At 41.0% G+C, this 121896-nt stretch overlaps 3 protein-coding genes and 1 long non-coding RNA gene across 12 annotated transcripts in view; 3 read left to right on the forward strand and 1 right to left on the reverse strand.

Annotated features, from left to right (window-relative positions):
- LOC144528784 (growth factor receptor-bound protein 10-like) overlaps positions 1-2798 on the forward strand; it is a 41071-nt gene extending 38273 nt beyond the window's left edge. For all 4 annotated transcript variants that reach the window (XM_078267610.1, XM_078267611.1, XM_078267613.1 and 1 more), the window contains 2 exons: positions 51-144; positions 1019-2798. In XM_078267610.1, coding sequence (XP_078123736.1) covers positions 51-144; positions 1019-1165 — 241 coding nt within the window. In that variant the 3' untranslated portion in view covers positions 1166-2798. The remainder of the gene's footprint in view (positions 1-50; positions 145-1018) is intronic.
- A 30405-nt stretch (positions 2799-33203) lies between these two features.
- Positions 33204-111918, reverse strand: LOC144529312 (triple functional domain protein). Of its 5 annotated transcripts, none has more exons than XM_078268323.1 (63): positions 111458-111918; positions 92110-92160; positions 77029-77103; positions 74334-74448; positions 72498-72690; positions 69780-69884; positions 69307-69503; positions 68548-68800; positions 67643-67765; positions 67042-67233; positions 65702-65833; positions 64772-65002; positions 63940-64062; positions 63053-63244; positions 61829-61998; positions 58728-58902; positions 58243-58438; positions 56829-56995; positions 56600-56719; positions 56302-56493; positions 56025-56174; positions 55803-55917; positions 55166-55281; positions 54885-55007; positions 54606-54800; positions 54385-54500; positions 53566-53632; positions 53316-53425; positions 51952-52021; positions 51655-51744; positions 51474-51566; positions 51268-51379; positions 50969-51159; positions 50347-50448; positions 49129-49158; positions 48216-48361; positions 47960-48059; positions 47605-47848; positions 47315-47422; positions 46568-46761; positions 46287-46457; positions 42703-42798; positions 42453-42601; positions 42295-42361; positions 41986-42089; positions 41826-41895; positions 41312-41401; positions 41126-41218; positions 40910-40960; positions 40735-40812; positions 40422-40610; positions 39718-39898; positions 39255-39512; positions 38672-39168; positions 37624-37871; positions 37183-37321; positions 37066-37093; positions 36752-36914; positions 35286-35407; positions 35109-35187; positions 34750-34950; positions 34481-34619; positions 33204-34076 (listed from the first exon to the last, which is right to left on the reverse strand). In XM_078268323.1, exons 1-63 carry the CDS (start codon positions 111525-111527, stop codon positions 33519-33521), a joined length of 9315 nt encoding a protein of 3104 aa, XP_078124449.1. In that variant the 5' UTR covers positions 111528-111918; the 3' UTR covers positions 33204-33518. The 5 variants fall into 5 exon arrangements, with proteins under 5 accessions (XP_078124449.1, XP_078124448.1, XP_078124450.1 ...); XM_078268322.1 differs by having other exon boundaries at positions 37183-37324; XM_078268324.1 differs by having other exon boundaries at positions 37183-37324; positions 39255-39494; positions 111458-111917.
- LOC144529314 (uncharacterized) lies at positions 63240-68660 on the forward strand. Of its 2 annotated transcripts, none has more exons than XR_013502976.1 (3): positions 63240-63525; positions 68219-68320; positions 68572-68660. It is a non-coding gene; the product is annotated as an uncharacterized LOC144529314 (long non-coding RNA). The 2 variants fall into 2 exon arrangements; XR_013502975.1 differs by having other exon boundaries at positions 68496-68577.
- Positions 111919-118077: 6159 nt separating the features above from the next.
- Positions 118078-121382, forward strand: cfap90 (cilia and flagella associated protein 90). Its single transcript, XM_078267416.1, has 3 exons — positions 118078-118188; positions 118608-118724; positions 121203-121382. The coding sequence occupies exons 1-3, from the start codon at positions 118078-118080 to the stop codon at positions 121380-121382; spliced, it is 408 nt and encodes a 135-aa protein (XP_078123542.1).
- The last annotated feature ends 514 nt before the right edge of the window (positions 121383-121896 follow it).

A 121896-nucleotide genomic window follows, 5' to 3' on the forward strand; every position in this document is an offset into this window, starting at 1 on the left:
TAATTTCATGAAGCAGTTTGATCATTTCCCTCTAACGTTCTGTGTGTCAGGTTATTCCTGTTGCGGGACAGTCAGAGTAATCCCAAGGCATTCGTGCTCACCTTGTGCCACCACCAGAAGATCAAGCACTTCCAGATCCTACCGGTCAGTCACATTACACAACACAGTCACATTACGCTGCAGGGCGTATGTAATGCTTACTTGTAAAATCCACTGAATCAAGGCCCAGTGAGGCAGATCACTGCTTTACTCTCTTAGAAAAGTACACAACTCAAAATTGTGCTGACAAATAGATTTTTTTTAGGACAGTAAAATTAGTAATGATTTCATGTTGTAGCTTGAACGCCTGCTGTCGCAGCTGGTTGGCATCACCAGTAAAGAAACATATCTGTCCCTGCAAATTTCAAGCAGGTCCAACTTTTTCTAAATGCTCTGAGATTCAGCTTAATCTCCTAGTATAAAAAAGACAAAGAATTATCTGCTCGGCCTGCTACACACATTTTCCAAAGCATACCAAGCCTTTTTAAGATTTTAAAAGAGGTTTTTCCTTCCTCCCAGGCAGCCATCTGTTTCATTTTATTTTGTTACAGTACAGAGGTCAACTTGAAATGGCTTAAAGGGCTAGTTCAACAGAGGCTTTCACTTATTTGCCACTAGCGGTGAGGTATTTAGCCATGCAGAAAGTTTTGACTTGATGGTGCTGCTAGATGAAAAGTCAGAGGATCACCAAGTCAGTAGGATTTATTCTCTCCGTGATCATGAATGTGTGTACAAAATGTCATGGCAATCCATCCAGTAGTTGTTAAGATATTTCAGTCTGGACCAAAGTGGTGGACCAACTGACAGACCGTCACTCAGTACAAGATAAAAAGGCCTGTTGACATGAATATTTCCATATATTTGCTCTGCTCTCAGATGCCTGATGATGTGATATATAGCTCATGGTGATAAAAGTACACGCCTTATTGTCATGTGATGATTAACTGTCCTCTCTCCTCCCTCTGGCTCTGGTCTTAAGTGTGAGGAGGACGGTCAGGTGTTCTTCAGCCTCGACGACGGCGCCACCAGGTTCACCGATTTGATCCACCTGGTGGAGTTTTACCAGCTCAACAGAGGAGTGCTCCCCAGCAAGCTCAAACACCCCTGCACCGCCGTGGCCTTGTGACACTCCAGACCCCCAATACCTCCACCCCCTTTTTTTGCACACCTCTCACCCTGAGATCCCACCCCCATCTGCCCCTCCCTCACCAACACAATGAGGTTGAGGAGAAAGAGAAAAGTAAGTCAAGTTTTGGGGATGTGAACAACTCGGCCAGCATTGGAGGTTTAATTTCCCCAATGTGCCAGGGCTTTTCTCCGCCTTACCGCTGTTTGGATGTCTGAATGGGAACCGTTCGGACAGCTAAAGCGTCGGAGATTGTGGACCTAGCAGTCGCCCAACTCCTGCAATGTTGTCATGGAGACTGGATTGTTTTGTCATCGCCGTTTTTGACCCTGAAGAGAGACCATAATGTTGTGAAAACACAAGACAGCTAAGGTCTGTTCAGCAGGAGGGGATCCCTCCCTCAGAGTCCCTCACCCTTCATCCCCCTCGACCTCCCTCATCCTCCAGGCCTGATAAGCTGTGGTGCCTGCCCCACCCTCGCCCCTTCGCTACAGAGGTGGGCGGGGAGCGCCACCCTATGACTTCCTCATCGATCATCAGGGATGGACGGGAACCTCTCTGGGTCTTATCAAACTCGATCCAGGAGTTTTCTCAACCTGTGCAGTCCAGTCTGGATAAGCTGACACCCTGCCCCCCTCCAACCCGACACCCGAGCGGAGTTGATGTGGCCTCTCTGCTGTGTCCTGTCCCACAACCCCTTTTGGTGCAACCCCCGATCCCGCCTCTCCTCCTCCACAGAAGCTCAGATGTCGGGAGAGAAGTAGCTAAAGGCAAGATAAGCAGAGCAGTGGCGAGGGTTTGCTGAAAGGACAGAGGAATGTTTATCAGGAAGGCTGTAACAAGCCTCTCTTGTAGAGTTGATTACTTGATGTCATTTTAATGCTTTTTTATTACTGTTGATTCAATGCAGAACTAGTTTTGCACTCCCGGACGGACAGGCGACAGTTGTTTTCTGTAGCTAAATGAAGCTGCCTGCTCTCCCCCCCCCGGCCCTCCCCCCCTCCCCCTGCCCCTCCCCTTCTGAAAAGCATGCATGTGAATTTCCACCAGTTCTGATTGGATTACAGTGGCATGGGAGCAAAGAGAGTTAGGGCTGATTATGCAGTGCCTTTCAGGAAGGTTTGGGGACATGTTTGACCAATGTGTGGCTTGTACCAACATGACCGTGCTGTGGTAAAATGAGTAAAAGAATGTGCTTCTCAAGACCATGAGGAAGAGGAGGAAGACTGTTAAATAGACTCCTGAAAAGTGTGTCCACCCCCAAGCTTCAGCCATTTTTTTTTTTTTTTTTTAAATTGAAAGGGTTAAATCTGTCGGTGAATTTGTCTTTGAATGTCATATTCTTTTCCCAAGTCTGTTCCTAACTCACTGCTTGCACATTTTAATTATTGATTTGATATTGATGGGTTGGAGCTGTCATGTTCGGATTCTGACCACTGTTCCCTCACTCCAGAAAAGCAACAAAAGCACTCCATAACTGTTTTTGTTTTGTTTTTGTTTGTTTTAATATGGAATTGATCAAATGACTTGAAATGTGAACTTGATTGTGCGTCAACACAGTGGAATGAGATTCACTCGCCTTAAGTGAAAATTGTGAGCCTTGTGTATAAAATCAAAGCTATATTATAATGCACATACAGTACCATATTTCAGATTTCAAGAAGATGGAGTAACATAAAGAGTCTTGAAGATTATGGTAAATGGATAGTTTAACACTTCCTTTTCACTTTCTTGCTGAGAGTTAGAAGGGAAGATACATACCACTCTCATGTCTGTACGCTGAATATGAAGCTACAGCCAACAGCTGGTTAGCTTAGCTTAGTATAAAGACTGGAAACAAGGCGAAACAGCTAGCCTGGCTCTGTCCATAGGTAACCAAATCTACCTACCAGCACCTCTAAAGGTCACATATTAACATGTAATATCTTGTTGAAAACGATAATTTATGGTTTTACCAGGGGTTATGTGCTGGACTATTTTTTGGCCGGGCACAGTGACTTACTAAGCTAAAAAGCTGTTAGTTGTACAGTTGCTTCATATTTACAGTGCAGACCACAATGGAAATAAGTCTTTGACTTTATTGTGTTACAGTATCCTTGATATTCTTTAGATATGTGTGACCTGGGGTCCTTTCTCTCATTGTGTCAAATTAACTAAACTTAACTAAAAACATGACAGTGATATCAATCTACCAAAATGTCAAACTATTTCTCAAAAGTAAAAATCCATTTGAACACGATTCAGAAAACCGGTACTGAGGATGCAACCTCACATTTCTGGGCCTATTTTCTTGTTGGGTGCTGTACTTATCTTATTTCTGGGTAAAATGTAACATCACTTCCAGATATTTCCAGCAGCTGCATGGGGGTTTCTAGCATCAGTGGTAAACATCAGGTTATGGTGTCAGTCCCTCACAATCAATAAACAGCCACAAATGTCTTCAACAGCCAATTTGCAACAACCATACAAGGATACATTTATGATAATAGAAGTAGAGGAAGCCATTTCCACACCAGCAGTAGCGTCAGTAGACCAGAATGCCTTGTAGCCATCAGGTGTGTTGTCAGTAAGGGGCTATACAAGTGTTAATTATTTTAGAGCTGAAATTATTCATTCAGTAGTCAACAGAAAATAAAATGGCAACAATTTCGATAATCTTTTTTTTAAGCAAAAATGCAAAAAATTTGACGGTTTTGGCCTCTTAAATGTGAGCATTTACTGCTTTTCCTTGTCTTACATTATAGTAAACTGAATGTCTTTGGGTTTTGGACTGTTGGTCGGAGAAAAAATCAATTGGAAGGCATCCCCTTTTTTTATAGATTTTATAGATCAAACAATTCATTGATTAATTAAGAAAATCGACAAATTAACCATAAAAATATATAGAACATAATATGGCTAACTAGCTCAATTTTTGGGGCTATAGGCCAATATTTCAGTGAAAACAGCATGGCTATTTCTGGTGGTTGTAGGAAAGCATTCTGAGAGATTAAGTGAAAAGGAGACAAGACAGGTAAACTAGGCAATGTTAGTCCATCAACAAAAGTAGACTTTGACACTTAATCACTAAATCTAATTTAAAGCCATTATGTGTATGATTTGAAAATGTCCGACTTTGGCGCCCCTGGTGGTAACATAAAAAACAACCCGTTATTTCCACCTGCTATATTAACATAAAAATGCCACACACAGTGGTTTTAACGTATCATCTGAGTGGATTTTTTCTATGTAAATTTGTCCCTGTCCTGTGGCCATCCAAAAGACAAGAAAGGACCATATTTATAGGAATAGGAACAGGAGAGGAGAGGAGGCTAGAGAAGTCCTTTTGTCTTTTCCTGCCCTCCTCCTCCTGCTGTGTGACCTGCGAATGAAAATCCTGTATGCATGTGACATAACACCTGCTTAGCCTAACCTGCACCTCCTCTCCATCCTGTACCAGACTCGCAATGAACAGGGTTAGCACGAGGCCACCAGACTCCCTGCCAGGCTTACTAAACTCTCTCCAAGTACTGCTGTTGACTCACAAGCCAGCTCGGCGCTCCACCAATCAGGCCTTTCTAGTCAGCCAGGGCACACACTCTCCAGGGATTGGATAATGCTTGAACCCCCTGCCCCCCTTTCCTACCTGTGTCCAGCCTGTAAGCTATGACCCTGTGTGTGTGTGTGTGTGTGTGTGTGTGTGTGTGTGGCCAGACTGTTATATTCACTATTCAGGATTGCGAAGTCTGCTGCTTATCATAACTTGCCTTTTAGAGACAGTAAGTGCTTGTCGGTTGGGTAAAGTCAAGCTAAGCTGTGGATTTAGAGGAGACAGGAGTTTGGCTGGAGCCATTTCAGCATTCAGAAGTCTTCAGTTGAGGTTCTTTCCTATCTGTCAGAGAGGGGGGCGAAGACAAATAGCTAGGGGTCAGCAGGGACAAACCACCGTCCTCTTTTCCCCCCTCCATTTTTTTATCACTGTGCTATAATGCAATCCTATACACAAGCCCAAGTATATGAATATACCAGTATACAGTATCATTTGTTTTCTAAGTATGTGAAGCTATGGAAGACGTAGATCTAACACTGTACCTAGGTCACAGATCACTATGTATGGGGCGTTATGCTTTTGCTCATAACTGTAAAATGAAGAATTATTATTTAGTCCTTTTTTCCATTTTTTTTATTGTGTGAATATTGACATTGTGTATTTTCTTTGGTTTGCCACAAAATGACCTTTTATTATATATATATATATATATATATATATATATATATATATATATATATATATATATATATATATAAATAAAAGGAATATACCACAGTATATACAGTATTAAATTAAGCTGTTTTTTGTTTTTTTAGAGATCAAACTGGATTTTTGGTGTGTCAAATTTCTGAACATCAGTTGTGTGTATAAGCTGACAGCCTGACAGAGTCTTCAACTCTGCCAGCATCCAATTCTAATGTCATTTTGTTTTAAAACCACATCTTTTTAATATCCCCTGTCTGTTAAGTCTGATTCCACTCATTCACTTTCAGTTTCAAGAAAACCCTCCAGTACACACACACACACACACACACCAGTGGTTATTCAAGTAGAGCACACACTCCAGCACTTAACTCTTGGGGATATTCTTGCAGCTTTTGCACACCTTTTATCACAAGTAGTGCAATTATACGCTGTAGCTCAAGAGGGTTGTCACTTCATTATGTCCAGTTAATCTGCTTTTAAGGTGCATAACAAAGGTTTTTAAATATTTTTCTTAACCAAGCCTATTCTTGCAGAAGGTGCCTCTTGTTTTGAACAGTATCAAGTCCTTAGTTACCATCCGTCCACTCACTGCATTCATTTACAGTTAGCTGTAACTGTGAAACCTACTCAAACTTAATCCTAATATCAGGTTAACATCGCATAGTCCCATCGACAATGTTGACTCACAGTGTAGGCGCAGGTGAAACTGACTCTGTGTTGGTTGTGTTTTATTTTTGGGTTGAAGTCATCATAAGCTGAAGTCAAATAGACATTTCAGGGAAAGAAAAAAAAGAAAGCAAATTAACCGTAATATTTTTTTCAGATAACCCCACTTTGCTTTGCTTCATTCTGTCCGTATGGCTCCTGGATCTACATTGTATCCTGTTCAGGTATTTTTGTACAAATAAGGGACTGATATATTCTCTGTTTATTGGAAATTAGAATAAAAGACAACATTGCTATAAACCAAAAATGGCTGGCCTGGTGCTGTGTTATTCCCCCCCTCCCACAAACTTAAAAATGAGTTTGAGCATCTTCCTGCTCGAAAGGGTGTGGTGGTGTACTGTCACTTGTTTTATATTATTTTGACTGTCACAAACTCATTCTAACCCAACTCCATTACATTGTTGACTGGCCACGAATGAAGTGAGGCCTGTTAGCTCATTGACTTTTATGCTTTAATGAACAATACATTCACAAACAACAAGGCAGTATAACCATTGCATTACAGACCCTTGACATCTAAGTAGCAAAACAACAAGAATACATACGAGTAATATAGTGGTAGCATTTCCACTTCAAAATGCTACTCCTTCACATACTTTCAACTAGTCATTGTCATTCAAACTTTAAATTATTCAGAAAACCTTCAGCTATTAGAAAATGATTCAGCTTTTTGATATCTTTTACAGTTTTTGTGTTATCACTTTTTAAGTTTAGTGCTTCTTTCAGGCTTTTTCTTGTGTTTATAATGGGGGTGTATTACGTGACTTAGACGTTTTTGCATGTTCTTCCAGACTTTCTTTGACATGCTATACAATTACTTTTTTAATCACTTTTTACGACGTACTCTACTATGACTTTTTTATCACTTTTTTTCGACATACTATACTATAAATGTTTTCAAAACATCATTATTGTTGACATGGTGGCTCTGTGGTTAGCACAGCTCCTTGGACCTTTTTGTGTGGAGTTTGCATGTTCTTCCAGACTTTTTTCGACATACTATATTTTGGCTTTTTTTAACCCTTTTTTGACATACTATACTATGACTTTTTTTGACATGCTATACTATGAATATTTTTCACTCTTTTCAACATACTATACTATGACTTTTTCATCACTTTTTTCGACATACTATACTATGACCTTTTTCGACATACTATACCATGGCTTTTTTAATCACTTTTTTCGACATACTATACTATAAAATATTTCAAAATATCATTATTGGTGGCTCTGCGGTTAGCACAGCTCAAATAGCACCAGCAAATAGGCACTGCAGACTCTGACCCTTGGTGCTTTCTTTGACATACTATACTATGGCTTTTTCATCCCTTTTTTTCAACAAACTATACTGTGACTTTTTTCGACATGCTATACTATGGCTTTTTGATCACTTTTTTCAACATACTATACTATGACTTTTTTATCCCTTTTTTTCGACATACTGATATATTCATCACTTTTTTGACATGCTATGATGACTGTTTTCGACATACTATACTATGACCTTTTTCGACATGCTATACTATGAATATTTTTCACTTTTTTCAACATACTTTACTACGAATCTTTTCAAAACATGATTATTGTTGTCATGGTGGCTCTGTGGTTAGCACAGCTCCAAATAACACCAGCAAATAGGCACTGCAGACTCTGACCCCTGGTTCAAACAGGCACTGGCCCACCCACTTTACTCACTGGCCTGTCCAGCCAAGTTTGATCAAAATACGTTTTGTTATGAAAAATATTCAAATGTTCACTACCGGTCAAAAATTTGGGGTCACTTAGAAATGTCCATTCCAGACAGAATACCAGCTGAGATCAGTTGCATTGTTTTTTTCAAACAGGGCAGAAGTTTTCAGATTACATTATGTGCTTACATAATTGCAAAAGGGTTCTCGACTGTTGTAGACAGAAGTGGCTGAAAAAACGCTTGAAATCCATGCTTTTTGGTCTCAACGTCATACCCAAATTAAAAGTGGTACAGCTCCCATATACTTTGACACTCTGGGGTGAGTCTGATATCATTGGAAAGGTGATTGATGTGGGTGTGTATTTGAGAAGTGTTGTATTTTGTATTTTTTCTTTGCACTTTTCAAATGGAAATAAAAAAAACTGGAATTTTTCTGTAGTAAGCTGAGACATGTGGCTATGGCCTTGTGTTGTCTGTATCTCACCAAGATGTCACGATTCACTAGGACTGTAACCCAAAAGCAGACAAGGACAAGGTAAGTAGAATGGAAAAAAAAGGTAAGTATTTATTTGGTTTTGATATGTGGAAGCAGGGGAGTCCAGCTGGTGAGGCAGTGGGTGGAATTGAGTCGGCTGACGGATTAATGCAGATCCAGTAATAATGGTGATGCAGACGGCCAGACGGAGATAGAGAGAATCTTCCAGGTCACAAAACTGCAGACAAAGGAACAGGCAGATTAGCAACAGAAAAACATCACAAAACAGCAGAACAAACTTCTCAAACTTTCTAACTGATACTCTAGCAAACATACTGGTGAGGATTATGGGGTGCCGAATGTAAAAGTTCGGTTACAATTTTTTAGCTGATAAATTTTCAACATTTAGCTCACTTTCCTCACATTTAGCACATTTTCCTCACATTTGAGACAGAAATTGTGTGTGTGTATATATATATATATATATATATATATATATATATATATATATATATATATACATATATATATATATATAATATCTAAATGTTAAATCTAAATTTAAATGTTAAATATATATCTAAATGTTAAATGATAAATCTAAATGTTATATCTAAATCTAAATGTTAAACATATCTAAATGTTAAATCTAAATGTTATATCTAAATCTAAATGTTAAATTTATATCTAAATGTTATATCTAAATCTAAATGTTAAATTTATATCTAAATATTATATCTAAATCTAAATCTTAAATATATATCTAAATGTTAAATGTTAAATCTAAATGTTATATCTAAATGTGTCGCCTAGTGTAAAGCTAAATATTTAGAAAATATTCACATCCCCAAGGAAACCACGCCCACTGCAGTGGCTTCAAATCGCGCTGCACCGCAATTTTCAGTCAACACCTGTTGGTACAGTAAATACTGACTACAGTGGAGCTGTTTGACTAATGTTACTGGATTAAAACACATTTCGGTCAGTATTTTGTATTATTGACATATCACAGAAATGTCTTAATATTTGTGTGTACTATAATGCCGTTGTTTTGTTTTTTCTCATATCTCCTTGTGTGTTTAACGTTAGTTTGACTCATCCTTCACAAGCAATCTAGCTCACACACTGCAGCCGACATGTCATCTGAACAGGCCTCGCAGCACTGTAACTAGCTAAGTTAGCTAGGTCTCGCAATGCGAGACTGAACAGCAGTAGGCCTGTCACACTATAGCCACATGTAAGTAGTTTTCAATACTTTGGTTACATTACCGTGTTTTATTAACCTGAATTATGTTGCTATATTAGCTTGCGAAGGAGCTATCCGTTGCTAACGCTAATTTATCTCAAAAAGCAGAAACGTTAGCTAACTACTGCCAAGATATGACTTCACTAGAGACCAGAGCGGTGTTGCAAGACTCGTCAAGTGTTGTCATGTGTTTACACTGTCTTACAATGAAACCATATCTTGGCAGTAACATTAGTTAGCTACTGCTTTTTGACATAAATTAGCTAGCTAACGTTAGCGTTAGCAACGGATAGCTACTTTGCAAGCCAATAAAATATAGCCTTGGCAAACAGAATTAAGGTTAATAAAACACGATAACTAGCTATGTAACCAGTATTACAAACTTCTTACAAGTGGCTGGATTGTGACATTTTAGTTGTGTTCGGATGAATATGTTGGATGCATAGCTGGACTTTATCCATGCTGGGTTAATGTTAGATTGCTTGGGAAGGATGATGCTTGTCACACACTGAGATATGTAATTCAAACAACGGTATTGTGATTAACACAACTATTAAGGCATGTCTGTAATATACCGGTCGGTCAAACATATAAAAATACTGTCGATCAGTGCTTTCCAACCCTTCTGGTCTGAGGTTCCCCCACAGCCCTATCAATTCCCAATGTGTTCACACTGTTTATCATATTAAAGTGAATATTCTTACATTTTCATGCAATTGAACTGTAAACATTTAGGTTGGTTTGATCAGAAATTCTACTAACTAGACCTTTTACTTGAAGTGTGGTTAATGTTTCAAAAGTCATCCATTACTTTTAGCTAATCATTTCAACTGTTAGCTAAGTCAGTAGGCCACTTTTAGCTATTTTTTTCTACCATTGATTACTTAGCTATATGTTTTAACATATGTGTTGAGCTGTTTTAGCTGATATATTGTTTTAAGTCAATCATAATTCAATTATTATTTTGATTAGTTAATCTGCTCCACAATCTTTCCAAGTACCCACTGGCTACAGCAGAGATGCCCCTTGCTGGGGGCGCGATTTGAAGCCACTGCAGTGGGCGTTGTTTCCTTGGGGATTTGAATATTTTCTAAATATTTAGCTTAACACTTGGCGACACATTTTATTTATATATATATAACTATATATATAACTAACTTCTGTCTCAAATGTGAGGAAAATATGCTAAATGTTGAAAATGTATCAGCTAAAAAATTGTAACCGAACTTTTACATTCGGCACCCCATAGAGGATAGCGATCCAGCAGGGAATGGATGTCAGTTCACAGCTTAAATGGTGGAGAGGTGATGATCAGGACCAGGTGTGCAGATTGCAGATGAGATACAGGTGAGTGTGATTGCAGATTCTCTCGCCTTGCTTCGTCGCCAGGCAACCAGACAAGATGCGTTCAGGAACTCCCAGAAAAACACAAGACTTACAGGTGAAAACAGAAACTGAGGCAGAAAATGAACTTAGGAAGCAGAATTCATGACACCAGATGTGTTTACAGCAGTGTATTCTAATCATTTTAGTATGACTTGGATGGAAATACAAAACCTCCATTCTAGCCTCTGTAACTCTGTGTCAGTAAGGCCTAGAATCACCCTGACACTTCTAAGAAAAACTTGAGAATGTTACCTTTCCAATGATATCAGGCACACCCCAGAGTGTCAAAAGTATATGGGAGCTGTACCACTTGTCATTTGGGTATGACATTTAGACCAAAAAGCATGGATTTCAAGCGTTTCTTCAGCCACACGGGAGAACCCTTTTGCAATTATGTAAATACATAATGTAATCTGAAAACTGCTGCCCTGATTAAAAAAACAATGCAACTGATCTCAGCTGGTATTCTGTCTGTAATGGAATGGAATGGAAATTCCTAAGTGACCCCAAACTACTCTCCGGGCTGCCTTCAGCAGGTAACGTTAGCTTAGCTAGCTGGCTTTTTAGACAATGTACCATGGATGTGTTAAGCAATGTACTATTAAAAGTTACCGCGACAACAATGGCTTCTCTTTAAAGTGGTATGGAAAGTTACAGTACAGTGTAAATAAGGACGAGCTTTTCTGCAGCATGTGCAGACATTTCCTCAGCGGAGCTGACAGCCCATCAGCGAGAGAGAGTGTGTTTGAGTGCTGGCCCTCACAGAGGTAGGCTAACATTAAGTAAAACGCAGGGCTCTCAAGTGTCACGCATTGAACGTGACAGTCACTCATTTCGGTCTTTTGTCACGCACTCCCGCCACACATTGTATTTCTCACGCGGAAAACTATTTACAAATAGTATATAAATAAATAATATATTTAATATGCCGCAGCGCCCAACATTTCCCTGGTGCGCCGCTTTCATTATGGAACCGGCAGGAATCAAGCGCGTCTCCCTTGGAGTTCTTAGTTGAGCCTGCCACTTATCAGCCAATCAAAAAAAAAGAAAGGGTTACACAATATCCAATCAGAAAATAGCACAATTGTATCTGGGTAAGATTTAAGAGCAGCGTACAGACACTTCCCTAAACGTTGGCTCATTCAGAGACCAGAGACCCAAACGGGGCTCTGTGTCTGTCAGAAGGTCAGAGATCTACCGTATCAGCAGAGCAATCACGTAATGCACAGCAGGCTATGGTGTAGGTAGATTATTTTCTGAAATATAGTAACTATTATAACTTTATTTTTCTCAAAACATCACGACTCCTCCAAATCTCAGAGAACACAGATGTATTTTGAATGTGCACAAGGTTTTGAACATGAGCAGAAATCTTGCTCAAACTTAACAATATTACAGTCCAGGGGTTTATTAATAAATTAAAATGAATTAATGTATCATTGAGGTGAATAATTGTCATATGCACATTTAAGGAGGTTACTTCCTCAACAAAAGATGCAAAAGAGAAGGGAAGAGTAAATTATAGGCTACATGTGTGGTGACTCAGATATAATTAGAAAAGTCGATCTACATATATTCCATTATGTTTTTATATTTGGATTGTAATCTATGTTTTACGTTTTTATGTTTTTTTACACAAAGATATTTCCAGCATCAATTGATTCAGAAAAAGGTAGAAATAAGTGCATACCAATTCACCAGAATGCAGGAAATGAAGTGTTTAATGCTCAAAACTTGAGAGCCCTGAAAACGTGTTTGCTTCTTGCGTTATTATTTAAGTAACCTAACCTTCCTATTTAGTAAGAAATCGTGAACACTGATGATGGCTTCTAGCTGAAACGCGTTTGTGTTTTGCCCACATTAAATAAGAAGATAACTTATCTGTGAGTGAGTAGCTAGTTTTTAGTTTTCTATGATCCTGTCACTGCCGTGGACTCGATACACTGTCTAAGATTTGGCGCCTTCCTGGCCACTTTTCATTATATCTTTCATAATTTAAACAATGTTTGGCTGGAAGTTTTCATTCTTTGATTTTCTTTTACTGCTGGTAGCGCATTTGCTGCTCATGATCTGACCATAGTCCTGAAGCAACAATGCTGTTATGAATGCACAAAGGATATGCTACATGTGCGATTTCTGTCTGATGTAGCTAGGCTATTCTATGTCATGCCGTATTTAAACGCCGGCTCTGCTTTTTGGGTTCATGTTTCGTTGCCACTTTGTGCAATAAAATGGTTAATTTTATAACAGTGCTGTGCAGAGCCAATTCTGCCGGTGCAAATATATTTTAGCCTGAATAGGTTAAAATCGACAGGTTTTTGTCTATATTGTTGTGTACAAACTTTTTAGACTGAGCTTTGTTGGTTGAGCGTGTTAGTAGGCATACTGCTATTGCCGTTGCCATGCAGCATATGTTGGAAGGTAAAATTGTTGCTGTTTTTTTCAGTTTGTCCTTTTTGCTACTTCTAGTCTTTTTGAAAATGGCCCACTCACTTTTGTACCGTCTTGTGCCGAAAACAGACTGCCTGCCGAAATACGACTGCACGCCGCTAGAGGGCAATGTTGGTCATGTTGTCCTGATATCCAAACCAAGAGTCAATAAAATGTTATTAAAAAAGTGACAATGGACCTTTTTCACAGCAGACATTTTGACTTGTCATAGTAGGAACAGCACAGCTGAAATTGATAACCTTAAAGGGATACTTCACCGATTTAGCATTAAACTTTGATTCAGCAGAAACATGGTAGTATTTTTGAATGACCGTGCTTCCCTCCCTCATGTCCCCCTGAGAGGAGAGATCTCTGTATTGTGGGTCTGGGCAAAAATCTTCCGATGATGCAAAAATCGTTGTTTTACGTCATCGGAAGATTTTTGCCCAGAGGCAAAGGACTACAGCCAGTACTAGAAGCTACTTCCACATAGCCCATAGGGGGTTGGACTGTTGGCTTTTTCCGGAGATTGCCGAGGTAAAAATGAGTGTCAGCTATCTTGAATCATCGCTTAGCTTCTCAGCAGAAACTGTTAGATTTATTCAATCCGAAGGAAATTTTAGAGCAACAATTATGTGCATTCAAACTACCGCACACGTGTAGATACATTGTTACAGATCGGTGAATATGCGGGACACTTTATTACAGACGGAATACTCAACACACTACGTGAGCTTCGCCCGCCGGCTATCAAGACCAGCAGTGTTGCCCGATGCCTCTGACCGGTAAAGGGACATCATCAGCGGGGAACGTTGAACGAATGTGTCGGTGGAAAGCTAACGTTAGTCGGCCACCTGTTCCATCAATCCTGCTTGCAAGTGTCCGCTCATTAGACAACAAACTGGACTACATCCAACTTCAACGAAACTCCCAACGCGAGTTCAGAGACTGCTGTGTTTTTGTTGTTGTGGAAATATTGCTGTACCGGACTATCCAGCCTGCTGCTCTGTCGCCGGGTAAGACTAGTCGAGGTGTGCTGTGTTAACACGGACTGCCTGTTGCAGAAATGCGGTGCTTATTTCTAACGAACTGCTAACTGCTGGTGGAGTTTGTGACTGTTAAATGCCGACCATTCTATATCCCACGCAAATTTACGGCTGTGTTTATACTCGGTGTTTATACCACAGCCCACTAAGCGCCAACGCTAGTAGCTATGTGTTAGCTGAACTTTACGGAGCATATGTGTGTGCACTAAATGTAGCCCGTTTCGTCTGTCGTTTTTATATAAGGTCGTTTTTATATATTTTAAATGTGTAACACCACTTGAGCCACGGTGAAACGTTGTTTTGTGTATATGGTTGAAATGACAATAAAACACACTTGTTGAGTTGATCGTCTCACTGTCTGTCTGTAAACGGTAGGCGTGGCTTGGGAGTAGACGCTAAAGCTAAAGCAGCGAAGCAAGTGCATCTGGGATTTGGTGTCTTTCATCCACATGAGCCAAAAACAACTTTTCTGGCTTTTCTCGGCCTAGAAGGCACCAATTTCTAAAAGAAAATCACATTTCTACTACATAAGTGACCCAATTTAAAGATATATTCATCTTTCCAGTGGTGAAATATTCCTTTAATGGTTTTGAATACACCTTGGCTTTTCCTACTATGACATGTCAACATGCCTGCCGTGAAAAAGGTCGCAATTTTTGAGCGGGGAAATATTTGTCATGAGTTTACACGAGAAACCGATAGGACACACATTAGATTACATACATACACACATTTATAGGACATGCATTACATTACATACATACACACATTTATCATGGATAAAAACGTACAAAGGTATTTTCCGATACTTATCAAGTGGTGAGTATCCAGAGGGATACTCCAGGAATGAAAAAACTAATTTTTGTCAGAAGGCCAACACTTTTGATGTGCAAAGGTAAGAAGACATCGTGATGCATTGCATATCTGTTGTCAACCACTACGCATTTATTAATTTATAGATAGATCAGTTTATATTTGAATGTGTGATCTGCTCTTATGCAATAACAGATCATGTTAGTAATTAATTAACAGAACGCCTGCCGAAATACGACTGCACTCCACAGGCACAGTCACTGAGTAATGTTAGTTATGAACTGCACCAATAACACATAGATTATTGTGATTTTACGGTATGGTTTCATATTTTATAAAGGCAACTTTTATACAGGTGTTTATATAGAATAGCCACCACCAAATAAGTCTGTGATCTCTTTATTATAGACCTATAGATTACTTTTTTGTATAATCCAAACTAATACAGCCTACTATTTTTTTCCAAAGACGGAAAACTCTTCTACAAGAAGAAAAAACACACCATAGAGGTGGTGTGTGGACCTGCAGAGGCTGCCACCATTTTTTAAGATTTTCATGACAGCAGCATAGGGGCACACTGTGGTCAAAAAAACAAACAGGAATGCCATCAGCAAACGGTTCTACTGGCCTGGAATGTCAGATGACATTGGCACATGGGTAAATGTTTAAAGGAATACGCCACCGTTTGTTGAAAATGGGACTTATTCACCGTCTCCTCTATTTTTATATAGGTGGGCAAACGCATTTTTGTCTCAGTGCATGCATTGCCCGAGTACTTCCACCCAATATAGTCCCAAGTCAATATCTGCCTAGGAAATTGTCTAGTCTTAATCTGCATTGCTATTTGTACTCGTTGTGAATACGCAGCCCACAAGAAGTAATTAGGTTTTGTTTTTGTTGTTGTTGGGTCACGTTTACTCACTACATGCCCACTGGCAACATAGGATTCCATTCACTACGCTAAGTGAAGCTAGCGACGGGGCTGTCGGACTAAGACCGGTTCTGTTGTGTGTCAGCAGCGTGGCGGCTGCGTGGATTTTTCTATGTCTGTACACACCAGAAACATGTCTGACGCGGCGCTGCTGCTGCTAGCCTTGTCTGGACACATGTATGTTTCCCATTGATAAAATGAAATACCATGTTAAACATAAATATATACTGATTTGATTACAGTCAATGGCAAAATAGGCTAAAGAATATTTCGTTCTGTATTGACAGGTGCAATATTAGAAAATCAAATAGTTTTTTTTTTTTATTACATTTATATCTGCATTTATATCAAAACCTAGAGACTTTCAAACATCAACATGTCATTTATTAATATGTATTTGTGTCAAAATGTCATATAAACATCTTTTCCTATTCTATTTTGCCTGGAAATGCTTCCAACACGCTTGCGTGTGGTGTGAAAAATAGGCGTTGGTTCTATTTCTAGCATGCATGCGTTTTCGGCGTGACGTGCGTGTCACGAAGGCAGTGTGTAAGCTCTAACCTGTTAACATAGGAGCCGAAATATAAACGGACATGCCACGCAGCTGACACTCTCACGTGAAGCAGGCAGTGTGTCTAAGACAATGCATGCACTGAGACAAAAATGCGTTTGCCCACCTATGTAACTATAGAGGAGAAGGTGAATAACCCATTTTTAACAAACGGTGGTGTATTCCTTTAAGGTGGCCTCTACAGCCATAATCACACTGTATACTCTCACACTTACATGTAGGTCTAATGTAATTCATCAATGTTTGAAATCTTAAATAACAAAAATACTTGACTGCTTTAACAAGCTATTATTTATGGATATATATATATATATATATATATATATATAATTATTTAGAAGAATAAAAGAAAAGAAAAACATTTCTTACAGTAAATGTCATCTCTCCCATGCCACACACACACACACACATACAAACTTTTAAATCTTTTTCATTCAGGTGGCCCAGTATGTGCACTGCCAGGCCAGTGGAGCTCAAATCGAGGAGGAGAAGCATCACACACCAATCACTGTAAGAAAAAAAATCCTATATTTTTCCTGATTCATTCACCTCGTGCCCATCTGTCTAGTGTCTTTTTGGTATTTTCCCCTTGGTCTGTCTTTCTCTCTAGCATTGTCTCAGTGTTTTTCCTCTGTCTTTCCCCTTTTATCCCACTCATCTCACTTGCGTCAGCAGATGTTGTCCAGTCATGTCCTATTCCTTGTTCTTGATGTTCACCTGACAGTCACCTATATGTCTTTTAGGTTACACATCCATTTGAGCTTGTTGGCATGGACCTGATAGGGAAGCTGACTGTGGGATACAGTTACTTCTGTGTAATGATTGATTACCTGACCAAATGGGCACAAGCTTACCCTCTTAGAACAAAAATGGCTAAAGAGGTATCTGGCTGCATCCTCAAATTTTGTAAGAGGATCCTTACAGACCAGGGGAAGGCAAAATAAATTACCATCAGTTGCTTGAAAATTCATTGTTTGTAAAGTAAGAGTATTTCAGATCAACACTGATGTCTGCAAGATCCTTGGGATAAAAAGAAGCCGTTGTGCCCCTTATCATCCTCAAACCAATGGTCATGAGAAAATTGCCGAAATGTGACTGCCCCCCCCCCCCCCTAACTCAGGACAGCAAAGTCTGACGATCACCCAATTTGCTTCTGTATTTCTTTTCGCCTCTCTATTCTCCTGTAGATCAATTCATGTCGTTTATTGTTATCTCTGCTGAGTCAACATTTTGTCAAATATCTGAATATTGCTGATCTGCAAGCATTTTAATATTGTTCTTATAATATTGTAACATTTTCAGAAAATGAAAGTTATATCCTAATATTACAAGAATAAAATCACAACGTCACATCACGAGAACTTAAACTTTGTGTTGCCTACAACAACTAGGCTAATGACATTCGGGGCTACAATAAAAACATTCGGGGCTGAAGCCCTTCAAAAATGACCTGGTTACTGTAATATTGGTGCTCATAACTAAATTATTTAGACTGACCAACATTGCCCTCTAGCGACGTGCAATCGTATTTCGGCAGGCAGTCTGTTTTCGGCACAACACCGGCCCGCCCAAAATACTATTTCTGCCTATGCCACTGCTTCTTTTGACATACTATGAATATTTTTCACTCTTTTCAACATACTATGACTTTTTTTATCACTTTTTTCGACATATTACTCTATGAATGTTTTCAAAACATCATTATTGGTGACATGGTGGCTCTGTGGTTAGCACAGCTCCAAATAACACCAGCAAATAGGCACTGCAGACTCTGACCCCTGGTTCCCCTGGAGTTTGCATGTTCTTCCAGACTTTCTTTGACATACTATACTATTACTTTTTTTTTTAATCACTTTTCGACATGCTCTACTATGACTTTTTTTCAACATACTATACTATGGCTTTTTTAACCCTTGTTTTAAAATACTATACTATGACTTTTTTATCACTTTTTTCGACATACTATACTATGGCTTTTTTATCACTTTTTTTGACATATCATTCTATGAATGTTTTCAAAACATCATTGTTGGTGACATGGGTTCAAACCCCAGTCTGGGCTGGACCTTTTTTTGTGGAGTTTGCATGTTCTTCCAGACTTTCTTTGACATACTATACTATGACTTTTTTTATCACTTCTCGACATGCTCTACTATGACATTTTTTCGACATACTATACTATGGTTTTTCCCCATTTTTTTCAAAATACTATACTATGGCTTTTTTCGAATTACTATACTGTGACTATTTTTCACTTTTTTCTACATGCTATACCCTGGCTTTTTTAACCCTTGTTTCGACATATTATACTATGACATTTTTCAACATGCTATACTATGAATATTTTTCACTCTTTTCAACATACTATACTATGGCTTTTTTTATCACGTTTTTCGACATAATATACTATGACCTGTTTCAACATACTATACTGTGACTTTTTTTTTAATCACTATGGTTTTTTTCAACATACTCTAATATGTTTTTTTTTTACACTTTATTCAACATGCTACACTATAATTTCAATCACTTTCTTCAACATACTATACTATTACTATTTTTCACTTTTTTCGACATTCTATACTTTGGCTATTTTCGACACACTATACTATAACTTTTTTATCACTTCTTTCAACATACTATACCATGCCTTTTTATAATTTTTTTAGACAGTATATCATGTGTGTTTGTGAATTTATAATATCAACAATAATAAATGTATCATTAATATGTATATATGCGTGCGTGGGTGTGTGTCCTGAGTGCGTGTACAGCTGTCTGTTTGTGATGCGATCACTCAGGATTTTAATACCAGGTCAAAACGGGGCCTCTCTCTCCGTATCTATATGTTGATATGTTTTTCTCTGTCAATATGTCTGTCTGCTGTAAATAAATAGTGGTGCAGATAGGCAAAACATTTGAACCTCTTTAATTTTGTACTCTGTACTTTATTTTGCATCCTTTATCACTTTCCCACTTTATTTAGCTATTTATACTACTTCAGCTGCTTTTCATGCTTAATCAAGTCTTATTTATGGATTCTAACTTAATTCAAGCCTAAAAATGTTCCACATCTTTCATTCATTGTAAATTATGAATGAAATTTCCTAATTTGACACGCCCATTTCCCATTTTACCAACTCATTCATTACTCTCTCAAGAGTAATGATTAAAGATATTTTATGAATATTTTAAATAACACAAAACAACTAAATGGTGGTACGTAATACATCAGATTTCATATACTGCTTTAGTAAAAAAATATTACCTGGCTGACGATGGGAGAAAAACGAAAATTACTGTTGCACTAGTCTGGACATCTTGCCGTGCCAACGTTGCAATAAATGTTACCTAAATGCCATGTTTATAAATGTGATGTCAGCTTACTAAGTGATTGCAGGTTTTGTGTAGGTTTGGACTTGTATACGTTTATTCCACTTTGTTTAAACGGCGAAGTGGAGAGGCCTCGTTCACCTGTTTGGAGCTGGCTGGTGAATGTGACGCTCGTATCGGCCTTGCTGGATACACCGTGACCCTTTTTGTGGATCTACTGATCGCTGTGGATTACTTTTTTTTCCCGTGTCATTGGATTACAGCAAAATACGGATCTTTTTTCTCAACGTGTCTTAACGTTTTATGGTGTGACTGCGCTTCGTTTCTGCGTTTGGAGAGGCATCTCAACAGACTGTAGGTCGAACACTGATTGTTCACTGTTACATTTTTAATCGAATTTAAGTGTCGGGGCATTCCGTCACCGTCTGTCGACAGCCGTGCCGCGATTGGATTTCATAAGGGCGAATTGTTAAATTTTTACAATGTAATTTAAAATCTGCTTTAAAAATAAACATAGGCTATATGTTTTGGAATATAATGTTCAGCTTCGGCAGCTTTACCTATGTGCTAAAATATACAATGACTGAGGAAGCCTAGTGACGAGTCCATAGCAACCAGTGTTGGATTTGTTATTTCCCAGTGTCCTTTGCTGAATGGTCTCAATGTTGTGTTGTATTGTTTTATTTCATATGGATACTAGTTTACTAGAGGAGTAAGTTAGTATTTGAAGTAATGCAGGAAGTGTGCATTTAGTTTCCATGCTTATTGTGTTTCCACAAACTCTGTACCTAAACAAAATATAAAAAGGCAAATCAAGAGAAAAGGGCTAATTTGAAGGCCCTTTCCTATCACACAGATCAAGAGAAGTGTAAAGTGAAGTGTTTCACATTAGATTAGATTCAACTTTGTCATTGTGCAGAGTACAAGTATAAAGACAACGAAATGCGGTTTGCGTCCAACCAGAAGTGCAGAAAAGTGCAATGTGATATTCAAGTATAGACAGGTCAAGAAATATGGTGCAGTGTAGACAGTAGTGTACAGTTGGTTACCACAAGGTGGTTAAGAGTAATATAAATTAAATATAAATGTGTGCAGTGTATTAAAAAGTTACCTTATAAGAGTAGAATAAATATGGCAATGTAATATGAACAACATGTACAGATATGTGCAATGTAGCAGCAGTAACATAATAGTAGTAAAAAATTATATAGATAAATGCAGTGTATTATCATAAGAAAAACAGTAAAATATGAATATTCAGTATGGACCATATAGACAGATATGTACAGTATGTACAGCGTGTTAACAGTACCATTGTAGTGCAGAAACAGTAACATTATAAGAGTAGTGAGAATAAGTGTGTGCTGGATGAATAGTATGAAGAGCAGTAGAATATGGCTATGTATAAGTGTAGTTACAGTATGTACATTTGTAAATAAATAAATAGGACACTATGGGTGGGATAGGGGAGTTTGGGGACTTAGTTGGTTGTGGTGATAAAGTCCCAGAAAGAACTTAAAATCCTGATCCTTCAGTAGCATGGCCAGGGCTCCTGCTTCTCTGACAGTATTGGGGTCAAAGTCACCTGAGTCTTGTATGCTCTCAAAACAGCGAATGAGATCCTCTCTGTGCTCAAAAACGGTATTGATAGTGCAGTAGCAATGGACTCAGCTGTAGCTGACTGCAGAGGGATGAACTCCTGCACGTTGTTTTTATCGGTTCCACAAAATGTCACACAGTCTATTATCCTGGACAGTATGTGTCGATTTTTTGTCACCTCTTCGTTGTGCCTTCTAATGCCAATCCTGTAGCCTTCATCTACTTGTTCAGCAATGCTAACTCTGCCAAAAATGTTTAGCTTCATGCTATTATGAAGATGTCTGCGACTACTTTCATGAAGTTAGCATTTTTCAGAGAGATGTTTTAGCTCGACTCTTACCCCCGTTGTTGTCAACAAAACCTCAGTGCCGACACTTTGAAATAAAAGACAGGGAAAGCAAAAAAGCCATTGCTAACATCACATCCAACCAACAAGAGCGGGTGAAGCCCCTGGTGTAGTTTCGTCCTCGGTCACTGGCCTGCTGCTGATTGATTTGTAAATCGGGTTGGTCTGGTCCGAAATCCTCTATCCTCTTTTTTTTTTTTCTTCCAGCGAATGCCTTGTGAAAGGTTTTTAAATCAATGACAGAATTTGGTTTAATTGTTGCCATTATCTCTACGAAAGTGATCTGTGTCACTGTGTGATTTGTCCATGGATTTGTCAGCCTAGCAAGATTTTTGGCGGAGTATCGCCTGCGCGAGTAGCGTAAAGTTGAATGACAGGTGTCGAGAGTCAATCAGATTGGATAAAATAACATGTATCCAATTCTGATTCGCCAGGGACGCAGCGAGGTGCGCATGGAGGAGAATCTTTAAGAAACCAATTAGAGACCTGGGGTCTCATTTATAAAACTGTGCGTAGGATCCAAGGGGGTAAGCTTCTCCTCGGACCGCGAACCTCCTATGGCGCCATTTTGATGCTAATAAGCCATCACCTCCCGTTAGCATTCCATTGACTGCCATTCATTTTGACACCACTTTGACAGCGAATAACTTTACATCTAAAGCGTTTAAAGACTGTATTTGTCCATTGTTTATTTCTAAAGAAACACGACAATGTATAAAAGGCTCCATTACCTTGTACCTCACGTTATGGCTCCGTAGCAGGCATTTTTGTAAAAATACCTTGCCAACACAGCATCAACTAGTGGTATCCCCACCCCGAGATACAATTTGAAGACGAAAGAAAGTCTAATAGGCAAACACACTTTTCTTCATGCAGGTTTTGTCACGAACAGTATTAAAGTTCGGACTGATAATGAGGACATTAAGGGTAACGATTGCGCGAGAGCTTAACGGCTGTATTTCCAGACTTTGACATTTGATGATATATGCACAGTATTAAAGACAGATATTTAGTTATTTACACTATGTTCTGCCGTTAAGTGGCGTACGCACATTTTCAGCCCAGGGGTCTCATTTATAAACGTGGCGTACGCACAAAACGGGGCTGAAAATGTGCGTACGGCACGTACTTCCCACGCAAAGGTTGTGATTTATAAAAAACAAACTTGACTGGAGAATGTGCTGTTCTCCACGCAAACTCTGACCCAGGCGTACGCACATTTTGGAGACAAAATAGGAATTGGCGACGTAGATGGTGAGGTGGTGAACTGAAGTCAGACTGCAGAAAGTAAATGGGAAAAACGATTCCTCGTAATATTTTCAAGTATTGATACGTCTCACGCACATTTTTTGAATACATATCATCCACGTTACCATGAAGATTAAATCCAGCAGTGTTATTTGCGCTTGTACTGAGTGATACTTGTTCCATAAACACCTTGTAAAATCCAACTCAAATCTTTAATAAAAATGTGTTCTTAATGTTTAATCGGCGCTGTCTCGCCGTCACATTGTCCGCTACAGGACGCATGCAGGAGGAGATGGCCCGACTGCATGGAATATCAAATACCCTACCATTAGATAACTGCAGAACACAGTGTAAATAACTAAATATATGTATTTCAAACTGTGCATATATCATCAAATGTCAAAGTCTGGAAATACAGCCGTTAAGCTCTCGCGCAATCGTTACACTTAATGTCCTCGTTATCAGTCCGAACTTTAATACTGTTCATAACAAAACCTGCATGAAGAAAAGTGTGTTTGCCTATTAGACTTTCTTTCGTCTTCAAATCATATCTCGGGGTGGGGATACCACTAGTTGATGCTGTGTTGGCAAGGTGTTAACAATCACAAATTGTTGTAAATAAATACTGCGGTGACCCCCGTGCGTAATGCTGCATGATGGCACTGCTGGCCCTGCAGGAGGACTAACCCCAAATGGAAGAATCAGGAGAGAAAAAGGCTTAAGGGACCATGACGATGACGATTCCCTAAAGCTGAGCTCTTGGATCTATGTACTGAATTGGGTCCAGTAGGGCAACGCGCCGGAACCGTGCCATCCCGGTCCAAATACAGGTCCTCGCCACTCTGTGGGCAACCGGCTGTTTCCAGAGGGAAATGTTAGACAGCTAAGTGTTTTTTTTAAATAAATATTATATATAATCTTCAACTTTATCACTAAGGCTTGTTTAGATATAATATATAGTTCTGTGAAATCTTGTCCCCGAGTGCCGTAATGCCTGCCGTTTTGGACGTATTATTAATACATGTAGTTATAGATCAGGTTTCCCTACACTGTGCAAGAACAGGCCGACATTGTAAGTCAATTTGCAGCAATTCCTGAACGTCTGAGAAGTTTTTTGCTTTTTCTCCGCCAGTCCTCATGATTCGGTGTAACAACTGCCAGTGTCATTCATATACTGACCAGCATTCACGAGGTGCTTTGCAATGACTATTTATGGTTAAAAATAGGTGTGTACAGGGCGGGATAAGAGGCTGATCCACTTACGCACGCTTGTAGGTAATCTCTGATTTATAAAGGGAATTTTGCTTACAGGTGTGCGTACACACGGTTTTATAAATCTGACTTTTTTTTGGCGTACGTACACTTATAGTAAGGATCCTACGCACAGTTTTATAAATGAGACCCCAACTTCAGGTCACATGCTTGCCGAAAGTTTTGAGACTCAGGCAGCGCTAAATCCCGTCACGCGCTGCCCATTGGTTTGCTGCAGGCACACCTGCACCATCAGCCCTAATTAATGCTGCTGCTGTTCATACCTGTAGCCTATTGCCGTCCATAAACTAGCTCGACTCCTAGCATGTCTGTTTCTTTAGGACGTTTTTGTGGAGGAATTAACCGTGTTTACACAGTGCTGACAGCTGTTGCCCATCTTCAGACTGTTTTTCGGCTGTTGTTCACATCAGCTGTGAACCACAAAAACGCACTCCATGGCGGCGGAAGTGGGGTTCTCCTGTCCATTTCAATGCAGTGACCGACTCTGTAAAAGTCAATTCTTCTCACAGCTTCATTTCACCAAGGTAGGGGTAGCCTATTTACGGCTTCTGCTCATTTCTGCTCTTACACCGATGCTAATAATCAGTTATGTGTCTAGCCTACTGTATGTTCTGGAAGTGGAGCTCATGGTTGCTGTTTAGCACATGCATTATAATGCTGATGGTCTATATAATGACTAGGCCTACTCATGGTTGAGTATTAAGGTTGAATTGGTTTTGCAAAATATTTCCCTAATGTTGTTGTGTTTGAGGAGGGTCCTTTGGACTAGTGCAAACATGGTCTATAGGGTAATACTGTATACAATGTTCTGCCATAATCGTTAGCACGGGCTCCAGACAAGACATGTGACTGACTGTTTACATCTTGTGCACAAGCACATGCCCCAGTCACGCCCCTCTTCCTCTACAGCAGTGCATACGTTATGACTATGTTCGACATACTATACTATGACTTTTTTTATCACTTTTTTCAACATACTATACTATGACTTTTTCATCACTTTTTTGACATACTATACTATGACTTTTTTTTTGACATGCTATATAATGACTTTTTCATTACTTTTTAAAACATACTAAACTGACTTTTTTGGACATACTATACTATGACTTTTTTTATCACTTTTTTCAACATACTATACTATGACTTTTTCATCACTTTTTTGACATACTATACTATGACCTTTTGTATAATTTTTTTCCGACATACTATACTGTGACTTTTTTTGACATGCTGTACTATGACTTTTTCATAACTTTTTTCGACATACTATACCATGACCTTTTTCGACATACTATACAATGTTTTTGGGTGATCAATTATTTTTTTTTTTCCAAAGAGAAGGGCATGACACAATTCAAAGACAGTAATACAAGTAGTATCCACTTCCCTCCAGAATACCCCCCAGAATAGCGACAATGTTTTTTATGAATTCTTTCGACATAATACTATGACTTTTTTTTGACATGCTATAAAATTACTTTTTATCACTTTTTTGACATACTATACCATGCCTTTTTTCGACACACTATACTATGACTTTTTCAACGTACTTTACTATGACTTTTTTCTGACTTTTTTTTGACATACTATACTATGACCTTTTTATCACTTTTTTCGACACACCATACTATGAATTTTTTTCGACATACTAAACTATGACTTTTTTCGCTATACTGTGACTTTTTTATCACTTTTTCGACATACTTTGGTTTTTACTTTTGCGTGCTCCTTTGGTTTTTTACAATAAACAAACTTCTTAACCCACCTGAGAAAGTTTCTACAACCTTCACAGTGGACAAATTCAACTCTTTTCTCTCACTTTTTCAATCCAAAATCAACACCATTCATAGGCGCCGATACCGTGCAATTAAACATTGCAGTTGGTGCTTAGTAGAGCGTCTGTCATAGTGTGATTGGTTATGTCGGTGGCATTGATTCTTAATTTCCCACGAAGGACCCACGGAGGAAAACCGCCTATGATGCCATTTGCAACAACTTGACCACCTCCCCTGCTCCTTCAACCACACCTGCCTCCCCCCCCTCCACCCTCTCAGTTACTCTCTCATTTCTGTCTGTCTCCTGTGGTCAGGGGGATTAAGAAGATTGTTTGTTGTAGAGAATTGATAAAGGTAGTCTGTATATGCATGGAGGTGAACTGTTGACCACTACATTTGCAACGGCGACGTACCGCAGACGTCGCGGCTCGCGCCTCTCGATATTTACCGACGTTTTCCTCCCCGCCGCCCGGCTTCAGGTTCCGCTTTCGCGCGCTCCCTGGGGCGTCGGGGGCGACTGGCGTGGGTGGCTTGGGCCCCGTCATAACTGCTTGCAGTTCTAGTTCTCTTTGTACATGCTCCCATTGGGCTCCATTCACAAATATCACTGTTATGCTGATGACACACAGCTGTACCTGCCTCTAAAAACCTTTTAAAGTCCCCTTTTCACTGCCTGAAAGACACTAGTCTTCCTTTGTTTTTATAACATAATAGGCTATAACTTTGTACAGCACTTTTTGGTTTTAAATGTGCTCTATAAATAAATTGACTTGACCTTTGTTCTCTGTGTGCAAGTCCTCCATTGCTGCAATCTCTATAAACATTTGTCATCAAACTTGAGCAAAGGAAACGGAGACCGGAAGCATGTTCCCTGTGTGTTAGATGCAGGTGGACAAGCACTACAGTGTGCAACCCTGAAAATCAGACTGCAAATAGGTGAAAAGGCCACTGATTAGGTTCTTCATTTGCACCTCAGGGATAGATGCAGCAGCTGCATCTCAAATAGATAAATGCATTTTGATTGTGTTTGTTTGTTTGTTTGTTTGTTTGAGTCTTTAGGTAAAAGATAGTGCTACAATATTTACCAGAGGCCACAGTGTTGGTAAAAAGCAGTGGTGGATGTATCTTTTATGAACCAAGAAACAGCTTGGCTGAAGTGTAATTTAAAATCTGGAGTCAAAACACTATACCTTCCCATTGCACTTAAACGCTCCAGAAAAGGGCTGACTTTGAATCAGACAATGGTACAGACACAGACGCCTCCCGAATAACTACAAATAACTTATCCTGTCGCTTGGTTAGTATATTTTGTAAAAGAGGAACGTGTGAAAACTTTAATGTATAAAATGTGTTAACTCTATAAATATTTCAAAGTTTGAAAGGCATTTTTACACTGAGGTTTGTGGAAATGACCTGACCTGAAATTAACAAAAATGTGTACAAATGGCAGAATAATAACTATATATTATTATATGTGTTTTTGGCCCAAATAGGCAAACTGTCTTTGGATGCCAGACTGAAATCCAGTCTGAGCGAAGAGACTGGTGAAGGAAATATTCCAATTTTGAAACAGGCTGCACTGAAATTGCTGTTACTTTTTGAAAGAAATGCGTGAAATCTAAGGTTCGATCTGTCCATCCTCAGACGTGTGAAGCAGTTGTTTCAAGAGGCCACAACAGAATACTAACCAGACTTCAAGGATTGTGGAAAACAAGGAATGCAGACAGTCTCATGGATTCAAAAGAAGCTTAAGGTACGAAACATTTTTGGCTCTTAGTGTCTGACTGACTGATTTAGGATATTGATTAGTGTCTAACAGGTTTGTTCTACACCGATCCAAGGTCAACACTTGACTTTCTATGCCAGTGTTACACACAAGGAGGCTTTTATATGTTGTGAGGATGGAAAAAAAGTCATGTTATGAAAGGCAGACAAACAGATGTTGATGCCATCCTGAACAACAGTTATAATATAAAATGTAAAAAGTCCCTATTATGCACATACTATATCATTAAATCATTCATCTCTTAGGCCTATAAAGCAACGGCCCAATCCCAAAGTCCGGACTCGCAGACTCACGGACTTTGGTGCGCGTTCTCGCGAAATTCGTAAGGGCTTAGGGTTGTCCCAATGTCGAATTTCAAAGGGCGTGAGGGTTTGAGTACACACTTACCGAGCCCTTTCTGTGAGTCTGCATTGACGCAGACTTCACCAAAGGGAATTACCCACAGTTCAAAGCGCTGTGATGTTTACTACGGAGACCACAGGGAAATCCGGAAATTACAAAGGTAAACGACAGCGCGACACATGACCATGGAACACAGACCAACCTGTCCAGCTTGTAAAACAAGAGTTTGAAAAAATTTGGAATCAGGCAGCCGTCTCCTGTGCTTTGGCCGTGTGGAAAGCAACAAACTTAAAATGAAATTTCCCAAACCGGCAAGTGTCAGCAACATCTTTGTTATTAAACGTTGCCAAGGTAACATGTGATCTCGTGAAGTGCTGTCCCAATCCCATTTATACCTGTCTGAGCCCATGTGGCCTCACACACTCACTCACTTAGCACCTGAGATCAATTAAGTCTGAGTCTTTAGTCCTTAGTCCTCAGGGCTCACTTTGGGATTGGGCCATCTTGATCTTGGCAGTGCAGTCCACATTTTTGACTAGAACTAAAACTCTAGATAATAGAAGGCTACATTTTTTTAATCTTTTTTGAATGTGTCTACAATGTACATAATTGCAAAACTTAAACTTGTCACATCACATTACAGAGCCATATACAGTACTGTGTAAAAGGGTTAGGCAGGTGTGAAAAAATGCTGTAAACTAAGAATGCTTTCAAAAATGGAAGTGTTGATAGTTTATTTTCATCAATTAACAAAATGCAGTGAATGAACAGAAGAGAAATCTAAATCAAATCAATATTTGGTGTGGCCACCAAAAATATAAATGATTGTTTTTATCAATTTACAAAATGCAAAGTGAGCGAACAAAAGAAAAATCTAAATCACATCAATATTTGGTGTTACTACCCTTTGCCTTCAAACCAGCATCAATTCTTATAGGTACTTGCAAAAAGTCAGGGATTTTGTAGGATTGTAGTCCGGTGTATGATCAACCAATTATAGTATATAGGTAGTTATACTGCATCAGCAAGGTTTCTCCCAGACAAATATTCAAAGCAAACTGGTGTTTCAAGATGTGCTGTTCAAGCTCTTTTGAAAAAGCACAAAGAAACGGGCAACGTTGAGGATCGTAGACGCAGTGGTCAGCCAAGGAAACTTAGTGCAGCAGATGAAAAACGCATCAAGCTTATTTCCCTTCGAAATTGGAATCCATCAGCTCAGAACTGGCAGAAACCAGTGGGACCCAGGTACACCCATCTACTGTCCAGAGAAGACTGGCCAGAAGTGGTCTTCATGGAAGAGTTGCAGCCAAAAAGCCATACCTGCGACATAGAAACAAGGCCAAGCAACTCAACTATGCACAAAAACATAGGAACTGGGGTGCAGAAAAATGGCAACAGGTGCTCTGGACTGATGAGTCAAAATATGAAAATATATGAAAATATGAAATATTTGGCTGTAGCAGAAGGCAGGTTGTTCGCCGAAGGGCTGTAGAGCGGTACAATGAGTGTCTGCAGGCAACAGTGAAGCATGGTGGAGGTTCCTTGCAAGTTTGGGGCAGCATTTCTGTAAATGGAGTTGGAGATTTGGTCAGAATTAATGGTGTCCTCAATGCTGAGAAATACAGGCAGATACTTATCTATTATGCAATACCACCATTGGCCCCAAATTTATTCTGCAGCAGGACAACGACCCCAAACATACAGCCAAGGTCATTAAGAACTATCTTCAGTGTAAAGAAGAACAAGAAGTCCTGGAAGTGATGGCATGGCCCCCACAGAGCCCTGATCTCAGCATCATCGAGTCTGTCTGGGATAACATGAAGAGACGCCTACATCCACAGAAGATCTGTGGTTAGTTCTCCAAGATGTTTGGAACAACCTACCTGCCGAGTTCCTCCAAAAACTTTGTGCAAGTGTACCTAGAAGAATTGATGCTGTCTTGAAGGCAAAGGGTGGTAACACCAAATATTGATTTGATTTAGATTTCTCTTCTGTTCATTCACTGCATTTTGTTAATTGATGAAAATAAACTACTGACACTTCCATTTTTGAAAGCATTCTTAGTTTACAGCATTTTTTCATACCTGCCTAAAACTTTTGCACAGTAATGTAATGTATGTATGTATGTGTGTGTGTGTGTGTGTGTGTGTGTGTGTGTGTATATATATATATATATATATATATATATATAGCTTTAGCTAAGACTTTTGATAAGTATCACTTAAATTTGGAAATTAAAGAAATTTGTCCAAGAAACAGAGCAGTGATAAATGGCAAGCAGAATACAGAACGATCAAGATGAAATGCCGACATCAAGCTAAAAACATAAAAGACACTTAAAACAATTATGAACCAAAGCAAGCAAGTGAGCTGCTCTCTAAAAGTGACCACAGATCTTGGGTCCAATGGGAGAGAGTTCCAGGAGCTACAACCTTAAAAGCACAGTGTCCTTTTGAAGAATGCTAAATTTAATCTGAGACCATTCCTGTAGATACATCATAATGTTGAAAGGTCTGTTTTTATGTTTGTTGTGTTTCGCTTGCTTGTCGTCACTGTAAATGAGGGCAACCTCAGTGCCTCGAGTTGATTGATTAATTAATGATGGTTAATCCTTCCAGACCGTGGCTATTGTAGAGAGATTGTAAAATGTCTGTTTGATCTGTATTGATGATTTTATCAGTACACGTCGTGTTCCCAATTCTTTAATAATTCAATTTGAAGGGATTTAAAAAAAAAAAAATAATCTAATTATCAGTATTGTGGTTATGTAAAAAAATATATTGCCAAAATAAAACTAGTTTTAACATTTGCCTTAAACATCCAGAATTGGGTGGGAGAAAGTCTAATCCATTACAATTATGTCACTCCACAGAATGAAGTTTGAAGACTATTAAACACAATAGCTCTCTTACTTATGTATGCATTGCAAACCAAGCTACAGTAGTGCTGAGTACCTGCCAGAGTTTTAAATGTCACCCAGTAATGAAACATTTCTATTCTCATCAAAACTCTAATTTTTGTGCTAAATTCCATCTGTGTAAAATGTAGTTTAAATAACACAAAACAAATATATGGTAAACGAATAAACATTCATTGTTTAATTTTCAAATAACTGATGGCAAAATGAGACTATTTACAAGAGAAAATATGTATGATCTGTACAAAGAAATATACATGCAGATAAAAAAAACACATAACAAACGTGTAATTTATGAAACAAATGAAACAAACATGACAAAAAAGACAAAAAAACAAACTAAACTGAGGTATCCAGTCCAAGTTTCCTTGTTTATGGCCTGTGCACACCTTTTAAATAAATAAAAAGGTAACGGCGGACTGTGATTTCTGTTCCTGGTAGAATCGGTTTAAACGTGACACGTCCTAACCCCATATTGGATTAATGTTAAGTGGTTATACAAAAACTCTTGTTTAAATTTCCAGAAAAGACAACAAATCAAAAACATTGTTTAGTCGCCGTTTTAGGGTAGTTAGCTTTTTTAAGGAACAGGAATTTATGGAAGAAATATTTTGGCAACAAGTATCTGTACATAGAACACCATTTAGTAAATGATGTACAAAAATCTCCCATTCAATGGCAATTCTCTGTGAAGAATAAATCTTACTTTAATCCCCTGCCTTTTTAAGAAAGGTCACGAGAGACTAAAACTAATGGTGTTCCTCCAACATAGTGTTTAACTAGTGTAAACAATCATATCATAGCCATATTATCTAACTCAAGTGAAAGTCACAATTAAACTTTTTTTGTATTTATTAAGTACTATAAAGCTAGAGCAACTTTGGTGTACCAATACTACAGAGGCATACAGTACAAAAAGTGTTAAATCATTTTTGATCAAACTGTAATGATTGTAGATTGTGACCTCTAGCATGGCCTGGAAGTCATAACACTCAGAAATCAAATAAACACAAACTACCAGCAGTGCTTGCAGTACCAAGTACATGCTTTTCTCTAGATTTATTACAGATACAACAGATGTCTTCATAAATAGTTGCATAAAATGTTAAAGCCGCAACATTGCACATGATAATCAAACATAACATACAATGAGTGCATTTACAGTAATTTGTCTTCCTCTTCCTATACATTCACTCCCATCTGATTGGCAATCAGCACTGCCATCCAAAAGCAGGAGTCCACTGTGAATGTGAGGGGAAAGAAGGCAGAAGTCTATATACAAGGTAAGGCTTAAACATCTCATATCTGCGCAACACAAGTTTTGTTCTAGGAAAAGCAAACGGTGGATGTCTATTGTTTCTTCTCAGATTGGACAGTGCAGCATTGTTATGGTCATCATGGTATCTTAGATTAGGTACATTATATAAGCGCAGCCGTCAAAAAGCTCTGATTGGACGTATAAATGTCTCAAAGTCAAGAACCTCAGTTACTATCTCCAGATGTCTATAGAGTCCAAAGTAGCACAGCAACTTTAAACTGATGAGCATTTTCTACAATTTATTCTTCTTCTTGGAAACGTAGAGACTGTACTTTTCCTTTTGTATACATTGTTTCTTTAAGAAAGGGCTGCTTCTCAAAAGTCTTTGAGTTACAGTTTTAGTGTAAAAGAGCAAAAACGCACAATGTCTCTGGCAACAAGACGGAGGGCAGTTTGCTCTCGGCGCCATCACTAGCTTTGTTGGCATCACTTTCTCCTGAAAGCTCTGGGTCTGTGCAGTGGTGTCAAGGCTCGATCAATTGGCTCTTCTGATCAGCTTTAACTCTTGCAAAGGAAAATAAATTACTCATGTTTTTTTTAGATAGTTAGACTTAATTACAAAATCTGTTTTGAGTTGAAACCAGCAAGCAGCAGTAGACGACAAGGGCATCCATTAATTTATGCGATTGGTGAGAACTCTGTTCTCTAGGGCTCTGATTGGCTTAAGACCTCAACAGGTCTCAGTTTAATTGGTGAAACGACAACAGGACTTTAGTAAATCAACATTCTGTGGAGGAGGACAAGATCAGCATTCATTATTTCTCCTTCCTTTTACATCTAGACCATCAAGAGGCTCAATTTTAGAGAAACCTGCAGGCCCTAGGGATTGAGGGTTGGTTTGGACATGTGTATCTATTCTTTTAAACTCGGGGCTGAAGGCGACTTTGGATGAAGCTTCTGACTCCTCCGATGGCCCGGGCGTCTGTCTGATGTTTCCTCCTGTCTATGAAGGAGATGAGGCGGGAGGTGTCCAGGCAGCCCTCTGCTCTGGCACAGCCGTCAGCCAGACCGGCCTGCAGCCACGGCTCCTGGAGGCAGAGCCCGGCTGGAGGCCTCCTGCCTGGGTCGGTCCTCAGAAGCAGGCAGATAAAGTCCCGGGCCGCCTGGCTGACGCCCTGGAAGTAATCCCTGGGAAAGCTGAAGTCTAGCTGGCAGATGTTCAGGCAGGTCTCCTCGGCGCTCTCGTCGAGGAAGGGGGAGGCGCCGCTCAGCAGCACGTAAGTCACCACACCCAGGCTCCACAGGTCAGAGCTCAGCGACACCGGCTCTCCAAGGACCAACTCTGGGGAGGCAAACTCAGGGCTGCCCAGCAGAGGATGAACGTAGTGGGCACTGTTGAGCTGGACAGCATCACCGAAGTCTGTGAGTTTGACCATTGGCTGGCCGCTGGAGCTGTGGGCCACCAGCAGGTTCTCAGGCTGGAAAAAGAGATTACAGTGTCACTATTAGTCTTGTCTTTTTGGTTCTTATTAATTACTACAGTCTAACATTAAGTAAATTAATTTGTTGTTGCAGGTGAAACATCATGCAACATCTGTTTGACCTTCAGTATTAAAAGGAGAAAGAGGATTCAACAGCAAGTTTCCATTTAAGGCTGAAATATTAGAGCTTTCACCACCAACTCAAGATCAGGTAAGTGCTACAGGTGTTAAACATCAACAATGCACAAATCCAAGATGGTTGACTTCCTCTCAGGCAATTTCGTTTATATACATGTTCCTAGAGATGAGAACAATGCCCCCACCAAAATTTGTGAACCATTGGGCCCCTGGCACTTTTGTGCTCGGGCCCTAATACAAAAAAAAAACATTAAACTACTTACTTTTACGTCCAAATGCACTATTCTACAGTTGTGCAGGTAATGTAAAGCTTCTAAAACATCCCTTAGGTAGCAGGCCACTTTCTCCTCCGTCAGATTCCCCCAGCTAACGATGTAGTCCAGCAGACGACCTTGGTCAGCCCTAAAACATAAACACGAACACTAAGGTAAACCCTCAGGAAGAAATGCAAGTTTTATGAAGGCTAACGAGTTACATATGTGCAAAGTTTAATTCCAAAACTGGATTTGTCATTTTTTTGGTCTTTACTTACATCTCCAGGACCAGGGCGTAGCTGCTGGGGGTTTCAAACGTGTCTATCAGGCTGATTATGTGGGGGTGTTGGAGCCTTTGGAGCAGACTGAGTTCCTGAGTCACCCGGTCCCTCCTCATTAGCTTCTTGTTCACCTGTTTGACCGCCACCAGACGTTTGGTCCCTCGCTGGTCACAACGTTTGACAACAGAGAAACGACCCCTGGTGAGCAGAAAGAGGATGGATATTCAAAGGTCACTCCTTATAGACAAGCTGCGTAGTATGTTTTAGGCATTTAACAAGTCAAATAAATGCATATCAATCACATATCGTAAGGAAAAACCTGAATGTCAATTATATGATGAGGGTGAGTCTATTACCTGCCCAGTTCAACCACCTCAGTGTAGTGAGACTCAAAGTTGTCCTTCCAGCTCACTCTGATCCCATCAGTGGACACCACTGAGACACATAACAACACAATCAATCCACACTTGGCACCAGCATTGTCAAATGAGTTTTGTGGAGGGATTGATACTGTACATTCTGTCTGTTCTTACCTAACACTCTAAGGCTAGCTGATGACGTTACGCTGCCCAGCTCGTTCGTGGCAACACAAGTGTAAACGCCATCATCTTCAGAGGCTACGCCGATTATCCGCAGCGTTGCTTCACCCGTATCACTGAAATAAACATTAATTTACATTTGACTTCAACTTCTTCACTATTAATGAGTAGGGGTGGAACGGTACATGTATTCGTATTGAACCGAAACGGTACGGGCGTCTCGGTACATGAATTTACACGGAGAATACACGGTATAAAAATAAATAAAACTTGCATGCAAATTAATTTGTGTAATGCGGAACTACTACGTGTTTCTTTAGGGACACCTACTCTGTAGCCCCCCCCACTCTGCCTACATGTCGACGGTCCAGTGAGTGAGTTACAGCTACCAGCACTAAGGACGAGTAGCCTAGTCTATGGCGAGTGGTGGCGACCCACAACAGTTAGAGGACCCGCTGGCCTCTTTTAAGATCACAAGTTTGGGAAAACTTTGGTTTCCCAGTCAGTTACAGTAGTACAGGCGAGAGAGCGGTGGATAAGCCGAAGACAGTGTGTCGGCGTTGTTCAGCAGTTGTTGGGTATGTGAGTGGAAATCCATCTAACATGCTAACGCATATCCGATGCCATCACCAAGATGTGCCAATCACTGGAACGAGACAACAACAAAAAACTGTCTAACTTCTCCTTAACCAGCCTTAGATACAAATAGGGCCAAAAGAAAATCACTGATGGATCACGAGTTGTCAGCTGCACCCTCCGTTTCACTAACGACTGATGGCTGGACTTTGCGTGCTACGGAAAGCTATCTCACACTGACTGCTCATTTTATTGACTGAGTGGGAAATGAAAGCGTCAGTTCTGCAGATACGGCCCCTGTATGAGCAGCACTCACCTAGCTGAGAAGCTACATGAGGTTGTGGCAGAGTGGAAACTAGAAAGGTATGCCTGTCGCACTTAATAGCAAGAATACTTTCTTTTATCTTTGGTGGGGGAAGGTCTCGCCGATGTAGACTGTTTTTTCATTATTCTATGTAATTTGCACTTTCATAAATAAGAGATGCTGTATTTTTATAGCTGATTGTCTTATTTTGTTTACAAGTTACAGATGAGTCTGGAGATGATGTGGGGTAGTTATGGTTTACATCTAACTTTACATACTTCAGGCTGTTGCAGCTAGCTCAGGGGAGAGACTGGATGACACTAGGTGGTACAGCCTGAGACATGCACAATAAAAAAAAATTGCCTTCTGCATTTTTGTTTTGCTTTTCCCTCCATTGTACCGAACCGTGACTTCTGTGTACCGTTCCACCCCTATTAATGAGTGACAATTTTCATGTTTAAACACAGTCAAATCACCACCACAAACAAGTGACAACCCTATTGCACATTGTCATGCAATAAACTGAAGTCTGATGGAGCTCTAGCAACATACCTAATAAAAAATACACTTGTTTTCTTACGTGTAGGCGATGCTGAAGTGTCCATTGTTGGTGAGGTTGCTCTGGTTGGGTCCCTTCCAGGTGACAGCGGCCCGGGGTCTACCACAGACCTTACACCTGAGGGTGACGCTCTCCCCGTTGTCACACGTAACATCACTGAGAGGTACAAGGAACTCTGGGGGAACTGAAAGAGCGAGAAAAGTCAGGTTAAATCCTGTCAAATGCTGAGATTTTCTTCAGAATTCAGCATCAACTGTTTAAAGCAGTGCTTTTAGTAATATATGGAATTGGTTTTGTCAATCTTAAAGTAAACAATTCCCCAAAGTAGCACTTACCATCATAGATGTAGTTTGGATTTAGAAGCTGAAAAGAAAGAACAAAGCACGTCAGAAAAACGCACAGTGGAGCAGAAGCATGACTTAATAGCAGCACTATAGCACTGATGAACTCACCTTTACAGAAACTTTATTGGCCAGGCCTTCTCGGGACTTCCTGTAACCGTTTTCCAGCTTGGTGTCTTTCTTTGCCTCCTTCTCCTTCTTCTCAGACTTTTTGCGGATGCGCAGGGATGTGTGCCAGGATGAAGACTTCCTACTGGGACAACAAAATGGATTGAGTCAAATTAAACTGTTTAAATGAACAAGTAGGTGAGAGCACGGGTTTTAGCCTGACACCTTGATAGACTGCCAACACGTAGAAAACGCTGGAATTCCTTATCAAGCCTACTAAAACATCATATTGGTTTGCCAATATGTTGGACTGATGCTGGCCTTATTTTAAAGATCAGTTCAGGACAACTGCCTCCCATGTTTTTACATAATTCCTAAAAACCCATCTGAACAATCAAAAGAACAAAAATAATGTATCCTTATATCAGTTTTCAGAGCTCTTACTTCATGGATCCCTCGGGACAATCAGGGATGATGGCTGAGGTGTGTCCCAGCACAAATCCGGGGATCCAGCCCTCGGCGGCGGGGCCCTGCTCTGTAGCCGCCCTGAACACCAGAAACATGTTTTGCTGGTTGCTGGCCAAGATCTGGACCACCTCGCCCTGACTGACGCTGATCTCATCCTCCTTCACGGCCATGTAGTCCTGGGTCACCAACATGGTGGATACGCTACTGCTGCTGCTACTTTCACTCTGCAACACAGGGAGGAAACGTGGAAAATTGTAAGTACAAACTTTCATGGTAGTAAAATCTTATATTACAACTTTACTTTGCACAGAATTGAGATTTTATATCTAAGTTGCCACTAAAAAAATCTAAATGTAATACTTCTGGTGAAGAAAAGTGAGAAAAAAAGGTCAAAGCAGATGACAGAAATAGAGGTTTATTACTGTCCACTTGATAAAGACTTTGATTAGAGTGCAAGAAAGACTAGAAAACATGAATTATTTTCTTCTTGTAAAAAACCAAACTGGGTTAAGAACGACAGGAATCAGATGAAAATTTCCATTTCACACGTCTTTGCTCTGCAGCTCGAGGCAAAGACGAGGAGGGTCGTTAGGTTGAATGAGATCTCTGTCAAGTACGTTTGTAGGTGAACCACAAACGTCGGAGGTTAGTTGCAGGACAAGTACATTTAAGTAACACACCATGAAGACAGCAGGAGGTGAAGGACGGCCAAGAGGAAGTCAAGTGTTAGTATAAGCTTTGTTAGAGTTAAGAAATCTAGAGACAGCTTTGAAAGGGAATTACTGAAGAGCTGATTGAGGTCCAGAAGAGAGGTTTTGAACCTGAAAATATGTTGACAGTGGAAACTTTTGCTAGAAATAGTCTTCAAAGAGCTAGAGAGGTGATGTTGAAGAGCAGTGAAGGTTGTCAGAGATGTGTAATAGGGGGTCAGATTAGTAGCATTGGCTGCAGCAGGACAGGAGACAGCAAGACAGACCAGGCCTCCCTCTGCCTGGATGTTAGTCAGTGCAGCAGATAGTCTTACCCCATTACTCTGGGTGGACTGGATGGACTGCTCACTGGCCGATGAGCACGTACTCATGCGGTCGGCTTCCTTGCTGTGCGTGGAGTGTCTGTGGGTTTGGCTCCCAGATCCAGAGCCAGTCTGGATCTGGTTTGCGTTCTGACGGACCGGACTCTCTCCTGCCTCCCCCGGGAAAGTGAACGAGCCGGGCCGGCTGGCTGGAGAGCCCGGCATGGAGCTCCAGAATCCAGATCCCGACTTCTGGCCCGGGCTGGGAGGGGGAGGAGGGAGACTGTCCTTGCTGAAGGCAGGGGAGGCCATAGGGGACACGGCTCCTGGCCGTGGTTTGGAAGTGGGTGTAGAGGGCAGTGGCCCAACTGTGGCACGGGGGATAGGGGCTACAGCACTGGCAGGAGTGGGGGTCTGAGCTTGATCCTCTGGGGCCTGGATGGGGCGCTTGCCCTGCGGGCTACCCCCTGGAGGGAGTGGGGGAGAGGGGGCAGGACAAGGGGACGAACCTGGATCATAAGTGAGCAAAACTCACACCTCAGTCAAATCTTTCATTTTGCCATACAAAAATTTCACAAATATAGACAATTCATACCTGGCATCTTGTTTAGGCCGTCAGGGTCAGCCCCGGGGTGGTGACGTGGCAGGCGGGAGGGCTGAGGGATCCTGGAGGGCCGACGAGAGCCACCCTGGGACCCTAAAGGGATGGCGCTACCCTGGGAGCTTCCACCTCCGACTCCAGCAGCTGCACTGGACCCACCGCTGACTCCACCCGGAGCTCCCATGCTGGGCACACATGACCCACCACTCGCCCCTACATGGTTCCTCTGATACTCTATTGGTGAAGTCAGAGCTGTGATAAGGTACAATGGAATTTTGTGTGTGTGTGTGTGTGTGTGAGAGTGAGAGTGTGTGTGTGTGAGAGTGAGAGTGTGTGTGTGTGAGAGTGAGAGTGTGTGTGTGTGAGAGTGAGAGAGAGAGAGAAAGAAAATGTGAGTGAGTGAGAACGTGAGTGAGAGAGAGAGAGTGTGTGTGAGCGGGTGAGAGTGTGAGCCTACCATTGAGGAAGTTGCGTTGGCTCTCGAGTATCTGGCTGATCTGAAGGGTCCACACCTCACGCACCCCTGGGTGGGAGGAGTGAAGCACAAAGGACTCCACAGTGCCGTTGGTCGACCGAGAAGTTAGGATGAACTTACAGGGATCGCTTTCCGTATTCTCCTCTATACCCAAACAGCTTACCTAAAGTGAGATTTACCCCAGTCAGTTTTAAGTAAATAATTTGCTTTAATTAAGTATATTAGTGCCTTTATTTTTTTTAATCAAAAATTTCTTGACCTTACATTTTTCTTTGCAAGTACATTCTCTTTTTCCTCAATTGACTTATTCTTACATAGTATACATCTAAAAACTAAAAGTTCACTAAACTAAAAAACCTGGTGGCTACATCTTCAAAATACAAGCTCCCATAAACAACATTGGAGATTTTGTCCATGTTGCATGACATGACAATCAAATATGTTTGACTTTAATATAAATAAATATTTTTTTTCCTTCTATTTTGTAAGTGTACATTTTTAAGATGTAAAGCTTGCTACTCACTGAAGTTACTTGCAACTAATGTTTCACAGGCTACAGATACTCCACCAGAGGGAGCTGCACACCCTTTAACTGATAAGCTTTATACATCCTATATTCTATATTTCACTGGCCTTCACTTATAATGTAGTAGTGCACATCCTTGCACCTCGTAATTGTCTGTTACCTTGATGCTGTTCTTGTAGAGGAAGCCTGGCAAGGAGAAACCTTTCTTGTCGAGGGGCTCGCTAAATATGACCACCTGCTCAAAGAGGAAGACTCTTCTCTCCTTCATCCGGCCAATAACACTGCCCTCCGGGTCCAACACCATGAATGTGTCCTGTAGTAAAAGGCGACCCTGAGCCACGATCTTCCCCTGGAGAGGGAGATGAACAAGAATGAAAAAAGGGAAGATCAGCTATAGGAAGAAAGAGAGACAGTTAAATTGAATAATGTGAGTGTAGCATTGCTTTCATTTATAATTGGATGCGATTTCTTACATCAAATCCCTGGAGCCGGCCGACATTCATCATATCATTACACCTTTTGGGCAATATGCACATGACCTCGACTGCTTTCTGTAAGTCACAAAAGAGCAAAAGGTTGATCGGATTGCATGCAGAACATGTATGGCTTGATTTAAAGTGATTAAGAAGTGCCATTTCATTATCTTACCTCCAACTCCATAGACTCCAGCCCAGCCTTTTTAGAGTGTTTCAGGAAATCCTAAAACAGAAAAAAGTCAAAATAAAAACTCAACAATGTACACAGTAGACAATGACATACTGTATTATATGAATGCCAGTTAAGATAAAAACAGAAACTAAATATAGGGGAGCATGAGAAGTAGCTACAGCTGTGGCGCCCTCTGCTGTATTGTAACAGACCAACCTTGAGCAGCAGCTGGTACTTCATGATCCTCTGGACTGGCTTGATGAGCAGGTCTGTGATCTGCAGCCTGTGTCCCAGTCGCTGCTTCAGGTCCTACAAAGTCAGAGAGTGATTGAGAGGCTGATAGCTAGATGCAGGTTTGCAGGAATGTCCAAGGGTAAAATCCAAAAAATAACAGGCTTATACCTCGAAGTAGGTGTTGATGTACTCTGAGACGATGTGCTCTGATTTGGGCTTGTTTTGACAGTACACTACATACATGTTTAGTCTCCGTTCCTGGATATAAAAAGCACATACAGTTACAACATGATCAAATGTATAGACCCCAATCACAATGTTTGTTTAAATTAACTTCCGGGTAGTATACTCCAGCGCCCTGCACATACAAGTCAACAGCACTGAGCAAACAAGAATGATGAACAGCTGGATATACTCTCATCTCTTTCATCTAAAATTCATGTTTGATGCTTTCATATGTCAACACTTTCACTAATGTCAGGTTGGAGACCTAATTGACCTGTTGAATGTTACAGCTGAAAATAACAGAAATAAACAAGTTTGTCGATTTCACATATCTCTGCAATTCAAATCAGCTGCCATTTGTCTATCTGGAAGTGATTTTTGTATTATAATCATGGTGATTCAGTCTATACAATCATGTACAAATAAAGCAAAAGTTGGGAATTCACTGTGGACGAACCTGTTTGAGAAAGAGTGGTCCCAGTCTGTCGGGGTCCTCCAAACATTTCTCCAACTCCCCAAGACAGAAACTAAACAAGACAGGAGAGGGAAGTAAGCTACTGTGCTAGTGAGTCTGAACAGGGAAAGCTCTGTATTCTCCTTATGAGTGTGTCACATACTCTTTGTGCCAGTCGTAGATCTGGTGGATGTTGCCAAACACGATTTTGTCTTTTCCCTTCATATCATCAGGGACACCCTCCTCCTTCATCCGGCTCATGTAGCCCTTATAATGGAGGCACACAAACACAGTAACACATATTTACAACAGCAAGTCTGTAAAGGGCAGCAAACTAATTCTAATACTTTCGGTGCCATTTTAAAATGCCAGTCAGAATAATAATACTGCTAGAAAACCATCAAACCTTCATATATTTTCAGACAGTAAGTGATGTACAGCTAATTAAGCAGCTGGTAAAGCATCGACTCACCTCCACGACCAGGCCGAGGTCTCTGACATAATCTCTCTCTGTCTCCACCAACTCCAGCAGAATGTAACTACAGCAAAGAAAAAACAAACCTCAAAATTCAAGAAATAAGAAAACACCTCCGTGTATGTTTGGGATATAGATGAAGACAATGACCGTACTGTCTTTTCTTGAGGATGCTGGTCCTGCGCTCGTCCATCTCTTCGATGGGGGAGGAGGAGGAGAGGAGGGAGTTGTCAGAGGGGTTGAAGGAGGGAGAGCTACTGTCTCCCTGTTCTACTGACAGCGAGCTGGGTCTGTCCTCTAAAGCCTGCACCACGGAAAAACAGAAAAATAGCCATGGCAAAACAACTTCATGTACGAAGGTAAACATCAAGCTTAGTGTGTTCTTGTTTTCCTCCATTATCCTACCATCTTGCTTTTGACCAACTCCTCGATGGCGCTCACCAACTCAGCAGCACTGGGCGTCTCTGAACTGGATGGACGGACCGACAGACGAGAAGAGGTCTGGGTAAAAATAGAGATATGAGTGAAGGGAGGGGGAAAAAAAGAGCATTAGAACCTGATAGAACATCTAATCTAACAACTACAGTATTCCTGCTTACTCTAAATCTGCCCATTGGCTGTTTTCAATACTACTTTATGATTGATACAAACTTTACTCGTTAATAATTTAGAGGAAAATTCTTCACCCATTTAACTCACCTTCATGTACTTGTACATGTACTTGTACAATGGGTTGGAATAGTCCATAAATGGATAGCAAAAGAAATAGCTTAATGCTATAGCTTTATGTTAAAAGGACATTCATTTCAAGATCAGCTTTTGTTATCTTAATTTCGTATTCGTTTGATTATAAGACTATGTTTTATTTTAGTTATTTGAGTGAGCAAGATGACTCAGTGAAAATGTTTGTTAAATGTTAAATGCTGTCTGAAGAGAGAAGATCCCAAAAGATGTTTCCACAAGTGAAACCCTAATGTTCGGGGTTTGTATCTGAAGGTTCAAACAAAGTGAAAAGGATAAAATATGATTTTTTTTTTTTTAAAGAAACTTAAATGAAAAGGTAAAAACATGAGGCTGAAATTTGAGTGAACAAATTTAAGATATGGCGAAAAAGTGAAATGTCAGAAAATGGTGATGGGGAGAAGGTGGGGAAAAAAGTGATGTAGAATGTTTCGGTTGCCTTCTCAGGTGGTGTAAACAGCCAGAAATAAAGAAAGGATGCTAACAGAGCGAGAATGAAAGAGGTGTATGTATGTATGTATGTATGTATGTATGTATGTATGTATGTGTGTATGTGTGTGTGTGTGTGTGTGTGTGTGTGTGTATATGTGTGTGTGTGTGTGTGTGTGTGTGTGTGTATATGTGTGTGTGTGTGTGTGTGTGTGTATGTATGTATGTATGTGTGTGTATGTGTGTATGTATGTATGTATGTATGTATGTATGTATGTATGTATAGTTCAGGAGACTCTCACCCTTGCTGTGCTGTGCTTCAAGACTTTCCTCAATTAGGTTTTCTGGGTGAGGCTGTGTGCCCTTCTGGCCTCGCCAGCGTTTAGAGATGCCAATTACTTGCATGGGTAATGAGGTTAACGCACAGAGGGTAAAAAGGGAGATGAGGACGAGCGGGCAGGGCGGGTGAGGGAGGGGGTAGTGAGGGGTTGGAGGATGATGGGAACACGGGGGCTTTTGAATTTACATTTTGTCATATTTTGATTATTATCCAGGGGAGCTACCTGCTCAAACTTCCCTATTTGTATTTATATTTAGAGCTACTTTCTTTTAAGCCACCAACCTATGAGGGATAAACATGCAGAAAAAAAGCTGCAGTCCTGTGTTACCGTAACAGCCGCAAAGCATTACAAAATTCAAAATGATCTCTGAATTTATAGATAGTTGACGCAAATTAGGCATTATAGCCTTCTGATCTGTACTAAAACTGACAGAAAAAACCTCCACATTGCCATCCATTTAGAGTCAAGAGCTACATGCATCTTCTCTTTATCTACATTTTCCCGTAATGCCCTCGCTCATCTGCCAGGCGACTCTACAGTGGTGTGTTGGAGAAACAGGGCAGAAAGTACAAGTCAAAATGAGTGAAACTAAAAAAAGATGGAAGGACAAAATTCTATGCTAAAGAAAGTCAGGAATGTTTAAGAGTTCAGAAAAATACAAAAGTTAGGAAGAGTGACTTTAGGGGGCAGAGAAAGGTGAATTTTAAAAAGAAGAAAGTCTAAAAAAGCCACTAGCGTCATTTCCTTTCAATCTAGAAACTGTTGTAAAAACCAAAGAGAAATGCTTTAGCAAGTAGCATTTAAAGCTGCAGAGCAAGGAAAAAAGAGAGAATTAAAGAATTGACTAAGGGAAGGGGCGGGGGACGAGTGGGGCATTTCAGATGGAGAGGTATGGAAACTGAGACAAAGCAAAGACAGGACATAAATCAAGGTAATGCTACAGCGTGGCAAACGATACAACCAGGAAACAAAACAAAAGAGAAACAGAAATTAGTGTCAGAGGAGCCTCCACTTTAGTCCAGGAAGAGACTTGGAATGCCTGAAACTTTTCATTGCTATGATGCAACATGCCAAGATAAAATGTTATGCATAACAGAAACAAAGGAGTCACTTAAAACTGTGTCTGGACATGCCCTTTTTTGGGGAAAAGTGGGAGACTGAAATGAGCGGAAAAGATGTAACCTTCAAGAACTAAAAATCAGAACAGCAATGAGAAAAAAGAGAACCTGTATAAGAAGTTTCATTTGTCTTTAAGATAGTCATAGATGGTGCTTAAATTAGCTTAAGTTGTTAGCCTGTTCCTATCACTCAAAAAACATACATGCTGTATGGTCTAAAGGAAATGAACCCTTACACTATACCTACTTCAATCTTAATACCAAATGTGATTTAGCCACTAATTTGATTACAGTTCCTACTCATTAGGGATAAAGGCTGTAAAGGCTGTTGGACTTTTCTTGTACAAAGCACTACTCTTCAGCTGCTTATATTGCCACAGTAACACCAAAAAGAGAAGATGTACTAACATAGAGCTTCTTAAGGTGATGGAACAAAAATGCCTGATAGCATCTAGGCTCATATCACTATATATAGATTCTTCTAGGCCTAATTCCAAAAGGAAAGAAATAACGTCTGACTTCCTTTCTGACCTAAAATTTTCTCTGTGAAGCAACTTTGTAGCACCAGAAAATGTTCAAAGTTAAGGGTCCCATGGCATGAAAATCTCACTTTGAGTTTTTTTTTAACATTAATATGAGTTCCCCAAGCCTGTCTATGGTCCCCCAGTGGCTAGAAATGGTGATGGGTGTAACCCAAGCCCTGGGTATCCTGTTCTGCCTTTGAGAAAATTAAAGCTCAGATGGGCCGATCTGGAATCTTCCCTTTATGAGGCCATAAGGAGGAAGGTTACCTCCCCTTTCTCTGCTTTGCCCGCCCAGAGAATTTGGCCCACGCATGAGAGAGAGGCATCATGGCTTGCAAAGGAGCAACACATGGCAGCTGGTCAAGGCCACGCCCCCACCCTCCACCTTGCCCCCCCTCTCTCTTCCCCAATAGCATTTAAAGCTACAGACACAGAAATGGCACATCCTAAGGAAAGCTCATTGTGGGACTGGCACTAGTGGCTGTAATTCTGCACCAAGGCTGAATTTCGATAAAGATACTTAAGATACAGTATTAGGGGACCACTAAGGCCGATATAAAAGAGACTTCAGATACAGTATTAGGGGACCACTAAGGCCGATATAAAAGAGACTTCAGATACAGTATTAGGGGACCACTGAGGCCTATATAAAAGAGACTTCAGATACAGTATTAGGGGACCACTGAGGCCTATATAAAAGCATCCAAAAAGCAGCATGTCATGGGACCTTTAATGATGAATACGGTTTGTGTTTTTTTCTCTGCTTCTCCTGTTCATCATCTTTCCCCGTCTGTCACTCTCTTCTGTCCCCTCTGTACCGTCCCCCCTCCCCTCACCTTGTCATCCTGGGAGTCTGGCTGCAGCAGACTGTGCTGCTGGATGGCCATAGGCGGAGGCAGAGGTACTGAGTCAGCGCCCTCCTCGCCCTCCTCCTCTCCGCAGCTCTGCATGCCCGAAGAACTCGACTTGGACAACGTGCCGCTCGACAAGCCCTCGTTACGAACCCTCTGCGGCACACACGGATGGCACAGCAGAGATTACATCACATGACTTTACACATCCGCTAAATGGAGAGAGGGCAAACATTGCAAGTGTGTAGTATTGTGTATCCACCCACCTCCTCCACAGTCTCGTCCTGAGGCGTAGCGGCACTGTCGTCCAAGTCTTTCTGGGACCCCATCGTCATCTCCCCGCTCTTCCGCACGTCGCGGCTCTTCTTGTGCTTGTGGGCCAGCTTCTTCACGTGGCCGTCTGCCTTGCCACTGCTTAGCCGACGCACTGGGCTGGTGAGCCACTTCCGCAGCGTGTTACCTTAAAAAGATATATAAAATATACTACGATTATTAAAAGCCACACCGTAGAATAACAGGAAGAGGTTAAGCTTTTATTTAAATGATCTACATAGCACTGTTGTATTCCTCGAGATTGTTCTCAAGACCACTTTTTAAAGGTCTCGTCTCGAAATCGACCGCATTTTGTCTCGGTCGTAGATAAAGAAGACCACAACTGATTGTTTTATCAAGGCATTTCTCATAATACACTTTTGGCAATAAAAGAGGTGAATGAAGAATACATTTGTTTTCTGTGTTTTTTTGTTTTGTTTTTTTTGTTGTTTTTTTTTAAATGGGAATGTGGATCTTTTAGATTTTTAGATTGTTTTTCATATACAATAAAGAGTACAGTTACACTGCGGTTTTACTTTAATATAGATCTAGTGGGAGTAACTTGTGTGAAAAAAAGTATTCATGTAAAGTTGTACACCATTCTGATGTTACTTGCTATTTCTGAGTTGACGTGGTTGTGAGAATTCATATGGGATTTCAGAGAGCAGACACAATAGATAGTACGGCACAGGTGACCATACCGGGTCGTTTAGGCCCTGGTGAGGTGTGGGAGCCGATGCCGTGACCAGGCTGCAGCGTGGCCGACAACCCTGGCATGATGGAGTCATTGCTGCACACTGACAGAGTGTCTGTGAAAGACAGAGTGATGTTATGGTTTTAAAATTTGCTTTATGGTGCAGACTTACACAAAGTATCTAAATAGGCTCTTGTTTTAGCCCCGATCTGTTAAATTCCTTAAATACAGCACACGTATCTTTTCCTCACACACACACACACACACACACACACACACAGTAAAATAACTCTGTACCTTTGTGGTTGTAAATGCCCTCCATCTCCATGGAGGACCTGGAGTGGGCGATGCAGAGCATGGAACAGGGCACCAGGCCCTCCAGGGCAGGGGAGCGGTCCGTGGTCCTGACCAGGCACCAGTCTGGCTTGTCGTGGCAGCGCTCCAGAACCTCCACCGTCTGGCCACGCCGCACTGTCAGCTCGTTGCTGTTGCTGGCCATGAAGTCGTGTATCACCACGGTCAGCTCACAGCCCCCGGAGAGCTGAAGGAAGAAAGGATAATCACAATGATCGTGTTAGGATGGTTCTTCTAACTGACACATCATTCCTGTGTGTGTGTGTCTGTGTGTGTGTGTGTGTGTGTGTGGACTCACCTTGTCGCTGTCCAGTGTGTTCTGTGAAGTGCGGGATGCCAGAGAGATGGTGTCTGGTTGGCTGCTGCCTTCACCCTGACTGTCCAGGTCCTCTCCATCCCTAATAGACACACACACGATCAATCAAAGGTGTGAGTGTCAATTAACTTGAGTGTTTGTGATTGATTGGATACAAACTCATCTGTTTCTCATGTGCATTACTCTCTGTTCCCTCTGAACATCTTAAATCCAAGTGTCACAGTAGGTGTCACATTACCTTCCCCTTCCTTTGTGGTGCTTGGCTGTGGTTGTTTTGGGAATATGAATGGGCTCCTTGAGTGCTCCTCTCAGGTGAATGGTGCGCTCCTGAATCACCTCCCTGATGTGCTTGATCCAGTCCTGCTTGTTCTCAATGCTTGACGCCTGTTATTGGTCAACAATGGAACGAGTTTAAGAAGTCAAAAAGTTAGAGATGTCAGGAAATGAACTTCCTCTGGAATTCTTACTCTGTGCGTTTCACACAAGTCTGAATTTACCTCTTGCATTTTTCAGATAAATTTGATCCCACACGAGCCCTCCCCAGCCGCGGACCCCTATAACAGTGGATCCCAACCAGCTGTACCCCCCATAGCCCTGTCGGATGAACTCAAGAACCGCTTCGATATCATCCGACATGTTCATTCAAACTGATTTTAAACTGGGTGTTATTTAGAGTAATCAAAGATTACAAAGATTTTCATTTAAATAAATGTCTGTTAAGTCAGTATCTATCGCCGCATGAGGTCACACAATGTTGATTGAGGCTATGGCCCACTGATGAAAGCCATCACATTTGCAGTGTTACGAAGTGGGTGTCTGTGGCGACATTCCCAGGAAAAACCACAAACGGCAAAATTAGTAATATTAAAGTGGACATTGTTACAATAATGTTTTTATACATTGGAACTATCAGTGTTCAGCTCAGTTTGTTAAAGTTTGCATTTGGGGTACAAGTACGGCTTGTTGGGAATTTATGCTACAATCTTTTTAGCCCCCCCTCCCCAGCTATGGCATTGGGTTAAAGTGGGATTCTGCTATGAAACGTTGTTCTGCCCATCCAGTGATGGGCGAGAATAAGAGGTGCTAAGAGTTGGTGCTTCAGACTTGTGAGAAGTGGTTGAGGGCTGTGTTGTGGGATAGTTTGTACTCACCATCGCTCCGTGTTTGGATCCCTGACTTAGCTTTGAATTTAAAATATAAAATAGAGAATTTCACTGGTTTGTTTTTAGAAGATATACATGACATTCTTTATGCTGACAAAATGGGGTGACATGATAGAAACGCACAACACTGATAATTTGCCTTAACTGTGTACTGTAGGCCAATTAAATGTGTAGCAATGTAGTAAAGGATGGCGTGTGTGCATGTGTGTGTGTGTGTGTAGTTAGTAGAGACACACTTCATTTACAATGCACATACCACATGACTGCTTCTCAGCGGTCAGTTTGGTAGTCAACATGTAATATAGAGTTGTAACGCTCAGAATGAAATGTGTTAGGATTTTTGGCTTCATGCTGTTCCAACGGCTGACACTGATTTGATCCCATCTGTGACAACAGGAAACCACACAGACGATGTTTGAAAATGGGGGCTTGAAATCTTCACTCAGAGAACTAAAGAAATTGACGCCATATCTTACTTCCACAATGGCGTTCAAAACATTAAAAAGGCTTCTTTTTATCTGGTAAAGAAAGATGGCTACTCGTAACTTTCATGAAATGGCACAGAGCCAGGATGGGCGATTGTGGGCGTTCAGGGGTTGAATCTGTGTCAGCAGCGTTGGTGGAAGCATGTCAGCCCACAGAGAGAATTAGAGATATAAACATCCACAGAAAACACAGCCCCAGATATACAGATGTGCCTGTGTTCACTAACAGATGGAACAAAGCAGAATCTAACCAGAGGACAGAGCCTGGCAGAGAGCGACCGACAGAAGACACAAATCAAGGAGACGGAGGAGTTTGTGACTACAGAAAGCTTCTCGGCCAGCTTGAATCTGCTCATCCAATCAAACGAGACAGCAGAAAATACAGGAAAGATGAAATATAAGAAGGTAGGAGGGGGTTGAATATGAAGAGAGGAGAGAAAGAACTGGGTTAAACCGATATAAAGATTTTCCGACGCATTTTTTCCCAATCAGATATACATCTGTCAGAGATATCCAACACACTAATATGGAAGTGTGTTTGATTACATATTTATTATATAAACCTGTAATTTACTCATTTTTTTTGTAATTTTCAATGTTATTATCTTGGGTTTCAAGACTTTTAGTCCAAGTGATTTCAGGGTTCTGCCTTTGAAAACCCATATCGGTCGAACCCTAAAGGAGATTTCCAAAGGAATAAAAGAGAGGAAGTGTGTTTTACCTTGAGCACAATCTTGTTGTCAGATGTCGGGGTGCGCCCCAACCATAGAGCAAACTTGCAGGGGTCTCCTTCCACATGCTCCGTCACCCCCAACTCGGACGTCTGGGAACAGAGCAGGAGAATATGACAAACTGTCCTCAGAAGATTATCAACGGTCCAACGGCTATTTGAAATATTCTCGCTGCAGATAAAAGTGTGATTTCTTGACACCGTTTTTGAGTCAATAGTGTCAATCAGATGTACGTGTATTTTGTACTGACAGGTACTGCAGTTGACGATATGAGGCACTGAGAAACCTAAAAAATGCTAATCATTAAAAGGAAGTTTTTCCTCGCCACTGTTTTAAGATTTATTTTATTTTAAAGTATATTTGGAATTGTTGGGTCTTTGTAAATTATAGAGTGTGGTCTAGATCTACTCACTAGAGTGTCTTGAGAAAAGTCTTGTTAGGATTTGATACTATAAATAAAATTGAATTGTATTCAATTATTCATGTCACCTACCAATAAAAAAACACTCAAAGGCCTGAATGGCTCTTTTAAATACATTGATTACATGAATACATTCATTTCTTTTTAAGCAAACATCAGTCATTAGGTACATTTCACCATCATCTACTTACAAAGAGTTTGCTCTTGTAGATGTATTTGCTCCTGCCGTTTGAGTCCTTGACCTCCTTGCTGAAGACGAGAGACATCTCAAACAGGAAGAGGTGGCGCTCTCGACCCTTACGGATCAGAGTCTTTGGGTCCCAGACCTGGAACGACTCCTGGAGAATGAGCTCGCCCTGGGATTCGATGTTTTCATCGAAACCTGGGAGAAGGAGGGGATATTAGCATGACAAATCAAACATGTTGCCTGATTGATAAAGAGCTATAATTTGACAGAAGTCATAACTAACGAGCAGTGCGTGTTAATCACCTTCCAGCATAGAGAGGTGCATGGCATCGTTGGCTTTCTTAGGAACACTGAGCATCACCTCCAGGCCGTCTTTGATCTCTCCTTTACCTTCTTCGCAGCAAGTCAGCAGCTCCTAGACAGACAGACACATAGAAGCCATGACAACAAGGAACTATGGACCTATGGTGACGGCCACCACAGCAGTGAGATTTGGTATGGTGGGTTACCTTCAGCAGGAGCTGATACTTGGTGATTCTCTGCACGGGCTTGATCAGATAGGAAGAGATGGAGTTGGCCAGTCGGTGCCTCTGTTGAATTTCCTGCATAGAGAAGAAAAGGAATGTGATCACACATAGCTGCTGACGGGAGCCATCCAATTTCATTTTAACGACCATAGGCGATACTCACATCAAAGTAGTTCCCAGCATGCTCTAGGATGAGCTGGGTGGAGTCGGGTTTGTTCTTACAGTAGTTCACATACATCTGGAACTTATCAGCCTATATGAAGAGAGAAAGACGTGACAATGGTTGTGATCATAACCTACAGCAATCACTCATACTTAAAAGCTACTACCTGTGAACTTAATATGTAAAATATACATTAGGGATCTAAAGTATCTAAATGTAAAAAAAAATAAAAAACACTTCTATTGAATGGCAGGTTTAAGCAAACGCAGCAAATGTTGGTGAACAAATGATACATACCCATGTGACAAAGCAATGCCCAACATCCTCTGGTAGCTGCTCATATTTCTCCAACTCTTTGAGAAAGATGCTGAAAAAAAAAAAAAAAAGGAGTGAGGGATTTAAATGTGACAAACAGCAAAAAACATGAGCTTAAATTAAATGAAAAGTGATATTTCAAAATGAAAAATAAAGTAAAGTAGACGAGAGCAGGCGGCAGCAGCAGGGGGGCGGGGACAAAAATCCGCTGTCAAGTCGGACAGTTTCCAGCCGATTCCAGCAGCCTTCAGGCTAAACAGGAAGTGACACAAACACTGTGGTCCGATTCCGATTTAATAAAATGTTATCAGACCCATATATCAGCTCCTACACAGTCTCCAGTTGTTTTTATTATGACAGAGTAGCTGTTAACATGCTCTACATGCGATCTGTTGCCGATTTTAATTAACAACAGACTGTAGATGATCCGTAATCTGAACAGATTTAGTCTCTCTGACTTCTAAACGTCACTATCAGCCACACAACATGTGTTCTGTACAGAATGAGCCTTTAAATCAGACAAATAGTTAAAATCCCTCCAAATCAAAATCAATGAAAAGTTTATATAAAACGTCATCATGTTGAGTCGATTCTGAACCAATCAGCTGTTAGATCAGCTGAGAGGCCGGCGTTTCCCAGCATGCTCTGGGTCCGCCTGGGTCTTGCAGTTGGTGGAGAGCAACTGCGGCGCCTGGCTCTAAAAACTGCGGCCGCCTTGGTCTCGTGAGGTTATCGTTGCCCACGTGTGCATGACGTCAGAGCAAGTCGGGATCAAGTCGGACACAAATCTAACCGGAGTGCATTGGGCGGAGATCGCCGGTGATCGATTCTGCGAAGATCTGGCTCATCTCGAACGAGGCTAACTTCTCAGTCCCTCCCCCACTTTCTGCTAAAGCCCAAACTGTCTCCTAAGCCCCTTGTGGGGGGACACAAAAGAGAATGAATGTGTGTGCATGAGCAGTAATTGACACACAGTTAGACACCCCCCGCCCCTGTCCCTGATTGGAGGATCTGACCAGGGAGCGGTGGATTTTTGCAAATCACACTACAGGCTGTAGGTGGTGCCAGAGGAGCTGGATTTTTTTAAATGACCTGCTTCATGTAGTTCTACTGGAACATAGGGTCAGTTTCAGCAAATATGACAGAAAGTTAGTTTTATAAGTCTTACCTACTGCATCTTTACCTGTGTTTAAAGTCTTACTTTCAATATTTATTTAAAACTTGATTTGACTTTAATCCGGATCTGAATTGCAGCAGGGTGCTTGGACCCTGCTTTACTTGCTTGCAGGTCTAGTTTGAAATTTGGAATTTCTCAGAAATTTAAAGTCCACAAAGCCGTTTCTTACTTATGGTGGAATTCAAAGAGGTCTTGCATGTTTCCAAAGATGATGTGCTCCTTGTTGATGATTCCTGGAGGAATCTCCTCAACCCCACTGGTCATCTCCCACAGGTAGGTCTGCATGGAGGGAACAAGATAAGAGGAAAAATACACTTTCCAACAGGGTTCTGATGAATTTCCACATTTTGTGTGAAAAGTTGTTGCACCACTCTGGCATGAAACAGGTCAACAGTGGTGGGTTGTGAAGCTGAACTTACATCCATGCACTCCCGCAGATCTCGCACGTAGGCTTTTTCTGTCTGAATCAGCTCTGCCATGATGAACCTAGACACACACACACACACACACACACACACACACACACACACACACACAATTAGCAATTGTCTACTGTCCTCATCCACAAAATGATAAATCACAATGCCAATAGCTCTCTTTCAGCCCGTCTACTTCATCCATTTACATTAATGAATAATGAAAGAGTTTCGGGCCATAAAACTTACATGGTCATAAACCAGCCAGGAATGACTGGAATCATGCTCATGATTTGTGCTGCTCGTAGAAAAAGACGCAGTCTCCTTTTTACTGTGTACTACATGTAGATTTATTTGTTCTCTTGTGGAGCTGGATGGTTGTGTCTGCACTTCTTGTGCTGGCACAGCAAAGAGGAGGCTCATGTGTGGAGGAGGAGGCGGAGGAGGAGGTTTTAATCACACAGATCCATTATGTGCGCACATTTACATGGAACTCAATCGCTTACTCAGAGCAAGTAGGGAGGGGTTCAGTGCTGTTGACAAGGACGCTGACGAGTACAACAATTGAACCTCTGACCTTCCTATGACAGACCATGTAAGTAAGCACTAGGCTGCTCTGCTGCCTTTTTTGGGCACTGAACCAATCATTAAAATACATGTCCTTTGAAACAATAAAACATATTTCCAACAGGAGGAAAAATGCAGTTGAAATGCTAGCAAACTAGCAATTCTATAACGGTTTTTTTCTGTTCTGACAAAGCTGTTCTGAACAATTCTTCTTTTTCAGATGAACTATGACATGAACAGGACGTTGTGACATACTCCTTTCTGCGTGCAGACTTGCGTTTCTCCTCGTTGAGCTCGTGAGCAGCATCCCGCAGCTTGACCTCTGACCCTGGAGCCGTGGCTGGGATGATGTCCAACTGGAGATCCTTACTCTGACACAGACAGAGACAACATATGAAGTGAGTTGAAGAGACAGGGAGAATGTGAATTAGCTGATTTTCTACACCTGTTATCTACCAAAACGCATGACCACTTACGGCCTTGTTAGAGTCCGAGGAGATGCCCAGGGCTTTCTCCAGGCTGCAGCGGTACTTGTCCATGCGCAGGGAGAAGTCTCTGTAGCGTTTGTCCACAGCTGTCACCCATTTCTTGATCTCTCCAGCATGACTGTGGCCTTTCTCGCAGAAGCCGTCAGCCAGCTGGATCAGCAGCTTCACACGCTCCTTAGTTTGCTGCAGGAGAGGAGGGGAAGAAAGTGTCATATACTATGCTTGTGTGTGTGTGTGTGTGTGTGTGTGTGTGTGTGTGTGTGTAACCTTGGCTGTGATGTGGAAGTCCTCATGTTCCTTCAGCAGTTCCTGTGTGTGGTGGATACTTGAGCCGGTGGAGGTGTGTGTGGACAGGTAAAACTCCCCTGTGTCGTGAATCCACTCCAGAGCCTGAAAACACACAAAAATACATGTATTGTCAACTGCAAGCAGTGTATGTGTGGGAGTGTGTAAAAAAAAATATATATATAAAAATAATATATATATATATGTTTTTTTTTTTGAGCTGATCTTAATGGTTAGTTTGTGTGTGTAAGTGTTTGATGTACCTGTTTGGCACTGCGTTCAAACACCACATACTGCTGACACTGGTCCAGCCGTCGTTTCCTCATGGTCCAGAAGTGGAGAACACGATTCTCTCTCTGTAGCAGCTCATTGAGGATGTCTTTACACAACAGAAAACACTCAAGATTTAGGCATTCAGCACCTAAATACCCAACCAAACTCAAAAGATTTCATTAGAACTGCATACTGGCAACATAACAAGAGCAGATTGTTAGATTTGGTTTGTTGACCTTCTGACATGTTAGCCAGAGTGGAACTATAACTGAGTCTGCAATTTTTAAACATGTTGATCATTTATTGTATGTTGCTATGGCATATTGCCGCTACAGAGGACACATTCTGCTTAAATAAACCTTATATGCACTGGTTTAGAATTATCATTTCGACCAATATCAGTCAGAAGCTAGTTGTTTCAACCATAACCCTAACCATTACTATCCATTTCACTATCTATTTCAACCAATTATGCATAAGGTAACTATTTCAACATTTATCCATTACTTTTAGCTAACTATTTCAACCGTTTATCCATTACTTTTAGCTAACTATTTCAACCGTTTATCCATTACTTTTAGCTATTTTCTTTCAACCACTTAACCATAACTGTTTTCTGATACTTACTTTTAACCTGCTGTTCTGGTGCTTTGACGTGGCTCAGCATCCCGGGCATGTTGACGCTGTTCCTGTGCATGTACTTGAGAAAGACGTCTGCGTTTCTTCTGGCAAGAGTGCATGCCTGCATGATAGAAATACACACACACACACACACACACACACACACACATATCAGAGATGTAACTTGATAATATGCTTAGGGTCAGGTTAGATTGTGTTGTATGTTACCTTGAGGAAGGCCTCCTTCTGCTCCAGATGTTTACTGATCATGGGGCTGACGTGGTCCGTTTCACAGTTGGGTCCGAGTTTGTCGGCTCCTCCGCACCAGTCCTCCTCTCTCTTATACTCCTGCTCCAGGCTCTCCAACACACTGCAGACCTGTGGGGACAAACACACTTAGTCTGTTGTTTGGGGATAACACACAATTTTTTTTTTTTTTTTTTGGAATTTTTGGGACAAGGAAATGGTCAAGTTGAATGCTGAGCCCTCTGTGGCGTCTTCCTACCTGTTCAGAGGTCTTGTAAAAGGCCACTGAAGCATTGACCAGCTTAAGTCTGTCCTCCATTTTCAGCATGAGCTGCTGCCAGTGGGAGGCCACGCTCTCGGCACAGTCTCTGATCAGGTCCATGTCATAGTGGTTTGCCTGGAGCAGAGCCTCGGCCTTCTGCTGAACCTGCAGGGCACTCTGGTGGGTTTTCTACAGAGAGGGAAAAGGTGGAGAAAACCAAAATAAAATCTAGCTTCAGACTTTGGAAAGAAAAAACGGTGGGAGAAACAGACGGGATAAACAGACAGCGTCTCACCTCAATGGCGTGTTGAAACTGTTCGTGTTCCCTCTGCAGTTGTTCAGCTTCCTGTAGGGAGCTGGCTGTTATAAGACCAGCGTTCAGCATCGACTCGCCATTACGTATCCAACCCAGAACCTGAAAAAAAAATAGAGGAAAGCTGTGTTCAAATGTCACCAATCCAACACTATTTTTAATACTTGCAGATATCCTGGCCTGCAGACAGTTTTAAGGCTATGTGTCCTACCTGTTTGACTTCAGCCTGCAGGTGTCTCAGCTGGACGCACTGCTCCAGGTGTCTCCGGTGCTGCTCGGCTGCCAAGTCCAGTTCTTGCTGCTTCTCGTGGAGAAACTCCAGCAGGTCCTGAACCCGCGTGGCCATGTCGACGTCTCGGTCACACAGCAGCTCAACGCCTGGAGGCAAGACACACATTAGACTTTGGATGGATACAGTACACCTCTACCTAAAGTAGCTGCAGTTCTGTTAAAGTTCTGCCCACCGTTAACTTCAAATACTTTTATCCCTTCACGTCTTAGTTACTACTTACATTTGTAGTAGTCTTGTAAAGCAAATTTACCTCGATTCTAATAAGTGCTCGATGAATAATATTATCAGTATGTTTCAATACACATGACATGATGTAACCATTCTTTGTGCTGTTTTAGAGAGCACCTATTAGCATGTGAGATCACAGGTGAGTTATTATGGTTAGTGAGTGGGTGCCTCTCACCACAAACGCTGACTGAATTTGACCCGCGACACCTACACAGTATCAATATTACACTAATGTAGCCAACACAGAAATCTGTGCAGCAACAGTGAACATGAGCAGTACCTAGGGTTGGGTATCGTTTTTTTTTGTTTCCAATACCGGTGCTAAAGCGACATTTTTGTCGGTGCCAATACTTAAAAAAGTAAAAAGGCACAAAACGACAGTTGGTGACAGTAAAGAACGGCCTGTTTATTGTTAAGGCAATATGGTCAAATATACATATACGTAAGGCCAACGTTACCTGCTGCCAAGTGTAATGTTAACTAGCGTCACATGCAGTGATGTTTCTGTTGCCTGTAACGTCCTATTCAGAGCACCAGAGGGCAGCACAGGCATTTGAGTGGCACTGAAATGAGGCACTAAAATCTGCATTGCCATTTGGTCCGTTAGATACCGGTCGTCTAGGAACTGGTGCCATATTGGCACTGGATTTCAGTACCCAACCCTAGCTGTATCCCACTTTAACACTCAGCTGAATGGTGACTGATGTGGTGACCAGGTTGACAGTCAAACATGTCTTCACTTCTACTTCACAGCTTTTGAGATCTAATAGCTTATAAGAGCAGCATCACAGGAGGACAGATACAGAACAGGAGAGCATTTGCAGATTTCACAATAATGTTTTAAGACCTTTTAGTGCCTGGAAAAAATTCTAAAGAAAATGTAAAAGCGAAAAGAAAAGAGAAAGCCAGCGATGCTTTCTTTTTCTTTTCTTTTTTCCTTAAGGAAAGTTGATCAAAGAGGACAAAGCAAACTGCAGTATAAAGGAAATGAACACAAGGAAGGTGATTGTTAATACTGTTAACAGACTACACAGTTTTTGGTTCTATCAGAGACCAATGGATGCCTGGATGGCATGGTGCAGTAGAGTCTGGGCGCTGGACTCACCAGAGGCCTGGACTTCGTTGACGTACTGCAGCAGCTCCTGGCCCTGGTGGATGACATCGAAGGTGAGGTTGTTCATGGTCAGGGCCTTGTCAGCGTGGTGCTGCAGCCTCTGCTCGGCCAGCGTCAGGTCCTCCGTGTCAAAATCATTCATCTGACCCGTCAACTCCTCGTTCCACGACTCCAGGTCAGAGATGATCTGAGGAAGGACAATAACATTCCACGTCTCAGAGGCCACATAAAACCATGAGCATGTATTTACAACGCTGAAAGGTCATTGGATCGTTTTTTTTTCTTTCTTTTTTTTTTCTTTTTCCAAATGACAGATTTTACGCTTGCTCAGGGAAAATAACAAGTGTCTTTTTTCCAAACTCTTCAATGGTTTGCGTAACATGTCTTTCTTTCACCAACGGTCACTTAAACACAGACACATACTGAACACACAGCAAAAACCTCACACACTCCCCCCTCCTCCCAAGCAGACTCACGTCGATGGCGTCCCTCTCAAAGATGCGCAGTTGCAGGAAGAGCTCCAGTTTGATCTTCCTCTCCTGGAAGAGCTCCTCCATCTGAGCCTGTGCCTCGTCCAGCTGCTGCAGGACGCTCTCGATGTGGTTGATGGAGCTGTTGTGGGGCGCCTTGTTGCTGGAGATGGCCGAGTCCCTGCAACAGTAACACACAATTAAGCAAGAAGCGGTGAGAAGCAACGCTGTGCACCTTAAAAAAAACAAAAAAAAAACGGCTATAAAGACACAGTTGGGCATTACGCCAAGCAAACTTAGCTGCTCTACAAACTGCTGTATAGCACAGCCTACAGCGGGTTATTGAACTGTAATACAGCAACACAGTAGACGTCAAGAAAGGAGCTGATGTTCATTTAATTTTGGATAGTTATGCCTGAAGAAAGCGAACACAACTATAAAATTTAATTTTCAAGACTGGACTTTTGTAGACTGACTTTTTTATGTTATGATTTCCCCTAAATCCTTTTTCCTTCTAAAGTCCTACACAATGTTATGTTAATAAAGGTATGTTAAATGAGAAACTAACACCAATGAATAAACAAAGGCAGTAGTGAACTGAGTATTTAAGGAACCTATACAATTTAGTTGAGTAAAATGAATTAATTAATCGAAGAAAAAAAGACTGAGGGTACATTTGTAGCCTGAAATATTCTTTAATACATACTGGCTATATACACATACTGTACCAACATATTCACATAGACACTCGCATACAGAGTGCTTAGGGTGCACACAATGTGGAGCGCAGATTATGTGTGAAAGTTAAACGGGTCATACAGATCCTGATTCATCAATCTGACAGATGCACACATGCATGATGCACCAACACACAGACACCAGTGAGTTACATATGAGCAGGCAAAGACAGTGGAGGTCAGACAGATTCTGATCAGCTTTGGGTTGATTATTCAGCGTGACACTCAAATGCACATTCATGAACGAATGTGTGCAGCACATACAGCACAGTGACAGACACACAGCACAGTGACACACACACAGCACAGTGACAGACACACAGCACAGTGACAGACAGACACACACACAGACAGACACACACACACACACACACACACACACACACAGTGTGTAGAGTTACAGTTGCCTCCCGGGGAGACTGCCACACAATTAAACTGGCGCTTATAAAAGCAGACTTATGTAAGAATTCACTGTGGAGCCAATACACCGGAGAGAGAGGAATGGAGAGAAAGAGAAGAAAGAAAAAAGGGGGGTGGATGAAGAGGGACTGGAACATCCTCTGTATGAAAAAGAGTTTGGAGAATGAGGGTCAACTGCATCCACCTCTCTAACACATCCTCCCATCCTCTCAGCTTTCTTTGTTTTAGTTTTCTTGCATCTCATTACTGTCTTTTTAAAATGACACAATGACTATTCATTGTTTACATATTCACTAGAGAGGTTCTGATACTTGTACCGGCATCGGAGCACCGTTCTGCCACTGGCAGCTACTGTTTTTAGAGCAGTGAAGAAAAATGAATTTCCAGTTCGGTCTGCTAGCAGAGAGTGTAACGTTCAGGTAACATTAGTCAGAGCTAGTGTTGGCAAAATGTCAGAAATATGGCAATATTTTACACGGGAAAATCCCACCAGGAAAACGGCGACGTGTAAAGTATGCAAGGCTTTAGTTTCGAGCGGTGGCACTAATGTTGCTAATTTCAGTTGCTGTTGCACTACTGTTTTATACCATTACTGTACTATTTAAAATGTTAAGTGTCTTTGATATTACTAAATTGTGGCTCCACTCTGACCGTTTTTAAAAGGAATTATTTTTTCCTAGATGTATTTATTTATGGTCTTTTTCAATTATGACTGACTGGCAAACTAGATGATAAAAGAAAGTTCTATGGTATCTATTCTCTGTTTGTATTTGTTCATGTTTAACCATCCAAGGGTTTACCCTGAGCCAGGCTATACAACGTTCAGTCAAGTTCAGGTATCGGAAAAGTAAAAATGTTATCAGAACATCTCCAATATCCCCACTTTTCACACATTTCAAATCCAAATCTGCCCATGTCTAAATGACCCTGCCAAAGCTCCATTGAGAGAAAGACTAAAAGAAGACCATTGTGTAAGTAGGCCTAAAAATGTGTTTGCATTGTTTTTGTTACACTTTTTATTGTCACTGATTGGCGCAGGGTTTACTGCATCATTGGCTGGACATTGCATGTGCATTATTATCTTGTTTTCTTCCACTGCTGAGTTCCCTGTCCAAGTATTTTTTAAGTGGTTTGAAGGCTGTGATGGAGTCAGTTTATTGGTTTTACTCTCTAGTTACCTGATTTATTAGAAGTGAAATTTAGGCTGGTTTCAGCTCACTGTCAGACAGAGAGTACCCTTTTTAGTTTTGTTTCGTTTTTAGTGTCATTGTTTGGATTTAGTTACACTTCTAGTTTTAGAATACAGAAGGTTACTGGACAGAGAATAATGCCTCCATAGTTGACACGCATGTGTCCACTGTTAAAACAAGAAAACACGTATACAGTATCACATAGCGGAAGAATTACCTTAAGAGCTCCATTAGAAGTGTAAACTAAGTAGACGTGGCTCTGAATTATTTCCTAAAAAAATTCTCCTGTACAACACTCTTTGTTTGCTTTTTACAGAACATCCAACTCAGGGTTTCTGAAGGTTTCAACAAGTCAAATTTAAGATATTTTTAAGACCTTTATGAATGAAATGTAAGACCTATATCACAACATAAAAGTTCAACAAAATGCAGAGTCACAAAAGTACTTGCAAAGTAAATAAAATGATTACAATTGAATAAAAGCGAGTAATAATGATCTGTACATATACAGCAAATTATAGTTGGATGAGCGAAAGAAAGAACTACAACATCACAGAATAAAAAAATGTACTTTCAGTGAGCATTAGAGGTAGCGTTACATAGACGTAGGGAAATTTAAGACCTGTATAAAATGATTTAAGACCTAGAACACAATACTCCAGTGAATTTAAGACTTTTTGAGACCCCGCGGAAACCCTGTAACTGTATCATTTGTCATTAATGCTAAGCACTGGTTTCATTTGGATTCAGGTGTGTGTACCTGAGCTGCTGGATGAGATCCTCTCCCTCCTTGATGACGTTGACGGTGACCTGCAGCGTGGTCTGCTGCTGCTGGCCGAAGCGTTTGATCAGATCCTGGACGGCCTCCACCGACTCGGCGTAAACGTCGTCCAGCAGCTCCTTCTGGAGCTCCTCCAGCCACGTCCACAGCTACAGGAGGACATTCATGAGCACCGTGTGTATTTTAAGTGTTCTTATACTATCCTATGAGCTTTTTTGGTAACTGTCATATCAAATATTTAGGTAGACCCAAAATTAAAACACATTGGTTTGATGGACTTGCATTGAAACTCACACTGGTCTGCACCTCTTTTAATTCTCACTCTGGTCACAGAATACACACACACACACACACACACACACACACAGTGATCCCACCCCAAAATGCCAACCATTAGTAACGCTAATTTAACGTCACATTTGCCATTACGAAAGCTGTAATGACAGTCGCAGAGGACAGTTCAGTGACTGCCATCGATCCTGAATCCCTCAGCTATATTTTATGGTCGAGCCTAATAGTGCGTACAATTTGTACTCGGGAAATCAGAATTTCTTAGTTCAAAGTAAGAATCACGCCCCCCCTGACTTCGGATTTCCGAATTGGGAAGTCGGACAACCTCACAGTACCCCGAGCTCAAAATCCAACATGGATGCCCCGTGCATCAACAGTTGTGAAAGCTGTAGTAACATACAGTTTATCAGCACTTCTGTCTTATTTGTGTCTCACTGAATCAGTCGTACACACAGTCCTGTCCAACTTCTATCTGTGGACATGTTGTTAGGCTGCTTGTATGCACTAAAAACAGCCTAATGCGCTATTACCAACTGGTATCGCTAACAATGGCTAACCTGGCTAGAGAAACTACCACTGTGGATTCCGCCCTGTTAAATGTAAAGCAGTCAACTCAGGTGTGACGTCATTCCCAGCTCCGGCTTCCAAAGTAAATGGAACGCACTATAACCTTGATAGTCACCTTAGCCGATCCTAATACCTTGTCACCAAATTATCCTTGTTTATGAGGTGAGGACTGAGAAATGTCCATCTCTATGTGACTAACTGTATAAAAGCAAAAACAACGCACACATATTCAATTCCATCTGGTAATTATTTCCCTCTTGCTCAGAGAGCACTGTGAAAGCTCTCATCCACACTAACACACAGCCCACCACCCACTTCAGCATTACGTCATCCTCCCCTGCCTACCTCTTTGACGTGCGTGTGGAAGGCGACAGACATGTCCAGCAGGACTTTGCGCTGCTCCACGCGGCGAACAAAGTCTTGGATTCTGTCTTCGAGCTGGTGGGCGGCCTGGTAGATCTCCTCTGGGTCACACTCTCCCGTCTGGGCCAGCTGCTCGGCCGCCTCCAGCAGCTTGTCTGCATTGGTGTACGTATTCTACACCGAGGTCGGGGGATGGAGAGAGAGACAGAGATGGATTAACCCTGGAAGACGGTATAATGCAAGTAAAACATATTCGGAACACAAGCAGAGAGAGAAAGAGAAGAGGCAGGGAGAAAATGAAAAACAGGAAATGCAGGCGACGTGTACACTGATAGATTCAGTGATAGTAGAGCTGCACAGAGATAAATAGTGAGAGGAAATGGAGACATAAGAGGGGGTGAAAGTAAAATAAAGAGGAAGAGAAAGATGCTACAGAAACAAATGGCTGCATTAAGGTAGGGTATCAGAAGGTTGATATTATTTATTATTTAGCTGATCAGAGCTGCTATTCTGGGCACTTCTACACAATCTTTGTCAGTTTTTAGCAGTGGTGGAGGGAGATCCTTGTGTCAAAGCAGCAGTACTGCAGTACAACAATACTCCATTACAAGTAAGATTTCTGCATTGAAAATGTCACACAACAGTATGCAAGTATTTTCAGCAAAATGCACTTAAAGTATCAAAGTGTCATTCAGAAATAAAAAAATTAAAAAAAAAACTATCAAATTAAAATGAATAAATAAAATGGGGAAAACACAAAATATGAGTGGTGGCTGACACTATGTGCTATTTTAACATGAGGAAATGCAACTATATATTGGCATAGACTTTGTGGAAAGTGAGAGTTACAGAAACAGATCCGAAGCTACCTGTGCCACTTCCTCGAAGTCTTCGTGCCGTTTCTGTAGAGCTCGGGCTCGGTGGAGGGACTTTCCCACGCCTGTGTGTTTGCTGAGGAAGGCCTCGCCGTGGTTTTCTATCCAGTCCAGCACCTGTGCAGAGAGGCCACATGTCCATAAAGTGGCAGACTTTAGACTGGCACTAGAAATAGGCAACCACAGGGGGGCGCTCTAAGGTGGTAGATAAGCCACAAGTGTTGATGATAATTAAAAGAGTGTGTAAGAGAAGATGAATGACAGAAATAATGATTAGCATTTTACAAGGCATTGCACTGAGCCTTTCTGTTTCGCACTCCTCTCCCTGCACGCTGTCCTTCATAGCGTTAAGGGATGAACAGCATCTGCTTGAACATATGACCCAATTCAGTTGCCATAGCAACAGTTGCCATGTCAACGCTCTCAGGAATGCCCATGATTTTTGGACAGTGTGCAACTGCATCATCATTTTGGACCATTCGATTATGGCATTCTCATTAGGCTCGTTTTCAAGCCTTTACTCTACAGAGGATACATTTCAGACATTTATCCAAAGCTCTTTTCCACTGAAACGCATGATGAGTGAAGACGCAAGGTTCCAGCAACTTGCTCAAGGACATTTTGATAGGAAACATGGTTGCTGCTGGGATCAAACCCTCTATTAAGAGCAGAATTCTTCTAACCAGTAGGCTACCCAGCAATTTTCAAATTACTGTCTAACCTCTCTCATAAGACTGGCAATTAAGTTTGGTCTTGGAATTACCACGTGTGCAATGCATATAAACAAAAACATATATACAGCATGTATGCGTGTGTCTGTGTGTACCTGTTGGACGTCCTGTTGAAAGACACAGAGCTGCAGACGTTGGTGCAGCCGCACTTTGCGGTGTTGCCAGATGTTTTCCAGCTGTCTCTGGTGATGCAGCACCTCATGGATGATGTCCAGGACATGGTGCACTGCCTTGGAGTAGTTTGCCGATGCTGTCAGTGAATCAGCGCTGCTTGGGGTCAAAGGTCGCTGCAGCTTGTCCAACAGGGCTTTGCCATCTTGGCTCACCTGAGGAAGAGTTCGAAAATAAGTTGTCACGTCATGTTGAACTCACCACTACTACACGAATGCACAGGAGTGAAAAGCACTAGCACTGAAAAGTATAGTGGCATGAATACGTTTTGTATTTGACTTCAAAATACCAACAGCCAGCAAACTGTGTGGATAATTGCCTGGGAAAGCGCACACTTTTGATGTAACATTTTGTAACTTAAAAAAGGGAAATGATAAAAGAAAGAGCCACAAAGGAGGAATTAGTGAGAAACACAATAAAAAGTTTACAGTTGCAAATAAACAGCTGCAGTTCCTTTTATACTGTATATTCCCAGCGTAAAAGTAGTCATCTATTTTAAATTAAATTTGAAGTACAGAGTAGTACTGTGTAGACGTAGCTTTAATTTTGACTTCATCCTAGTGTGCAAAATGTAATTCTTCCCCAAACAATACGAGAGCTCCATTTTCCAGAGTTTGAGAGAGAAACTTAATTTTAGTATAGTATAAATTTCACTAACAGAGAAAAGCTACCCCAGTTACTGTATGTGAGTTATGTTCTAATAAAAAAATTGACCTAATTGTCACTAAAAACTAGGATAAAACAAGGATATTGCTGCAAATTAAACAGTCCGTGCTTTAGTGTGATGTAAAATGTTATTTTCTACTCTTAATTGTTTTGCACACTGTATATGTAGAGGTGAAGTGTGGTATTACCTCAGAGTAAGCAGCAGTGATGTGTTCATACAGGCCTTGGTGGTGGTGGATGGCGTCTTCAAGGTCTTGCAGCTCCGAGGGCAAATCCACCTCGCCGCACGCCTTGCACCACGAGTCCACGTTACTCATGTACTGCAGGGGAAGAAACGCACGCTTACATTTACACACACTGCCCCTCAGATGTAAAGCGTTCCACATGAGACACGGTTTGATCTTCCAAGGAGTCACATGCATGTCAGACATTATTATTTATAATTATTACTGAGCTTAAAGATGCTGAAATGTCCTGGTTTATGGTTATGAGCTCTCAAAGTTTTTTCAGAAACATTATACATGGCTGAATGTGCTGTTTATTGGCCTGTGGTGCTTTCCAAGAACTTGCAGTACACCCCTGTGGGAGGGGAGGAAAACAAAACAATCAGCAAGGCTGGCCTCAAAGAAATATCACAAGTTGAAGTGATCTCATTATTGCCTTTTAAACATCTCTCCCATTATAAATCGGAATAAGAGACATGAGTAGAACAAAGATGTGAAATGAGCTTCTCGGTATGTGTGGAGGAGAAAAGGTTGGGTTGAAACCTCTGAGAGAAAAAAAAAAAAGAAGAAGCCGTTTCTATTTTAGCTCACAAACATGAAAGGCTGATCTGATGACAGCAATATTCCAGGTCGGAAAAGTCGCACCACCCATTTTCCCTAGTTGGGATTCTGCTTGTGTGCTTTTTCAGGCCATAAATCATTCCATAGTGGCCCGACTAACGAGCATGCATGTGTGTATGTAAATATATGTTAATGCAACGCATATGTTATAGATTTAATGAGGTCAAATGGGAATTTTACAACCCATACAGTGTGTGCATGTGTCTGTGTGCATCCATTAAGATCAACACCTCAGCTGGTTCCAAAGGTACATCAATGTGAGTTTTACAGACTTCAGTTCCCACTGTACTGGACTTGAAGGAATAGTTTTTCCAAGAATCAAACAAACAACAAATACTGTGATTAATTAATGAGCTTTAGACATGCTGGGAAGGTTTGCTAAAGGGCTGGAAATTCTAGATGATTTTCTATATTCTTGTGAATTCAGTAGAGCTAAAACAATTATTCGATCAGCTGATCGCCAGAACATTAATCGGCAACATTTTTGATTATCGATTCATCAATTTAAGTCATTTTTAAAAAGAGAAATGTCCAAAATGTACTGGTTGTAGTCTCTCAAATGTGAAAAGACTCCCTGTGCTTATTTGTCTCATATGATAAAGACATTACTATCTTTCAGTTTAGAACGATTATTCACACAAAACAGCCCTACACCTGTGTTATCACTTTTGTGTCTGACTCACCTGGTCACATTTCTGGTGGAAGCTGGCTGACATCTCCAACAGCGTGCTGCGTTCATCCAGCGCCGCAGCGAAGGCCTTCCACTCCTGCTCCAGCTGGCCTGAGATCTGCTTGATCTGCTGGGAGGCGTAGTGACCCGACTCCAGCAGTCGGTTGCCCACTGACATGATGCGGTTGATATTCACGTACACGTTCTGCACGGCGGGACAGGGAGAGAGAGGGAAAGAGACCATTGAACAGAGGGTAAGCACCCCACATTGGGTGAAAATGAAATGAAAAAATTTGAGCAACTAGATTGATTACTCCTCTCAATGGTTTCATAACTGTTACGTAAGGCTGACTGTGGATAAAGAACAGGATTACTTAATACCTGGTTGTGCTGCTGCTAACACGCAGAAAATGTTCCAGTGCACACAAGCTGCTCCAAACAAACACTCAAACACAGCACTAGAGGTTAACGCTAAGTGCAATAACTATATGATTATAGAGTGCAGGGCACGGACCCGATAGTCCAAGTGGGTGGAAAAGCATTACCTCCTGTGGGGAATCAGTGTGTGCGTGCGTGCGTGTGCGTGTGTGTGTGTGTGTGTGTGTGTATCTTACCATGCAGTTCATAGCAAAGTGGTTGTGCTGGGTTTGCAGCTCTATGGCGTGGGGGTGGTTGTTGCCAATCTCTGTGTAGCCTGCCAGGAACAAACCCTTGTTGTGCATGATCCAGTCAAACATCTGAAGCACAGGGAATGACAGAACAGACACACAGAAAAAATAAAAGTTAGCCAAATGAAAACACACATATATATATATACACACACACACCCACAAGGTACAGTTTGACCGTTAACATTCACAGATCATTGCAAGAGCAGGTAAAACCAAACAGCTGGCACTTAGCCATGGGGGTAGATTGACTGATTGTGTTTGGGTACTGCTGCAGTGGATAGTTGTCATCGTTCCAGGCCAGACTACTGAGAAATGGACTGCCTCTATTAAGAGTATCCTCTCAGGCTCTCCTAGAGAACAAACTCCTGGCCTACGGTGTCCTAGCAACAAGCTCCTACGACTGCAGTGTATCCAAGACTGCAGCTCTCTCTCTGTTGCTGCAACCTGCTATTTTATTCTACTCACTCAAACATGAATCTCTAAATTTCTCTCCCTGTCTCTTTCCATTTTGTGCTGCAGCTGTCATCACGAGCCATCTGGGGGGCAGCCCGAGTAGGTGGCTATGCACCTGCATAAGCACTCCTCCATCTTCCCGTCTCTCTTCCTGGGATGTGGTGGAGGGTAAAGCTATTCAGTTTTTACCTCCCAGTTTATTTGTGGAAGAAAGTTTAAGCCACAGTTTTAAGGGCAAAAATGAAAAAAAAGGACATCAGTTATGAGCTCTGCATACACATTATAAATCAATCCCTCTATTGGCTACTATCTGCCTTACACTGATCACCGACAATGGTTATAGATTACCATCAACCATGCTGAATGATAGCCCCCGACTCCCAGCATCTACCGACCTTCTCTGCGTCCTGTTCGAACAGGCGGAGCTGGAAGCACTGATCCAGCTGGAGCTTGCGGACGTGCCAGGCCTGGTGGAGGTGCTGTCGGGTGGAGTGCAGTTTGTCCAGCAGCTGGGTGATCCGTGGCACCAGGCCCTGTGTGTCGGCGTTACACATCCCACCGCTGCTACTGCTGCTGCTGCCGCCACTGCCGCCACTGCTGCCATTACGGTTGGAGAAGGACTCGCTGCTCTGGATTCTCTGGAGCAACCTAGAGATGGGTTTCATGTTGTGTTTTAATGTCGAGGCTAGCATTATTCATGTTTGTGATTTGTCACAATTTCTTTACTGAACAAAGCTTTGCATTTGTGTGAAATATGTCATATGAGAAATGTTTGAGTGGATTAGCACGAATAGAAATCCCATTGACAGAAGTAATATACAATAAACAACCATCCCATTTATACTGTTACATTTGCAAGGATAGGATTCTTGTGAACTCTTACTAAAACGCAAATGTTTAGATTCAACTAGAGAGGAAGTGTATTAGGTGTTTCATTGTTGTTCAGAACAACTACACTTGAAGGTGGGGATGAAAAGCTGGCCTTCACAGAGAGGGAGACACCATATCGTTTAAAAATTGAGACAACGACCAGGCACATAGGAAAACATTTGGAAGAAGTTGATTACAGTTTGCGGCCTTTGCCCTACTGCTCAGTCAAAAATCAAGCAAAAAAAGAAAAGAAAACAACAACATAAGTATTTCTGTGTGCTTACCTCTGTCCCTCGGTGTCCAGCTCCTCTATCGGGGCTTTTATGACTTTCTTCTTCAGCGTGGCGTGCTCTTCTATCATCCGTCTGGCCCCTTCCAGATCTTGGGGAAAGTCTTTTCTTGACACAGTTTCTTGCATCTCCTCTAGTCGAGCCAGCATCTGGGTGGCGTGCCCAGAGAACTCCTCAAACGCCACACGCACCTGAATAAAAACACAGCGAAACATCTGAGTGAGGGGCTGTAAGTTTACGAATATAACAGAATATGACTCCAACCACCAACTACTCACACCTGAACTATTATCCCCTTCTACCACTATAGCTGCAGACACAATCTAAGTCATGCACTTGGCTTGTTGCTCTCTGCTTATTAAGTACACTTCTTCATTTGAATGCCAATGGGGATTTTAGGGATTTCAAGATAGATATTCGGATCAGCCAGACGGGCTTGAGTGACATGATGGGTGGGCCAATCTCACCTCTATCCACTCTTCATGGTTGTACTCCAGGCTGCCATCAAAGTCAGCCGTCAGTTGGGAGGGGTCCACCACCTTTGTCAGGCCCTCTAGTGACACCATGGTAGTCTAGGGAGCAAAGGTGGAGGAAAAATAGTTTAGGGGAGAGAGCGAGAGCGAGATTGAAAGGGGTTTAGGCGGATTTAGGTTCATTTCAGGCAATTGAGTGCAAAATGCTTCTAATCTCTCCTCTCCTCCCACTGCATTTCTTTGCTGCCTTCTTGCCTTGTTGACGATTTTGTTATTTAGAGAAGACATGACCAACCTCTAGTTCCCCAAACCTAGCAGCACAGGTTTAGTTCAAGACAGCAGAGTTGCAGGGATGTGATTTTTAGAAAAAGCCATGTAATTAATAACTTAATATATCAATGGCATGATGACTTAAGCACATTTTATCCTCTTCGTCCTGCCAATCCAGCCCACTGCAGCTCAATGATGACCATAGAACATTTTAAAAAGGAGCCACCAAAAAACTATTTTTACAGCATCCACTGTTCTATCACAGACCAAAAAACCCCTGCACACAAACACACACCACCAATCAGCTACGAGCATGTACATTACTGAGTGTTACTGTAACAAGTGTGTGTGTGTGTGTGTGTGTGTGTGTGTGTGTGTGTGTGTCGAGGGTTTTCTCCTGGCTTTTGTAAAATGAAAACCAGAGGTAGGACATGTTTCTCTCCTTCCTTCCTGTTGAATTGAGACAGGAAAAAAAGAAGCAGCAGGCCGAAGCGCAGAGTGCCGACTGCAACCTTAATTTTGATTGTTGATGAATTGCTCCATGGTTCTGTGGGAGAAAAACGGTACCCAACACCCCTGACCGATTCTCCCTTTCACCATTCGACAGAGTACAAATCAATTATCTTGAATAACAATAGCAAACATAGCGATATCAGTGTTTTCCCCTGGCAAGAGCCACTATGCTTTTTTTTACCCAAGGACAACAGTGTGTTTCTGCATTGTTTGGCCTACACAAAGCAATCTAGCTATCGTTCTGTCTCCATCCATCTCTGGCCATGTGTGTGGGGGTGTTGTGCGGAGGTGGCCTCGCAGAAACACAGAGGCGCTGAAACCAAACGGGGAGACATTTCCTTACTGGATTTTTGAAACTGATATTGTAATATGCAATTGTTGCACAGGGAGGATTTGAATTTTACTTCACTCTAAAGTGAAGGACAACCACAGGGCGATCAAAGATAAACTGTGTCAAGACGTATTAAGTGTTTCCTTCTAAGCTTAGAAGTCACAAAAGACAACATGTCGTTTTTAGCTGGACGCAGCACACCAGTTTACTCAGGCATGGACAATTTTGCACACATTTACTGAAACTGTTCCGTATGTAATTTACTTAAATGAAAAAAACTTCCATCTGCATACTTCAGAAATCTTTATAAATGTGCAGTATGAGGTCCGGTAGTGACACACAAATACAGAACACATACACATGTAGGGTATCCAATCAATGCTTGTGTGGCATGGCAGCTCGTGGATAACTAACCTGCCCCGTGGCATCGGTCTATAATTCCTCTCACATAATCAATATGGTGTCATCCGACTACAGCGGACCTGTGTGTGTGCGTGTGTGTGTACATGTGAACAATCTGAGGTATTTCCACACCAGTGCATCCACTAGCTGTAGTCAGAGGCTCAATGGAAACGTATCAGAAACACACTGTGCACAGGGGTCCAAGAACACTCTGTACAAAACAGTAATATAGGGGGGGACTATGTTACTGTATATGGGTTTGTATCAACACATGTCTCATTATGAAGAAGAAGCTGATCATTATCATAGTGAGCAAGCTTTTTTTTTAACAACAGATCAAAAAGGAGGGCGGGAAATTGTTATCTGGTCCTCATTAGAGGGCATTTTCTAAGCAGGCTTCAAATCTGGCGAAGGCATCTTCACAACTTCAAAAGCAGAGAACCCGCAACGATTCGTCCATGCAGTGGGATGTTCAGTGTTGTGCTGGTATTTGTAAGAGCACACTGGTGCGCAGCTTGGTGCCGGTTCAACTATGAAATGGTCAGAGCATAAAAATAAGCCTGTTCTTGTGAATATATCATTAAATTAACTGTGAAAATGTGTTCTAACGCTTGACTGACAGCATCACAAACACTCGTCCTTGTGATGTGCTGTGTGCTGATTACGTACAATGAGCAGCTCAGCTGGCTACAGAGGTCGTTATGACAACTCAGCTGACAGCATATTAAGGGAAAACATTTTCCACTTTTACAACTTATTACCTCAAAATGGCACATATAGTTGTGATAAGTTGATCATAAGTTGATCCTCACCTGAGCAGCATATAATTACATAATAAAATAATAATCATTGTCATGGGTAGCAAGTGACATGTAGCTGTGACTATATAGCCTCACATCTTAACTGCAGTCGTTACATCTCCTCTGGTTTCTACTTTGATGACACAATTTGTCATCTATAAGTTTACATCTATTGCTGTCATGTAAGGCAATACAGTATATGACTAAACATTTTGACAATCCTGAACCTATCGTATTGTTATTCTTTTGTGTTGATTTTATCAATTTAACAGGTGTAAAAAAAACAACAACATGCTTGCGGCTTCAGAGGCAGTTAATTAAGTGAGCCACAAGCGAGCAGAGATGACATTAAAATAAACTGTTATTGTTGAGAATTATAGGTTTTCCCCATCCTACCTCAAATTCGAACTTGGAGCTGCCGAAGTTGGTCCTCTGCTTCTGCCAGAAATTGTCTGGTTTGATGATGAGGGCGACGTGGATGCAGGATGGGAACGACTCCTGCAGGATCTTCAGCAGAGGCTTGATGCTGTCCCACTTGGAGCCGCGCATATCAACGATGACTGTGAAGCCATGTTTACACACCTCCTCACTGGGATGGATGGAGGTCGGCGGGAGTGGGAGGAATTATAGAGAAGAGGAGGGAGGGAGGGAGGGAGGGAGGGAGGGAGGGAGAGGCAGAGAGAGATTGGAGAGAGTATAATCCAGAGAGAGAGGAGACAGATGACAGGCGTGGGAAAGGATGAGAGAGGGATGGAGAGAAAAGAGAAAGACGAGAAGAGGGAGATAGAGATTGAAAAAGGAAAGGGGAGAAAAGAAATGAGAATCAAAACAAACAGTGAGATGACGCACTTTCTATACTGTGAGAAAAGCCTACGCAGCAAACACACACCCACGCACATCCACGCACACCCATGCCCACACAGAAACCTGCGCAAGAGAGTCACAAATGTGTGCAGAAATACAAAAAATACTAAATCGGCACATTTGTGCAACCTCATTTTCCTGTGGTGCTCTGTTCTGGCCATCATTATTATGACATAACCCTACACAGACACACACACAGACACACACACACAGACACACACACGGACGAACTACATCTACTCACCTGAAACCAAAATCTGTTAATTATGTAAGATCTTACCAAAAATAACTGTTTGTCTTCATGATTTGAGAAGCAAACATTTCGAAGACTGTTTGGCATCATGCGTCTCATTACTACTACTTGTTCATTTAGCAAATCTGGACTGCTTCTTTTCCTTTTGGTCATTTTAGGCATTTAGAAAACACCTTCAGTTTTTCAGACTTCCCTTACAAATATAATTTTCATATCCCTCTATTACTGTAAATGCATCTATCCTTTTTCAAACCTCTTCCCTCTCCCTCTGTAACAGCCTGTCAGTAGATAGCCAGTGTGCAGATGTTGCCTTTCCGAAAATAGAACACCACTGGTCACCAAATAAACCACACAGTTGAGAGAGATTACAAAAATATGCAAAACATGACATGATGGTGTGGTTGTGAATGCCTAAAGGACACAAAACAGTCCAAAAAAAGAGATCATTTACAGTGAATGTACTCGCATTTTAAACCACTCAGAGATAATGTGGTGGAGATGAGAGTAGACGGAGAGAAGATGGACAGATGGAGGGAGGAGAGGAGCGGCAGACTGAAGAGAAAGAGAAGTAAACCGAGAGCTGGAGAGGAGAGATGTTTTACCTGTGAGGTGAGGAGCTACTCGTCCACAGTAACTACTGCTGCTGCACTGCCTCAGCTACTGCGACACTTTGTTTTGCTTTCTCACACACACACACACACACCTCCTCACACATGCGCTCTCCATCTCTGTCAGTTTTAATCCCCCCTCCCTCTCCACTGCTCTCTCTCTGATGATCCCTCCTTCCTTTCCATCATTTGTTTTCTGTTATACATCCCTCTCTTAGCTCAGGCTTTCTCTCTCAGCATCTCACTGTGTCTCTAGAATTGATCTTTGGCAGCGAAGAAGCTGCGGCAAGCTAACTGGTGCTGAATTATTTCTCTCTCCATTCCTCCCTCACAGGCTCATCTCAGCTCTCTCGTGCGTTTGCTTACAGAGCCTCATCCACTTGCTCCGGGTGTTCGCTTTGTACTGAGGCATTGCTTCTCTTTCTGACAACAATGACAACAGAGACACACACACAAAGATACTGTACTTGCATGCACACCACAGAACAAATGTAATGAATGTGTAACCTGGGGATGCCGGCGAGGTAGGCGATCAGTCTCCTCAGGTCGTCCGTTCGTATTCTATCGTGGTTGCTGCGTGATGGAAATGTTAACACCGGACCACCGCGTCTGTCTCTGCCACCTGAGGCGACGCACACACACACACACAGAATGTGTCAGATTAGAGAAAGAACATAATAGAAGACAGAAAATATACTATATGTGTAATTGTCCTTGTTGCTTCACATCCAAAACTGCTGGTAAAATTTCACAATTTACTTTAAAAGAAAACGTGTTTGGACTTTGACATACGGACTGTGTTTTAGTGGAAAGCAAAACCCCTGATTCTGTGCCTATGATGAGCCATTGTAGAGCTAATATAGTTCAAATAAACTGAGTGTTATATCATTGTCACTAAATCAGCAAAAATCTGACTGGAGTAAAATAGGCATCATAGTAACAAGATAAATCGACAAATATGGGATGGGCTCGACAAATATGGGATGCTGAGCGTGCTAAATTAAAGAGACAGGATTTCTTCTATCCAACTTCACAGTTAAGAACTTTCAGGAGCTGCATTTTGACCTCTTCCTATTTTTTTCCTGTGCTAATATCTAAACACAACATAAACCAGACTAAGAGTCTACAGCCATTCTAGGGGCTATGCGAGGCTGTACATAGGCACATAATGCTAATGCTAGCATGACAACATGTTCACAGGTATAATTTCACTATCTTAGTTTAGCTTGTTAGCGTGCTAACATTTGGTAATTAGAATTAAACGCAAAGTACTGCTGAGGCTGATGATAATGTCATTAATCTTACAAATATTTAGTTATAAACCAAAGTATTGGATTCATTTTGACCTGATGACGGTGCCAGACGAAAAGTTAGAATCTCTCCAAAGTGATTACAATTCATCCTGAGGGGGACGTGAATGTGTGCACTAAATTGCATGGCAATCAATGCAATAGTTGAGATGTTTCACTCAAAACCTCACTGTGGCACTACAGGAACAGTCAGGGGGTCTCCAAAGCCAGCAGGATATTTCATCTGGGGACCATGAATGTCTGCACAAACTTTTGTGCCAACACATCAAGCAGATGCTGAGACATTTCACAGGATAATTGAAAACATTGACCTGCTGGTGGCGCCAGATGGAAGGCCAAAGGATCATCAAAGTCAGTAGGATTCATCCTCTAGAGATCATGAACGTCTGTGCAAAATGGCATGGCGATCCGTGTAATAGTTGTTTAGATACTTACTCTGTAGTGAAGGACAAGCCGTCAGACTGTCATTGCAATTCCTAGAGCTATGCCGCTAGCGTGGCTAAAAATGATAAATACAAGCAAACACATGCAAGCTAAAAGCATGGTTTCTGTATTTTATGCAGTATCCCTTCACAGGGTACAATTTTTGCATATCTGACAATTTGTCTGTTTACAGTATTTCCGCCTTCAACAGCATTCTAGCCTGAATCCAACCTTTTGAATATTATTTTGTCATTTTTAATTGGTAGTTGGGTAACATTTGCTTATACAGCACATAATGATGAGACTGAATCATGCATATCTGGTACTATAATAATAATAATATTATCTTGCTTCTAGTTTCTGACCAGTTGCAGAAGCAGAGCCGCTCCACTCACGTGGGAACTTGTAAACACTGACTGCCCTCTGCCCACGAATGAGTAAGTTCAGTCGGGTTGTTGTGTGCCTGTAGGCTCGACCCGGCTGCTCAGAGGAGAAACTCAAACGATCACGTAGCAAACAGGCAAACATGAGTGAGGGCGATCAATCGAAATTATTAAGAAGCCCGATTCAGGATAATAGGCTTAGCTCTTTTACCTCCTTTTCACCAGCAGTCCCCTCTCTACCTCCCTCCCTCCTTCAATTCAAAGCCAATTACTCCACCAGTGACTACTATGGGATGCGGTAGCTGAGAGTAAGTCATCTCCATGGAAACACCACCCAGTCTCTCCTTCTCTCAATTTCTGTGTGTTTGTCTGACTCATCTTCCTCATCATTGTGTTTCTGCCTTTGACCTTCGCTGCACACACAAGGAGACCAAAGAAGTGTGCGCATGCGCGCGCGCACACACACACACACACACACACACACACACACACACACACACACACACACATATATATTTCACTTTGTTATTCCATTTGATACTGCTGAGATCTATTGCATGAGTGTTTTTCCATTGGCACACACATAGATACATATGATGATAATACACTCACACATGCACAAGCTAAATAATGTTTTTGTGTGTTGTACAAATAATCCTGCTGGATGTTCTTGGCAGTCCAGATTTCCTGCTCGGCCTCCTATGAGTTTTCCCTGGCACGACTCCTGTGTGTGTGTGTGTGTGTGTGTGTGTGTGTGTGTGTGTGTGTGTGTCAGACACGGCTGAGCTTTCCTTGGAGGGGGAAAAGACAGCTGTAGCTTACTATTCTGTAGTCCCGCTGATACTGACTAAACAATGACTGTCTGTGTGTGTGTCAGTGCGTGTATTACGTATAGTCTAAGTGTGAAGAAGGGTCAAGGGTTAAATGTCTGGGTCTCAGTCTGACCACGTGAGTTTTTACAGGCAGAGTGCACAGCTTAATATTATCAGAGAGAGGGCTAGAGAAAAAAAAGCACTGGGAGAATGTGTTCAGTTCATTAGCCTCGTCTACCATGATGAGTTTAGAAGACTTGTGACACACTCTTACCTGACAAAAAGGCAACTTTTTCTTTGAGGATGGGAAGTACCTCCATTGCTCTCATCTCCTCATTTCTTCTGAAACCTGGTTAGAGAGAATAGGAAGGGAGAAAGAAAACAAAGACACATGAGGTTTAAGAAAGAAAAAAAGCATGTCCCTTTTCCCTTGTCCCTTATCAGCCAGGACTTTCTTTTTTCTTTGAGGGCATATTATTTGGGACAGAGCAGATTTTGCCACTTGTAATCTGAAGATCTGCAGCTTTTAAACACAAGGGATTGAATACAATTTTGGGGAGCATGCATCATGGAGGAAAAAGTCAGTAAGTTTCACACAAACACACACTAAGCATAAACTTAAAATAACACTATTAAATGCCGCAGACATTGAGAGGATTGCTACATAGTGAGTATCTGGTGAATGTTCACATCTACCAGGGTTCAATAGTGGAAAACAATGCTAACACGCTGATGTTAAGCAGGTGTAATGTTTACCATGTTAGGCATCTCAGCTTAGTGTTCTAGCATGCTAATATTTGCTAAACAAAGTGCATCTGAGGCTGTTGGGAAGGTCTCTAATTTCACAATCACAAAGGTATTTCAATTGTTGTGACATTTCACACAAATACACAAATGTCGACCTCATTTTGGCATGAGAGGAAAAGTCAGGAGAGCACCAAGTCTTTAGGAGTCATCCCTCGGGGATAATGTCTGTACAAAATGTCATGGCAATCCATCGAATAGTTCTATTTGAGATATTTCCGTCTGGACCAAAGTTGACCGACATTGCCATCCAACTAGTCTCGCATTGAAAGACCTTCCTCCACAGCGCTGCGGAGGAAGGTCTGGCTAGTCCACACAGCATTCCGGGATGGGAGAAAAACATGCTCTGGTTTATTGGCATTTCTTTAAACCACTCAGAATTGTCTTGGGCGGTGCTAAGCGCCACACGGAGGCCACGATGCCGCTGCAAAATAGCCTCTGGAAGGAACTTGTTTTGGTGGAACGTGTGTACGTTCAAAGGTTGTTTTAGACGTGCAACAGAAAACTCAGATTGGACAGATAGTCTAGCTAGCTGTCTGGATTTACCCTGCAGAGATCTGAGGAGCAGTTAACCATAGTCCTCAGAAATCCACTGGAGTTTAGAACACCAACACAAAGAAAGCGGAAGGTAACGGACATCCGGTCGAAAAGAAGGACATACGGCAGAAATTTTCGGCGGCAACAGAGCAGGTCGTGGATATAGACTACCATCCAATTAACATGCCTAAAAAAATATATATATATATATATATATATATATATTTATTACCCCAATTATTACATTCCATGTAACAATTTCTATTTAACAAACCTTAACCATCCTGGGCATTGTCAATTGACTGCATGTTTTCAATGTAGAAATTGAGACATCTCAGCTTTCAAAATTCTCTCAATTTTCTGTACAAACTGCAGTCAGAATATTTTCTAAATGGCACAATTAAAAAGGGCAACAAGCTGCCACCTGACAAAAATGAATATAAATATAGCTACTTTACCCACTTCAACTTTGTCTGCCTTCTCTACTAAGAGACTAAGACTACTAATCTTTGACATTTCCTATAAATAAATGTCTGCCACTACTCATATTCAGTGATGAATCACGCAATAGTGGCTCAACATTTAGTTGCTTCATAAAAGCATCAATATTTTTCTCAACACTGGCTCAATAATAACTGCAGCTCTCAGGCAAAATCCTCTGGGGTGGCACACAAGGACTGATGTGTTTCACATACTGGTTTGTCTGGAAGAACTGCATAGTTTGCAAGAGAATTGATGCAGAACAAAACCCCACAGCAATGATCTGGACTATAAATTGTCACCATATAAACGTCAACCCCCCGCCGTGCTGCTAATACTCTGTCAGAAGTGAATGAATGGCTGTCAGGAGATATTCAATAAGTGAAAATCTGTTCAAACCACTCCTATATATAGACACACAATTCCCTTAAGTGATTAAACTCACATCTTCAATACACAGGTGGACAGAGCGGGGCTCAGATTTTGTCCTTCAGACAGAGCAGAGGTCTGGTTTGTGCAACTGATGACCCAGACAAGTCAATTTTATAAGTGTCTCTTTTCCCTGTCTTTAACATTCTGCGTCCCACTGACTCTCTCTTCTTTTTAATCCTCAACCTGGCTATTAGAGCTAAATTCCTACTAAGTTTTCATTCATAAGTGGCCTTTTTTGTAGCACGTTTAACAGAAACCCTCTGAGTTATATTGTGTCACTAACCAGTAATTGTGTGTGTGTGTGTGCTTAAAACTATTTAGACATCTTCAGAAACAAAGAAAGACAGAAAAAAAAATACATGATGTAATCTAATTTGTCTCTTTCTACATTATACGTCTACAGTACAGTGTCTTATAATGTAGTGGTGAACTGAAGACATACACAGAAATTGTTACCATGTATTACATAATACAATTTAAAAGGGAAGAAGCGGTGATCTCCCCGTTGGCCTTCTATTATTTATCACACACACACACACACACACACACACACACACACACACACCTGCTCTCAGCATGTCTTCATGTTTCTAACTGTATGCAGATTCTTTTCCGCCACCGGAGGAGATAGATGAGGATCAGGACTACAGTTGAAAATTAGCCGGCTGGCTAACACTGGCACATTTACAGAAATGTTGATTAATGTGTGTTGTCCTTTATAAATAAAGAATCAAATCAAGGATGTGTCTACATTTTTACCGTTCTTTCCTTTCTCTCATTATTCTCCCGACATCCCACAGGGTGCCACACAGAACATTACCAAGATCAACTACATTTCCCACTGCGCTCCTGTAGAGTGAGCTTGTAGTCCTTTATAGATGATGCATGAGAGCAGGTTGGTGCAGACAGTAAGCTCTTGCTCTGCCTCCATTTCCGGGAGCCACACATGGACCAGATTCCACGCTCTATGAGCTGAGGAGAGCTGGGAGTCAAATAAGGCTAATAATAATTAGTTTCATTATTGATGAGTGTATTGATTGTTAGTCTTTAAAACTAATATGAAATAGATAAATTAAGCACAAAAAAAACTCGTATGTGATTAAATCTTTGGCAGTTTTGCTTGAAAAATTGTTTAAATTATTACCTGATGATCCAAATTGCTGTCCGGTAATTTGCTGTTGATTGACTTATCAATGTTTTAACTTTGTACTCTACTTTCAAATGATGTGCCAAGAAGGGCCAAAGGTGTTCTGGTTTTCACCTCGAACTAATTCTATAAACTATAAACTAATAAAACAAACCACCTGCTGTAGTGTTTAGTAGAAACAAAGAGATTATGGGCTTCCTGCCGTATGACATCCACCCTGATATAAAGTTTTTATAAAAGCATCCACGGCTGAAAATTACTGTATACGCAAATCAGACAAAATACAAAACTGGGATGGAATAAGCAAGTATGTCTATACAAACTAGCACTGTTAAACTAAACAACAAATTGGGTCTTGGCTTTCTTAGATTCCGAACAGATTTTTATATCTGAATCTAGAGCTGAAGCATTTAGTTGATTAATCAATTAGTCAATCGACAGAAAATGTGAAAGTGTTGGAAGTAACTTGGTTATATTTGTGATGACAAATGGGAGCATTTGCTTCTTTTATTTGTTTTATGTGATAGAAAAGTAAACATCTTTGGGTTATGGATGGTTTGTTGTACTACAACAAATTGAATATGTCCCCCTGGATTTTAGGAAATTGTGATTTTCTTTTGACCATTTTCTGACATTTTATAGACCAAAAGGCTAAATGAGAAAATGAGCAGATTAATCGATGGTCAAAATGATCACAAGTTCTCAGGGACCAAGGTGACATCTTCAAGTTTCTCGTTTTGTCCAACAGTCCAAAAACTAAACTGTTCATTTTACTATCATATAAAACAGAGAAATCCTGACACGTAAAAAGCTGGAGCCTGTGGCCAGGTTGGCTCAGTGGGTAGAGCAGGCGCACATATACTGAGAGGTTTATGCCTCGACGCAGAGGTCCAGGGTTCGAATTCGACCTGTGACGTTTTCCTGCATGTCTTCCCCCCCTCTCTCACCTAGCTGTCCTGTCAAAAATGTAAGGCTGAAAAGCCCCAAAATAAATTCTTTAAATAAAATAAATAAATAAAAAAGCTGGAGCCAGAGAATGTGTGAGCATTGGGCATGATAAAATAACTCAAAAGGTTTATCGATTATAAAATTAGTTGCAGATTATTTTCCTGGCAATCGATGATGTCATGGCAATCAATTAATCTTTACCCTTATTCATATACTCTAATTTATATTACTCTATTATTTCTAACAGTTGGGTATAGCTGTCCTGTGTATTGCACTACTAATTGCACCTTGTTTTGTGTCTTGTTTTTGTACCTTGCACCATTATGTGTAGTGTGAATGTTTGCTTTACTCCCACTGAATGTTGCATCATTTGTTCTCAGAAGAAACACAATGTCAGTCCTCTATGTAGGCCTACTTTACTGCACTGTATACAGATGGATGACAATAAAGTCTCTCTTATCTCATTTTAATCCTTTGCAGCTCTACACGGCCTACAAAACATCACTGGTGTGTTTCAAACTATACTGTATTAACAGCATAAGGTTTATCAGTATAAATTATGAACAGTGGTAATGTCTGAACCATTGTTGTGTGCATAAGGGTGCAAGGCAACATCTGCACACAAATGGATAAGTCAGCATCTTTTCACCAATCGAGTGTTTCCTCTTCTAAAGCAAAGACAATCTTTGATGTTTCCCACAAACTTGTTGTCAGATTGGCTGGCTGCCATCAGGGAGCGGGATAATCAAAGGTCAATAAAAAAAACATGACAAGCTGAAAACCACTGTGTGTGTGTGTGTGTGTGGGGGGGTGTGTGGCGCAGAGAGAGCGTTTAGAGGGAGAGAGAGAGCATATAGTGAGTGCTTTGTAGCTCTGTGTGAATTCACTAATGTACAGTCAAATTTAACGTCACTAGATTAAGGTCTGCCCAGACACACTCCGTCCTTTGTAAACACCCCAAAACACAGACGCGCACTTTTAAGCCACAAAACCTTTCCCTCCTTCCAAGCACCCTCGTTTCCCCCTCTTCTGCAGATCAAAGTTTAAAAGCTCCTTCATCAAATTCTTTGTCAGCTAGTGATCTTCTACAGCTTCCAAAATGTCTTTCAACTTGCTCCAGAAAAGTTGCAGCAGGCAACAGTTAGTGAAGAAACTGGCGGTTTTGCCTCTTTTATGATTTTTTTTTAATATATATATATATATATATATATATATATATATATATATCTCCATGATTTCAACCTGTCTGATTGGAATTATGTCTTATTACCTAATAATTACAGTTCACTAGATCCCTGAAACATTTTCTGCTATTAAATGGAAAAATGTGGTAACAAAAGGTTTAACCACACAGACACATCACTTCCCTGTGCTCTGAGACTGGAGAAAGTGGCGCAGCAGCTAAATATAGAGTGGCCAGGTGACTGACTGACTGACTGACTGACTGACTCACACACACACACACACACACACACACACACACACACGATGACCAAAAAAAGTGGACAAGGAAAAGTGAAACTACGAAAATGTGTGTGTGTGTATGCATGTGTTTGAGAGAGAGAGCGAGAGAGAGCGAGCGAAGGGGACAATAAGAGAGTGAGGAAGGGAAAGTGAGCAAGAGTGAGGAAAAGAAAGGCAGAGGAGGATCGGGTGGAAAATGAAAGGTGGACACACAATTAGGATAACAATTAGGATTAAATTGGTAATGACAGACAACCAGTCAGTCACTGTCAAACACATTCATCTTATCCTCTCTTTCCCTTTATTTATTTATTTATTTATTTTTCAGCCTTTTATGTTCTTTTCTTTGGCTTCTCCATCTTTACTTTCGGCGTTGTTTTAATTTCATTTTAAGCAATATAAAGAAAGTAGTGCTGTCAGTTAAACACGTTATTAACGGCGTTAACGCAAACCCATTTTAATGGCGTAAATTTTTTTAATCGCGATATTAACTTTTTGGCCAAGCAAACTTTGTAGTTTTTTTCATATGCTGTTGCAACAACTAGTAATGTTAGAAAAACTACAACACCACACCAGATCTAGCTAGACCGGAAACAAAACAACAGACACGCCGCACACACTTGTTTGGGCTTGCGAGCCGGCCAAAGAGCTATGCCAAAGAGTAGTAGGCTAACGTTACGTTTTGAGTGGATGGCGAGCGCGAGACGCAGAAATGGATGCTAATAAGATTCTGAACGGAAAGTTTACTTTTAAAAAGTTGTCGAGGGTGACAGTAGTTTCACACATACACAGCCTGTACTCCATGGAGAAAGCAGCCCAACTAGAACTGCTGCAGAGTGCAAACGCTGTCTCATTAACCGGTGATCACTGGACGTCAGTGAGTAATCAACATTATTTAGGAGTTACTAAACACTATATTGACTATGTATATCAGCATACGGTTTTAGGACTGTGTTGTTTGTATCGTTTTTTTTGACCGTTCTTGTCATTTGGGACATTGTCCACCCCCTTTTCTGTCCAGGAGAATTGTTACATTCCTTGTTAGAAAAATGTAAAGGTTACAAATGTCCTGCTGTGGCATCTGGTTTTTGGACCATTTTGTTTGTACTGTATAAGCAAAGTTAGTGTTACATCTCAGTTAGGTTAGGTACTTGGAGGAATTGTGCAATAATGACAGATTCACACATTTTTCTTTTGTTTACAGTAAATAAAAAATAAGCAATTACAAATCTTAAAGTCAAGTTCATAAAGTAACTTTCTTTGCATTCATTTGATTCCCAATTAAGATTCACTGGTAAGAATGGCTTTCCATTGTTAATATGTACTTAAAAACAGTTCTGAAATGCAAAATAATACAATTTTATTCATGTGATAAAACGTGATTAATCGTGATTAACTATAAAAATTTGGCGATTAAAAAAATGTATCAGTTGACAGCCCTAAAAGAAAGTAAAGTTAAATTCACTTCCTGTCTGGGGCAACGGAGGGATGAGGAGGAAGAGTAGAAAAAGGAGCGGAGGGTGATGACCTCGTGGTAGATCTATAATGGTCTCCCACCCACCTACTACTCGCAGCATTGTACCTGTCAGCTGGATGAGGGCTGAGCCTGTCTGGGCGTACCGCCACTTGTGATTGGTTGCCCCGCAAGTCATGCTCGATAATTCTTCCACAAATAAGAAAAAAAACATCTGCTACCATCAGCTAATGATAGACTGAAGGGAACCCAGTCCACTGTGGGCAGAGTTGCAGCAGCTGAGGCTAATCCTGGGATTCCTGAGGAGAGATATTCCAATCCAGCAGACAACCAAAACCACCCATTTTGGTGTTGTCTGCACGTCCACGCGGAAAAGCTGGTGCAAACATTTCCAAGCAGCAACAGGGCAATCGGTGCAGTTTCAGAGCCTATCAGCACACTGTGTGAATGCAGAGTCAGTGTGCACCCTATGTGGCATTAGGTGAGCTGCTAATCTGCCTGGTTTATGGAAAGGCAGCTTCCTGGAGTTAACAGAATGTGAAGGAGGGGCAATAATTATAATATGCCTGCACTGCATTTGTGCACCCTGGGAAGCAGCTTAGCATCAGAAGGGAGACTTGAGATTGATGGGGAGAACCCTTACAGTGCAGGGGAGGCTTACATGTAACATCCAATCTTTCCTCACCTGCTGTCACTCCAGTAGAGGCACTCAGTATTAGACTGTGGTTGGACACATCTGAATGTGTCTACGTTAGGGGTGTGACGAGAAACCCAGCTCACGAGACGAGACACGAGATTGGTTTCTCGAGATCGAGACGAGATTTTATCACTATTAGAAATAAGACTGGAAAAATAGTCCTTTATTCAATCGAAAGTCACAAAATGAAAATCGAGCACTGAAAGGTTTGGCCATATACTCAAATGACTGGCTTCTCTCCTGTATAACTAACAGTTACACCGTTACGTATTCCATATGTATGGTGGAGAGAGAGTCTCTTCACTCAGAGAACCAAGGTTACAACATAACTAAGCGTTTTCTGGCAGTAGATGAGACCAAATATTTTGTACTTGAATTTGTCATTGTACAGTAGACAGAGAGAAATAAAGCTTATTTTACTATTGTTTCACATTGATTACGTTCTGAAGCACAAATAAATTACCATCAAACACTCAACAGTTGATTTTGCTGAAGACAGATGCTCTTTTCTCCTCTGCATTTTATTCACTGCAGCACTAAACAAGGAAGTAGGCTACTCTAGTATCGATTTATGACCATTACAGGACGAAGGGAGAACAGTTCTCTTTGTTTAATATCATTAAAAGTAAAGTTAGGTTTTGCTGTCTGCTTCTCGGCTCATTTTAACAGAGACAGAGAGTGGTCTGCGCGAGACAGCGCCACAGTGAACTGCACGCTGCGGACGCGTGAGTGTCTTGGCCAAGTGAGGGGGAGAAAGAGAGAAGGGGGGAGAAAGAGAGAAGGGGGGAGAAAGAGAGAGTGGCAGTCATGGCGGCGGTACACTAACATTTTTAACACTGGGTTTTTCTTCAGCTATCGCTCTGCAAAAGTAAACTCAGATTCAACTTTGGAGAACGGCCGGGGGATTTTCTATGCCAATTTCAAGGCTGCCGCTCTACACTTTTGTACTGATAACACAAGACACTTTTTACCTTGACGAGAAATCTCACGGGGACGAGATCTTGTCACACCTCTAGTCTACGTATATCAATGTTTCGCTGTTTAACCCAGAATACATTAAAAAGGTTGAAAGTGCACTGTGCATGAATATGTGACTTTAGTTGCTCATAATGTTTTCAGCCCATTATTAGAGGCCGCAGCTTTATTAACTTTTTATCTTCTGGTGATTTAATAATCTCATTATGAAAGAGAAAATATACAGTTTTATGTGCACACTTGTTTTTTAGGGCTGTAATCCTGAGAGAACAATTTATGTTATGAAAAAGATGGTGCTCATGATTATGATAGAATATCTCTATTAATTGCATTTATGATTTTGCTTAGTTCCTCCGCCTGCTTAGGAGACAAGAGCAGAGGCAATTATTTGATTAATGAATTAAGTCAATCTACAAAACAATTAATATGCAAATCTTTTTTTTTTTTTTTTTTTTTAAATCAATAAACATTTCCGTTCCTATTTAAGCAAAAACTCCACTCATTCTGTGGTTCCAGGTTCTCAAATGTGAGGCTTCCCTGCATTTATTTCAACCGCTGGCAACAAAACCACCCCTAAGTGAAAATGTCCAAATTGGGCCCAAAGTGTCAATATTTTGATTTGCCACCATTAGTATCCAGCACTGCCTTAACCCTCTTGGGCATGGAGTTCACCAGAGCTTCACAGGGTGCCACTGGAATCCTCTTCCACTCCTCCATGACAAACCCAAAAATGTGAGGGGTGTACTCACTTTTGTGAGATACTGTAATCAATACCACTGGGTATATCTACTATGAAAAGTCCTAAAAAAATAAAATAAAATAAAAAAAAAAAAAGTCCTAATTAGTCAGGAAGACTGTAAAGTAGGAAGAACGCACTCCCCAACATGTCACCAACTTTTACATAATTAAAGTCATGATGTTAAAATAATGGAACTAAAAATGTATTCGCAACCACAGCCACACTTTGTCTTTCCCACAGATTGACAATATGAGGGCAGCCCACCCAGGTTTTAACGTCATTGTGTGATTGAGTGCCGTGATGCATGAAGTTGCTTGGCACGCTAAATGAAAAGAAAATAACATGAAGTCAATGTTTACCCAACAGTGATGAAGTACAATGACAAACTGTGGGAAACACCAGAATATGAAATGCCATGACATTCCTCATTTATTTCATAATCAATAAGCAATTAGCTGCAGTTGAGGCGGTTATTACCTTGTCCACGATGTCTGAATTCAGGAATTCAGGGAAACCAACCATTGCCAAGCCTTAAACTCCCAGGAAGAATTCACTCTCCAAAAGCTGAGCTGAACAGTATTTTCCAGGAAATTCATCTATCCCATACGACAAAAAACACACCATTAACCTTTCCTAATCGACCGTCAGTCCCAATATTTCCTGGGTCACTGGTCCTGTGTGAAGTGGGTAACGGTGAAACGCAGTAACCACTGATATGGCTACACCCCTCAGTGCGAAAGTGCAAGGGATGAGAGGGAAATGCCAGAAATGTCCTTCATTCTTTGCTGTATGGAAACTACCACAACACAGTCAGTTCATCATTTATGTCAGGACTGTTACTGGGTCGTGTGTGTGTGTGTGTGTGTGTGTGTGTGTGTGTGTGTGTCAAAATATGTCAACACTCAGCACACACCTCAGAGGCTTGAGACTTGTAAGGGCCTCCGAGAGGTCAAGTGGGCGTTAGACTGGCTCAAGCAACAAAGCAGTTTACTCAACAACACCACTAGAAGACACAGAGAGATGGTGACAAATACCTCAGGGAGGGGTCGAAGTGTGTGTGTATCTGTGTTTAAAAAAAATATAAATAAAAGAGAGAGAGAGAATGCACCAGCTGCCTGGACCAGGACAGATGGGAAGGGTGGTACGGTCAGTAAGTGAAGGGAGGGGAAAGGTTTTCTACATGCCACAAAAAGAGTGCGCGCGCACACACACACACACACACACACACACACACACACACACACACACACACACACACACACACACACACACACACACACACACACACACACACACAGCATCTTCCCTATCCGATTAAAGAGCAGTTACATGCAGGCATCATTTTATAATGGCTCTCCAGCAGCTGACTTGGACGCATTGGTTCTAATCTAAACCAGCTGTTACGGGTCAGAAGAAACCAACACCGTGCACATGTGTGTGCATCCCTGCATAATTGTGGACTTCCAACATTCACAGCGTGCCAGAAATTCCATGCGGAGGGATGTGTGGGAATGGCCGGGATTCCTAGAGGCTGAGGGAGGGGACAGGAAAAGGGAGTCCATGACTTGGACCCCTGACCTACGTCCTGATCACAAATAGATACTGCAGTGTAGTTCTATTTGACTGCATGCTTGATTTTGACACTTTATACTGATTTCACTCAAGTATGCATGAACGCATTTTATTTTTCCCATGATCTAAAAGTTGTGTCAGAGGCATTTCCCTCCCTACATCAACACCACTCGACAAACACTCTAAATACAAGATACTCACTGTCATCTCCCAGGAAATCTGAAATTGGCCCAAAGGGCAGCAGTGAATGGACTGTTCGCTAAGCTTAGCTAAGTTTCTGTTGCTACACCTGTCAAGCTTTCTGTTCACTCACCACAAATGTGCAGTATACAATGACAGTGGCAGATACTAGGCCTGGGTATCGTTTAAAAAAAATAACGATACCAGCGCCAATGCCAGTACCAATAGACTACCATTACTAATACCAATAAAGTGATACAGATACCAACAGAGTACTTCATTTGATACCCTTTTATCCACTCCATTTGACACGCATGATGTGGTCGGAAGCATCTCTGCCGCTAAACTGCCAACTCTGTGAAATACATCACGCTCGACTTCACCACACCACAAATGCTTCACTCTCATTGAAACAATTACAAAAAGCCGCCCCAGGCTGCTAAAACACGCTCTGTCTGATCAGGGCCTTTTGCTCTTGGGGAGGGAAAACAAACCACCATCAAACCTCATGAGATGCTGAGAATCGGTTGTACTGCAGCTCCGTGCACAGCGCTTCAACATGCCGAGAAATCAGAAGCTCGACAGTTGCCTAGTTACGGTTGCTCCCTCCGTGATTGGACAATCTCTGTCCGGTGGGAGGTGTTTAGCGAACGGTCAATTACTGCTAACCTGGATGCATTTTATAAGATACCGAGAAATGGGTTACTACTCTCTGCAAATGTGTCTGGAAGTTGGCGCTGGTCACGTTGAGTACATTCATTTTCCAGTCATTACAGATTTTTTTCCGACACCCTCGGCAATGTAAAAACATGAGTCCCTGTCTTTTGTGGTTCTGCAATTCTACTGTGGCTACAATCCTACTAACTAAAAATTAGCGGAAGGTGACGGATAAATGGAACGCTGTATCTGAAATGGAGGCTGACACACTGAGGATGTTAAGAGAAAACCAATCCATTCTCTCTTTATGCTTCTTTTTCCAATATTCTCATCTGCTTCACTTTTGTTTGTCTTCTTCAATCTTTTTTCTTTCATGTCTTCCTCTTCCCCTCTTTCTCTCAATTACAACTGCTATTATGTGCTTTGTATTTTTTTTTTATACACAGCTAGAACCACGGCCTTTTTTATTTCCTCCTGTCTGAACAGACATTAGACTGCTGTCGACCGCCTCTCGGTCCTAATAGAGCAGCTTTGATTGGCTGCTGAACAGGAGGGTGTTACCCTACTGGACATCGATAAAACAAAAGGGGCTGATCTGATTGGCTGTTGATATCAGACACAGCTGCGCTACCCTAACAATGCACCTACTGTGGGTACAGCTGGCACTGGCTATGCCACTGTATACACACAAACAAGTGGGTAACTAGTTTACAAGTTAAAAAAAAAAAGCGTAATCTCAGCCTATTGTTTCATGTGGTGATTGAGCAAAATGTACCCATATTTGTAGCTGCCATTTGTGCCAAGTCACTATCAATCTACAACACTCTCCCATTTCTTTACAAAAAAAGTTTGTTATACATCAATATTCAGTGTTCACACCCACATTTTACTGTCATTGGGGTAAAAAAGCCAGCACTGCATTATGAGACACTAAACCTCTCACCTAGCAGCTCTTTAAAAAAGGCAGAGGGAGGCAGGTTTCACTACATATTTTACAGCCTAACACCCCTAAACTTGTGAGTAAAATTCTCCTCGACACCACTGGAAATATTCTCTGGCCAGCCCTCTGGTCCGACACAAGAGAGACAGCGTGTTCAAGAACGTGCAATTTTTTAGAGACATATTTGTGAAGTACTTATTTCACGCTGCATTGGAAATCAGGCCCCGTCTATGAAAACGGTGTATCATTATCTAGACACACAGAGCAGACAGCGTGAGCAATTAAACAGCACAGCCTGGGTGTTTGTTTCCACTCCACTCCACTCAGACTCTCCATGTCCTCCCCCCATTTTCCTCTTTTTGTCCCCAAATCTGAGTTTTGGCCTGGGAGAGAGAGTGCACCATCTTTCCTTTACCTCCGCCTCTTTCTGTTCTCTCCATCCGTCCAGACCTCTAATAGCAGGGTAGGCTAACCGAGCGAGAAACAGGCCAGGGTTACCCCAGCGACCCAAACACAGCAGGGGAGGATCGGAGAGGGAGGAAAAAAAGAGAGTGAGAGGAGAGAGACAGAGAAAAGCCAACTTGTTAATGGAGCCAAGAGTTCATTTGTCCGGGTCTTTTAATGCCACCTGATGTCATTCACACAAACCGTGACGAGAAAGCACTGTTGGCAACACTAAGCGTTACATAATCTAATCTAAAAAAGATACCACTATGAAAGAAACAGGAACACAACCAGTGTTTGTAAAAACTTCCAGACTTCCCTTCTGTCAACAACTGAGATTCAGTGAAACACGCAGTGAACGGTTTGACACTCTGTATCGTTGTTTTCAGCTGTTGACTCCTGCTGCAGTTCACTGTCAACAGCCAACTGCAAGCCTTTTCCTGCTTCAGCTATTCCAATCTGCATGGATACGCCATCTGGAGGCGACTGTGAAAAGAAATGTTAGCTTGCAGAATGCAATTGATTCCTTAAGATTTACACATATTCAATTCAATAGCAGTTCAGCAAACTCCCTAGTAGACAGAGACAGACCGTGATGGAAATGCACAAGCCCACATCACTCCTTGCAAAGCACTCTTCAGCGCATCTGTCAGGGTCCAAAGGCATTAACATTATTACATAACAGCACTGCCCCCCCCACGCCTTGCTACCCACTCTTTCGTCGCCCAGTCAGACCAGTGGCTGAGGAGTCCAGACCAACAGAAGGGCAGGCCTAATTCCCCCCTCTAAACCAGGAAGTGATAACTGGCAAGCACCAGTAAGCTTAATAAACACACAGTGCCCTGACAGTGTTGCACAGACAGGCCAAACAGTAGCAATAAAGCCAAGTATTGTCGAGATACAATTGCATTCATGTTGTTTTCATCGCCTTTTTCTGCGGGCGTTAGAGCTGTCTCCATCGAGGGCCCTGGGCGCCAGAGCAACCTGCCAACTCATTGTCCTCCTTTATATCTAGGGTTTGGGGTTTTGATTTTTTTTTGAAGGCCGACACTGCTGATAGTTTTGGACTAAAGCTACAGAAGGTCATTCATTTGTGTGCGTCTCCTTTTCAGACTAGAAAGCCTAGTCCATGAAACATTGAAACATTCCACTGAAGCACAGGGGAGTAATAATCTTAAATATCAAAGTGGCCATATGTCTCCTTAAAATGTCCCATCAGAGACGAGCAACACTAGTAGATATCAACCATCTTATATGCGGAAACAAACCATCATAACAACCTTTTTTGGCTTGGTCCGTACTACATTAGTAAAAACAACAGGAAGATCAAGTGTGACTAAGAAATAGGGGGGGGGGGGGGGTGGCAAACTGGGTAAATAAATCATAGTGGAGGAGACAGCAGAAGCAACTGGACATATCAAATCTAAAACCATATAATATAATAATAATTAGCAGAGGGCTGGAAAAAAAAGAGAGAATAAAAGCTACAGACACCGTCCATCTCAATGCATCATGGAGAGAGTGCTGTCGCTACGGAGACGGGTGCTAGAGACAGCTAGCCAATCACGGGTTGGGAAAATATGTGATGGCAGGGGGGAGAGGGAGGAGTGGAGCTGAGAAGAGAAGGGATGTCAAGGCGAAACTACAGTGACAATGACCTGTCTTTGTCACTGGGAACACTGAAATATGAATCTGTGTGTGTGTGTGTGTGTGTGTGTGTGTGTGTGTCAATGTTTTTCCTTTCTAATATAAAACACACTCCTCTTCCACCATCACTACACACACCCTGACAAAAACACACAGACATGGGGATTTTTGAAAAACAGCTGCAGAAATTTGGGTATGTTTGGGTTTGTTTGTTTTACCTGCTATCTGACTCGATACATCTCCTTTTGGCTCTTTAGGGAGGGACCCATCTGTAGGAACACAGAAGAAATATTAGACAACATAGAAAAAGAGCTGATTTTGCTTGTTGTTCTGAGTCAAAATGTATACAACAGCATAAATGAACAATGGAGAGGAGGATGAATAGGAATAAACAACAATCCAATGATGACATGTTGGCTTTTTCAAGAGGCATGAAATAACTTTTATTATTACCGTGCTGTCCAATTTAGGGGGTATTTTATATCTTAATTACTAGGGCTGCACAATTAATCGCAATTTTATCGAAATCGCAATATGAGCTAGTGCAATATCCAAATCGCAGGGGGGGCACAATATTTTTTTAAGGCAAAATATGTGTCTGCAGTAGTGTGATGCTGCAGAGACATCCTGGTCTACAAATTGTATCCTACAGACTAAATAAAAAATCTTTGTTTGGTACAGATCCTCGCCAAAAAAAATAAAAAAAATAAAATTAAAAAAAAATCACACTTTATATATATCAGAATCACAATCAGAAAAGCTTTATTGCCAAGTACGTTTTTTACACATACAAGGAATTTGTTTTGGTGTTGTAGGTGCATGTTACACATTCTCTAAAATAAGTTAAACAAACAGGTTAAACAGAACAAACAAGTATGTATGTATGTATGTATGTATGTAATTTTTTTTCAATGAAAATAAATACACAAAAATTATCATTCCCTCCAATATCGTGAATCATATCGCAATATCAGTCAAAATAATCGTAATTAGATATTTTCCTAATATCATGCAGCCCTATTAATTACCCAACAATAATCCCCCTACTCTGCTGACAAATTGCATCCAAAGCCAAAACTCCAAAATGCCATGACATCAGCAAACTAGGAGAAAACATGGCTAAAAGACTGTCATACAGTGCTGGCGTGGCTAAAGTATGTATAGACTGACAGAACATTGCTGCATTGCTTTACAGCAAAAATGGAAGAGGGTGCCGTTTGTCCAGCACAAACGGCACCCTCTTAGGTTTTTGCATTATATAAGGCAAATGGAAAACTCTCCAACATTAACTTGTTCAGTGAAGCAAACAAAACAAAACACAATATCCACATCTTCTTAGTCACAGGAGACACGGAGTTTTAAGAAAAACTTATGAGCAAATTATGAGCATACGTAATGCCACTTATGTGAGAAAAAAAAAAAAAGCTTGTCTCAACCACGAAATCCTTTGTTTATAATTATTATACCAACATACCACCAATCTGACAATTCCCTATGTTCTTAAATAGCATGTTTACACTGGACCAGTGCATGCAGAGGTCATCTTCTCATCACCCTATACCTCATGACCGAGGCCCTATAGTTTCTCAGCCATTGCAACAATCGGCCCATTGATCCAGCCTGTTTGTGAGAGAGGCTGCTGCTGTGACTGAGAGAAAGATATGGTCAGTGTCATGTGCTGTCAACATGTACACAGGCTGGACACGCCACTGGCTGACTCAGTGGCACATGCTCCCTGTGTTCTGACTCAGGCTTAGTCCTTCCTGTTTAACTTTACAGAGGGCTGCACTAAGGCGGAGAGAAGTTGGTGGTTGACTGACTATGATCGGTGCTGTCACGTATCTAACAATATGGACAAGGATATATTTATAGTGATTGTAAGAATGTGCTTGATTTGGGGAATGAACTGACGCAAAAACATTTTCTTTCCTCTATATGCAAAGCAGACTTCAACGCACTGAAGTGCACTAAAGCAAGAGGAACATGTAAACACAAGGACTGTAATGGTTTGTGTAGTCGTGCCGAACCGTCACAGCACAGGGATTGCCGTCCAGTGCACGCAGCTACACGTATAATACACGGTATGTAGATTGACGCACGTGGAGCATGTGGAACCAACGTTAACAAGTGCAAGTTCCACCCAGAAATGTTTAGGCATTCGTTGTTAGCAATATTTGCTGAGGTTAGCACAACAAGCTCATTGGCGTGCGAGTCAATCACACTATGCAAGGGCGTAAATCCCAGGGGGGTCAGGACCCCCCCCATCTAAGGGTTGTCCCCCCCCCCCTAAAAATATCATTACAACAATGCTGTGTATTGTAAATAACATAATGATGTATACTTAAAATATCTGTGTAAGTAGTAAAACAATACAAACCCCAAAAAATGCTTTTTAAGTTTAGAAACATTTTGAGTTCCCCCTCCCTTGCCTCACAGTGGTTTGGTCCACTGCATGCTGTAGGATCTGCACTAGACTCACAGTCACATCGGGTAGTGACAGGAATGTATCAGTAAGTAGGCGGTTCAAGGCTGTTTTATTCACATTAAACATCGGATGAAGTTTTTCTTTTCTCCCACACCCACTACCCACTACAACTAACGTTACCACGGCGATAAGCCTAACGTTATGTGTGTGAACTGATATTAGGGTTAATATTGAAGATCTACAGTTGTGTTTTGCTCAATATGAAGTTAAGTGGCAGATCAGTTAAATATATATCCTCTGTCCCAGACGAAACCTAATATTTATGTGGCGGACGCAAGATCATTTCATAATTATAATATGACCACGTGGTGAACCTATGAAACTAACTCATATTTAGACATCTGACGTTAAAGATTTGTGTTGTTGCTCAGATAAAATGACAGAGAAATGAAAAACAGGCATAAGATCCTTTTTCAGTAGGCTTACACCAAAACGCCAAGTAAGTAGGCTACATTAAGTCCTCATATCAAGACAATTTGGTAACATCTTTATAAGAATGGGTGCTTATGGAAATAATAACGTCACTATGTCACTGGCAAAGGAGACAGAAAGGACAGGGAGACCAGGGACAGTCAGGTGTAGAGTCTCAGGAAGACCAGGGACAGACAGGTGTAGAGTCTCAGGGAGACCAGGGACAGTCAGGTGTAGAGTCTCAGGGAGACCAGGGACAGACAGGTGTAGAGTCTCAGGTAAGTGTGTTGAGCTTAGTTCATATTTTTGGTGAATTGTGTTGGAAGTGTTGTAATGTAGCCCTGGTACGTTATACAGTAGGTCCGCTGTACTCCATTCAAAGAAGAGCTGTACCAAACTCACACCAAAAGGTAACATTGGTATGAACCGTACCTTCTGTGTACCATCACACACTGTAAAATTTCAAACACTAACACAGACACACTCTCGCTCACATGCATGCACTTGCAAGCACACAGGACAGTGATCCAACTTATGCAACGTTTAGGTCATATATATAGATTGGGATAAATCCCCCCCCATTAAAGACTTCTTGTCTGACTGCAGAGTTGGTTGTATGGGGGTTAAATACTGTGGAGTTACAACATTTCCATTACATTTGGGTTTTTATTGACTTGAACAATGGACTTAGTAGGTGTTCAGACCGAGAAAAAAAAGCCCTTGCGTTGGTGGGGGTGTGTTGTTTAAGATACCAGTGAAACAAGCAATGCGATCCAGAAAGTCCAGTCAGAGCAGCAGATTAAAAGGCTTATAAGACGCCAAGACACTGCACAATGACTTATTATACTCAAAGACAGGATTTGACAGCTCTAGAAAGTCATCACAGTGGCAAGTACTTTATCTTTTATCGCGAGGTAAACAGTAGAAGTACGGTGTTCACGTTACAAAGTATGGGAACACCATGCAGTGCTCATGTGAACGCTACATACAAGTAGGACACCTTTACTTAGTTACTCCGTTATGACATTAATGCGACAGCATGGCATGGTATATACTAGAAATAAGGGAGACTGCCCGTTACCCGAAAGGTCCTTTCTTGAGCAAGAAACTTAACTTATGTAACAGACCAGGACCCCTGTCTGTCAGAGGTAAGAGAAAAGAGCTCCCCTTCGAGGACCAATTTCCCTGTATGACATTGAATCACCCTGCAGTTTCATTTTCTTGGCTAAATCAGTCTTCATGATTAAATAGTTCTCTGTGTGACAACTGGTTCCCTTCTGTAGTGGCTGCTAGAGTAAACTCTCTTACTAGCTTACCAGCTATGATTTAGCAATATTTTGCTGGCAGCAATTTCCACTAATGAACATATAGCAGCACAGTACACACAAAACTACACATGAGCAAACTTGCTGGCAACAAATGCCAATGCCACAGGAGCTCATGTTCATGAGATATAAGTCTCACACACACATAAACATGGCACGGAGAAAAGAAGCACAGAGATCTCAGTGGAATTTTCTCTAAAGCTGTGTACCTGGGAGAACTTAACAGAGAATGAATGGGATGAAGAAAAAAAAAAAGACAAGAAGGGGGGAAAAAAAAGGGAAGGCAAGAGAAAGACCAAACACCCACATACTTCACATATTTGCAATGCCAAAGATGTCCACTTAAGCCGCAGTGTGCAACAATGTAATACCAGACTACAGTTGTGGTTGCCCACATCTTATCGCAATCTAAATAATAAGAGTTGTAGCTGAGCCAGAAGTCAAACAAGCATGGACAAAAAGGAGATAAAACGCATTGTATGTGTGCATAAAAAGACAGATACATGCAGCTATGAACGGGGGCTTTTACCTCTGAGATGTGACCGTTGAAGCAGTGGGTTAATCCAACAACACAGACGTGCATACACACCAGGCCAACTTTGTTGCAGACCATAGTAGGATAAGCCCACCGCTAAAACAAACACACACACACACACACACACACGAGGAAATGACAAAGCAAAAAAGGCAACAGTCCGCAACGGTCCCCAATCCCATAAAACATCCAAACTCCCATCTCTCCGAAACATGCAAACACTCAGATACAGTGAACTCACCTAGACCTCAGCTCTGTTGAACACTGGCTATACTGTGTCCTGAACTGAGCTACCATCCGCAGGCAGCTCTCTCTTGTCCCGACACACACTGCTTCTGTCTCCGAGCCCGCATTAACACAAGACCACCCTTTCTGTGGGCCCCTGCCTTTCCCTTCTCGGCAGGCACACTCATCGTTTGACTCATACACAAATAGGAAAGACCCCCTTTCATTTAAACATACCCATTGTCTAGCTCACACCGACTAAAATGAAACACGAGGCATAAAAACAATACCTTGCTGTCAAAGCTGTCTGCAAAATTTAAATGTCAAGGGCCATTTAACAATATTTTACCTAAGGGATCGCCCATCTGAGAGGATTTGGGTTGCCTGGTACAGAGCTGTAGGTGGTCAGATGCCGAGCGAAACTTGTAGGATATATGATGTCAGCTTGTGAAACTTGTGATCCAAATACCCAAGTGGTAGGTAATACTGAACTTCAGGTGATAATGAAAGAGTTTTGTGTTTTTGTTATCTTGGTATGATAACCTCTTAGTCAGACAAGGTAAGGGGTACTGTGACATCACTTCCAGCTGATTTCTGTAGAAGAAAACCCATACTAATTTTCTGCAGCTGGTGCTCCTTTGCTAGTTCAGCCGTGATGGTCAGCAGTGCTCTGCCAACTACAGTATGTGCTATTAAAGAGGTAGAGGTACAGGTAGAGAAAGGTAGTCCCTTTCAGATTCTTACTCCAACATTAAAGGACAACATTTAAGTCCACAAATGTGGCATTGCATTCCTATCACATTGTCGGACTGCAGTTCCCCTTTAACCAAATCTAAGGATGGTGATATAGTTTGCTTTCTTACCAAATTAACCTTAACTTAACCTCATGTGAACTTTGACACTGCATTAACAGTATTTATTTATAAACGTGCAATAACCGTATGTATTTTTTGTTAAACGTGCAATAACTTATTTTATGCTGCACTCAAACACCTTTTTTAGTGTCATATTTGAATGTTAAACTAACACCCTGTGGCATTTGTATTTATTTATTTTAATTAAACATTTTTAAACTTGTTTTTTTGGTCAAAGCAGTATTTATGAGCCAGTGGAACGAAATTTTGTTCATATGTGCACTCTGTATACAGTTGAATGACAATACAAGCTATCTATCTAAATGTTTGTGATGTGTGATGCAAGTGGTATTGTTCACATACTTGCTAGGAATGCACCAATCTGATATGCTGGATCCTGATCGCTGATACGGATACTGATCTTAAAGGGGCGCTATGCAGTTTTCGCCATTTCCTCAGAGGTTTCTCTATAGAGCTCCCCCTACAGCTTCAGAATAGATATTTGGCAGCTCCTATGTTTACTTGTGTCTGAGTCCTCGCTCGGTCAGTCTGCCGTTTCCCCTTTCTCTGTTCCTCCGACAATGCTTTCCTAGCTTTCTGCTCAGCCATGACGATAGTGTGAAAAACTCCATTGCTACCTTGTTAGCCGGTTCCTGAATGGGCGTATGTGTGCAGCGCCGTGAAGCAATTCGTTACATCGCGAGACCTGATATCACACGATACTTCCCGACGCTGAGGCCAGCGGCTCGCCGGCCCAAAGTTGCAAGGGTGGTTTTTCCGCTCACAGGCGCTAGGGGGAAGCGAGACGACCACCATTCAACTCGAAAAAAGTCATATAACCATTCCAGTGACTACGAAGCTGTTCAGTTAAGGTAAATTAAGCTAAAAAAAAAAAAAAAACTGCATGTGACCAATCCACATTAAATACAGTTTGTCTGTCAGAGCCATTATAAAATGAGTTGTTTCTGCTGGTTACATAGAGTCAGTCGTTCCTCATTTTAACCTTAAAACCAGCTCCTTGTTTGGTTCGACACAGACACAGTGCTAGTGTCTGTATTCCTGAAGGGATTCATTATTGTGAACTAGCTAGCCAGTTCTTTTATTATGCCAAAGTTGAAACGTAAAATACATCCGTGCACCCAAGTGTACGAGATGCATACGTCATCCATCTTTAATCTAAACTAAATCTATGATAGCAAGATTGAATTTACAAAATGTCAAACTGTTTATTTCATTAAACCAGTACTCTTTAGTCCTGATGCTCAAGACTGACATTTTTCTATCCAACCATGTTGTTACTTGCCCCTACCTGGGATCCCAGGTGTAAAGAAGTCCATTTAGATACTGGAGCCAAGATGAAAAAGCTTGGCTCTGCCCTAAAGATCAGGGCTAAAAGGTCACGGCTTTAAACTGTCGCTCATTTTGCCTCTGGGACCCTCTCAAGGACCTCAGTGGTCCATAGCCTTTACTTGAAGACACAAAGGGCCACTCACTGTGATGTTTACAGTGGATCAATTTCTCCCGGTTACCGGCCCATTAGTAGGAGAGAAATGGGGTGAAAAGTAGTCAGAGGAAGAGATGGAAAGAGAAAGTGAGCGAGATGGGGAGGGCAACAGCAGTTTTGAATGCACTAGAGACCCAAAGAAAAAAGGAGTACAATGGTCTTTCAGGACGTGTCCTAGTTTGGTTCACTGTCGCTTTCTACTCTCAAAAATAGGAGCACAGACCATTCTGGCAAATCTTTCACACTGATCCTAATCAATTGCAAGCGGATTCATTTATTCTACTGACCTCTTTCGTTAACCAGTGGAAACCCTGTTAACACAGCTTGGCACACATCTACACTTCTCTCGTCATTATCTTTCCAAGGTCTCGCTCACCCCTCGGTCGTTGAATTTCTCTCTTCTACCTGAGCTGAATGAATAGACTTATTTCCCTCTAATGGGAAATTAAAATCATTCACTCACTCCCAGGCTTATTGTTTATGCTCCTCTTACAAGAATGCTTATTAAAAAAAAATGGTTATGTGCACATGTGATTTCACGGCCACTTGCGACCTGCGCAGCCGTCTCTCTCTCTCTCTCTCTCTCTCTCTCTCTCTCTCTCTCTCTCTCTCTCTCTCTCTCTCTCTCTCTCTCTCTCTCTCTCTCTCTCTCTCTCTCTCTCTCTCTCTCTCTCTCTCTCTCTCTCTCTCTCTCTCGTTTCCCCAAGCTCACACCAATTAGCTATCACGCCGGAGAAATTACAGAACGAGAACACGACAGATGAGAAGGGAAAAGTGGGACAAGCTCCTTTTTATAAACACACAAAGAGGTGAAAAGTTTGTGTGTGTGTGAGAACTGTATGCATGTGTGTTTCAGTTTCTGTTCCTGTGAGGGGATTTAAATAAGCCAAAAACTTTCATTTACACATCTGACAAACAGCCTAATGCTTCAATTCCCTGGTAAATTGACTAACGGATGTTTGACGTTATTATATTATACTTTTAGATAACTCATCCAACAGCGCAAAATAGTATGAAAAATCTAACTGCCACGCAAATACTTTTCACCACTCATTACCTACTTTGACTGTAAATACCTTGCTCCGTTTGCCCTCGTACACAAGTATTCTGATTGACAGCTATGTTACCACTTGAGCAAAGGTTTCAGTTTTGCTTTATTTTTGTAGGTGTAGCTTTGTTTTTAATGCATCTAAAAAGCAGCGTATGATCCACCCTAATGGCCCACATCAAGAGTGTAGAAATGGATCTTCCCCATTAGCTCTTATCAGCTGGCCTTTGGTCTCATCTAGTCTGTATCAGGATGGCAACCTGTGTGTGTGTGTGTGTGTGTGTGTGTGTGTGTGTGTGTGTGTGTGTGTGTGGGGTAAAGCCTCACTGATAGCACAGGCCTTCGCCGACCTGGTTTACAAAGGCTTGTTAGTAAAGACATAGCATAGGGGAGACAGATGGTACCATGGTGATAGACTGCGAACCCAGCCTTGTTTGGTGGACATGGCAGTAGGATATAACATGCACCTGTAGTAGGGGTGGGAATCACCAGAGGCCCCACCATACGATATTATCAAGCTACTTATGTCACAAAACAATATTATTGTTGTATTGTCATATTACTATTACCTTTTTTTTTTTAAACTTCAATGTATGTCCCCAAAGGTAAACTTTGTCAACATTTATTTTATCTGGGGCGGCCTCTAGCTCACCCATGTAGGCTGAGTCCTTTGCAGCAGCCCGGGTTCAAATCCAACCTGTGGCCCTTTGCCGCGTGTCATCCCCTCTCTTTCTCTCCCCCTTTCCTGTCTATCTACTGTCACTATCGAATTATGGGAAAAGACCCCCAAAAAACGAAATTTTATCTAAAAAGCTTAAAAAACACTCAACTACACCATCTAGTGCGCGTGTGAGTGTGTGCGTGCGTGCGTAATCCCGGAGAATAAACACCAGCTCAGATTAGGTCAGCATGTGTAATCCAATGAACTCTCTACCTTTAACATGCCTAATGTTGTTAGAGCTGACAACATCACACACAAACAGGCCAGGGACGTGTCGTGCTGAAACATAGCTCTGCTCTCAAACACATATATTCCCATATAAGTAAGCAGATGTGTTGTTAAAACAGTTGTTGGCCATTCTGCTTTCCCACACAGTCCATAACTCTCTCTCTCTGAGAGGATCTGCAATCTGCTCACCAGAATATTAATAACATACTGACTTTCTGGAATCAAAACAGTGTATACTCCTCTCTTCAGTGACTTCATTGCAGCACACAAACGCTACACATACTATGTTATTTATGTCACTTTTCAAGTGACTCCCCAAACTTGCCCTACCTCCGTGGAAAGTTGTTAGAGGCCGCTCTTCACATTGTCATGTACGGCACATCGAGCGACAGAGAGACAAAACTAGTTTACGAGCATCTGACTATCAGGGAAGTGGACGCTATTTCCTCTGAAATTCAATCTGATGTTTTTTGTTTTGGTTTAGGGTTGTATTACTGCAGTACGCCTTACGAGTTGACGCTGACATCATACACGCTGTGGGCTACCTACAACTCCAGCGCTGACATTCATTTTACTTCATGGCTTGTGATGGCTTCCCTCACCGTGTTCTGATTGAAAAATTCCAGGGTTTAGTCTAGCCAAACATCTGTGGGCCGGATTTTCCGACCATTTCTGCCGTGGACCCCAATCTCTGAGGTCAAAAAAGAAAATTCACTCTTTGTCTGTTATCATGGCAGTCCCCCAAAAACTGAAATTTATTTCAGCTTTTTCTCCATTTGCATCAATAACTGTAGAAACACATCTGGTCGCCTCTCTCTTCGTTGTGACTGACTCCTTCCTGGTATGCATTTAAAAAGGTGTGTTTATCACTTTTTAAGACCTCAAAAGATTTCCTCATGTAATCTCCATCTAATTGATTCAATCATGAGAAATGTACCTTCTTGGCTCACCTAATGACATTAAAAACATAAAAAAAAAAAAACTAAGCAGGCAAGCCCAGACTTTGCACACAGGAATACATCAGCGTAATGCCAAAGTAAACCTGACCTGGATGACCAGTCCTTACTAGCCTGTGATCTAATACACATATCCGCAACAAAAGGCCTTGAGCAAGATGATGTATTGTGCAAGCTTGGCATCAGGTTTACCACAGAAATTGCTTTAACTAAGATTTTTTCCAGGGAACGTCAACTGAACACAGACATGACCTTTCTGTGCAACACATGGCTTAACATTTAAAAAAAAAAAGGAACTATAATCAATATTTTACAACTTACATTAAAAGAAGACCTATTATGCTTTTCCTTTTTTCTGTTAAATATATAATTTACAATGTTGGATGCTTTCTTAGGAGAAGGTAGAGACCAGCAACAGTAAAGAGTAGCTTGTAGCACGTCTGTGCTGTGACTGCTTTGGCTGCATTAGTCTAGGTTCCAAAAATTACACTAAGCGCTACGAGTGGGCAGTTTCTGTCATTTTGAATCAAGCATGTCATAGGCCTTGTGCACTAATCCTGATCTGCCATGTCATTCTTGTCATTGAACCAAGAGACTGGCAACTGGAGATGTTTGAATGCTAATGATTTATAAAAACTTTGATCACACTGTCATGGTCTATAATAGATGAAAATTCAAGTAGTGGCTTGCTCGGCTAGCTGTAGGGCCCTATGACTTCCGTGATGCGGAAAACACGGACGGAATCACGGAATCTACACATGAAAATGGAATACTCTTATACACGCGGAATTTGCATACATTTTGTTGACATATTAAATAAACTTTTTTTTTTTTTTTTTTTTTTTTAACTTCCTTCTCATTTTTCAGTTTAAAACAACAAGCGTAGAAAGGTCTCTGCCTAAACCATGGCCAAATGGCATTGTTAAACATGTTGCCAGTAACCATACGTCCTCATGTTCAAGTTGAGTCTGTTGCGTGGGGAAAACAGAATGTCGAAGAGAGTGGCTCCTGATCAGCCAACGGTGGCTAAAAAATTAAGAAACTCCCCATTGTCTGCTAAATACCGGGCTGAACAATACCCCGACTACTATGAGTCTGGATAACAACTGTTTTGTAAATGTTGTCAACATACCGTTGACTGGACCCGCAAAGACACATGTAACGGCCATTTGAAATCAAAAGTTCATCTCAAGAACAAAGCTAAATCCCCCAGTGGGCAAATCCCTCCAGGTTACCATTGAGGCAACGACAAAATCAATAATGCAAGGCGCGAGTTTGTGGAAGATTTAGAGCTTTGTGTCTTTGTGCTAGAGAAAGGATACATCCGTTTCTTGTTGAACAATGCAAGCAGGGAGGCGCACTCCCAGAAAATGCCAGCGGCCTCAGGCAGACCCACCTGCCGCGGGTCTTTGACCAGCACATGCAAAAAGTGCTGCAAGAGAAAATCTTTGTTGTTGTCGACGAAACCTCTGACAATCGAGATCGCAGTGTCCTCAACATTGTTATAGGTGAGCATCCTTACCATCATGTACTTCAATGGAGATGTGTGCAAAAGATGGGAAATGCCCTAGAAAGCAACACATGCCTGCTTGAATCTACAAGAAAGTACTTTTAAGTTGTGAAAAATTCTATTTTGAGTTGCAATGTGCCCTTTTATTGGGATCTAGACTTGCAGCCCAGTTATGGCCATTTAATTGAATTCATGTAATTGTTACTTTTGGCCAGAGATTTGTTGAAGGTTTGGCTGAATATCCGAAAAATCTGAAAGGGCTAAAAATAAATCCGAAAAAAGGGAATTTGAAAAAAAATAAAACGGATTTCATAGGGCCCTATAGCTGTAATCTGCCTTTAAAATGTAATGTGCCTGCACCCGTTATTAGGGAAGAGAACGACTATGTATTTACACAGCTACTCATGGGAAAATGAGAGCAATTGAAATTATTTTCTCTTCAATTACCAATTTTTCAGCATTTTTCTACCATTTTCTCTGCAGAAATATAAGTTATTATGGACATGATGGTCTAAGCCACAAATGGTTTCAAAGTACCGGCACTGCTCAACTTGTAACCATCTGTTCAGTGTTGTATTTGTGCTTCATTCTAAGGGATGAATGCCTTTCTAACTGAAACATCACATTTTAACGGCACAATAAAAGGGAACAGTTCGAGTAGAGTATTTTTTTTTACGCCCATGTTTTATCTTAATCTCCACCCCTTTCTAAAAAGCTTTTTACCCAGCCATCCATTTGCTTTTGATTGCAGCTGCCTGGCTGAATAAAAGGCTAAAATCTCGTAACCATCATCTTTCCCTCCAGCTGGCTTCCTTTTATTATGTTCACTCCTCTCTTTTGCACAATAGCACAGTTACTTAGAGGTGTGTGAGGTACCTGATATTCTGCAGCTGTGCAGGTGTGTATGAATAAAAATTGCACTCGCTATGGGTGTGAATGTAGTATGCTGTGACCTTAACAATACAAAAGACAGTGAGAAGACGAGATGGAGGAGACAGAGCTTCATAAAATTTGGCTTTCCAATGCACGGATTTCTGTTCTCGCCTTTTATCGGCCAAATTCTGCTTATTTGTTATATAAATATTTATGATTTAACTGATGGTGGAAACTCTGCATTGATGTAAGGACACTGACAAAGAAACTGTATTTACCGGTAATGTAGTCAAGTCATGGCCAATACCTGATCACCTAATAAAGTCAGTATCTGTACCAATACCGATTTGGCAAATCAGATCAGTGCATCCTTATCTATCCCTTTAATATCTCTGGGCGTATTAGAAAACTATGACCTATGTTGCATATCAATAAGAAGAACTGCTTAATGGCTATATTAAATTCTTATGCGATTTTTGAATCAATGTGATAAAGTAATTTGATTTGGGGGGGGGGCACTGATCAGGAGTACTATTCAGCCTGTTGTCTTCTGTGAATCTGAAGGGAGCTTTCTAAAGTCAGATAAAAATAACCCTGATGATGCCATCAGGTGCTATCAAGTTGCACTGTGGGAAATGTAGGATCCAGTGTCTTGGGGGTGTGGCTCATACTAGGAGCTAAAAAGTCAGGATATCTCAGTCTCTGCTCATTTAAAAAAAATATATATATATATATATATATATATATATATATATATATATATATATATATATATATATATATATATATATATATATGGGCTGTCAATCGATTAAAAAATGTAATCTAATTAATTACATACTGTGATTAATTAATCGAAATTAATCGCATACATAATTAACGGTGCCTGAACCGATACTTTTTAAGAAAGTAAAAAAGAAAAAAAAAAGAAGAAAAAAAAGGGTACTAAACAACAGTTGGTGACATTAAAGAACAGCTTGTTTATTGCTAAGGCCATATGGTCAAAATTAAATGATTTAATAATAATGTATAACAATAACTTATTTCACTAGTAAATTGCTGTTGAACGACAAAAACAACAACCAGATAGGAAAAGGACATTTACAAGAACTTCAAATGCACCACGAGGCTGTAGTTTACCAGTTTCATTGAACGCACCGGCTGTGTTGTTTCTCCGACGGCAGCTGCAGATTGTTACATCCCGGTGTTGAATCCTCTACAATAAAACACAGTCAAACTTTACACCGTTTAGCATTAGCTGTCAGCATTTTAACCGTGTTTAATCCAGCTACTAGCTAGCGGTAGGCTAACGTTAGCTGCTGTCGAGTATTGTGTTAACTAGCGTCACATGCAGCGGGGTTTGTGTTTCCTGTAACGTCTGTTTCAGAGCAGCAGAGAGAAGCGCAGACATATCAGTGGCACCAGATTTTCGTCTGTATGCAAACGTCAATATGGAATGGATTAATCTGCATTAATTTTTTTAACGCGTTATTTTGACAGCCGTTTATATATATATATATATATATATATATATATATATATATATATATATATATATATATATATATATATATATATATATCTCACAAGCCCCCCAACTTTAACAAATACCATGTTTTGATACTAGTTGGCTGTTTCTTTATGATTACAGATTCTAAACAACCTGTCAAGTAATCAAGTAAAAAAAAAAAAAAAGGAGCCAAACAAAGCAACAACAAACCTAGCCTTCAATCATTCATTTGCATTGATCTGTGAGGCACCAATCCTCTGTTCACTTCCATCCCATAAATACGGGATGATGAAAGAAATCTGCTTTGTATAGCATTAGGCTTTAGCCTCTGCTCTGTGTCTGACTTGGCAGCTTTAAGCCTTGAGGAAACCTTTACTGAGGGAGCTCAATCAGTCTCCATCTCCTGGATCAATATCCATTAGAGAAAAAGAGAGAGAGAGAGAGAGAGAGAGAGAGAGAGAGAGAGAGAGAGAGAGAGAGAGAGAGAGTGTGTGAGTCATAAATGTGAGCTCTGGATCAGATTTCTCTCTCTCTCCTTGTCTGTTTCACTCTCTGTCTTGCACAAACACACGTACACACCAATGCTCATTCAAACATACAAACCAACCTCATGAACCGCGTGTTGCCGCCTCTGAACATTCATTCATGAAGGCCGGCAGTGGGGGTTTTTTCCCCACCGTGAACAATACCCTACACTACCAACAAGTAACAACTGTATGAATTCAACGCTAAATCCTCTTAGTCACCAGTGTAGCCAAATATATGTTTAGCGTGGAAAAACTTGATGATTGACAACATGCCACAACAAAACTCCCTGTTTCGGAGCTCTGGGGCTTAGGTATTAATTCCAGTCTGGAAGGCAGGGGAGAAGCTCTTATTAGTTGTCATTTTGCATTAGGACGGTGAGGCCCAACACGACGCAACAAGAATGAGGGAGGGAGGAAAACATGAAACAGACATTGGCGAATGAACACTCAAACAGCAGGCAGTCGAACAGAGAATAGGGAAGAAAGCAAAAAGGGAGGACATGGGTAAGACAAAGAGACCAAATGCCGAAAGATGGAAAGAGATGAGGATGGAGCTGGGGATGGAAATGCATAGCCTGTGGCAAGACACTCAAACCTGTGCATGTCAAAACAAGATTCCCAAATCTATAAGGAGGAGTTCATGAGAAAAACAAAGAGCAGGGGAGACCTAACGCGACACTCAAACCTTTCAAGTAGCTTATTGTACAAAGCCATTGGTAGGCTATCTATACTCAGGCCTGTAGTGGTTACACTACTGGTTTCACTACTGAGATGACTCTGAACAAGAGCTTTAATAAGTACAAATGTATTCAGTGCCAGAGGAGGTTCAGAGAAACCTTAAAGAACTAGAGATTGTGTACAATAAGAAGCAGACAGTGCTCAGAAATGTGCAGAAAAGTGTTACTAAAGATTTAAGATTTATTTATTTTGATTAGGACAATGCACATTAATCAACATTTCTGTAAATGCACCAGTGTTAGCCAGTCGGCTAATTTTCAACTGTAGTCCTAGTTGCATGGGCAATACAGTAGCTACACATTGTTTGGAGACGGCGGACAATGGACATGGTTTGTACGTTGAAGCAAAAATCTATTAAGTGTTGTGGTGGCCAAATCCAATCTTATGTTTACAGTAAATATCTGTTCAGTTATCTCCTATTGTAGGTGGTTTTGTCAATTAATGTCCTGTTGCACTCAGTGACATAAGCACACTATTGATGGTGCCAGGCTCTCTCGGGGAAGTACAGCAACACTGAAGCAGCATCTAACTATAAGCACAAATCAGCAGTAACCCATCACCTTAAAAACTTACTTATAAACATCAAGACCAGTTTGTGACTGCAGCACAATCAGTAACACATACCTCGTAATCAGTGCTAAGTGTAGCTTTTAGAAGTTTGTTCAACAAGTTGGGTTGTTTGTGGGAAAAAAAAACAAAAAACAACCATTCTCCTAAAGCACGTGTGTCAAATTCAAGGCCCGCGGGCCAAATCCGGCCCCTTGCAGATTTAGATCTGGCCCGTATATCAATTTGGGTTCACAATACATTTTGGCCCGCCTAGTTCCAAGAACACAGGAAAGTGTTTTATAAACTGCAATTACGTGACATTCAAAGCAGAATATGGCAGATTTGCCGACTGAGACTCAGAAATTCCCCCAGAAGAAGCAGAGAGTTTTCATATTCAGGCTGTGAAACAGGTTGTATCATTGTTTTGCTAAATTCTATGATGGCTAAGGAACTCTTTTGATGACTTTTGTAGGGCTTTATGTCAACAAAAATACGACAAAAAGCGTACAAAAATGACAGAAAAAGCAACAAATTTACAATAAGGTGACAAATGTCTGAGAAAGCCACAAACAAGTCGGAACAAAAACAACAAAAATGAGGAAAAAAGCTACCAAAATGTTTTTTAAAAAGTGACATGCAGTAACAAAAGCATGTCAATAAACTCTACATGTCTGGCCCTTGGTGTGATTCTCTATTTTCAGTGTGGCCCTTAATGAAAATGAGTTTGACACCCCTGTCCTAAAGGATCTTCATATAAAATGGTGATTAGACTAAGAAAGCAGCTTATGATCGCACTGTCCATACATGAGGAATCATAATAATAGTTAAGTGCCAGCGCGCCATGTTAAGCTTTAAGTACACAAAAACGTGGATCCCAATAAGATACACTAGGTTTCAGTAACTGTCAAGTTTAAGATAAAATCTCATTTAACATCAGAGATAGGTGAGGTTGGGTAAAGGCTTGTTGTGCTTAGAGTGCTTGAATGTAAGCAGGACTTCATTCTCTGCCCATTACTGTGGCGATTAAGAGAATGCTTTAAGTACAAACGGGCCGGAAATTTAACTGATGCTTATTTGATAATCATTGCTAAAATAGTCGTGATTTTTACGCCGTCAGCAGATAGTGGCATGAAACGTTCATACATAATCCTTTAAATGTGTTTTTGTCAAAAACAGACACAGATTTGTTTCAAATTGTTACAATTTCTCTATTAATTCTGAAGTAGCAGCCTCACTCACCACTGCTAGAAAAAAATGGAAGTTCAACAAAAACTAATTATCCGTCATTGCTTCTCTCAAACAAAAAATAGATAAAGTGAATATATGATTTAAGTGCTCTATTGGTAAATAAAGAGCTATTTCTAAACTACAGCCCAAAACTGCAGCAGATGGCCTTGTGGTAATAAGGAGGCATAACCAAACATTTTAATTAACAAATTAGCAACAGATCTGATTGACAATGAGGCAGAATGGCTGCAGCTGTCAACAAAACATACAAAGTGTGGTTACAACTGAGTTACAGAGTGCCTTTTGCGTCTCTCTCCCTAAAAGGAAGCCATCAGATCAGCTCAATGTTGATACTGAACTTTCCTCTGTGGCTTACCATTTCACTAGACACATAACCAAAGGAGCCAGAGGCTGGGTGTCTCCTCCATGTTTACACCCCTCCAACTGTAGGCCTACTTCAAAATCTCACTTCTATCATAAAGGCCCTACACATGACCAGCCAGTGATTTGACTTGTGAACAGTACAGACAGTGCATTACTATTCTCTGCTTTTCATTTCTCACATGCCACAGTTTACACACATATGCACATTTCACCAGGGGAAATTAACTTGCAACTACACTACACATACAGTATATTACACAAGCAGATACTGGTTCATGGACAAACTTGTTTTAAAATACACATAAACAGTAAGCTACCAAAGCGAGTGGAGTTAGATGATGACACTGGCAGACATGACATCAGGCACTGGATCTACTTCACTGCTTGTAGACACTGAACCTAGCTGGAGGGTTATCTGGCATATGCAAGGGCAGTGTATAAGCTCATGGACAGGAATTCACCCATGGATCACCATTTCATTTAACTGTATCCCAGGAAACTCAAATTACAAATATATTATTAATCTTTGTACCAAATGTATTATTAGGGGCATGGAAATGAATAGAAAAGACATTCTTACACATGGTTTCACTATGCAAAGTCTGACCCCTTTCATCTCTGCCAGGACCCCTGGAATTCAGTTTATGAGCCATTGTTGCAGCCTATGAAATCACTGTAGGCCCGTGTTAGGACTTCAAGTCACAGTCCTTGCTGATTAATTAGCCTACTTAGCTAATGTTAGCAATCTGTGGACAGCATAATACTGTCTAAAAGCAACAGTTCATGTGTAAATCAGTGTCACTGGCATTCTTGTGAGTTAACCACCAACATACAGTGTTATTGATAATAGCCAGCCTTTTGGCCTTGATAGCAATGTTGCACAGCTAGCTTATCCTGCACAGTGCACACCCAGGCTATACGTGCCACGCCATGTATTGTTTACATAGCTTCCCCAGTTGTGCTATTTTATGACAGCACAGAAAACAACAAACAATGAGTTAACGGAATAGGAAATTCAAAAAAGACGCACACTTTATATGTTTGTACTTAATACATCAATTAGCGGTTTGGAAACACGCGAGCTTTGTCAACTCACTGGCATCGCAAGCTAGCAATGCTCAACTAGCTAGCATTTGTTAGCTAACCAAGCAGACAGGATTCACCCAATCTGATTCAGGAATCACTAGCTTATAGGCTAACATTGGAAGCTAATGTTAAAACTAGTTATTAACACATTAGTCCATTATCGGACAGCCCTGACCTGCTTCTTTTCTTGTTTCAGCAAAGTCTAATCTCTCGCCACAGGATTTCTACAAAAATATCATACATATGCCATTTTAACTGTGTATTAATCTCAATAACAAGTCGCTTTGATCCAATTATGTCGGGCTTGAGATGGATGAAGAACATAGCTAACGTTACCTTTGCGGTCCCCGTTTTTCTTTCTTTTAACATTTAACAGTTAATGTTACTGGGTAAAACGTACATGCCACATCCTCAATTTGACAGCAGGCAGTGGTGTAAGAGAGTTAAATAGTGCCTTAGTGGAAAAGGAAAACGTATATGTATTTTTAAGAAAAGTACACGGAAAGCTAGCCCAGCACTGACAAATCTAGGAGAGTTGTCCGAAGATGGAACTCGGAAAATTAGCGATCTGGCTAACGTTGCCTGGCTACACAGTGTGGATGGACTCTCTGATTCTGTAGTTAGAGAAATGTATCCAAGAAACACATTTTCTGAGATTTGCACGACTGTGTTGCTCAATGCTATTTGTTGTACACTTCGTTTATAACAATAGTTATACAATTATTCGGCTAAAGCCTTTACTATACTTCACTTTATGAGCCCCTGAAACAGTCAACACGGACGGGAACAATGTCCCTCACGGAGCCGGACCAAGAGGAGCAGCTCTCAGTGGAGCTCAGTCCGACCTCTCCTACTCAATTTTGGGCTTACCGGTTTTGAAGAACGCCGCTATGTCGCTAGCGTCCTTCGTCGTCTCCTCCGCTCCTTCCCCGGAGCTCATGGCTGCCACAACCCGAACCTGGAGCTCAGTATCTCCCAAGTATATCCCCCCCCCCCCAAAATCGACAAAAGATGGCACAAAATCACTTCTGTCCCGACAAAAGCGCCATTAAAGACACACGGACGGTTACGGTGACTTGTAGACGCTGCAGACCTCCATCTTGGGGTAACGTAATTGGAAACGATCAGCCGGGGGCACCGGGTTCCTCCTCGGAGTGGAGCCGAGGGGAGAGTAGCTGTAGCGCGGAGGAGGGGGGCGGGAGGGGCCGGGTCGCTGCTCGGTGAATCTCCGTAAGCCTTCGGAAATGAGCAGACGGTGGGTCATCAAGGAACGACTGCGGTCACCGTGTGCGCGTGTGTTCAACTTACAGTTAAACGTAGGACATTTAAAACCAACGAGCAATGAAAACTACACATGTACAAAAACAAGGCATACAAAGGCTGTCAGCTATGACCATTATTTGAACGACAGGTTTATAGGATGTGTAATTTGAGCTGTCTAATCTAGCCCAATTATGCGACACACATCGATCGTTGGGAAAATACCAAGTTTGGAGGAATTTAACCGACTATGAGTCATGTATTGTTGATTGTTTCTGTGATCTCTCCATAAAAACTGGGTGAATGTTGCGTTACCCATACTTAAAGGCAGTAGGGTGATTGCTAAAGTCTCCCGGATACAATCAAAGCAGAAAAGATCAGCTGTTTTAATTGAGGCTCTGTCATGGCATTCTTTTCTCTATGCTGTGATCGCTGTGTTACTGTTGCCATCTGCTGGTTTAGGCTGGAACTAATGCTTTTGTTCATAGTCTCTTTCCAGTGACAATATAAATAAGAAACTTGTGTTCATATTATATTAGGCCTACTTCTCGTTCATGATTTAAATGTATAGTGCCAGTCTTCACCTTGTTTTAGAAACAATCCAGCCTTCTTAAGTGCCTACGACACAATCACTGAAACAATGCGTTCAGTTTTAAAAAGCATTAGGAAATGTATAATAAAAATAATAGATACAAACATATTACGTAGCCTAATATAACAATGTAATTGTGAAATAATCCAATAAAAATTTAAAAAAGTGGGATTAAACAACATTTGAGCTGATCAAATGTTGTTTAATCCCACTTTTCCAAATAAGTTATAAAAGGACAACACAATGTCATCTTGTTGATAAACCACTCGACTATTTGATGCTGCATTTCTTTACCCCATTTATTTTAATGAGGGTAGATTACATATAATATACACATCTCAGTATAACACATATCATTCAAACAAAATGTGCATTTTTTTTACACGTTGGGTCTCCATAAATCCCTATCAGCAAAAGAAGAAACCCCAACAGTTTGTGCAGGGCTTGGGAGGTTTATGGGGCATTGATAGGTTCAATACTTGTTCCAAGTGACTGCACCACACTGATTGAAGCTCTGTGCCCGAGTCAAAGCAGGATTTATGCTGCCGCCTTTCTTTCTTTGAACAGCATTCAAGATTATCAGGATAATGCTGCTACTTGTGGATTATTACTAACTCACTGGTGATCATCCACAACTTCTGTGTTGTATTACTAAGTGACATCCAGGGCCTCCTGAATTAATGTCAAGTAAATATTTTCTCGGACAGACCAGAAGGTCATAGGTAGTAATGAGAGCATCACAGCATGGTTGCATGCTCAAAGTGCTTTGACAAGTAACACACACACACACACACACACACACACACACACACACACACACACACACACACACACACACACACACACACACACTGCACAAAATGCTTCAAATGATTTCCAGTCAGTAAAAATGTTGATATTGACTAACTGCTGCGGAAATGTAGCAGACAGACACTAAATTGATGTATCGATGAGATGACATTATATTGTCCTTTTATAACTGGAACTCAACATCTCTTAGCTGTAACATATTCATTCATTCAGTGGAGAAGTGCAGACCAGCCCAATCCTATGAAGCCCATTGGTGATATTTCAATGCAGGTTAATCATTTATATACCAATGTTAAAGAGAGCAGAGTAAAATATCAGATGTTTTAAAAGCATGAATTAGATGCCCATGAGAAAATTAGATGTTAGCAGCCATAGAAAATAATACTTCTCAGAAAAGAATGAAGGCAATACAGCAAGAAATCACAAGATAAGTCAAAATGTAGGCCTATTGAGAAAACATACTGATAAAGATTACAGATAAATATAACCAGGTGAGGCAGTGGGTAAACCCATCTAAAGTCAGGTTACCCTTTGTCTGTGCAGATATTGTTAGCCCAACATTTATGATATTGATTTACAGAATATATATATATATATATATATATATATATATATATATATATATATATATATATATATATATAATTAGATATTATTAGATATAGAAAATGCTGAGTTAAACTGACTTGTGAGAAGCCTATACAGAAGGCTAAGTAATAACGGTTAATTAATCAATTCTTGCTAGTTCATACAGATGGTTAAACTATGCAACTTTATAACAACTGCTGCTGTGGATACAAGTGACACTTATGGAATAATGTTAAACTAGTAGTATATAACAGTATCACAACTAAAGAAGAGTCATTGAGTTAGCAAAGTAACTCTATGTCAGTTACACAGCAATATCTCTCTGAAGGTTGCTAACGTTAGCTAACATTAGCCATCATAAGCTACAGGCCGTACCAGACCACGTGAGGCTGTGTGTGTTAAGTTGAGCAAGGCTCCGTTTTACTGCGTATCAATTCAGCTTTTAATTTGTAAAAGGAATAATGTGTTATTTCTTTTTCTTGCTTCAAAGCAACTGCACTGAGTTAGTAGTTTGATTTGCTACGACTAGAAAACTTCTACTTTAATATCCCCCTTTACTGTGTGATGGCATTTGAGATGATGCTTTTAGAAGGCAGGGATGCAAACTGTTCATGTTGTTGAAATACCATAAAGTTTATCGTCTTTACTTGTGCCACTGCTGTCATGCAGAAGTTGTACCCAATTGAAATAAGGCTCCTAAGTATTATTTGCAGTTAGTGTTCAGCACAACAGACAGTGCTGATTCAGTATGAAAATACAGTGTAAAGTTTAGGAAATTGTATTTAATTTCACTGGCATCACTGCTTATCAAAACTTCTTAGATTCACATAGTATCATGCGTTTTATTGCTTTGACTGTGTATGGTGTTTTGTTTGTTTCTTCTCGGTGCTGATGTATTACTTGTCATGCCCAGCAGAGGGGAGGCTGATACTAGTGATCAACTGGCTGTCCTCCACAGAGGAATATTACGTAATGCTGGGTAGTGAAAGAATGAGATGTATTAGTTTTTGAATAAAATGCTTATAAAACATCACTGTTTCGAACAAGAAAACATCAAGTAAGTACTAAGAAGCTGATTCAGAAAATAGGTTTTCAGGGCCTTAATAACCCTGATGAAGTTTATAGGTCAAACTGTGTTACTTTTCACCATAAAGTTGTATTAGTTGTACATGGATACCTTCTGACTGTTTACCAGTTTAGTTGGATTAGTGCTTGTGTTTTTTACAATAGGTACAGTATGACCTTTATCATTCACTGATCTTTGTGCAGGGAATCTTCATTATCAGCTGAATCTGTGTGCCTGGCTTCATGTGATGAGGACTTTTTGTCATTCAAATATTCTGTGCTACTTTGCATGATACAAAGAAGACGGTAACATTCAATCCCATATTAATAAAACATCATCTGAAGCAGTGGAGAAAATATACAGATGAAAACAAGGCTCAGTGGCACTGGAATCTCCCTTTAATAACTCAGGACCATTGAATGACTGCCCTCAGGTGGTTTAAAATTCCACAGTGACACCTGCCAAATATCCCTCTGAAATGTCAGCAGTAATTACTCCTGTGCTCTGAGACAACCTCTCAAATGAATGAACACAGGTGGGGATCATGCCACATATCCCTTACTCTGTCTCTCTCTCTCTTTGGCTACATAGGCCTATCCCTTCTGTCCTTCTGTCCCTCCCTTGTTGTTGGAAACCTCTTGAACTCCGCTGCTGAATCTTTGGCAGTTTTATACAGTGAGGTTCAAGGCTTTCTATTGTGGTTCTGTGTGTGTGTGTGTGTGTTGTCACAGTGAGGGGTCCTCTTATTGCCACCCCCTGCTTCGCTATCGTAATTATGTGGAAGGAGAGAACAATAACAGCATGTGACTGACTGGCTGACACGCTGACACACACACCCACACACACACACACACACACACACACACACACACACACACACACACACACACACACACACACACACACACACACACAAAATAAGGTGTGTCTCAACGGCCATAATCTTCTAAATGGAAAAAGCTAAGAGGTTAACTGGACCACTATGTGGACAATATAAGCTTCCTCTTAGGCCACTATCACTGTGCAAGACACAAACAAACACACTGTTCTGACCTGAACACACACACACACACACACACACACACACACACACACACACTAGTGATGGATTAAAGTGTGCATGTCTGTGTGCGCGAGCCTCTAAAAATTCTTTTGTGCTTATTTTGTGTGCCACAAAATAAAATTACCACACATTTATTTGCATTATTATTTTTCAGTCACATCACCCCATTCTATCAAAAGATGCACAATTCTATTCTGTTGTTTTTCTTTTTCAAAATATAATCAAAATAGACTTATTCACTTTCTTGCCCAGGAGTTATATGAGAAGACGATACCACTCTCATGTCTGTCTTTCAAATGTGAAGCTACAATCAGCAGTCGGTTAGCTTAGCTTAGCATAAAGACTGACAACACGGGGTAACTTCTATCCCGGCTCTGAACAAAGTTAACAAAATCAGCCCACCAGCACCTCTACTATATTGTTTTTAATTTGTTTGAAAAACAAAGTAAACGTTAATGTGAGGTTTTATGGGGGTTATGTGCGGGCAAAAAAAAAATTCTATAAAAGAATTCTGCAGCTAACCCACAAAAAACTAACTCTCGGACAGAGCTACTGGGCAAGCTGTTTCCCTCTGTTTCAAGTCTTTATACCAAGCTATGCTAACTATCTCCTGGCTGTAGCTTCGTATTTAACAGATATAAAAGAGATTTCTTCTCTAACTTTTCGCAAGAAAGCGAATAGGCCAGTTCCCAAAATGTAAAACTATTAATTTAAGGATACATCATAACGAATAAATTGGTTTTACAGAAGTCGTTTTGTACCTACTTTCACTGTCTCCCCATTGGGCTCAATTTTTTATGCACTTGATGTGCACCATCTGTAGCTTTACATACTGCTGAGGGACTGGGAGGTTATTTACAGTTTATCTGAAGCCCCAGCAATTGGACTTTTTTGTCAGCCATAACTGAACCACGCAGTCCACACTGTGCTTGAGGCATAGTCTGTCCACTGTTATAAATTGATGCTGCTGCCAGAGTTACACAGCAGATGCAGGGAAAGACCTTCAAAGGACCTTGAATTGACAAGTGTTATCACAGCATAAAGGGAGACACAACAATGTGCTATCACTTCATTTTCAATCCATTGTTTGCGACTCTCAACAATCTCGTAGCAATAATTCAAAAGCGTATCAGCTAACAGACAATGCATGGGTTGCAATGCATATATTCCTTCCAATAGCAGCATTCTGACTGTAACTATGATATAAGTAAGGGATACAGGTGGGAGACAGGCCGATCTGTAAATACATTCGCTTAAATACACCCGCTACTGCCAGCCTGTTTAACTTTAGTTAAAGATACAGCAATAAAAGATGTGCCATAAAGAACTATAGGGATATGTGTAGTCACTTATCAGGGTTATGATACAGTAAGTAACTCTTAAACCAGTTCCATAAGCTATAGGCTACTAATTCGAATGTAGGAATCATCTTATAAGCCTCCCCTAAGTTGCCAAGTGAAAGGAAAATGGAAGCTTTATCAATAATTGATGGTAAAAGCAAGACAGTTTACAAACAATTAACTTAATAAGCCCCGCTGTGGCTTTTCTCCTTGTTATTTCCCTGCAGCAAAAATAGCTCTGGGTCTCCACAAAAAGGGTACATTAGAAACCATTTCCCACCAGGTCATATAGTAAATTGTGGCTTTCAGCCAAATCAGTTGAAATTTGATCATTTCAAACAATAGAAATGAGCAGAAATGATGTAGCCTGTTCAGAGGATAAAAACAGTCAAGAGACTAATGTTCCCTCAAAGCTGGTATACACACTGGTATAATAAAATGATATAACATTATTACATACAACTTTGTTTAGAGGACACTGGTATTATTAGGCCTAGTCCATATGAAAAGGCATTTGAGTTAGTTGACATAGCTCTTCGAAACGAAATACCATGTTTAGCACCTTGAAACTCTAAAGTACACGCAAAAGAAAGCGCTTGTGAACGTAGCACATTTGACACCAGTTGAAACAATCAGTATCCTAGCAACCGCAAACGCCAACCAGCGTTCTGCGTAGTCAAGCTAGAGTTTTCAGTATTTGTGAGGTTTTATCAATCTTTTAATGTAACTTAGCTTTTACCTTACCTTTACTGAGTGGTTTTAGCCAAGAAGATGGACGTATTACTCGAGGCACAAACCAAACCGCTTTCTATACTGTCTGCATTTAGTTACGTCCCACCACGACGGAAGGAAGAAATGTCGTACTTTAACAAAGGCTCAAAGGTAAATAACGTGTTGCTATTTGATACTTTGTTGTCACTGCCAGCTGTGCTAAAATAATCTCACTGCTAAAGCTAGGCAGCTAGTTAGAAATGCTTATTTAGATTAATCATACTGTGACAGTATCACAGCAGAAAATATGTTCAAATAAGAAATCCCACCGGCCACAGAGTCTCATTAAAGTCATTGTCATATTTGTCCAACAATGATATCATGTGAGTGTTTCTAAATGATTACCTTAAATGCCACTCCGTGACTGATCCACTGCTGTTTGTTTTCTTGTGACCACTTTTAAGAAGAACTTGTTGTGATTATTGCCTTCTACCTCCTGCACCTTCCCCAAAGTGGCATACAATGACCCTCTTCTGTTTAAGGACAGGCTTTGAATGATAAAGACTGGTTCGCTGTCTCTCCCTTGGTAGGCCCCAGAAGTGTTCACGTACGACCAAGTGTTCCAACAGGAAGAGGGTTATGACATGAGACTGCACCGAGATGACAGAAAACACTTTAAAGGAAGAGGACTAGACATAAACGAGGAGGTAGCGACCACTCTTTAGTTACTATTTTGGTTCTCGTCTTTGGATGAGCTCAAACTTGAGTTGAATGATTCTGACAAGTGTGGCAAGCCTTGTGGATGTAATGTGGATATAATGACTAAGTGTGTAAAGGCAAATAATAGAACAGTTACACCAGTCTGGTAAGTTCAGAAAATGACATCACTTTACTGTAATACAGCCTTTAAAATCAGGAAAAGACAACACTTATGCCATATTACGATATTATCATACCCCAATCTAAGACGATATCTAGTCTCATATCACGATATCAATATAATATTATTATATATAGATATATTGCCCAGCTCTAATAAATATATACTTGTTTTGTAGGCTATGTTAAGAAATCATGGATCTGACATCATTTACATCCTTTAGTAATCCAAACTCTGTCCTGGATTTTATTTTATTTTTTCTTTCGATTATACTGTAGCACCTCAAATCCAAACTAAATGTAATCGTGATCATAGCTGAAGTCTATTATAGCTCAACATAAAACAAAAAAATCGCTGCGTGGCTATAGTCTAATTTGATGTATTTGATAAATGTTACTACATCTACATCGCCAATTCACTAAACAAACCAGGTAATGTTATAGTAACAGAAACCATCCAGCTGTAGAGCTGCTACAAATGCTCAATCTTTCACTTACGTACAGACTGATTAATGCAAACTCACAAAAAAGAACTGTGTCCATCACCTTCAGAAATGATAGGCTTGTCATATTAAGTAATACTACTATTTATAATGATTCATCGTTCAAATCTGACACATTAAAATTCACGGACACAGACATGTAACCCACACACTTTGATTAAAGAACCTTCCTTCCTTTTGACTTGACCCACCATTGACTCAATGGTACCATGCTATCAGGGATAACTTGGAAATTGTGTTCCCCACTGGAGGTAAAATGTTGAAAATGGCTGCATGATTTATTATATATTCTTATATATATATATATATTTTGGGCCATTTTAGCCTTTAATAGACAGGACAACTGTAGACAGGTAAGGGGGGCGGAGGAGAGAGAGGGGGAAGAAATGCAGCAAATGGCCGCAGGTCGGACTCAAACCCTGAGCCACTGCGTCGAGGACTGAGCCTCTGCATATGGGTGCCCGCTCTACCAGGTGAGCTACCCAGGCACCCATGATTTGTTTTATTCTAAACTTATGAATTACAGTTCATTCCTTCTTATCCAGTAGTGACGTCAGTGGACAGTGCCGATAGCACTGACCACCTACACACTTGGCACACAGACCAGTACATTATAAGCATTTGCAACTTGCAAACCAAAGCTTTAGATGATGTGGGCAATATGGCTTTTGGAGTAGATGGAAATATCAGGATATTATGAGAATTCGTTCTAATAGAGCATACATTTAAAAATGTTCCATATTTATAAGTCTGTTCTGTTCTGTTTTTGTTTTTTTAAACACGTGGTAACTGACATACAGTATATTGACATCTTAGTTTTATGACATTGTTTGGTGGCTCCTTTTGAAGCCATTTCATCTCCATGGAGGAATTATTCATGTCGAGAAAACTAGCTCACTGAGTGAGTTTCTGGGTCGCTGAAAGCAGAGAGGGTGGTGAACAAAGCAGCTCCACACACTGCTGAGCTTGTAATTACAGCGAGTTGAGAGGTTGGCTGTCAGCATTTGTGACAGCTCCTGCTGAATTACAATGTTTCTGGGCCAAGATTCACATTCGAATGTGAATTAAAAACATTTTATTGTATAAACCATTCAGAGGATAATGGCAGTGGAGTTTTTTTTGTGTGTGTGTGTGTGTGTGTGTTCCGGTTTTAAGGCTAAGACTAAGGCTTATGCAAATAGAAAAGCTACCAGTGAATCTGCCGCGGCCAGAAGAAGTTACTCTCTGCTCTGCAGATAGTTAGCCTGACCTCCCTAAAGTCAGAGGCTGCCAGAGTTCAAAAGTGGGTTGAGAGACACACCGCTGCCCTGGGCCACATTGAGATGCGTGTACTTTTCCTAATAAAATATTATGGTGTAAGCTATTAATTTAATTTGTTAATTTTCACTCCTGCCAATATTGTACCCTAATACATGTACTGGGAATGAAGAGACAAAATGAAAGACGATGATGAAACAGAAATCCATACCAAATCACAAATTACATGGCAGAGAGGGGGTAACAATCATCTTTTTACCTCAGTTCTGCATTGATGGTATGGTTCCATGTAGGTGTTGTAAGTTACATGTAGTCAGCGATCATGCACAATACCTTGACTCCAGAACTGACGCACCTACTGTAACAGGAATGCAACCATTATCAATGTTATTGAATTGTTATGCATGTCAAAATGTCTTCTGTGAAAAAAATCTATTGGCTATTTCCTCAAAATTGTTCAACCCAAACCCAGGATAATAGCCAGTCTTGATTTATTCATTTATTTATTCTGTATCTCTTTGCCTTTGTTGTCCTATTCAACCCCAGGAGAAGTCCAGAGCCATACCGGTGCGCACCTCTGCAGAATACGGCCGCCGTCCCGTTCCCCTCACCTACCAAACAAGCCGGCAGCACTCACGCGTGGCTTGCATAAAAGCAGAATTTTTCATGAAAAATGGAATTGTCTGGAATGTGGCAGAAGGATACGGATCAGTGGTCCCTGATTGAGTGTTTGTTCTCACTGTGAAAAGAATAAACGAGTGTTGTAGTGTGTAGATTGTACTCGATGGGTCCAGAGTAAAAAAAAAACAACATCATTTAATCAGATGGCGTTTGATTATGGTATATTATTGTATTCTAGTTAGTCATCATTAGCAAGACAAATTGTTATTTTAAGTGAAATATTATCTGTCAAAAGACCTTAAAGAATACATCAAAATATGAAGACGGTGACATTTTCCAGGAAGCTCACTCCATCAGTATGAGCGTTATTTAAAGGCGCGGGTGATACAAGTCCAACAATGTGTTCCAGTTATTGCAGCTGGATATTGCACATTTCATCAAAGATCAGTCTTGGTGTTCATATTTCTGCCTTCAGTATAATGGTTGCTTTTATTAAGAGAATGAATGTTCTGGATGACAGGCCTAATGTGAAATCTTAAACTCACTTCCATACTGACTTCTCTATTGAGCCTGCCACTTACTACTGAAAGCGGGACTAAGATTGATTTACATAAACTGC

This window comes from Sander vitreus, chromosome 14, assembly GCF_031162955.1.
Source record: "Sander vitreus isolate 19-12246 chromosome 14, sanVit1, whole genome shotgun sequence".
Classification (NCBI taxonomy): Eukaryota; Metazoa; Chordata; class Actinopteri; order Perciformes; family Percidae; genus Sander; species Sander vitreus.

Excerpts from the sequence above, each read along its gene's own strand:
- LOC144529312 (XM_078268322.1), bottom strand. The coding sequence starts at position 111,527 with ATGAGCTCCGGGGAAGGAGCGGAGGAGACGACGAAGGACGCTAGCGAC. Across the intron at positions 47,849-47,959 it reads ACACACTGGACAGCGACAAG|CTCTCCGGGGGCTGTGAGCT; the intron begins GTGAGTCCACAC and ends TTCTTCCTTCAG. Across the intron at positions 42,602-42,702 it reads AGTTGGTCAAAAGCAAGATG|GCTTTAGAGGACAGACCCAG; the intron begins GTAGGATAATGG and ends TCCGTGGTGCAG.
- cfap90 (XM_078267416.1), top strand. The coding sequence starts at position 118,078 with ATGGACGTATTACTCGAGGCACAAACCAAACCGCTTTCTATACTGTCT. Across the intron at positions 118,189-118,607 it reads ACTTTAACAAAGGCTCAAAG|GCCCCAGAAGTGTTCACGTA; the intron begins GTAAATAACGTG and ends CTCCCTTGGTAG. Across the intron at positions 118,725-121,202 it reads GACTAGACATAAACGAGGAG|GAGAAGTCCAGAGCCATACC; the intron begins GTAGCGACCACT and ends ATTCAACCCCAG.